This window comes from Oncorhynchus clarkii, chromosome 5 (genome assembly GCF_045791955.1).
Source record: "Oncorhynchus clarkii lewisi isolate Uvic-CL-2024 chromosome 5, UVic_Ocla_1.0, whole genome shotgun sequence".
Classification (NCBI taxonomy): domain Eukaryota; kingdom Metazoa; phylum Chordata; class Actinopteri; order Salmoniformes; family Salmonidae; genus Oncorhynchus; species Oncorhynchus clarkii.
Genome location: NC_092151.1, coordinates 67,721,273 through 67,865,451, shown reverse-complemented (window position 1 = coordinate 67,865,451; position 144,179 = coordinate 67,721,273). Strand labels below are relative to the sequence as shown.

The following is a 144,179-nucleotide window of genomic DNA, read 5'->3' as shown; positions in this document are numbered from 1 at the left end:
TATTGTTGAAAACTATTAACGTTTTCATAGGCCTATTTGAGTGTGCATGCGGGCCCAAAGTGCATGGGGTCATGCAGGGTCTTGATGTTTCTATCTTATTTTCTTATCACTACTGATCAATGATCTAAGGCACACATTATTCTTTAAAAAACAACAACATAATCACATTATTCAACGAGTTTTCATAGTGAACCCATGTGATTCACCATCTTCATTAAGAAATATAAAGCTGCTAAACGTTTAGCCTACAAAATGTGTAGAACAACAATATTACATTATTCAACGGGTTTTCATAGTGAACCCATGTGATTCACCATCTTCATTAAGAAATATAAAGCTGCTAAACGTTTAGCCTACAAAATGTGTAGAACAACAATATTACATTATTCAACGGGTTTTCATAGTGAACCCATGTGATTCACCATCTTCATTAAGAAATATAAAGCTGCTAAACGTTTAGCCTACAAAATGTGTAGAACAACAATATTACATTGCATTTAGAGTGTTGTATTCTGTATTTCACGTCTCTGGTAAATCATATATAAATCATTCATCTACATTGTTTTTTTTAGTGGTTCAGATAGTGCTACTAAATTAAGGCCTATAAATCACTTTAAAGCCCTCTAATTCCATAAATCATACAATCAAATTATGACATCCAACATAGTAGTCTATGCTTTATAAGGCCTTGAAAATCACTTGGATTTTCTGAAGTAAATCCAAGTTACAGAAATTGTATAGCCTCTTAATACCTTTACCACTTTGTCACCAAAGCACACCGTTCAGTCTATTTGACATTATGTCAATGCACAAATATGCTAATATGTTGTAGTTTAAGTTGAAATCGATCATATAACTTCTGAATAGACCGAATAATGAATGTATAGATTTAGGCTTCATATAAAATGCTTTACCAACCTGTAACGGTGTCCTGCCGAATACATTGTTTGCATTAACATCTGCTCCGTTCTGTAATAACATCTCAACTTCTGCCAAGTCTCCTCTCGCAGATGCACTGCTCAGTCTGTTTGCCTCTCCAGTCATTCTTGGTGGACGAAAACAATAAAGAGAATAAGGTTATATAATACAGGTTAAAAACCTTGATAGGCCTCCTCTGTATGTGCTTGATTTTGGTTGTAAATCTTGGTTGTGACACAAGGCACTGCTAAAGTGTAGTAAATAATCTGTAGCCCTCTGAAAGAAATTGGTAGGCTACACTGCCAGGGTCCGCCTCCCTTTTTAATGCCATCCCACTGTAACAACTCGCTTCGGCACGGAAAACAACAGGGATGTCACGCCATTTCTAACACAAATTCATGGTCATCATCACCTTCCTTAAAAATATAAATTTTCATCACGTTGGATTGGTGTTTGGGATTTCCAATAGTGGACCAAGACGCACGAAGTTGAAAAATGTCTAACTAATTCCAATCGTCCAGCTGCAGTGTTGACGTTCATACTTATTATTGAACCCCGTTCACGTGCTGTCGGTAACATTTGAGATTCTAAAATAGAGTTCATGGATATTCCCCATGTTTATGTATAGGCTAAACCGGTGTTATTCCAGATGATTTTACCCAACTCTGCAGGTAGCATAGCCTACCCTCATTAGATTTGAATCTATAGCCTGATAATGTATTCTAAATGCAGAGGGGGGGGGGGGGGGGGGGGGGGGGTTATGTCCATGAAATGATATCATCCAACAGTTACAACGCATTAGGCTACAACTCACATTCAATGTCCAATTCGACCTTGAGTAAAAACCCATATTAAACTATTCTGTTTCATAGACAGCCTACTCCGTTCGATAGTCTACTTCACTCTGGGACTGACAATATAGGTTAGCCTACAGGTGCAACTCCCCAAAATGCTGGTCTGCTGCTCTCAAAAGCGTTGATTTTGTCCTGCAACTGTATCCATGGCTGCCGTTTCGATAAGGGCTTGCAACTTTGTAGCATCTGATTGCCGATGAGTCCCCGGATGAGAAAGAGAAGAAAACATATTCTGACAACGTTAGGTTATCCAATGACATTTGGAGAGATGCTTGTTCAGACTTTTATGTAAACTTCCCGCCCATTTTCAAATGATGAAACTTGGTCTGGATATCGTCCTTCTTTTGGTTCATTAATAGTAAAGCGTTTGTTCAGACAATGCGCGGGAACAGTTTCGTCATTTGATAAGCAACGTTCTCTTCTTCCACTTAGCACAATGTAGCAGTATAGGCGACCATCTGTTACAATTAAAATAGTTAAGACTACTAAACTTTTGTAAAGGTGGGTAAATCAATAAAAAAAATCAACCACACCACGGAGTTTACGGGACTTAGTAGCGTTTCAAGTTCAGCCTGCAATAGGCATATGCCGGGTAGGTGTAGCCTAGTCGTGTAGGTAGGTATATTAAACAGAAAAGCTTACACGATTTTCGATTTATAGCCTAGACTTGATATAACATCCCCTACTTACTAGATACAACACCTCAGCATCAGTTGTTGAATGAGTTCACTCATTCGATTGGTTGGCAGTCAATATTTAGATGGGGAAAAAACGCTGGTTTTGACATAACTTATTTTTGAAATACAGAGCCATACGCCCACATAACAGTCGACGAGAGCAAGAGAAGGAGGGCGGGACAAAAAAAGACTGCAGTTGTGACGATAGCCTGGGCTTCTTTCCCGGTTGTAAAATAACATTTTCATAACCGAAAAATGCCACGACGTGTTGCTCTAGAACAGTTAATATTGCTTTCTGGTTAGTTTCGGTAGCGCTTTATGGGAAAGACAACAACGATAACCTAAATCATAAGCATGATTCTTTTGCTATGAGGTCTGTATGCCTAGATGACGTATTGAAAGCCCAGTCTTTATCATTTCAACACCCCTTTGATAAAATGAGGGATGGAAAATATTCATAGGCAGAGCTAGGATGCAATAATTGATATTCCATGAGATTGATAATTTGAACATTCATTTGAAATCTATTGTTTTTAACCTACATTGTTAAAAGGCTCAATTGACAATAAAAAAAACAACTGTACATTTTGCGTTACGATGGGGGGCAGCTGTAGGGCCTATCACACTAAGCACGGACCGACGCAGACGTCTTTTGGATGTATTTCTTTGGTCCTATCTAGACCGCCCGTCTTTTTAAATTTATTTTATTGGCGCGGTCCGAACCCGCCTTGATTTCAACATTCATAGATTTCTATGTTTGCTTAATCTTTGGTCCGGTTCGGACCGACCAATATTTACCGAGGTAAAGTTGGTTTTATATTCACACATTCGGACATTCAGCAGACATTCAACAGACAATTCAACAGACATTCGCCAAAATCATGCAAAAATCAATAACTAATTCACCGTTTGTCACGGAATCATCAAACTAGATATGATTTATTCTATAAATGTCTTGCATACTTTTACAATCTTTGTTTTGAGTAGAAATTCCAGTTTTGACTTGATAGAAATACATACAATCTAGAAAAATGCCATTTAAAGCGATATAAATCAATAACTAATTCACCGTTTGTCACAGAAACATCAAACTATGTATGATTTATTCTATAATGGTCTAGCATACTTTTACAACTTTTGTTTTGACTAAAAATTCCAGTTTGGATTTGATAGAAGGCATGTAGTCTGTCTAGGTCAAAGTTCTAACGAGTCTGTTATACCCTATTAGAAGGTGCCTGGCATGAACTTTTGCATCTTCAGTCATATTAAATTTGATAACAGGAAAAAACAATGGGATGAAGGGGCAGGCCTGCCTAACCAAGAAGACAGGTGGACATGGACATTCCACAGGGGATATAAGGAAAACTAAGAGTGAACCATAACATACACTACCATTCAAAAGTTTGGGGTCACTTAGAAATGTCCTTGTTTTTGAAAGAAAAGCATTTTTTTGTTGCCCATTAAAATAACATCAAATTGATCACAAATACAGTGTAGACATTGTTAATGTTGTAAATGACTATTGTAACTGGAAACTGTGAATTTTTAATGGAATATCTACATAGGCGTACAGAGGCCCATTATCAAATCAAACTTTATTTGCCACATGCGCCAAATACAAGTGTTGACTTTACCGTGAAATGCTTACTTACAAGCCCTTAACCAACAGTGCAGTTCAAGAAGAAGAAAATATTTTCCAAGTAGGTTAAAATAAAAAGTAATAATAAAAAGTAACACAATAAGAAAAACAATAACGAGGCTATATACAGGGGCACCAGTACCGAGTCAGTGTGCAGGGGTACAGGCTAGTTGAGGTAATCTGTACATGTAGGTGGGGGCGAAGAAACTATGCATAGGTAACAAACAAACAGCGAGTAGCAGCAGTGTACATGGGGGGGGGGGGGGGGGGTGTCAATGTAAATCGTCCTGTGGCGATTTTTATGAATTGTTCAGCAGTCAAATGGCTTGGGGGTAGAAGCTGTTGAGGAGCCTTTTGTTCCTAGACTTGGCGCTCCGGTACCGCTTGCCGTGCGGTAGCAGAGAAAACAGTCTATAACTCAGGTGACTGGAGTCTGACAATTTTATGGGCTTTCCTCTGACACCACCTATTATATAGGTCCTGGATGGCAGGAAGTTTGGCCCCAGTGATGTACTGGGACGTTCGCTCTACCCTCTGTACCGCCTTACGGTCAGATGCCAAGCAGTTGCCCTACCAGGCAGTGATGCAACCTTGTCAGGATGCTCTCGATGGTGCAGCTGTAGAAACTTTTGAGGATCTGGGGGCCCCTACCAAATCTTTTCAGTCTCTTGAGGGAGAGACTGTGCCCTCTTCTCGACTGTCTTGATATGTTTGGACCATGATAGTTCATTGGTGATGTGGACATCAAGGAACTTGAAACTCTCGACCCGCTCCACTACAGCCCAGTTGATGTTAATGGGGGCCTGTTCGGCCCGCCTTTTCCTGTAGTCCACGATCAGCTCCTTTGTCTTGGTCACATTGAGGGAGAGGTTGTTGTCCTGGCACCACACTGCCAGTTCTCTGACCTCCTCCCTATAGGCTGTCTCATCGTTGTCGGTGATCAGGCCTACCACTGTTGTGTTGTCAGCAAACTTAATGATGGTGTTGGAGTCGTGTTTGGCCACACAGTCATGGCTGAACAGGGAATACAGGAGGGGACTAAGTACACACCCCTGAGGGGCCCCAGTGTTAAGGATCAGCGTGGCAGGCTTGTTGTTGCCTACTCTTACCATCTGGGGGCGGCCCGTCAGGAAGTCCAGTCCAGGATCAGCAACCATCACTCCTGTGTTCCAATGGCACGTTGTGTTTGCCTCACAAGTCCTCAACTGGCAGCTTCATTAAATAGTATCCGCAAAACACCAGGCTCAATATCAACAGTGAAGAGGCGACTCCAGGATGTTGTCCTTCTAGGCAGAGTTGCAAAGAAAAAGACATATCTCAGACTGGCCAATAAAAATAAAATATTAAGATGGGCAAAAGAACACAGACACTGGACAGAGATATAGCTTTTTCTTTGCAACTCTGCCTAGAAGGTCAGCATTGTTAAGGTTTTCTTCTTCCTCTTCCTCTGAAGAGGAGGTGTAGCAGGGATCGGACCAAAATGCAGCGTGGTTATTTGTATACATCTTTAATAAAGATGAAAACACGAACAGTATACAAAAACAATAAATGTGAAAAACCTAAACAGCCTTATCTGGTGCAAGCAAACACAGAGACAGGAACAATCACCCACGAAACACTCAAAGAATATGGCTGCCTAAATATGGTTCCCAATCAGAGACAACGATAAACACCTGCCTCTGATTGAGAACCACTCTAGGCAACCATAGACTTACCTAGACAACTCTACTATACCACAATCCCATAACCTACAAAAACCGCAAGACAAAACACACCACATAAATAACCCATGTCACACCCTGGCCTGACCAAAATAATAAGGAAAACACAAAATACTAAGACCAGGGCGTGACAATATGGCGGATCCTGGCTGACTGGCGGCTCTTGCGGATCCTGGCAGACTGGCAGCTCTGGAGCTCTTGAGCACTGAGCCTGCCCAACTTTACCTGGTTGAATGCTCCCGGTCACCCTGCCAGTGCGGCGAGGTGGAATAGCCCGCACTGGGCTATGCAGGCGAACCGGGGACACTGTGCGCAAGGCTGGTGCCATGTAAGCCGGCCCAAGGAGACGCACTGGAGACCAGATGCGTAGAGCCGGCTTCATGACACTTGGCTCGATGCTTACTCTAGCCCGGCCGATACGAGGAGCTGGTATGTACCGCACCGGGATATGCACCCGCACTGGAGACACCGTGCGCTCCACAGCATAACACAGTGCCTGCCCGGTCTCTCTAGCCCCCCGGTAAGCACAGGAAGTTGGCGCAGGTCTCCTACCTGGCTTCGCCATACTCCCTGTGTGCCCTCCCCCCAAGACATTTTTGGGGCTGACTCTCGGGCTTCCATCCGCCGTGCTGCCTCCTCATACCAGCGCCTCTCCGCCTTCGCCGCCTCCAGCTCTTCTTTGGGGCGGCGATATTCTCCAGGCTGAGCCCAGGGTCCTTTACCATCCAAGATTTTCTCCCATGTCCAGAAATCTGGATTTCGCTGCTCCTGCAGCCGCTGCCTGTCACCACGCCGCTTGGTCCTGTTGTGGTGGGTGATTCTGTTAAGATTTTCTTCCTCCTCTTCCTCGGACCAAAATGCACCGTGGTTATTTGTATACATCTTCAATAAAGATGAAAAACACGAACAGTATACAAAAACAATAAACGTGAAAAACCTAAACAGCCTTATCTTTTTTTTTTTTTTTTTTATAAAAATAATTTATTATCATCAATACCATTCATTCTGTACAACTCATAATTTACATACAAACTCAAATAGTGGTATTTTAATTTAAACAAAACAAAAACCCCAAACAAAACCTCAGGGGAGCATCTTCCCTCCCCGTCATCCTACAAACTACCTTTCCCTATCTCCCCGTCCCTAATCTATCCCCTTACAAATCTAAATGACACCCAGCCCTAAACCCCCCTTCCACCTCTCCCGGGCAGCATGCTGCCCCCACTTCCTCTCCTCCCTCTTCATCCTCCCCCTCAAATCTCCTTCCACCCTCCTCACTATCCCTTCCACCCCCCAATCTCTCCCTGTCTTCACCATGTTCTGCCTGGCTTCCCACAGCCCCCGTTTAAAGAGACTCATGAGAAGCCAGAGCAGAAACCTGTCCCTATCCGTCCCTCTCGCTCTCCCTACACCTCTCTCTAACCTGGCCCACGTCAATACAAAATCCCCCCTTACCAAACCTAACAACACCCGTGCCCTAGCCCATACTACTCCGGCAAAGGCACAGTCCCAAAAGACATGGCGCACAGTCTCCTCCCTGCCACAAGAAGATCTTGGACAGGTGGGGGATTGCACCAAACTATACCGGTACATGATGGAACGTACCGGCAAGCACTTATGGAGGCTCAACCAATTCAGGTCCTTGAGCCTGTTGTCCAGACCCCGCGCCTGCACTCCCTCCCAGACCACTTCCGAGATGCCCACTACAGGCGCCGGACTCCCTGCCTTTCTGACCTCCTCGTACAGGTGCCTGTGATCTAAACCTACTCGGGCAACTTCAACCTCAGGGTGCTCACGCAGCCACTTGGCCGCATGACCAAAGTGCCACGGCAGCTGTTCCGCCCGAGGACCCGTGTTAGACCACACCATTACACTTCTCGCCTGATACGAGAAGAACACCCGCAGGAGGTAACCGGACGGGTGTATCACTGGATGAGCAAGCTCCGTTAACAAGAAAGAAACAAAAATTGCGTCCAGCTTGAGGGGGAAATGTGGTACCCCCCTACCTCCCTCCCCGATGGGACAAAGCATGCGCGCCCTGGCGACCCACTCGCACCTGCCACTCCACATGAACTGAAACACAAGCCTCACTAGAGGCCTCCTCAGACTAGCCGGCAATGGGTAGATGTACGCCAAATACAAAAGAGACGGCAACACATCCACCTTTAGAACCAGGACTTTGCCCATAAAAGACAAATACCTAGCCTTCCACATTGCTAGCTTCCTCTGTACCACTGCGATACGCATGTTCCAGTTTAGCGCCGCTGAGCCGGAGGTCTCAAAATGGACCCCGAGAATCATCAGGGCCCCCTCACAGAGAGATAACCCCCCGGGCACATCCGTTCTACCGCGCCATCTTCCGAAAAACTTGACGGAAGACTTTGCATGGTTCAGAACTGCTCCCGACGCTCGGGTGAAATCCCCAAAGATGGCAAGGGACCTTGTCAGGCACGAGTCCTTGCACAGCAGCAAGGAAGTGTCGTCGGCGTACTGCGTCATCTTAACACGCAGCCCACCACTTCCAGGGATCAACAAGCCTTCCACCCCTGTGTCTGCCCTAATGGCAGCCCCCAGAGGCTCCATGTACAGAACGAAGAGGAGAGCCGAGAGTGGGCACCCCTGCCTGACCCCAGACGAGAGGTCAAAAACGTCACCCAAGTGACTATTTACACTAACTCGGCACCCCGCTCCGACATATAATGTACGAATCCATCCTATGAACTTCTCCCCAAATCCTAATCGACCTAACACTCTGAATAAAAATGATCTATTCACGCGATCAAAGGCTTTCGCCTGATCTAGCGCTGCTACCATTAAAGGCAGTCCTCTATCTTCAACCCAAGCGATGGAGTCCCTGATTAACTGTAGGTTCCATCTAATAGAGCGGCCCTCTACCCCGCACGTCTGATCCTCATGGACGACGTAGGGAAGGGCTGTGCGCAACCGGTCTGCTAAAACCTTTGCAAGTAGCTTGTAATCTACACACAGCATGGTCAACGGCCGCCAGTTGCCAAGGTCTGTTACTTCCCCCTTCTTATATAAAAGTGACAGCACACCAACAGCCATTGATCCCCCCGGGACCCCCGTCTCAAGGATGGCCTTCAAGACTTCGAGGACCACTGGTCCAAGTATACCCCAAAACTTGAGATAAAACTCAGCCGGCAGCCCATCTATCCCAGGCACCTTCCCTTTTCCCATCCTCCTAAGAGCGCTCTCAACCTCTTCTAGTGAGATCTGGGCCTCCATCACTTTTCTAATGTCCTCCGGCAACCGCCTGGACAAGTGTTCTAAAAACACATTTCCCTGCTCTACATCTATTTCCCTTTCCTTAAATAAACCTTGGAAATGATCAGTTGTCACCCTGACCACATCCTCTGGTTCTCTAACTATACTACCATTTTCTTCCCTAACGCCATGCATTACCTTCCTACTCTGTCTGGCCCTAACCGACTTAAAGAACATAGCAGAACAAGTCTCATTGTGTTCTAGAAAGCCACTATGCGCACGCTCCAGGAAAGCTCGAGCCTTCCGCTCCTGCAACTCCCTGAGCTGCGCCTTTAGGGTTGCGGATCTCTCCCAGTCAAATGACCCGCCGAGGTTGCCTGCCTCGTACTCGAGTTCAATTAACCTTTGGATACGATCCACCTCCCTCCTCTCCTCCCTTTTTTTCCTCTTGCAATACCCTATTATAAAAGCCCTAATCCTCACCTTAACTAATTCCCACCACTCTAACACCCCCTCGCACATGGACCGGAGACCCTCAAGCCTCCAAAAGAAACCATAAAACCTGTCAACAAAAGCCTGCTCCTCCAGCACATCCCGATCTAGCTTCCAGTACCCCCTACCAAAGAGGCAGACTGGCGACCCCACCTGCAGGAGCACCCCGTCGTGATCCGAAAAGGAAACAGGCAACAGCCGCCCAGACAACTTACCCAAAGACCTGGGTACAAAAATATAGTCGAGCCTCCGCTCAACCCCCCTGGAGTTGCGCCATGTAGGACCGTCCATTTTCGGAGTAGTGTGCAGACCACCATCTACCAGACCATGGCAAGCCATTAGCCTGGCAATGGCGCCTGCACTGCTATCCCCCCCTCTTCCTAAATCTGTATTAAAATCCCCCCCTATCACTAATTTCCTATTTGTGACACACAGGGGCGTCAGACAGTCCACCATCTCCCTCCTGTCTGCCACCACCTGTGGTCCATACACCACCACTAATCTAAAATTACAATCCCTTATCGTGACATCCACCCCTATAACCCTCCCCTGCATTACCACAAAAGAATCCTCCACTTTAACCTCCCTGTGCCCACACAAAATCCCTACCCCCGATGAGTGCACCCCCCCAACACCCCAAACCGACTCCCCCTTGTCCCACTCCCTCTTAAACCTATTAACATCCCCTCCATCCCTCAGGTGAACCTCCTGTAAAAAACAAAAATCAAACCCCACACCCTCCAAATAACTAAAAACCGCCCTCCTCTTAACACAATCCCTTAAACCCCTTACATTTAAACTAACAAAAGTAAAATCAGACCCCATGAAAGAATAAAATATAAACATGTAATACACTCAAATTCTATACCCAGACAGAAAAAAACAAAAACAGGAGACTCACCCGATGCTCCCCTGCTCCATATTTACCGGTGATAACACCATCTGTACTCCCAACATCCCCTCCTCTTCCTCCATCTCACCAACCCAGGATGCAGGAATAGTGTTTGGCTCCGGGGTGCCCTGCACCCTGGGTCTACCCCCACAATCCTCCCCCTCCCCAGTGCTGCAGCTGGATTGGAAAAAATTCGGGGAGGCTGAGTCCCCAAACAAAAAACTCCCCACCTCCTCCTGTACCCAGTCCTGAGTCCTGTTAGGTGTGTCCCCACCCAACAGATATTGAGAGCCTGTGGAAACCAGCAGCAACCCAGAGGTTTCTCCCACCCCCATCACTCTCTTGGCCATCCCCTCCCTCTCACTGTCGGCCAATCGCTCCCTCCTCTTCATTCTCTTCTTTGGTGATGACGGCAGTGGAGAGATACCAACCCCCCCCCCCGCCAGCTCCTCCACCATACCCCTCATCTCTTCCACCAGGGCACATTCCCCCCAGTCCACTTGCTCTTCCACCGTCTCCTTCTCCACCACTCCTCCATCGCTTTCTTCTCTCTCATGCTCCTCCACTCGGTTGCCTTCTTCCGCCGCTTTTCCTGGTTCTCCTACTCCCGTGCCTTCCGTTTCCTTCTCTCTTCCTTCCGTCGCTTCTTGCTCCTCCTCCTTCCTTGTGGCCTTCCCCTCTGGACCTGTACTCTGATCATGAGGCGTGCTTCCTTCCCCTCCTCTTCTTCCCCCATCCCCCGCCCCTGCTCCCCCCCCAGCCGCAGACGCATATGACCGCTGACGGGCCGGGCACCCCCGCCACAGGTGTGCTGACGAGCCACACCCATGGCACGTCTTAGGCTTGTCACAATCCCTCGCCTCATGATCCTCAGATGCACAAAATCTGCATTTTCTTGTACTGCATGAGGCGAATATGTGACCGTAGGCCATACAGCGTCTGCAAAATGGGGGCTGACGTGCATAAAACAACGTCCCCCTGTCAGCCCCCAGGGAGAACATAGCAGGAGGATGGAGGTAGCCACCATGTCCCTTTGGATCCTCTCTGAGGAGGGCCTGGAAACCTCTCCTCAAATTCCAAAAACCAAGGGAGTCTTTGAGGTGCCTTGCTGAGGAGACGTTATCCATATATCTCCCCAGAAAAGCCCTCACCTCTTCGTCCTTAACGTAAGGGTTGTAAATGTTGACAGTTACAACCCTAAAATTATTCTTCGCCAGGCTTGTTATTTCGTAGTGGCACATCGGCCTCTCACCTCCCACTGCTCTTGCCCTTCTCAGGATATCATCGTGTTTTGCCTCTGTATATAGTGCCACGTCGTATGCTCCCTCCAACGAGTTGCCTTGGAAACAAAACACGTCCTTCACCGTCAGCTTTAGAATCCCCATCAATATTATCCTTCCAAAAGATTCCCGTCCTAAAGGCTCCATCTCCTTTTCCTTCCAAGCAAACCTAATCGTGTTAGCCAGCCCAATCCCAGGGACCGACCGTGTTGATGTATTTAGCACCATCTCCGCAAGGAGAATGGCGCTCGTTCTCTTCTCTTCCAAAACAAGTGAAAAGAAAAAAACAAATGACTGAGCCTATCTGGTGCAAACGATCACAGAGACAGGAACAATCACCCACGAAACACTCAAAGAATATGGCTGCCTAAACATGGTTCCCAATCAGAGAAAACGATAAACACCTGCCTCTGATTGAGAACCACTCTAGGCAACCATAGACTTACCTAGACAACTCTACTATACCACAATCCCATAACCTACAAAAACCCCAAGACAAAACACACCACATAAATAACCCATGTCACACCCTGGCCTGACCAAAATAATAAAGAAAACACAAACTACTAAGACCAGGGCGTGACAAGCATCCTGGAGTCGCCTCTTCACTGTTGATGTTGAGACTGGTGTTTTGCAGGTACTATTTAATGAAACTGCCAGTTGAGGACTTGTGAGGCGTCTGTTTCTCAAACTAGACACTCAAATGTACTTGTCCTCTCACTCAGTTGTGCACCGGGGCCTCACAGTCCTCTTTCTATCCTGGTTAGAGCAAGTTTGAGCTATTCTGTGAAGGGAGTAGTACACAGCGTTGTACAAGATCTTCAGTTTCTTGGCAGTTTCACACATGGAATAGCCTTCATTTCTCAGAACAAGAATAGACTGACCAGTTTCCAAAGAAGTTACTTGTTTCTGGACATTTTGAGCCTGTAATCGAACACACAAATGCTGATGCTCCAGATACTCAACGAGTCTAAAGAAGGCCAGTTTTATTGCTTCTGTAATCAGCACAACAGTTTTCAGCTATGCTAACATAATTGTTAAATGGTTTTCTAATGATCAATTAGCCTTTTAAAATTATAACTTGGATTATTTAACATAACGTGCCATTGAAACACAGGAGTGATGGTTCCTGATAATGGGCCTCTGTACACCTATGTAGATATTCCATAAAAAAATCTGCTGTTTCCAGCTACAATAGTCATTTACAACATTAACAATGTCTACACTGACCCCTTCATCCCATAGTTTTTTCCTGTAATCTAATTAAATATGACTGAAGATGCAGAAGTTTATGCCAGGCCCCTTCTAATAGGGTATAACAGACTTGTTAGAACTTTGACCACACGCCTTCTAGACAGACTACATGCCCTCTATCAAATCAAAACTGGAATATTTAGTCAAAACAAAGATTGTAAAAGTATGCTGGACATTTATAGAATAAATAATACCTGGTTTGATGTTTCTGTGACAAACAGTGAATTAGTTATTGATTCATACTAAATGGCATTTTATAGATTTTATGTATTTCTATAAAATCAAAACTGGAATTTTTCCTCAAAACAAAAGGTTGTAAAAGTATGCTAGACATTTCTAGAATAAATCGTATCTAGTTTGATGATTCTGTGACAAACGGTGCATTAGTTATTGATTTTTACATTTTTAAATGGCATTTGGCGAAAATCTGTTGAATGTCCTAATGTGTGACTATAAAACCAACTTTACCTCGGTCCTATATTTGGCCCAAATACAGACATCTATAATTGGTTTAGATTTGGTGCAGGCCTTAATTTGGCCCAAACATAGACATCTATATTTCACAAGTTTGGACAGCACAGCACAACACAGTACAGTAGAGCACAGCAGACTACAATACATTACATTACAGTAAAGAAAAGTAGAGTATATTACAGTACAGTACAAAACAAAAGAGCACAATAGAGTACTGTAAAGTAAATAAAAGTATTGTTCAGTACAGTATAATGTACTGTATTGTACCCTACTCTAATTAAAATATACTCTACTGAACTAAACTGTACTCTACTGTACTATATTAAACTGTACTGTACTCTACTGAATTAAACACTACTGTACTCTACTGTAGTATACTGTACTGTACGTGAAATTTCCTTTCGTAGGATAGCCGGAGGCAAAGTCATTATTATGTGTCTGGTGATTAGTTGACGCTTCTTGTATGCTTGACATCACTCCGAGCCCTTACCAAAACACAAAACAATGGCAGACAATTTCTCTCACCTTGGATCTAAAACCAGTAGTAGCTAACCACCAACTTCAATGACAGTTATCTTAAAATTAAAAGACATCTAATATTCCCACTGTCACGGCTTCTAGGAGTAGTGGGTGGAGGAGTCAGGCGCAGAGAGCAGAATTAGTTCAAACGTGGGTCTTTATTCAAGGAACAGAGTAACGGTCACACCAAACACACGGGCGCATAAATAACCAAGTCCAAGAAACAGGACAAAACCGTCCGGAAAAAGGAATCCACATAAATCCACACACATGAACAGAAAAACAAGCCCGCACAAAAGCAGGCGGGCATACCGGGTTTAAATAGCCCAAAACAAAACCCAAACAAGTAACAGGCGAAACTAATCAGACAAAACTAACTGAAACAGAAAAGGGGATCGGCGGCAGCTAGTAGGCCGGCGACGACGACCGCCGAGCGCCGCCCGAACAGGAAGAGGAACCATCTTCGGCGGGATTCGTGACAGTACCCCCCCCCCTGACACGCGGCTCCCTCAGCGCGCCGACTCCGGCCTCGAGGGCGACGCGGAGGGCGAGGCGCAGGGCGATCCGGATGGAGTCGATGGAACTCCCTTAGTAGCGATGGATCCAAAATGTCCCCCACCGGTACCCAGCACCTCTCCTCCGGACCGTACCCCTCCCAGTCCACGATGTTCTGCAGGCCCCTCACCCGGCGTCTCGAGTCCAGAATAGCTCGTACCGTGTTCGCCGGGGACCCCTCTATGTCCAGAGGGGGCTGAGGGACCTCCGGCACCTCACCTTGTTGTAGGGGACCAGCTACCACCGGCCTGAGGAGAGACACATGAAACGAGGGGTTAATACGATAGTAAGAGGGGAGTTGTAATCTATAACATACCTTGTTTATCCTCCTCAGGACTTTAAATGGCCCCACACACTGCGGCCCCAGCTTCCGGCAGGGCAGGCGGAGGGGCAGGTTTTGGGTCGAGAGCCAGACCCTGTCCCCTGGTGCGAACACAGGGGCCTCACTGCGGTGGCGGTCAGCGCTCTTCTTAAAGCCGTCCACAAGCCAGGGCTCCTTAGAGCGCTGCACCCACTCCTCCACCGCAGGAGCTTCGGTCTGACTCTGATGCCACGGAGCCAGGACCGGCTGGTAGCCCAGCACTCATTGGAATGGCGACATGTTCGTGGAGGAGTGGCGGAGTGAGTTCTGTGCCACCTCTGCCCATGGGACGTACCTCGCCCATTCTTCTGGCCGGTCCTGGCAATACGACTGCAGAAACCTACCCACTTCCTGGTTCACTCTCTCCACCTGCCCATTACTCTCGGGGTGATAACCAGAGGTCAGGCTGACCGAGACCCCAGACATTCCATAAACGCCCTCCAAACTCGGGACGTGAACTGGGGACCCCGATCAGATACAATGTCCTCCGGCACCCTGTAGTGCCGGAAGACGTGGGTAAATAGAACCTCCACAGTCTGTAGGGCAGTAGGGAGACCAGGCAATGGGAGGAGATGGCAGGACTTAGAGAACCGATCCACAACGACCAGAATGGTAGTGTTTCCCTGAGACGGGGGAAGATCGGTAAGGAAGTCCACCAACAGATGAGACCAGGGCCATTGTGGAACAGGGAGGGGCTGTAGCTTCCCTCTAGGCAGGTGCCTAGGAGCCTTACTCTGGGCGCACACCGAACAGGAGGAGACATAGAGCCTCACGTCCTTAGCTAAGGTGGGCCACCAGTATTTCCCCCTAAGACCCCGCACTGTCCTCGCAATACCTGGATGACCTGAAGAGGGTAGTGTGTGAGCCCACCGAATCAATTGATCACGGACACCAAGCGGCACGTACCTGAGACCGGTAGGATCATGTGAAGGCGCAGGTTCCAACCACAATGCCCGCTCGATGTCCGCATCGACCTCCCATACCACCAGAGCCACCAGCCTAGAAGCTGGAAGGATGGGAGTAGGATCGATGGACCGGTCCTCAGTGTCATAGAGACGGGACAGCGCGTCGGCCTTAGTGTTGAGGGAACCTGGTCTATAAGAGATTGTGAATCTGAATCGGGTAAAGAACATGGCCCACCTAGCCTGACGAGGATTCAGTCTCCTTGCCGCCCGGATATACTCCAGATTGCGGTGATCAGTCCAGATGAGGAAAGGGTGCTTAGCCCCCTCAAGCCAGTGTCTCCACACCTTCAGGGCTTTCACCACAGCTAACAACTCCCGGTCCCCCACATCATAGTTTCGCTCCGCCGGACCCAGTTTCTTCGAAAAGAAAGTGCAGGGGCGGAGCTTCGGCTCTCACGTTCTGACCTTAGTTCCTTTGTTAGGTCTTTGTTTTAGTTTGGTCAGGGCGTGAGTTGGGGTGGGTAGTCTATGTTCTTTTTTCTATGTTGTGGTTTTGTGTTTGGCCTGGTATGGTTCTGTCACGTTCTGACCTTAATTTCCTTTTTTTGTTGTCTTTATTTAGTATGGTCAGGGCGTGAGTTGGGGTGGGCAGTCTATGTTTGTGTTTCTATGTTGTTTCTATTTCTGTGTTTGGCCCGATATGGTTCTCAATCAGAGGCAGCTGTTTATCGTTGTCCCTGATTGAGAACCACATTTAGGTAGCCTGGGTTTCACTGTTGGTTTGTGGGTGTTTGTTTCCGTGTGTGTGTTTGGCACCACACGGTACTGTTTCGGTTTGGTTATTTCACGTATTCGTTTATTGTTTTTGTATTTCATAGTGTTCAGTGCTTTTCTTATTAAAATCGTAATGAACACTTACCACGCCGCATCTTGGTCCGATCCTTACTCCTCTTCAGACGAAAAGGAGGAAATCTGCCGTTACAGGTTCTCATTCGTTGTCTCTGATTGAGAATCATACTTAGGTAGCCTTTTCCCACCTGTGTTTTGTGGGTGATTATTTTCTGTTTAGTGTTTTCTGCACCTTTCAGGACTGTTTCGGTTTTTGTTTATTTCACGTTGTTATTTTGTATTTTCAGTGTTCAGTAAAATAAACATCATGAACACATACCACGTTGCACATTGGTCCAACATTTCATACTCCTCGTTAGAGGAGGACAAAGAATTCCGTTACACCCGCACAAAAGCAGGCGGGCATACCGGGTTTATATAGCCCAAAACAAAACCCAAACAAGAAACAGGTGAAACTAATCAGACAAAACTAACTGAAACAGAAAAGGGGATCGGTGGCAGCTAGTAGGCCGGCGACCGCTGAGCACCTCCCGAACAGGAAGAGGAACCATTTTCGGCGGGACTCGTGACACCCACACCCCAATAACATTGTTGCCGAGGTGGGCTTGTTAGTTAGCTACAGGGTTTGAGTCACCTCAGCCATTTTGTACCTTTATTTAAGTAGGCAAGTCAGTTAAGAACAAATTCTTATTTACAATGACAGCCTACCCCGGCCAAACCCGAACGATGCTGGGCCAATTGTGTGCCGCCCTATAGGACTCTCAATCACAGCCGGATGTGATACAAACCAGGAACTGTAGATGCTGTGCCTTAGGCCACTGCGTCACTCAGGAACCCATAGACATAGGCTTCAGGAGCTAGCTGGTTAGATATGATTCCACCATGGGCAACAACAACTGGCGACAAGTTCGTTTTCAGACAAATATGTTCAACTCATAGTGTATCCACTGACCACCACATTTAGAAGGATAGCTAAATTACTAAAATGTTACTGGCAAACTAATCGTGATTTCATATTCTTTGATACATTTGGTTTAACTTGCTCATATCGAGTAACAGACAGTTTGTGGAAAGGTAAAAATAACAATAAGTGGACTAGTTTTATGAATCGGACAGGGAAACTAAAATAGATATGTAGCTAGCTGGTGAGGGTTTCATTTATTCTCCAGTTAATTAAGCTGAAGCTGGGTTTCCCGAGTTTTTCGGTACTTCTGTATCTGCATTGCTTGCTGTTTGGGGTTTTAGGCTAGGTTTCTGTATAGGACTTTTTGACATTGGCTGATGTAAAAAAGGGCTTTATAAATCAATTTGATTGATTGATTGACTTACTGCTCATGCTGGCAAGCAAGCTAAACAGACAACTCTGCAGCGTATCTGTGTGATGTCAGACACCCTAGAAGGCTCAACCAATCACCCACCATAAGTCACGAATAATAATATTTTTGTAGGAGTATTTTTCTCCTCTCTGCTGACCAGTATTTTTCTCCACTCACACAGGAGTAATAAAGGACTAGTGCACTAATTTGGTGGCCCAAAAATGTTATAAATATTTTTTTTCAATATATATTTTATCATTTTGATTTATCAGGGTGCTGCATCACACTCAGCACTGCCTACTTCCCCACGGCTATGCATTGGAAAGGAGGAAATTGCCTTTGTTAGCATCCCTATTTGTCAGACTTTTATGTAGGATTAATAACCTAGCCTACGTAATTCCAGTGGTGGAAAAGTACTCAATTGTTCAAGAAAAGATAGAAAAATTACTCAAGTAAAAGTGAAAGTCACCCAGTAAAATACTACTTGAACAAAAGTCTAAAAGTATGTGGTGGTGGAAAAGTACAACATTGTCATACTTCAGGTGAATTCAGAAAGAGCGGGACATCATATAAACTGGGACAGCTTAATCCTGACACGTTTATTTCTTGGTCTGACATAAAAAATCTTGTTGTTTCTAAACCACATGACCAAAATTACATCCCTTCATTGGTGTGACATCATAGAGGGCCGGAAGCTCACCCGGCTCAGTGACAGCTGTTTTTCTGTTTTGATGTTAAGGTTATAAAACGGTAATAAATAATGCACTGTCCCAAATTGTGATGTAAATGTGCATACTATGAACTGGTCAATCAAAACACATAAAAGAGTTGCCAATATTAGGTTTCAATTTTGTAATTCTGTTGTTTTTTTTGTCATCCCACTTTACCATCCATAGTTAGCTAAAGTAAAAGAGCATGGAATTACCCAGTACTTAGGTTAGGCAGAACTCGGGTTCTTGTAGTACAATTCATGTATTTATTGTACTGTTATTGTCATGGCTGGCTGAAGGACTGGACCGAGGTGCAGCATGGTAAGCGTACATTTTAACTTTATTTAAAAATGACCCCGACAAAATGAAGAACAAAAAAAAACAACCGTGAAGCTTTGGGCTATGTGCCCTGAACAACTACAAAGTTAACTTCTCACAAAACAGGTGGGGGAAAAGGGTACCTAAGTATGGTTCTCAATCATAGACAATGATAGACAGCTGTCCCTGATTGAGAACCATACCAGGCCAAGACATAGAAATACAAAACATAGAATGCCCACCCTAGTCACCTCCTGGCCTAACCAAAATAGAGAATAAAAAGCCTCTCTATGGTCAGGGCGTGACAGTTATTTGAGTGAATTCAGAAAAAGTGGGACACTTTTTGCGTTTCTGTCTTTTATAGCTTCTTCCGACATCTAGCCAACATATTAGCCCAACACATGATAGATTTCTGAAATCGTCAGATGTTTCCTAATCACACACAATTGAATTGAATGGTGTCCCAGTTGATCTAACCTGCTTGGTCTAGTCTACCGAATGCAAACTGAAAATAGGATTTTGACTCATGCCTCATGACACATGCCTCCTGTGAATATGATATTAGCATTTACTTTGTGTGTGATTAGGAAACATCTCGAGGATTTGAGAAATGTATCACGTGTTGGGCTAATATGTTGTATAATGTCGAAGGAGGTTACAGAAGACTGAATTGCAAGAAGAGTCCCACTTATTCCGTATTCCCCCGACATCAAATTCTTTATATTAAGCAAACCAGACGGCACCATGTTATTATTTTTTAAATTACAGACAGCCAGTGGCACATTCCAACACTCAGACATTATTTACAAACGCAGTATTTGTGACTGCCAGATCAGAGGCAGTAGGAATGACAACGAGTTATATTGATACGTGTGAATTGGACCATATTACTGTCCTGCCTGAGCCTCCAGGTGTCAGGGAAAATGTATGGGAGTAAAAAGTACATATTTTCCTAACCTCTTAGATGTATTGGCAAAATAGACATACCCAAAAGTAACTGCTATTCATGTGTAATTGCATGATTCTGACATGCCAAAACTTGGTATATTTGGAAAGAAGATATCTGGGAGATTATGAGGAAATTATGAGAAGGTAGATATGAGTTACACAGTTCAGAATACACAAGATCAAGCACACACAAAGTAACCGTTTTTTTTTAATTTTGAAAGTAATCTTTAATTGACAACCTATCAGTGAATTATTGATGCTCAGAGCTGGAAACACATCAGATGGCTTCCACAACATGTGAACAATATCAGGAAAAAATGGGATTGATAGAATTAACAACTAGAAATGGGCAGTTGTTTTTCGTAAGTGGTGTCAGGTGTGGTCACAGGACGTTTCAAAGTGTTCCTAAACCTCTCCAAATCAAATTGAATCAAATGTTATTGGTCACATACACGTATTTAACTGATGTTATTGAGGGTGTAGCGAAATTATTCTGTTTCTAGCTCCAACAGTGCAGTAATATCTAACAAGTAATATCTAACAATTTCACAACAATATACACAAATCTAAGTAAAGGAATGGAATTAAGAATATATAAATATATGGATGAGCAATATCAGAGTGGCATAGACTAAGACACAGTAGAATAGAATACAGTATATACATATGAGATGAGTAATGCAAAATATGTAACCGTTTTTAAAGTGACTAGTGTTCCATTATTAAAGTGGCCAGTGATTTCAAGTCTATCTATATAGACAGCAGACTCTAATGTGCTAGTGATGGCTATTTAACAGTCTGATGGCCTTGAGATAGAAGCTGTTTTTCAGTCTCTAGGTCCCAGCTTTGATGTACCTCGCCTTTTGGATGATAGCGGGGTGAACAGGAAGTGGCTCTGGTGGTTGTTGTCTTTTGATCTTTTTGGCCTTCCTGTAACATCAGGTGCTTTAGGTGTCCTGGAGGGCAGGTAGTTTGCCCCCAGTGATGCGTTGTGCCGACCGCACCATGCTATTTGTTCAGTATAAAAACACCTGGGGGCGGCCCGTCAGGAAGTCCAGGACCCAGTTGCACAGGGCGGGGTTCAGACCCAGGACCTCAAGTTTAATGATGAGCTTGGAGGTACTATGGTGTTGAATGCTGAGCTGTAGTCAATGAACAGCATTCTTACATAGGTATGCCTCTTGTCCAGATGGGATAGGGCATCGTCTGTGGATCTATTGGGGCGGTAAGCAAATTGAAGTGGGTCTAGGGTGTCGGGGTAAAGTAGAGGTGATATGATCCTTGACTAGTCTCTCAAATCACTTCATGATGACAAAAGTGAGTGCTATGGGGCGATAGTCATTTGGTTCAGTTACCTTTGCTTTATTGGGTACAGGAACAATGCTGGCTATCTTGAAGCATGTGGGGACAGCAGACTGGGATAGGGAGAAATTGAATATGTCCGTAAACACTCCAGCCAGCTGGTCTGTGCATGCTCTGAGAACACGGCTAGGGATGGTGTCTGGACCGGCAGCCTTGCAAGGGTTACCACGCTTAAATGTCTTTCTCACGTTGGCCACGGAGAAGGAGAGCCCACAGTCCTTGGCAGCGGGCCGTGTCGTTGGCACTGTTATACTCAAAGCGGGCATCTCATGTATCGTGTCTGAGCCGTTGAATTGCGACTCCACTTTGTCTCTATACTGATGTTTTGCCTGTTTGATTGCCTTACGGCGGGAATAACTACACTGTCTGTATTCGGCCATATTCCCAGTCACCTTGCCATAGTTAAATGCGGTGGTTCATGCTTTCAGCTTTGCGTGAATGCTGCCATCTATCCACGGTTTTTGGGTAAGGTAGGTTTCAATAGTCACAGTGGGAACAACATCTCCTATTCACTTCATGATAAACTCAGTCACTGTATCAGTGTATTTGTCGCTACCTGGAACATATCCCTAGTCCATGTAATCAAAACAATCTTGAAGCATGGATTCCAATTGGTCAGACCAGCGTTGAATAGTCCTTAGCACGGGTACTTCCTGTTTGGGTTTCTGCCTATCGGAAGGGAGGAGCAAAATTGAGTCGTGGTCAGATTTGCCGAAGGAAGGGCGGGGGAGGGCCTTGTAGGCATCCCGGAAGTTGGAGTAGCAGTGGTCAAGTGTTTTAGCGCGAGTACTACAGTCTATGTGTTAATAGAACTTCGATAGCATTTTCTTCAAATTTGTTTTGTTAAAATCCCCAGCTACAATAAATGCAGCCTCAGGATATGTGGTTTCCAGTTGACATAAAGTCCAGTGAAGTTCTTTGAGGGTCGTTGTGGTATCGGCTTGGGGGGAATATTCATGGCTGTGACTATAACCGAAGATAATTATTTTGGGAGGTAAATAGGTCGGCATTTGATTGTGAGGTAATCTAGGTCTGGTGAACAAATCACATCATGAGTAGTTAATCATAAAACATACAGTGCCTTGCGAAAGTATTCGGCCCCCTTGAACTTTGCGACCTTTTGCCACATTTCAGGCTTCAAACATAAAGATATAAAACTGTATTTTTTTGTGAAGAATCAACAACAAGTGGGACACAATCATGAAGTGGAACGACATTTATTGGATATTTCAAACTTTTTTAACAAATCAAAAACTGAAAAATTGGGCGTGCAAAATTATTCAGCCCCTTTACTTTCAGTGCAGCAAACTCTCTCCAGAAGTTCAGTGAGGATCTCTGAATGATCCAATGTTGACCTAAATGACTAATGATGATAAATACAATCCACCTGTGTGTAATCAAGACTCCGTATAAATGCACCTGCACTGTGATAGTCTCAGAGGTCCGTTAAAAGCGCAGAGAGCATCATGAAGAACAAGGAACACACCAGGCAGGTCCGAGATACTGTTGTGAAGAAGTTTAAAGCCGGATTTGGATACAAAAAGATTTCCCAAGCTTTAAACATCCCAAGGAGCACTGTGCAAGCGATAATATTGAAATGGAAGGAGTATCAGACCATTGCAAATCTACCAAGACCTGGCCGTCCCTCTAAACTTTCAGCTCATACAAGGAGAAGACTGATCAGAGATGCAGCCAAGAGGCCCATGATCACTCTGGATGAACTGCAGAGATCTACAGCTGAGGTGGGAGACTCTGTCCATAGGACAACAATCAGTTGTATATTGCACAAATCTGGCCTTTATGGAAGAGTGGCAAGAAGAAAGCCATTTCTTAAAGATATCCATAAAAAGTGTTGTTTAAAGTTTGCCACAAGCCACCTGGGAGACACACCAAACATGTGGAAGAAGGTGCTCTGGTCAGATGAAACCAAAATTGAACTTTTTGGCAACAATGCAAAACGTTATGTTTGGCGTAAAAGCAACACAGCTGAACACACCATCCCCACTGTCAAACATGGTGGTGGCAGCATCATGGTTTAGGCCTGCTTTTCTTCAGCAGGGACAGGGAAGATGGTTAAAATTGATGGGAAGATGGATGGAGCCAAATACAGGACCATTCTGGAAGAAAATCTGATGGAGTCTGCAAAAGACCTGAGACTGGGACGGAGATTTGTCTTCCAACAAGACAATGATCCAAAACATAAAGCAAAATCTACAATGGAATGGTTCAAAAATAAACATATCCAAATGTTAGAATGGCCAAGTCAAAGTCCAGACCTGAATCCAATCGAGAATCTGTGGAAAAAACTGAAAACTGCTGTTCACAAATGCTCTCCATCCAACCTCACTGAGCTCGAGCTGTTTTGCAAGGAGGAATAGGAAAAAATGTCAGTCTCTCGATGTGCAAAACTGATAGAGACATACCCCAAGCGACTTACAGCTGTAATCGCAGCAAAAGGTGGCGCTACAAAGTATTAACTTAAGGGGGCTGAATAATTTTTCACGCCCAATTTTTCAGTTTTTGATTTGTTAAAAAAGTTTGAAATATCCAATAAATGTCATTCCACTTCATGATTGTGTCCCACTTGTTGTTGATTCTTCACCAAAAAATACAGTTTTATATCTTTATGTTTGAAGCCTGAAATGTGGCAAAAGGTCGCAAAGTTCAAGGGGGCCGAATACTTTCGCAAGGCACTGTACACCCCCGCCATTCTTCTTCCCAGAGAGATATTTATTCCTGTCTGCACGATGAACTGAGAACCCAACTGGCTGTACGGACTCAGACAGTATATCCCAAGAGAGCCAAGTTTCCGTGAAACAGAGTATGTTACAATCCCTGATGTCTCATTGGAAGGAAATCCTCGCCCTCAGCTCGTCAACTTTATTACCCAGAGATTGAACATTAGCGAGTAATATACTCGGAAGCGGTGGGTGGTGTGCGTGCCTCCTGAGTCAGACTAGAAGTCCACTCTTCTCCGCCGGCAATATTTTGGATCTGCCTCTGGATCAGTTCAATTGCCCTGGGGGGTATGAACAAAGGATCCGATTTGGGAAAGTCGTATTCCTGGTCGTAATACTGGTAAGTTGTCGCTGCTCTTATATGCAAAAGTTCTTCCCGGCTACATGTAATAACACCAAAAAATATCTGGCCTAGTAATGTGAGAAATAACACATAAAAAAACTGTAAAGTTGTGTAGGGGCTAGAAGCACGGCTGCCCTCTCTATAGGCACCATTTTCAGTAAGTGGCATACGTCTGTAAATTAGATAATTGCTATTGTGCTTTTACATATTTGTAATCCATAAATTATATTTGTTCAGTATAAAAACACAATATATACCATATCAACCTCACTCAAACACTGTAGTGTTGTTATGGGGTATCCAGGGTACATTCAAGTGTCCTTTCAACCTCTCCAAAGTGTCCAAATGTGGTAATTGTACTGTTTTTGCACAATGGATGTGCCTTAAGTTATTGTTCACTATAAAAATGAATGTCTACAACACCAACCTCTCTCAAACATTGTGGTGGTGTAGGGGATATCCAAGTGTTTTCATCATATTTTTCATGCACAAAGATGAAGTCATACATCATCAGATAACATTGGCAGTAGGCTAGATTTGTTCCAACCTAAGCATTCATTTCATACACCCCATGTAGCTATAGCTCAAACACAGACCAAATCTAAGATGTTTGCTGTTTGGTGAAAACGTTGTGTACAATAAAAAATGTCACTCTCAGGGCTGCTGATCAATAACGGTAGGTCACAGGCAGACAAATAAGACATCCTCATGATCTGTGGAGTCCCGGCTTTCGGTGTGAATCAACGTATTCCGTGTTAATTTCGTTTATGCTTCACAGCGCTAACCGGAATGTAGGTAGCAGCCATCTTGAAATTAGGTCTGTATACGGGCATTTGTATGCCCATATATGGAAGTATCACACCAAAGATTGTGCACAGATCAATAGCCAAGACACTCAGCTTTCCGCAGACACACTGCTTTTGCAAATAGGGACTACCGTTCACATACCAGACTGAATTGAAAATAAATAAATAAATAGGATCCTCAAATATTGGGACTTTACATTTAAGAGGTTTAGGGTTAAACTTTGTGCATACAGTGAAGGCGCAAAGTTACAATGTTGCAGACAGAGCCCTCTTGGAGACTTTTGTGCTTATACATTTCATTCCATCTGCATTATTCAGAACATTGTGGCAAAATTAACCATATACATAGAAAATAAAAGAGGCTTCTAGAGGCCAAAAGGCCGTTTTTGCATGGGCAGCGCCATTGAGGACTTCCACTATGCTTCCACCATTTTAAAGTAGTCAAAGTAGGCCCAGTCAATTTGGTGGGGATTCCAATGGATTGTAGCCTAAATGGCACTGTGCCCATGCTGTCACAGACACTATAGATGGGTTAGCTGACAACGTCACAAAAAGGATGCGCACGCTTCAATGGGGAGTTGTGATTCTGGATAGCCAGGTAGCTACCAACAATTACAAGAAACTGCCATGTTGGGAATCATAAGTGACTCGTTGGAGCTAGTTTCATCTTGTTCTTGATACAATGTCTTGTTTTGAGGTGTTTTGGCTTGATTTCATGTCAATGGTAATATGGCTCAAATTCGCTAGCTAGCTAACCAACAACTGTAATGATGTATTTGAGAGATAAACGCTCATTGTGTAAATGTATTTATGTTCTCAATAAACATTGGAGACAAAATATAATTTACATGTTGTCAACAATATATATTTTTTAAAATTATTTTTGTTAACCAGGTTGGCCAGTTTAGAACAAGTTCTCATTTACAACTGCGACCTGGCCAAGATAAAGCAAAGCAGTGCAACACAAACAACAACACAGTTACACATGGAATAAACACATGTACAGTCAATAACATAATAATAATCTAAGCCAACCCTGTCTGTTTTTCCCCATAGTTGCTCACGAGTCGGTTGTGTTGCTAAACATCCAACCCGTATGTAATAGAGAAATAGTAATGGCGTCTTTTTGTAGGCACTAACTCCACTATGGTTCATTGAACAATCCCTATTGAGAAAATGAATGGCGTTTCAGTAGGGTTTTTGGATAAACACTGAAAATAAGGTCTGTGGTAGCCTAAACACTGGCTTAGGAGATCTTATATGTTTTGTTCTATGAGATAATGTTAATCAGCTAACATCAGTTTTTGTGAATTTTGAAGAATGTATGTTATTTTTTTTTAAAGCACATAGGCTTCATAATTCATAGTCATGTTAACTGGCTACTATTATCTCATAGAACAAAACGTATAAGATCTCCTAAGCCTGTGTTAAATTAAGACCTTATTTTATGCGTTTATTGCAAAATCATATTCTTTCCCCGTTGATTTTCCATATAGCGATAGCTGAAACAACCAGAGCAAACTATTTTCCGGGTTTTAGTTGGCGAGCTCTATGGCACAGATATAAAGATGAGTCCTCTATCAATCTCTATTACGTTATCCCCCTTCTGATTGCCGTAAAGAGAAGACAAAGCCGTGAATACCAACCAGAAAAAAAGTGACGATAACAGAGAATTGAAATTCATTTAAGTCGTAAAACCCAACCCAAAGTGCGGCATTTGCAACTTACATAGCTACCGCATATATATGTATTGAGTTTACTTAAGCAGATATTTACATGATATCGTACTCACCATTTGCTTGAGTGAGTGAGGCGAGAAAGCAAGCGATAGCTAGACGAATAATCGCGTTTAAGCAGTCACTGCGATGGCCTCCGATAGCATGGACAGAGAAATGATTCTTGCTGACTTTCAGGTGGGTTCGGACTTTCCTTAGGATACACAACTATCTAGATTGCTAGTTTAATTATGTTGAACCTTAACGTTAAACAATAGGCAGTGTTAACGTCAACAGCAATGTCTCGTCAGCTGACACGGCAAACACATTAGCTTACTAGCAAGCTAGCTAACACGATAGCTAGCGAACATTAGATGCGTTACTAATGAACGTTAACTAGCTAACGTTACGTCTAGACGCAGGAGCGAGTTTGCTACTAAATAATTGCATTGTTGCATAGCATTTCGTAAAGCTGTCTACCCCAAGAGTATCTGAAGTCAGAAATATAATATACCAGTATGTCTGGTAGCTATCTAACAGTACTGTTCGACGTCAATTTAGCGAACCAACGTTAGTTGTTAGCTAAAAAGCTAGCTAGTTAGTAAAAGCTGGGATCATCGTAGCTAATTATAGAGGAATTTAAAAACGATATAGCTACCGTTAGCTTGCTTTGTCATTTGTCAGCGAAGATATATGCTGTATGAATTGTAAATGTTCTCAACTGAGTTGGTTAGCTAGCTAACTTGTGTTTGCTTAACTCTCAAACTAACGTTAGGTAGCTAACTACTTGCTTGGTCACTATTGAGTTTAGCTAGCTAGCCTACTATCAAGTGACATCACTAGCGTGCATTTCTTGTGCATGTTTCCAAGCTCTGTAAATTTAACGTCCGTGTTGAACGCTTGAGCTCTTCATCCTGACAATTTACAGGTCTTTGAATAAATAACAGGGCCACAAAAAAACTGAATAACACAGTTTTAAGCTGTCAGTGCTACATGCACTCCTTTTTAGCTCCTCGTTAATCACATTAGGCTACATGGAGGTAAATAGTAATTCTGGAAAAACTCTTTCAATGTAGCACTAATACTAGCTTGAGCATAGTTGGTTGGTGCAATGTAAATACTTCTAGCCCACTGAAACATGTCGTTATACTGATAATGACCAGTCAGTCAAACCACCCAGTGATATACTGAGTGGAGGACCAGATTAATTTGGGTGGTTGATACCAGGTAAATTACAGTATCATTCAGTGTTATGGTATTGATAATGGCAATTTATGCGAGCAGTGTACTTTCAGCTCACTGTCCATTAGGAACATTTGGAATGTGGAACTTTTTGAAAGTCAGCTATAAACCCAATATCAATATATCAATCAATCAAATGTATTTATAAAGCCCATTTTACATCAGCAGATGTCACAAAGTGCTATACAGAAACCAGCCTATAACCCCAAACAGCAAGCAATGCAGATGTATGGTGGTTAGGAAAAACTCCCTAGAAAGGCAGGAACCTAGGAAGAAACCTAGAGGAACCAGGCTCTGAGGGGTGGCCAGTCCTCTTCTGGCTGTGCCGGGTGGATATTATTAGAGTATATGGCCATTAAGGCCAGATTGTTCTTCAAGATGTTCAGATATTCATAGATAACCAGCAGGGTCAAATAATAATCAGTGGTTGTAGAGGGTTGTAGAGGAGAAAATGTCAGTTGGCTTTTCATAGCCAAGCATTCAGAGGTCGAGACAGCAGGTGCGGTAGAAAGTCGAAAACAGCAGATCTGGTACAAGGTAGCGTGTCTGGTGGAACTGGAGAAGGAGCACGAACCAGGTGGACTGGGGACAGCCAAGAGTGTCCTCTGGGGGGGGGGAATTAGAGAGAAAATAATACAATTCACACAGGACACCAGATAAGACAGGAGAATTACACCAGATATAAGACTGACCCTAGCTCCCTGGCACATAGACTATTGCAGCATAGATACTGGAGGCTGAGACAGGGAGGTCGGGGGACACTGTGGCCCCGTCCGCCGATACCCCCAGACAGGGCCAACCAGGCAGGATATAACCCCAACCACTTTTCCAAAGCACAGCCCCCACACCACTACAGGGATATCAACAAACCACCAACTTACTACCCTGAGACAAGGCTGAGTATAGCCCACAAATATCTCCTCCACCGCACGAGCCCAAGGGCCCAAGGGACAACAAACAAATCTGCTAAAACTAGTCAGTTTCTAAGAAGATGTCAAAGTTGGCCTTGGTTTATTTACCAGATGCTTTTATCCAAAGTGACTTAGGCTACAGAACAGGTCATAGTGGCAGATTCAGTATATGTTGCAGGATGCAAGAATCAAATCTATAATGCTGGTATTTTCGGTCAGTGTCATAAATGCTCAATTACACTTTCTATTGGTTCTTGTGTTTTATGTACATGACCTCTTCTGTTTTTCTCACAGGCTTGCACTGGCATTGACAACATTGCAGAGGCAATCACGCTCTTAGAACTCAATAATTGGGATTTAGTGGTAAGTTCACACATCAGTAGGTCATACGAACCTGACATTTTCTTCTTTTAAATTGAAAATATATTATATACTTATTTTGCTATCAAAATTGTTAAACAACCTGGCCACTGTAGTGACTATAGCCTTTACCTCATTGGTCCCCAATCATAGCCGTGGGCCTATTTTCTTTTTTTTTCCCTGAACAGATGATCGGGGGCCAGAACAGTAACTAGTTTTCTATCCAATTGGCAAAGATTTCCATGCAAATATTCTGAAATCCGCATAAAAACAATGTTTTTTTTCCCATCAGATGTTTCCCTCAAATTTACTTTTTGTGCAAAAAAGGCTGTGTGATGACGCGGTGCACATAAAAATGTCTTTGGCAATTAAATTCTCATGTACCCAATTTAAAAATAAATAATAATAATAATAATTTTAATGTGTTTTCATTATGAACTCAGCACTAAAAGAAACGTCCTCTCACTGTCAACTGCGTTTATTTTCAGCAAACTTAACATGTAAATATTTGTATGAACATAAGAATCAACAACTGAGACATAAACTGAACACAGACATGTGACTAACAGAAAGGGGGGGGGGTTCAAAAGTAACATTCAGTGTCTGGTGTGGCCACCAGCTGCATTAAGTACTGCAGTGCATCTCCTCCTCATGGACTACACCAGATTTACCAGTTCTTGCTGTGAGATGTTACCCCACTCTTCCACCAAGGAACCTGCAAGTTCCCGGACGTTTCTGGGGGGGAATGGCCCTCACCCTCCAATCCAACAGGTCCCAGACGTGCTCAATGGGATTGAGATCCGGGCTCTTTGCTGGCCATGGCAGAACACTGACATTCCTGTCTTGTAGGAAATCACGTACAGAACGAGCAGTATAGCTGGTGGCATTGTCATACTGGAGGGTCATGTCAGGATGAGCCTGCAGGAAGGGTACCACATGGAGGAGGAGGATGTCTTCGCTGTAATGCACAGCGTTGAGATTGCCTGCAATGACGACAAGCCCAGTCCGATGATGCTGTGACACACCGCGCCAGATCATGACGGACCCTCCACCTCCAAATCGATCCCGCTCCAGAGTACAGGCCTCGGTGTAACACTCATTCCTTCAATGATAAACGGGAATTAGACCATAACCCGGGTGAGACAAAACCGTGACTCATCAGTGAAGATTTTTTGCCAGTCCTGTCTGGTCCAGCGACAGTGGGTTTGTGACGTTGTTGCCGGTGATGTCTGGTGGGGACCTGCCTTACAACAGGCCTACAAGCCCTCAGTCCAGCCTCTCTCAGCCTATTGCGGACAGTCTGAGCACCGATGGAGGGATTGTGCGTTCCTGGTGTATTTTGGGTATTCTGTAGTCCTCATGCCTCCTTGCAACATGCCTAAGGCACGTTCACACGCGGATGGCATGTGGGCTGTAGCCAACAGCTCGCAGATGCGGTGTGGGCATTGCCTACATAATGAGATTATGGTCAAAAGAGCAGGATTATTTTTATTTGTCAAACTGCAGCCAAGCATCAATCATCATGTCACCAGAGTAAGACCCTCAATTTATTGGAAAGGAGCATCAAGTGATTCACCTTGCACTTTCACCACCCTGTGAAGTTTATCATAATTAATTTAATCTGTAACCAAATTACTGCATGCTTTCCCGAGTTGTTGTTGTTGTTGTTGGAGGACCACACAACGTATCATCGCAAGACTCCCAAGTTTACTATGATTTGATGGTTATTACAGTGCATTCGGAAAGTATTCAGACCCCTTGACGGTTTCCACATTTTGTTATGTTGCAACCTTATTCTAAAATTGATTTAATAAAATAAAATCCTCATCTATGCGCAATACTCATTATGACAAAGTGAAAACAGTTGGAATTTTTGCACCTTTTTATTAAAAATATTTAAACACCTTTATTTACATAAGTATTTAGACCCTTTTGCTATTGGACTTGAAATTGAGCTCAGGTGCATCCTGCTTCCATTGATCATCTTTAAGATGTTTCTTCAACTTGATTGGAGTCCATCTGTGGTAAATTCAATTGATTGGACATGATTTGGAAAGGCACACACCTGTCTATAAGGTTCCACATTTGACAGTGCATGTCATCGCAAAAACCAAGCCATGAGGTCAAAGGTATTATCCTTAGAGCTCCAAGACATGATTGTGTCGCGGCACAGATCTGGGGAAGTGTACCAAAAAAATTCTGCAGCATTGAATGTCCCAAAGAACACCGTGGCCTGCATCATTCTTAAATGGAAGAAGTTTGGAACCACCAAGACTCTTCCTAGATTTGGCTACCCGGCCAAACTGAGCAATCGGGGGAGAAGGGCCTTGATCAGGGAGGTGACCAAGACTCCGATGGTCACTGACAGAGCTCCAGAGTTCCTCTGTGGAGATGGGAGAACCTTCCAGAAGGACAACCATCTCTGCAACACTCCACAATCAGGCCTTTATGGTAGAGTTGCAAGATAGAAGCCACTCCTCAGTAAAAGGCTTGGAGCTTGTTAAAAGGCACATAAAGGACTCTCAGACCATGAGAAACAACATTCTCTGGTGTGATGAAACCAAGATTGAACTCTTTTTACCTGAATGCCAAGCGTCACATCTGGAGGAAACTTGGCACCAGCTCTACGGTGAAGTGTGGTGGTGGCAGCATCATGCTGTGGGGATGTTTTTCAGCTTCAGGGACTGGGAGACTAGTCAGGATCGAGGGAAAGATGAATCCCGCAAAGTACAGAGAGATCATTGATGAAAACCTGCTAAGACCTCAGACTGGGTTTGAAGGTTCACCTTCCAACAGGACAACGACCCTGAGCACATAGCCACTCCTGCATTGAGTTGGCTTCGGGACAAGTCTCAATGTCCTTGAGTAGCCCAGCCAGAGCCTGGACTTGAACCCGATCAAACATCTGGAGAGATCTGAAAATGGCTGTGCAGCTATGCTCCCCATCTAACTTGTCAGAGCTTGAGCGGATCTGCAGAGAAGAATGGGAGGAACTCCCAATATACAGGTGTTCCAAGCTTGTAGTGTCATATCCAAGAAGACACGAGGCTGTAATCGCTGCCAAAGGTGCTTCAACAAAGTACTGAGTAAAGGGTCTGAATACTTATGTAAATGTCCTTCTTTTATTAGACATTTCCGCCGCCATTTCTCACATAATGAATAATTCACAACTCTCTACTCCTGTCATCCACCAAGGCTTAGTCTACATGGTGAACCTGACCAAATCATACTACAGTACAACTGTGAGCACTGGTGCTTGCTAGTTACTTCAACTTGTAAGCCAATTCAAATTACCAATTAAGCAAAAAGCATAGCTGCTAAAAGCACACAGTATGTGATTTCATTACCTGTTTCAGTTTGCTTCCTATTTGAACTAAAATGCTACACTTATTACTGAGATGTATCGTCACCTTGATTGTGACATTTCAATCAACAATGCACCATCATTGCCATGTGTCTTCATTTATCAGTGAGACATCATTTGGGCTACCTACCACCCCTCTTTAACGGGCGTATAAAGAAAGTCTTGTGTCAGCTTTGATTTCAAGTTTGAGATTCAAAGGAGCGGTATGAAACGGTTTTACTTTATTTCCACAATGTAACCCTTTATCATAGTGTGTGTTGGATGGGGTGGGCTATATTTAGCCGAGAGCTGTTCTTGTGCTGGCAGCTTTTCAAAGCAAGCAAGTAGAGCCTAAGCAGTGGTTAAACGCACCTGTAAATGTGATGACTTGCAGTTCCTTTTCGGTGCTGTTAGGTTGAGCAAAATGTACAAAAGAAACCTGTGTGTTGGGACAGGACAGCGAACAAAAGAAATCTGTGTGTTGGGACAGGACAGCGAACAAGTGTTAAATACTCGGTGGCCCTTTCTCATGGATTTGTGGCTTCACTAGTAGACCTACTTACAAACTTTTCTTAATACTTGCCAAGTTTTCACAATTACAATTTTCTCTGGTATTTTTGTCAATTTTAAAATATTTTCTGTTCATGTACTTTTTAGTTGATGGTACATTTTGCAATGTTTGGAAACACTGCTGGACATTTCCCAGTGTTCTAGAGCACTCATCTCAATAGGTCTCCTAACAATTGGCCAAAAATAAACTCATTGCGAGTATTGTCCTCTCGCTGCTCTGTGTACTCAACAGTTCCCCTAAATCAGTTTCACTGTTTAAAAAACTTTGAGGCCAACTACGTACTTCAACCTCCTTTCTCATCAATGATCTGTTCTCGTATGAATGTCATATCATCGTTTGGGCACCAGTGCCCCCTCATTTTCTTGCATTACGTTCCCTTTGCGTTGAGTCCAAATATGATACAAATCTAATTGTTTTAACAGAAAAGAGTAGCCGATCAATGCATGCCTATACCTAATGTGTCTGACTGTCATCCTACCTTAGTACACTAACATTCATTTCAGAATTATAGTTGCTGTAGAGAGACTCACAGCCACTCGTATGGCTACCAAAAGTTGCCTTTGAAATTCAAATGACTAGTTCTATTGGCAGGAACTGGCAGTAGATAGTTATGGGAACGTTTACTGTTGATTATCAGTGTTTGAACATGCATGCTCTCAAGAGTGTAATACTTTGCGACACCATTTTATTCCATGGTCTTTCATCTATTTACAGGCAGCCATCAATGGTGTGATGCCACAAGAGAATGGGATCTTGCAAAGGTAATATGCCAGAAATGACTGTTGCATCTTCAGAAGTTAATCAAGTGTTCACTGTGCATTTTCTAAACATCCCCTCAAACGAATGTTTTGACCATATTGCAAAAATTAATATGTTAACCAAAATAGGAAGCACAACTTGTACACAGGAGGTAAGCATAATGGAAAGGAAAGGGGGATACCTAGTCAGTTGTACAACTGAATGCATTCAACTGAAATGTCTCTTCCGCATTTAACCCAACCCCTCTGAATCATATGGCATAGTGTCATATGCAAAAATGCGTCGCCGTCAATGTGACGTTCTACCTGCTACACAGAAACAAACCAAAATCAACTTTATTTGTCATTTCAATTCATAAGCTAGAATACAAAACTACCATAGCACATGCCCACACCTGTGCTTACATGAAGAGCAAGGCCAATAACCTTGTTTTGTTGACCTGAATATCAATCAAATGTATTTATAAAGCCCTTCTTACATCAGCTGATGTCACAAAGTGCTGTACAGAAACACAGCCTAAAACTCCAAACGGCAAGCAATGCAGGTGTAGAAGCAGTGCAGAATTTTGTATGAATTTTTGCTAGAGGTTATAGAAATGTACTGTCTAGAACTCTCAGTGAAAGCACATTTTGGAGCAATGGTGGTTACTTGTTCATGCAAAATAATTTTTATCATTTTATAAAGTGCAGCTGTGGTCTCGTCTGTGTAGGCCTAGATGTCAAGAGCTAGGTTTTGTTATGTTTTAAAACGGCAATATTTTTTTATTTTTTTAAATTGAACCTTTATTTAACCTGGAAGGGCTCATTGAGATTAAAATATATTTTTCAAGAGTGCCATGGCCAATCGAATTGTAACCTTGTGGCCTGATGACGATTTAGGATACATGTAGTAATCAATGGCTACATCAGTCACTTGACCTCTTGAATATGTAGCTCTCGTTTTTGTACTAAGCCTATTGAGTAGGCACAAACTGACATGATGGAAAAAATTGTGATCATCAGTGCAGGAAATTGAGGCTTTGGATCTCATTTCCCCCACGAAGCTCAGTGTCATGTAGTTATTCAGTCAAGATTTGAACACCAAATTAGGCGGAAATCAAACAACCAGATTTGTAGCCCATAGCTGGTCAATATCAAGTGAAATGCTGTGGGGGTGGTTATAGTTTGAAGTGATATTCAAAGTTGTAGGCTTGACATGGCTTTGAATTACTGCATTTCAGTGGTAGGCAGAAAAATAGAACTCTGATAGTATTTGGTATGCTCTTTGAGTAGAGTATCAACAGAAACAAAAGTGTTTTCATGTGAAAGAACATAGAGAGGAATATCTTCCCAAAAACTGGAATTAAAACGGCTACTGAGAAAAACGCCTCTGAGGCATTGTGGCTCACGTTTTTTCTCAACGGTCAGTCCGAACTCATGAATACACTGGGCTGAAGAACAAATACATTGACTGGGCACATTCTATTAAACGGTTTATTTTGCGAGTTTCTGAAGACTTTGGGCATGAGAACATGGTTTCTTAAGGGCACACATAATTATGAATGGAGCCTGGCTGTGTGACTTGCAGTCAGCCCGTATACTGGTTGGCACCAGGCTGCTCTCGTAGGATGGCACTCCTCCTCAGTAAACTGCTCCATTGAGGTGACCGGAGCCAGCTGGAGGCCTGCTCTTAGCCCCAAGCCTGCCTCCTGACTAGATGGAGAGCGACATCTAGATGTATGCCATGGAACAACCATTTGTATTATTTTTAACACTCAAAATAGTCAACGATCCTCTGTATTAATGTGCCAAGTTTCAAATTGTAGCTTAGAATGCTTACAAAAACCTTCCATCACGTTGCAAGGGAAATGTATAGCCTACCGTCTAGGGTGAATTATAACTTTGCTTCTTTCATCCTGTTTAAGAAATTGCGTTGCATGTCCTCATTGTTAGACCATGTTATGGTTTCTTTGGTTGTCTACACCCTGATGAGAGTACAACTCAAACACACCAACATCTTCTATGATGGATATGAATGACAATCAACTGTGTATAACAGTTTTGCACCAAGATACTGAAACTGAAATATCAGTGCACTCTAGTTTTCTAATTTGTGTAGGTACAGGAAGTGTTTATTTGCGGTATTGGCTGTTATTTCACTCACTGAATTTACTAGCTAATGGTGAGTTACCTCAAACTGTCAGTTTGTTTTCTGTGTATATGTAAATGCTTACTGCATAGCTGATTATGACTTGATCTAATTTTCCTAACATCCATGCTTGTAGACTTCTTATTCTGTGGTTCATAAGAGGTCATTATGCACCTGTGCAGATCTCTGTAGGACAGGTGTTTGTCCATGCAGACTTAGGCGGTTAGACCTTTGTATATGTCCAACAACAAGCCTCTGCTCTCCCTGATACGTCATTTCCACCTGCCTATGACGGTAGGCCTAATTCTTGGCTGTGGGTGAATCCAAGCCTCACAAGTGGTTTCTGTGTACGGTATGTTGTTTTTATGCCATTATCATGGAGCATTGATCTCTAATGATTTCCTACGTGCCCTCAGAACCCCCAACGTCTTTAACCTTTTTGGTATTGTAATCAGGTTGGATAAATACAGCCTTTGTGCAAGACCCTGCTCTCCCTCCCAGCACGATATGTGCTGACCCACGAGGAAAAGAGAAGCGTCTTTGTCCGGGTTGGGAGAGAGAAAATACATTATTTACTGCCGTGTGGGACAGAGCCTCGAGGGAATTCAGGCCTTAGACATGGAGAGAGGCTGAGAAAAAAATATGTTTTGTGTCTCTGGCCTCTGCAGCAAAATAAGACTGAATTTGCTCTGTGGCAGACAATTCAGCATCTGCCCATATTATCCACTGTTTACACTGACTCTGAAACTGTTTGTATTGCTGCTGAGAGGCTCTTGTTGCTGCCTCAGAAGGGGGCTGTGGGTATTTTGTGGATTTTTAATATTTCTGTTCAGTGTTGCTTGTACCATTTGTGATAGGGAAGAAGCAAAAAGCATAAAATTATTTTAAAAAATCATTTTCAAGCTATTTCAAAGGTTTAGCCCAGAGTTTTCAATGAGGTTCGGAGGGCTGGCCTGAATGTCTTTTACCCAAAACAAAACCAACATTTTTTGATGCTCTCTCACTGTCTAGCTTTCATTTCTGTGATTATTAGTTTGCTGGACACAGTCAAGAAACCTTATGAATGTAGGTCCTTTATCACTTCTGCACAGTTTCTATTTGGTTTTTAGTTTTTTTTTAAAGTATGAGTTTTATTTTTTTGCTCAAACTACCCGTGGGCCGGATTGAACCCCTTGTTTGACACCCCTGCTTTAGCCTATTTAAGTGGACAATACTTTTTTTCCTGCAGTGGACAAAGTATTCAAAAACCCAGTAAAATCTAAATAGGCTAAATGTTTGAGTTTATTTAAATATTTTGCTTTGTTTTTGCATTTCAATGGTGTTGAGTAAAGTTACACATGTAGGGTTTAGTCTGAGAATTACATTATTTTGGTGGTAGACTTTCTACCTTTTATAGACACTTAACTCTGTATACAATTCAATATGATATTGAACTGCACAACATGATGCTCCCTGTGTTGATGTTTTCTGAACCTCTGCTTACTGTCTGAACCCACAAAAACTTCCCCAGCGAGGTGTCTCAGGCCAACATCTATGGGCCTCACAACCAAGCAGCAACAGCAGAGGCAGCAGTGGCCCCACCAGCCACCTCATCGTCTTCCTCCTCTCCGCCATCCTCCTCCTCAGCCTTCTGCCCTGTCCTCCCCTCTCGACACATTGTGGAGCGGCAGCCGCGCATGCTCAACTTCCGGGTGGAGTACCGCCAGCGCACTGTGGAAGTGGTCGTAGAGGAGGGCAGCGCAGTTGGTGAGGAGATACACTACTCTTCATACTATGGTTCCTACACTAATATTCCACTATGGGCCTACTCATCATTAATATGTTGTAGAAATATGTTGTGAATGTCTTGTAATTAAAATGTATTACTGCCTTGATTTTGCTGGACCCCAGGAAGAGTAGCTGCTGCCTTGGCAGGAACTAATGGGGATCCGTAATAAATACAATACATCACACGCCCTTACTGCTTACTCAGAGAAAATGTGGGTGTTACAGATGTGGTGTTACTGAGAATGTTTCTGGTAAAAGGAGCGATGTTGGTCAATACAACACCTAGGTATAGTGCTTTCGTTTTTAGACTTTGAACCCTTTCTCAGAATCTACACAGTGTTGAAACTATTTATGTTGTGAAGATAAGGTAGTGGAAGTGTGTATTACAAATGTTTTACTCAAATGTAAATTGCTTGTAAAGGTGTGAACTTTCATTAATACACAGTGAATTTTGTGCTTTGCTTTGAAAACACGTTTTCTCATCTATTACTGCCGTCTTACGGTGGGGATATGTCCAACTGCCAGTTCATAATTCTACAACTTGTTTCTTCCTTTTCTTGTTTGTAGGGGAAATCAAACATATTCTTGAGACAGAGCTTCAGGTCCCCATATCACAAATGCAGTTAAAGGGTTGGAAAAGTGGAGACGTATCTGACGTTGTGAGTATTTCTCTCAAAACAATTGTTTTGGTTAATGTAATACCTCTTGAAATGAGCATGTTTAAAGCATCTCTTTGCCACCTGTTTTAGTTTTATCTTTTATTTTTCACATCGGATGAGGTTTCACAAATGTCACTCACACCCATCTAGGGTCTGGGGATGGATAAATTACCACTTAGTATTATTTATTGGTCTGTCCCTGTGTCCTCAGACGGTTCTGCGAAGTTTACACTTGCCCAAGAACAACAGCCTGTATGTGCTCACCCCAGATATCGCCCCCACTGCCAGCACCAGCCAAAACAGGTACTCAACTTGACTCCTCTTTTGTTTCCTGTTTTGAGTCACATTATCTTCAGCAAACAATTCCCAGCAGGTAACTGACACTGTTTACCCAATACCCTCCAGTACCTCAATATGCAGCTGCATTGATTGTTACACTGATTGTTACCCACATCAAAAAGACTGGTAAATCAACAGGACTGCACCACTTTGCCAACAAAGCCATTTTCATATGGGTTGAACACTAGGTGGCACTGTACACCTAGTAATTAAAAAAATATTTTATGGACTATATCCCATGAATATTGTACAATAGCTTCCAATTTGAATATTTACAAAGATATTTGACCCTTGTGCACAGAAGTTATTTTGACATTTGAAGTGAAATCCTACTGAAATATTCTTTGTATAATGTAAATAATGCTCTTTATTGCTGTATTTGTTGCTATTTCCAGTCTTTATTTTGTTGCTGAAAATATTCTCTTCCTCTACAAATAGTAGAGCAGCCTTTTCACTTCTGTAATTTTGAGAGAAATTTGAAATTCAATGAGGAGGATCCATTAAGCCACTCTAGAAGGTCATTCTACCAAGCTTTATGAATCCAATGAGGCTTTAGCCACTTCTCCTTCTAAAATGTCATAATATTCATCATTGAGCTATAATCCTGTCACGAAGGCTGGTTTTGTCACTGATCTGATATTTCATCTGTATCAGCCAGGTAAAGTTCATACTAATAAGGAAATCCCACTCACTGTAATAATTATCTCTGGTGCATCTGCTCACCAGCATGGCAACAGACCAATAAGGCTTGTCAATATTTGGTACGCTGTACACATGTTCAATCTTTATCTGAGCGTACTTTAGCAACATCCTATTCAGATTTCCCCGAATGTAGAGCGAGAACGGTGTGAAAGGCACTAAGGCATTGCTCCTGTAATTGTTGATGAGCTGAAGTGCTGTTGGAGTGTGTCTGTTGTCGGTTGTAACAGGAGGGGATGTGTCTGTGTAATTATCTGTGTTGATTAGGGAGGCTGTCGGGCCCAGAGGGGTTGCTGAGGAGATAGACACGTGGCACTGCCATGCATTATGAAGAGTCGCTCCGGTTCTATAGCAGTCGTTGTGCACCGACGTGTGTCGGACAGGAGGACAACAGTCAATACAGCTGGTCTCATGTTTCTTCCCCTGTGTTCATCTCAGAACCCATTGAATCAAACGCAGAGAAACGGCCAGATACCGGCATGGGTCAAATATTGCAATGCCTTGTGTGGTTAGGGTTCTATAATATGTAGGGTGTTGATTTCCAAAAAGAGAGAACGCTGCTGCTGCCGTTGGCTGTGCTGCTTTGACAACCAGTAAGTAGAGGTTTGACTGTGTGTAGCAGGCAGCTAATGGCTATTTTCTAACTATGGCCACTATGGTCTCTTAGTGGTACAATTCTCTTAGTGCTCTAGCTATCATTTTCAGTGTTAGGCGCTCATTATCCTCCATAAACTATTTTGGTAAGGGTGTGTGGCGACCCTGTTGTGATCTTTGCTGCTGGAAGAGGGTGACAGATCACACTGCTCAGAGGAGCAGGCCTCCTACAGGGAGGGCAGGCAAGCTGTTAGCACAGCGGCATTAAAAATAACCATTGCAGTGCATTCAGAGCTGGAAGTCTGCTGCTGTCAGAGAGCTGCCATCCCACCGTTCTGACAAACCCTGTACTAATACCTGCTGAAACAGGGCACTACTAGCAGGGCTAGCTTGGGTACCACCTTTTTAAATCCCAGGGAACAACCAAGATGTACTGTTGCACTGAAGAGGGTTCATTCAAGCCTGCTTAACTCTAATTGAAATGAAACTTTGTAGTAGGCAGCAAGCTGAAAAGACAATGAAATCAAGTACAAGTTGGAAATAATACGTAGGCCTAAATCATAGGCCATATATGATTAGTATATGTCATTAACACTTTTTACTATTTATCTATTGCCTTCAGTTATGGAAGGCCATTATGTTTGGTGGCAATTTATTTATTCCAAAATAATCATATTGACTGCTTGCTGGAATAGACCTTCAGTATTTAGTACTTCACTAGGATGTTTGTGTATTACTATGCAAGGAGTACTTGTGTCCATATGTAATATACTCATTGCTTGAGTTTAAAATAACATTTTACCTCTGATTTAGTTCCTATTCCTTTGTAATAATTGGGAGAAGTTTCTGAACATGGGACATAACTTAACAAATAAAAGCCACAGTAGGCAATTACTTCAAAAGCACATCTCTGCACACCTAAACCAAACAGACTAATCAAATAGTTATCCATATCACCAGGCCCACTCAGTCAATCCTCTGTTTGATTTGAAATAAATTGGTAGGCTTTGGAGATTTCAGACAAGCGCTCCCTCCTCAAAGGTAGTTACCGAGATCCACTCCTGAGCCAAACAAACGTTTCCCGGTGTCACTGTTGACTGACGGTTAATACAGGAGGGTATCTAGATGGCGCTAATCTCTTGCATAAATAATGTAGGGTGATTTTATATTTTAATGTGACTCATCTATTTCTGTTGCTTCCAGGAAGTGTTTTATTGAAGGTTATTTTAATTTGAACTCTGAATGTGAAATACAAATGGATTATTATTAGGTATTAATTTGCAGCGTCCCTCCCTCCCCAGTTTGTTATCCCCTCAGAGATACTGATGCCTCATGCTGGCTGGCAAAAATCTGTGGAAATTATTAACAATTAGTATGCTGGTTGGTCTTGAGACAAAATGGCAGACCAAGACATACCAGATCATGGGAGATTGCGTATTTGCCTATTATGTTGCAGGTCCAGAATGTGGAGGTAGGATGGTTATGCATGTCTGACTGTAGTTTGGCTTCTTTAGATCATACATCACAGATGAGATGGTCAATGTGTGTGGTGTTCTAACGTAAAGGGAAAAGTGTGTGTGTCTCTCTGGCAGGGCTATTTTAATAAAGTCTGTGTGTCTGCTCTGTGCCTGGGGACCCTCAGAGGCTTATCTCAGAATGAAACCAATCTGTCGAGACTGCTCCTCCCCTGCAAAACGGTTTATTTTTTTGTCTATAAAGTTAATTTACATTTTACTTAGAACACCTCATGCCGTGTCAAGTACTCCTGAGAGGACACACACGGTGCCTCCATGTATAGAGGTCGCTGGCGCAAACGCTCAGACGCAGGACAGCCTGATGGGAGTGTAGGGAGAACGTCATGAGAGGAGCTGAACGCACTTTGAGTCAATAGTAGGACCCCGGAAGCAAAGATATTAATTCTCCTCTGTATATTTGCTTAGGTCTTTTATCTCAATACCACCAACTTGCTGGAAGCCAAATCGCTAACTAACAGAGGAGACAAATGCCTCACAGTATGGTCCGCATAGTCCGCTCACGTTAAGTCTTTACTGTGTAAAGCCATAAGTCCCCTTATTATTATTATTATTATTATTATTATTATTATTATTATTATTGCTGTCTTCACAATGGCTTATGGTAATGCTACAACACAGCTACCCACTTTTCCCCTATGCTGTTTCGTCTGCCAGAATCAGTCAGGACTGTGTCTAAACAAATCATGCTGATATTAGCTGGCTCCCCTATGCGAGTCCCCATTCCTCCCTCTCCCCTGCCTGCCTCTCCCTGCTCAACCCATTACATATGCATCCAGTCCTTCCACACCACACATTTTCAATCTTCCCAGTTAGCTACAACAAACATTACATTTACATATTGATTTCGTAGTTTTAGTCAATGTAAATATGCTGTCATTACAGTAAATTTGAGCTTCTGTTAACATAAGCTTGTCCAGATCTGCGCAGATTAAGGCAGTGATTGCATAATTAATGTGTGCTACATATTAATTCCGACTATCCTTTTCCTCCTCGCTTCGAGTTGAGCTCTGATTAACTGCCTGGCTTGGACTAAGCTTCCGATTCATATTCACGAACACAGACTGAGCGTTTGCTCAAACCGCTACTTAACCTCAACGTTTATTATAAGTGAAGCGTCCAAAACTTTAATCTCTCTGTGAAGCACACAGTGTCTTCCTGTACTGTACACATCCTCAGTCATTGCTCATAGCTGCAAGCTATGGCCTAGAACTCTCCACTTGTCTGCCCTTAAAAACCACTCTGGCCCAATGTATAGGAGCAACTTTGAGAGAAATCAGTCTGACAAATCAATACATTGACTTGTCTGCCAGACGAGCAATGTTGAGGGGGCTGTGAACAGGTTGTGTGTGTGTGTGATGTCACTGCTGTGGCCCTGTGTCCTGACCACCCCATGCTGTCTCAGGGAGCAGGCTAGCAGGCTGCTGAGCAGAAGAGGGACCCGGCACCAGGCCTGTCTGGACAGAGACGGAGGAGTGGGCATGAGCCCCAGGGGAGAGACAGGGAGCCATCTCACTGCAGGGATAAGTGTCTGACTAGTCTCAGCTTGTTCTCCACTTGACTCTGTTTTATTTGTTCCTCCTTCTCCAGCGTTCTTCAGGAGTCATTAAATCAGAACTTCCTGCTTGTCATCAGCCACCGTGAAGCCCAGAGAGACTACAACCTCAACTTCCCTGGCAGCAGAACCATACAGGAGGTGGGTCTCCCTCTCTCTCCACATAATGTCCTGTCAGTGCTGAAAGTTCTTCAAGATATGGCCTACTTCCAGTAGGATAGTTGTAAGGTTTGATTGATATTACAGTTCTTATAAAACATAACTGCCATCACTGAGTAGGAACATTTTTAATATTTGAATTGACTATACAACTCTAATAACCGCTAACTGCAATCAAAGTTTTGCTCAGCCATGTTGCTACAATAATAATTAATATCAATATTCTACATGAATGCTCAAATTTGACACACAGCTGTGGTGCATTGTTTGCTTACTGCAGCACCTCAATAGAGTTGGTAGTTATAATTTCTCTTCTCCAAGATTGCCCATCTATCAGGTCCACACAGCCAGTGACTTTCTAAATGTCCGAAAAGCTGTTTGAGGACAAATTGGCAAGCAACATTGGGGAGAAATTGTATTTTTTAATCACCAAAATAACTAGACAGTCGGAGAATCTAAAATTCAAATGTCATGGCATCGGGCCATTGATCATATGTTTGAGTCACTCATAGTATAAAAGCAACGTGTATAATTGTAGGATGTTAGAAAGAAAGAAAAAAAACCTCTGCAGCCAATAGAATGATAGTAAAAAGCTTTGGAGCACCTTAAATTATGTTTTGGGCCAACAGGCAAACTCTGCTCCATCATTCATTGAATCAGATGGCTCATTCATCACAAATTGCACTGATATTGCCAACTACTTTAATCATATTTTCATTGGCAAGATTAGCCAATTTAGCTATGATGTGCCAGCAACAAATGCTAACACTACACATCCAAGTATAACTGATCAAATTCTGAAAGACAAGCATTGTTATTTTGAATTCCGTAAAGTGATTGTGGAAGAGGTGAAAAAATGATAGACAACAATCAACAATGACAAGCCACTGGGGTCTGACAACTTGGATGGAAAATTATTGAGCATAATGGTGGATTAAATTGCAACTCCTTTTTGTCATATCTTCCATCTAAGCCTACTAGAAGGTGTGTGTGTGTGTGTGCGCCCTCAGGCCTGGAGGCAAGCAAAAGTAATTCCGCTACCCAAGAATAGTAAAGCTCCCTTTACTTGCTCAAACAGCCGACCAATCAGCCTGTTACAAAATTTTGGTAAACTTGTTTTGTTTTTTGGGGACCAGAAACAATGCTGTTTTACAGTAAACAAATTAACAGACTTTCAGCAAGCACGGCACATAAGGTCAAACAATTGTGGGAGCTGTTTTGTTCGACTTCAGTGCAGCTTTTGACATTATCGATCATAATCTGCTGCTGTAAAATGTATGTGTTATGGCTTTACATCCCCTGCTATATTGTGGATAAAGAGTTACTTGTCTAACAGAACAGAGAGGGTGTTTGAGGCGCTTCCATTAAAATATAATCCAGGTAGAACCAGGAATTCCCCAGGGCAGTTGTTTACGCCCTTTGAGAAAAGTAATCTTTACTAATGACATGCCAGTGTCTATATGTATGCGGCTGACAACACCATACACGTCAGCTACTACAGTGACTGAAATGACTGCAACATTTAACAAAGAGCTGCAGTTCGTTTCAGAAAGGGTGGCAAGGAATAAGTTAGTCCTAAATATTTCAAAGACGAAAAGCATTGTATTTGGAACAAAACATTCACTAAACCCCAAACCTCAACTACATCTTGTAATAAATAATGTTGAAATTGAGCAAGTTGATGTGACTAAACTGCTTGGAGGAACCCTGGATTGTAAACTGTCGTGGTCAAATCATGATACAACAGTAGCTAAGATGGGGAGAAATCTGTCCATTAATACATCGTTACTCTGCCTTAACACTATCAACAAGGCAGGTCCTGCATGCCCTAGTTTTGTCGCACCTGTTCTACTGTTCAGTCATGTGGTCAGGTGCCACAAAGAGGGACCTCAAATTACTATTGGCTCAGAACAGGGAAGCACGGCTGGCCCTTAAATGTTCAAGAAGAGCTAACATTAATAATATGCATGTAAATCTCTCATGGCTCAAAGTATAGGAGAGATTGACTTTATCACTGCTTGTTTTTGTAAGAAGTGTTGACAGCTCGGTGCATTCAGCCTATCTTTTTAAACTACTTGCACACAGCTCGGACACCCATGCATGTCCCATAAGACATGACATCATAGGTCTCTTCACTATCCCCAAGTCCAGAACAGACAATGGGAGGCGCGTAGTACTGCGTAGAGCCATGGCAACATGGAACTCTATTCCACGTCAGGTAACTGATGCAAGCAGTAGAATCTGATAATAATACACATTATGGAACAGCAGGTACTGTGAAGAGACACGTGCACAGATACACACGTAAGACACACACTCTACCCACACATACACATGGATTTTGTATTGTAGGTAAGTTAATTTGTTAAGTATTCAGACCCCTTCCCTTTTTCCACATTTTATGTTAATCTTATATTTTAAATTGATTAGATAATTGTTTCCCTCCTTAATCTACACACAATACCCCATAATGACAAAGCAAAAACAGTTTTTTTAATTTACCAAATTTTCTTCACACCCTTTGCAATGAGACTCGAAATTGAACTCCGGTGCATCCTGTTTCCATTGATGATCCTTGATGTTTTACAACTTGATTGTAGTCCCCCTGTGGTAAAAGCAGTTGATTGGACATGTTTTGGAAAGGCACACACCTGTCTATATAAGGTCCCACTGTTGACAGTGCATGTCCGAGCAAAAACCATGCCATGAGGTTGACGGAATTGTCTGTAGAGCTCCGAGACCGGATTGTGTCGAGTCTCAGATCTGGGGGAAGGGTACCAAAACATTTCTGCAGCATTGAAGGTACCCAAGAACACAGTGACCTCCATTATTCTTGAATGGAAGAAGTTTGGAACCACCAAGACTCTTCCTTGAGCTGGCCTCCACGGCCAATCTGAGCAATCGAAGTAGGTCAGGGAGGTGACCAAGAACCCAAATGGTCACTTGACAGAGCTCCAGAGTTCCTCTGTGGAGATGGGAGAACCTTCCAGAAGGACAACCATCTCTGCAGCACTCCACCAAACAGGCCTTTATGGTAGTGGCCAGACGGAAGCCACTCCTCAGTAAAAGGCACATGACAGCCCGCTTGGAGTTTGCCAAAAGGCACCTAAAGGACACTCAGACCATGAGAAACAAGAGTCTCTGGTTTGATGAAACCAAGATTGAACTCTTTGGCCTGAATACCAAGCGTCACGTCTGGAGGAAACCTAGCACCATCCCTACAGGGAAGCATGGTGGTGGTAGCATCATGCTGTGGGAATATTTTTCAGCAGCAGGGACTGGAAGACTAGTCTGGATTGAGGGAAAGATTAATGGAGTGAAGTACAGAGATCCTTGATGAAAACCTGCTCCAGAGTGCTCAGGACTTCAGACTGGGGTGAAGGTTCACCTTCCAACAGGACAATGACTCATAGCACACAGGCAAGACGATGCAGGAGTGGCTTCGGGACATGTCCTTGAGTGGCCCAGCCAGAGCCAGGACTTGAACCTGATCTAACATCTCTGAAGAGATCTGAAAATAGCTTTGCAGCGAGGCTCCCCATCCAACCTGACAGAGCTTGAGAGGATCTGCAGAGAGGAATGGGAGAAACTCCCACAAATACAGTGCCAAGCTTGTAGCATCATGCCCAAGAATACTCAAGGCTGTAATCACTGCCAATGGAGGTTCAACAAAGTACTGAGTAAAGGGTCTGAACACTTATGTAAATGTGCTATTTCACTATTTCAGCAGTTCTTAACCTGTTTTTGCTTTGTTATTATGGGCTATTGTGTGTATATTGGGAGGGGAAAATAACAATTTAATCAATTTTAGAATAAGGTTGTAACTTAACAATGTGTAAAAAGTCAAGGGGTGTGAATCATTTCCGAATGCACTGTATTGGCTAGTAGAGCAGTGGCCTGAGGGTGCACACTTTTTTAAAAAAATGTTTATTTTCCAATAAAAAAAGAACACATAAAGACAGATACTAACATTGATCTTCATTGTACTGTTGCATGGGATGGCATATTTAGAGGCCAAAACTTAACTCAAGCATACAAAAAATAATCCTATTACGTGTTATACACTGCTCACAAAAATAAAGGGAACACTAACATAACACATCCTAGATCTGAATGAATGAAATATTCTTCTTAAATACTTTTTTCTTTACATAGTTGAATGTGCTGACAACAAAATCACACAAATTATCAATGGAAATCAACCCATGGAGGTCTGGATTTGGAGTCACACTCCAAAATTAAAGTGGAAAACCACACTACAGGCTGATCCAACTTTGATGTAATGTCCTTAAAACAAGTCAAAATGAGGCTCAGTAGTGTGTGTGTGGCCTCCACGTACCTGTATGACCTACCTACAACGCCTGGGCATGCTCCTGATGAGGTGGCGGATGGTCTCCTGAGGGATCTCCTCCCAGACCTGGACTAAAGCATCCGCCAACTCCTGGACAGTCTGTGGTGCAACGTGGCGTTGGTGGATGGAGCGAGACATGATTTCCCAGATGTGCTCAATTGGATTCAGGTCTGGGGAATGGGCGGGCCAGTCCATAGCATCAATGCCTTCCTCTTGCAGGAACTGCTGACACACTCCAGCCACATGAGGTCTAGCATTGTCTTGCATTAGGAGGAACCCAGGGACAACCGCACCAGCATATGGTCTCACAAGGGGTCTGAGGATCTCATCTCGGTACCTAATGGCAGTCAGGCTACCTCTGGCGAGCACATGGAGGCCCCCCCAAAAATGCCACCCCACACCATGACTGACCCACCGCCAAACCGGTCATGCTGGAGGATGTTCTCCACGGCGTCTCCAGACTGTCACATCTGTCACGTGCTCAGTGTGAACCTGCTTTCATCTATGAAGAACACAGGGCGCCAGTGGCGAATTCTTGGTGTTGTTTGGCATTTGCCAGAGGTCCTGCACGGTGTTAGGCTGTAAGCACAACCCCCACCTGTGGACGTCGGGCCCTCATACCACCCTCATGGAGTCTGTTTTTGACCATTTGAGCAGACACATGCACATTTGTGGCCTGCTGGAGGTCATTTTGCAGGGCTCTGGCAGTGCTCCTCCTTGCACAAAGGCGGAGGTAGCGGTCCTGCTGTGTTGCCCTCCTACGGCCTCCTCCACGTCTCCTGATGTACTGGCCTGTCTCCTGGTAGCGCCTCCATGCTCTGGACACTACGCTGACAGACACAACAAACCTTCTTGCCACAGCTCGCATTGATGTGCCATCCTGGATGAGCTGCACTACCTGAGCCACTTGTGTGGGTTGTAGACTCCGTCTCATGCTACCACTAGAATGAAAGCCCCGCCAGCATTCAAAAGTGACCAAAACATCAGCCAGGAAGCATAGGAACTGAGAAGTGGTCTGTGGTCACCACCTGCAGAACCACTCCTTTATTGGGGGTGTCTTGCTAATTCCCTATAATTTCCACCTGTTGTCTATTCCATTTGCACAACAGCATGTGAAATTTATTGTAAATCAGTGTTGCTTCCTAAGTGGACAGTTTGATTTCACAGAATGATTGACTTGGAGTTACATTGTGGTGTTTAAGTGTTCCCTTTATTTTTTTGAGCAGTGTATGTTATTTGAAGATAGCAAAGTCATTACAAGCAATGTAGGTAGCTAAGCGACATTTTAAATATTGCGTGGAGTACTGCACAGGGTAGCAGCAGCTCATCAACCCAGTTATGAAGCTGGACTATACCTTTTATCCTGTATAGGCTGCCATATTTTGTATAACAGACTTCTATTGGTGGTATGGTATTGAATCTTTTCCATATTCATTACATTACGTAAATCCTGTAACCACGTTTCAAAGGTAGGTACAGTCTCCAATTTCCAAAATTGCATTATGAGCCTTTTGGCTAATAGAGTTCAAAGATAGACAGCCTTCAGTTCTTTGTTATTCCCATCAACTGTACCAAACAGAGCGATCAATCGGTCTGGGGCTATAACTCGATCAAAGGCTTTAGATAAGTAATCAGAAATGAGAGCCCAGTAAACATGTAACTTAGGATGTCCAACATAAGTGGGTCAACGTCCCCTCCTGCTTGCTCCTCTCACACAGTGGTCAGGTGTCTGGGAATATTTTATGCAGTTTCACATTTGATTAATGTAACCTGTGTATCACCTTAAACTGAACAAGGTTGTGCCTGGCATTCACAAAACTGTTTTATATTCCTGAGAGCTTCTACCCAGTCCTCATCTGAGATTTCTGAACCATGTTTCTGCTCCCAAGCCCTTTTTAATAGTGTATGTAGATACAGTTGAAGTTGGAAGTTTACATATACTTAGGTTGGAGTCATTAAAACTCGTTTTCAACCACACCACACATTTCTTGTTAACAGACTATAGTTTTGGCAAGTCGGTTAGGACGTCTACTTTGTGCATGACACGAGTAATTTTTCCAACAGTTGTTTACAGACAGATTATTTCACTTATAATTCACTGTCACAATTCCAGTGGGTCAGAAGTTTACATACACAAAGTTGACTTCGCCTTTAAACAACTTGGAAAATTGTCATGCCTTTAGATGCTTTTGATAGGCTAATTGAAATCATTTGAGTCAATTGGAGGTGTACCTGTGGATGTATTTCACGGCCTACCTTCAAACTCGGTGCCTCTTTGCTTGGCATCATGGGGAAATCAGCCAAGACCTCAGAAAAAAATTGTAGACCACAATTCTGGTTCATCCTTGGGAGCAATTTCCAAACGCCTGAAGGTACCACATTCATCTGTAACAAACAAGGGTATGCAAGTATAAACACCATGGGACCACGCAGCCGTCATACCGCTCAGGAAGGAGACGCGTTCTCTCTCCTAGAGATGAATTTACTCTGGTGCGAAAAGTGCAAATCAATTCCAGAACAGCAGCAAATGACCTTGTGAAGATGCTGGAGGAAACGGGTACAAAAATATCTATATCCACAGTAAAATGAGTCCTATATCGACATAACCTGAAAGATCCCTCAGCAAGGAAGAAGCCACTGCTCCAAAACCGCCATTAAAAAGCCAGACTACGGTTTGCAACTGCACATGTGGACAAAGAATGTACTTTTTTGGAGAAATGTCCTCTGGTCTGATGAAACAAAAATAGAACTGTTTGGCCATAATGACCATCGTTATGTTTGAAGGAAAAAGGGGGAGGCTTGCAAGCAGAAGAACACCATCCCAACCATGAAGCACTGGGGTGGCAGCATCATGTTGTGGGGGTGCTTTGCTCCAGGAGGGACTGGTGCACGTCACAAAGATGGCATCATGAGGAGGAAAATTATGTGGATATATTGAAGCAACATCTCAAGACATCAGTCAGGAAGTTAAAGCTTGGTCACAAATGGGTCTTCCAAATGGACAATGACACCAAGCATACTTCCAAAGTTGTGTCAAAATGGCTTTAAGGACAACAAAGTCAAGGTATTGACCACAATCCTATAGAAAATGTGTGGGCAGAGCTGAAAAAGCTTGTGCGAGCAAGGAGGCCTACAAACCTGGCTCAGTTACACCAGCTTTGTCAGGAGGAATGGGCCAAAATTCACCCAACTTATTGTGGGAAGCTTGTGGAAGGCTACCTGAAACGTTTGATCCAAGTTAAACAATTGAAAGGCAATGCGACCAAATACTAATTGAGCGTATGTAAACTTCTGACCCACTGGGAATGTGATGAAAGAAATAAAAGCTGAAATAATTATCCTATTATTCTGACATTTCACATTCTTATAATAAAGTGGTGATCCTAACTGACACAGGGAATTTTTACTAGGATTAAATGTTAGGAATTGTGAAACTGAATTTAAATGTATGTGAACTTCCAACTTCAACTGTACCTTTTTATGTGGGCCTGTAGCAAATTATAAAGTCTAGAGACTGACCCTTTTGAATGGGGTTTGACAAGGACAAGGTTATCTAATGTAGGATTCTTTGGCTTAATGCTATACTGTGGGATGTGTCCTTAAGAAATTCCTGATTTGGAGGTATCTGAAAAAGTGTGGCTGGCATGTTAAACTTATTACCTTATGATTGTTGAAATGAAGCTAAATGACCAATGTATAAGTTACTGATTTGTTGTGAACCCCTTCTCTCTCTCCTGTGATAACACCATATTATCCAATGCATGGTGGAAAGCATGATTCAGGCAAATCGGGCTGTCAATGTATACGTTAAGAAAATACAAAATCTGTTTCCAGATCCCAAGAGTGTGACATGTCTGGGTTAGTCATAAGTGGCTTTTTTCACATATGCTGGGCTGTTAACAAGTGCAGGGAGTGAGGAACATTTGACCGGAGGTCTGCTCAATCAAAAGTCATGAAGGCATATAATTCTGTCAGATCCCAGTTCAACTTTCCCTCCAGAAAGACACAATGTTCAGATTTAGCAGCCCAATAATACAGTTTAAAGTGAAGAAGGCCAAAACCCCCCTTGTAACTTGTACTTTCTTAAATGCTTCTTTGAAATTCTGGCTGCCTTGTTATCCCATAAGAATGGAATTATTATTGAATCCAGTTTCTTAAAATAGCTTTGGTATGAAATTGGGTAGATATTGGAAGAAGTAAAGAAACCTGGGTAGGACAACCATTTTGAGTGTTTATACGACCAACCAAGGAGAAAGGCAGAGTTCTCCAAAAATCTGTTTTTGTTTAAGCTGATCAATTTTCATATCCCTATTCGTTTTCAATAGCTGATTTAAGTTTTGTTACTGATGCCACGGCTTGTGAACTTGTCCATCACTGTTCTAAATGGGGTAGATTGCAGAAATGGCATAATCACAGGCGGTGATATTGGCATCAATTTGCTTTTTTGCCAGTGTATCTCGTAGCCAGTGTATCTTGTAGCCAGAGAAGGAGCCAAATCTATTCATCAAGTTAAGGGGGGAATATAAGTTTTAGGCTTGGATAAAAACAAAATAACAGTCTGCATTGAGGGAAATTTTGTTCTGCGTGTCTTATTTTAGCGGGAGCTATATCGGCACATACACGAATGAGAGTAGCAAGGGGTTCCATGGCTATAGCAGGCAAAATTGGGCACCCCTGTCGGTAGCCTTTGAACAGGTGGAATGACTGCAACATCTCCTGATTGGTTACCACGGATGCCATTGGATGTGCATAAATAATTCTTATCCAATTAATACGTTCCTTTCCAAACCCGAAATGCTCCAGAACCGACATACTTCCGCTCAATCTGATCAAACGCCTTCTCTGCGTCGAGCAATTACCACTGCCTCAACTTTATGATCATGATACATTACGTTGAAACGGCATCTCAAATTGTAGTATATATGTCGACCTGGAATAAAACCTGTCTGGTCAGGGTGTATGATGTCAAACATATTTTTTTCTATCGGTTTGCCAATATCTTAATTAATCCACATTTTATTTTCTATGGGGAGCAACAACACGGGGCGATAAGAAAACAACATCTCTGTGGAATCTTTTTTCAAGATCAGTGCTATAGTAGCCTCATACAGTGTTTGTGGGAGTTTGGCATTTTCTTTGGATTGTTTAAACATTCGCAACATAACTGGAGCTAGACTTGCGCAGTACTACTTATAGAATTCTATTACATATCCATCGGGCCCAAGTGCCTTGGTGTTTGGAAATTGTGCTATCGCTGTGTTAATCGCCTCTAAAGTTATCCTGGCATCAAGTGAAGCAGCTGCCCCCCTGTCTAGATTAGGAAGTTCACATTCGGTGAGAAAGCGTTCCATAGTTTGGATCAGTAGCATCGCATTTCGATTGATATAGCTTTGAGTTAAACTGCACAAAACATTTATTAATATCCTGCGGGTCTGTTACTATTTTACCATTGTCTCTTATTTTATGAATGGCTCTAGATGCCTGTACATGCCTTACCGGTCCTGCTAATAATCGATGTGGTGTTTCACCCAGTTCAAAATAATTTTGTTGCGTTCTAGCAAGTAAAGAGCCCACCCCTTTCGAAAGGATGGTACTGTATTCATATTTCAACTTTGATCTTCGCAAGGACTGCATTCGAGGAATTCGTAATAAAACCTCCTGTTCCCCAAACTTTCAGTTTCTTTCAGCCTCGTATTGGTGTGTTTCTTCCTCTGATGTATATGAAATAATGTAACCTCTAATCACAGCATTGAGAGATTCCCAAAGGGTGGAGTAGTCAACATCCCCGTGTCGTTAGCTTTATTCACGCTCGGAGTTATCTTCTCCTTCAAGCACTGACAAAGTATCATCTTTCAACAAGTATGCGTCTAAGCGCCACGGTCGCAGACACATTGTCGAGTTTCAGCACCATGGACAACGGAGAGTGGTCCGTAATTACAATCGAGTGATGTGTAACCGACGCAGCTGCTGAAATTTAGTTTGGAGTCCAACAAAAAGTAAATGATGGAATATGACTTATGAACTGACGAAAAGAATGAGCCACCCAATTGATGGGCATTAGTCTCCAAATATCGACATTGTTACGGGTTGTCATCAATGTATTTAGACTGACACTGGCATTTGATTGTTGAAGTGCCTTGATAGCTGTTTAACTGTACATTAGATCCTCTTTTAGATAAAGTCACCTCCAACAATAACACTTGTACAGTGCCTTGCGAAAGTATTCGTCCCCCTTGAACTTTGCGACCTTTTGCCACATTTCAGGCTTAAAACATAAAGATATAAAACTGTATTTTTTTGTGAAGATTCAACAACAAGTGGGACACATTCATGAAGTGGAACGACATTTATTGGATATTTCAAACTTTTTTAACAAATCAAAAACTGAAAAATTGGGCGTGTAAAATTATTCAGCCCCTTTACTTTCAGTGCAGCAAACTCTCTCCAGAAGTTCAGTGAGGATCTCTGAATGATCCAATGTTGACCTAAATGACTAATGATGATAAATACAATCCACCTGTGTGTAATCAAGTCTCCGTATAAATGCACTTGCACTGTGATAGTCTCAGAGGTCTGTTAAAAGCGCAGAGAGCATCATGAAGAACAAGGAACACACCAGGCAGGTCCGAGATACTGTTGTGAAGAAGTTTAAAGCCGGATTTGGATACAAAAAGATTTCCCAAGCTTTAAACATCCCAAGGAGCACTGTGCAAGCGATAATATTGAAATGGAAGGAGTATCAGACCATTGCAAATCTACCAAGACCTGGCCGTCCCTCTAAACTTTCAGCTCATACAAGGAGAAGACTGATCAGAGATGCAGCCAAGAGGCCCATGATCACTCTGGATGAACTGCAGAGATCTACAGCTGAGGTGGGAGACTCTGTCCATAGGACAACAATCAGTTGTATATTGCACAAATCTGGCCTTTATGGAAGAGTGGCAAGAAGAAAGCCATTTCTTAAAGATATCCATAAAAAGTGTCGTTTAAAGTTTGCCACAAGCCACCTGGGGAAACACCAAACATGTGGAAGAAGGTGCTCTGGTCAGATGAAACCAAAATTGAACTTTTTGGCAACAATGCAAAACGTTATGTTTGGCGTAAAAGCAACACAGCTGAACACACCATCCCCACTGTCAAACATGGTGGTGGCAGCATCATGGTTTGGGCCTGCTTTTCTTCAGCAGGGACAGGGAAGATGGTTAAAATTGATGGGAAGATGGATGGAGCCAAATACAGGACCATTCTGGAAGAAAACCTGATGGAGTCTGCTAAAGACCTGAGACTGGGACGGAGATTTGTCTTCCAACAAGACAATGATCCAAAACATAAAGCAAAATCTACAATGGAATGGTTCAAAAATAAACATGTCCAGGTGTTAGAATGGCCAAGTCAAAGTCCAGACCTGAATCCAATCGAGAATCTGTGGAAAGAACTGAAAACTGCTGTTCACAAATGCTCTCCATCCAACCTCACTGAGCTCGAGCTGTTTTGCAAGGAGGAATGGGAAAAAATTCAGTCTCTCAATGTGCAAAACTGATAGAGACATACCCCAAGCGACTTACAGCTGTAATCGCAGCAAAAGGGCGGCAGGGTAGCCTAGTGGTTAGAGCGTTGGACTAGTAACCGGAAGGTTGCGAGTTCAAACCCCCGAGCTGACAAGGTACAAATCTGTCGTTCTGCCCCTGAACAGGCAGTTAACCCACTGTTCCCAGGCCGTCATTGAAAATAAGAATTTGTTCTTAACTGACTTGCCTGGTTAAATAAAGGTAAAATAAAAGGTGGCGCTACAAAGTATTAACTTAAGGGGGCTGAATAATTTTGCACGCCCAATTTTTCAGTTTTTGATTTGTTAAAGTTTGAAATATCCAAGAAATGTCGTTCCACTTCATGATTGTGTCCCACTTGTTGTTGATTCTTCACAAAAAAATACAGTTTTATATCTTTATGTTTGAAGCCTGAAATGTGGCAAAAGGTCGCAAAGTTCAAGGGGGCCGAATACTTTCGCAAGGCACTGTATTTGAGATATTTGGTATGGCCTTAAATATCGTTTGAAAAAATAATGGATCATCAACGTTGGGTCCATATAAATTGACCAAGGTTATTAGTATCGAATTCAGTGTACCAGCCACAATAATATACTGACCATTTAGGATCTGAAATCGAGGATGGGTAAATAAAAGGAATGTTTTTCCTTATCAGGATTGCTACCCCTCTAGCTTTTGAATCAAAATTAGACTGGTATATCTGACCGATCCAGCTGACTCATAGTTTTGGCCTGAGCCGACCGTTTTATTGAGGTTCTTGAAGAAGCACTCTGTCAGCGCCCAGATCTTTTTAAGATGAGTAAAAACATTAGCTCTTTTCACGACATCAGTTCCAACTGACTATCTTTAATCCACCAGGTCTACTTTGTGCCTGGTCACTTTGGCATTTCTTATTTTAGAGCAAATTGTTGCTGTCTTACGAAACCCAAACGAAAAACATCCCACCATGTGGGAACTTGTCATGCCACCTGTACTAAAAGTAAACATGAAACACACGTCCTCTTACTGAGTGACTTTAACCAAACGAAGCACTCCTTGACTAACACACAAATATTAGGGTGCCTAGACAAAGACTGAACTAACTCGGCATCTATAGGCTCTGCATATAAAAACGAATATTAGATTACACTTAACTCTCACATTGGGACTAAAACATGATAGGCTAAACAATGCTGTATAAGCAATAACATCACATCCAACATAAGTCCCAATCTTTGATCTTCTGATCAAAAAGACATCAGTAGGAAATTCAAACACATTCCTGGCCTCTGTTTAGCCACTTTGCTGGTTGACACAGCAGTTCTGTATCCTCAGCCAGGGAACTTGCTTGACAAGAACAGGTCAGCCTCTCTTTGTCAAACGCACTTGTTGATCCCTCGACTGTCACCTTAAACCAAGCTGGGAAGAGGAATCCATGTCGCATGTTGGCCGCCCTGCATTTCTTGTGCAACTCATCATACTCTTTCTGTTGGTTCCTCACCCCCTTAGTAAGATCTGGGTAGAAAGACACCCTGGCTCCTTTGTAGTTAAGGGGGAACTTTTGACTAGCCAGTTTGAGAATGAGATCCCTGGTCTAGAGAGAGTGCAGTCGTGCAATGAATGTCCTTGGTGGTGCGCCCTTGGCCGGCTTCGTTGCCTGTGATCTGTGTGCGCGGTCGATCGGGATGGGTGTTTTGAAGTGTTCACTCTCCAGCAATGCTGGTATTGGCTCTGAAACAAATTCAATGGGTTTCCCTTTCTCAGTGTCCTCCTGCATCCCAAATATTCAGATGTTCTGTTGTCTTGACTGCGACGCGAGCATTTCCAGTCTTGCTTTCATGGTTTTGTGAATTTTTTTATTTGCACTGTTTCTCTATGTCCTGTAGCCTGGCCTCGTGATTAACTGTCTGCTCGACCTAATGCACCCTGCCCTTGGTTGCCTTCACAGTTTCAGTCAAAGTCCCAATGTGCGTTGAGATATCAGCCAACCTTGTGTCCACCTTCTTGCTTAGTGAGTTTATAGCAGCCAGTAGGTCACTTGGAGTAGGTTCTATTGGGAGCTAGCATCTTCAGCTAACTCCTCGTTGGTCGGCAATGTTGAAAACGGTTCGTTATCAGCCTCATCCAAATTCTTGTTTAGGGCCTCCTTTTTTTTGTTGCCTCCCGTGTGGCGCAGTGGTCTAAGTCACTGCATCGCAGCCCTAGCTGTGCCACCAGAGACTCTGGGTTCGCGCCCAGGCTCTGTCGGAGCTATTTCGCCTACAAGGAGGTCCGTTGGGAGACGCACAATTGGCCTAGCGTCGTCCGGGTTAAGGAGGGTTTGGCCAGTAGGGATATCCTTGTCTCATCGCGCACCAGCGACTCCTGTGGTGGACGCTAACCAAGGTAGCCAGGAGCACGGTGTTTCCTCTGACACATTGGTGTGACTGGCTTCCGGGTTGGAGGCGAGCTGTGTTAAGAAGCAGTGCGGTTGGGTTGTGTTTCCGAGGACGCATGGCTTTCGACCTTCGTCTCTCCCGAGCCCTTACGGGAGTTGTAGCGATGAGACAAGATAGTAATTACTAACAACAATTGGGTACCATGAAATTGGGGAGAAAAGGGGGTAAAATGTATTTTATTTTAGAATTTTACCCCTTTTTCTCCCCAATTTCGTGGTATCAAATTGTTTTAGTAGCTATCTTGTCTCATCGCTACAACTCCCATACGGGCTCGGGAGAGACGAAAGTTGAAAGTAATGCGTCCTCCGATACCCAACCAAGCCGCACTGCTTAACACAGCGCGCATCCACCCGGAACCCGGAAGCGGCCGGTTACGACAGAGCCTGGGCGAGAACCCAGAGTCTCTGGTGGCACAGCTGGCGCTGCAGTACAGCGCCCTTAATCTGTAGTGACGCCCAGCCCGTGAACGGGACCGTTATCATCATCATCATCTGACACTAATTAGCATAACGCAACTGACAAATCTTCCTAGAAAATATTCCTATTCATGAAAATCACAAGTGAAATATATTGGAACACAGCTTAGCCTTTTGTTAATCACCCTGTCATCTCAGATTTTCAAAATATGCTTTACAGCCAACGCTAGACAAGCATTTGTGTAAGTTTATCATAGCCTAGCATAGCATTATGCCTTGCTAGCAGCAGGCAAACTTGTCACGGAAATCAGAAAAGCAATCAAATTAAATCGTTTACCTTTGATGAACTTCGGATGTTTTCACTCACGAGACTCCCAGGTAGACGGCCAAAGTTCCTTTTTTCCCAAAATATTATTTTTGTAGGCGAAATAGCTCCGTTTGTTCTTCACGTTTGGCTGAGAAATCGCCCGGAAATTGCGGTCACCACAATGCCGAAAAATATTCCAAATTAGCTCCATAATATCGACAAACATGGCAAACGTTGTTTAGAATCCATCCTCAAGGTGTTTTTCTAATATGTATTCGATTTTATATCCGTCGGGACAATTCCTTTTTCTCTAGGACCGATTGGAGTAATGGCTACCTCTGCACTTTACGCGAGAATCTCTCTCGGAGCCACCATGTGACCACTTACGCAATGTGCCCCCATACGGCTATTCTTCAACAGAAATGCGTAACACTACGTCACAATGCTGTAGACACCTTGGGGAATACGTAGAAAGCGTAAGCTCGTTGATGGTACATTCACAGCCATATAGGGAGTCATTGGAACACAGCGCTTTCAAAACCTGGGGCACTTCCGGATTGGATTTTTCTCAGGCTTTCACCTGCAACATCAGCTCTTATACTCACAGACAATATCTTTACAGTTTTGGAAACGTTAGTGTTTTCTATTCAAAGCTGTCAATTATATGCACATTCTAGCATCTTTTCCTGACAAAATATCCCGTTTAAAACGGGAACATTTTTTTTCCAAAAATGAAAATACTGCCCCCTAACACCAAGAGGTTAACCACTGCGCCACCCGGGAGGCCTGATAAAATGTTTTTTTTTTTTTATAAATTAAATTGAGCGGTGCTCTAATAAAACATGTCCTTTCCATAGCTTGCTCTCTAGCACCCCCATTACTTAATGTCTTGCGAAAAGTGTTATCTAAAATACTAACTGTCTCAATGTTGCTGGACCCCAGGAAGAGTAGCTTCTGCTTGCAATCCTTAATAAATACAAATAGGATGGCCACCATTGCCCCTCCCCCCCACTAACTTTACCGCCACTGCTGAGAAAATCCTAGGGGAAACACTGCAGTTGCTCTCTTTTCATCCATTGCAGCTTTAGCCTCTAGTGTTTCCACTTAGTTAGCTCAGAGGACTAAAAAAATTGTTATATTATAAGGACACACCTCATCCTCTTTCCTCGTCTTGTTTTAATAGCATATGCAGAGCAATCTGAAATGGCGCCATTAATTATTCACAGCAGGTAGTCTGGTCCACGTTAAGTGTAATAAGCTCCCCATGGACTGACGGTGTCGCTGAAATCCCTCTTCAATGTGAGCGATACTTTGGTATGCAACTAACTCGGGGAGTAGCCTCCATTTTGAAGTTTGAATCAAGTTTGTTGGGACCAAGTAAGAATGTTGAGTCGGCAATGACCTCTTAGTCCCAAGGCACAACAAGTTCTGATTGATAAAAAACAAGATGATATTCAAGTACAAATGTATCACCTTTGTAGTAAAGTTGTTTTCATTCTATTCTGTTCATGTCAAAGGCAGAATTTCCACTACTGGTGACTAGCGACGCCAAAGTGCCAGTGGTTATTGTTTCTGTCTCTCATAATTAGTCGGACTGCAGACAGACCGTTGTGTTTTGCTGGTGCATCGGTTAGATTGGTTTCCTGGGCCCCAGCGTCCCCTGCTCTTGGTGTTGCTGCCTGTATGGCGCTGGTGACCATTACTGTAATCAGCCTACTTTACGGGTTTGTAATGGTGCTAATTGAAGAGATTAATACAGCAGCAGCGGCGTGAGGGTGTCCTCTCCCCTTCCTCAGGCAGATGGTTTTGATGAGCACCCACTGTGAACCTTAAGTGTTTCTGCTGGGATTACAAACACTGGGGAGGGGTCCCTGTTGTGAAGAGGGGGGAAACGAGGAAGAGGGCTGGTAGCTTGGTGGGGGAGCAGGAGAGGGGACAAAGCAGAATCAAACAGTCCTCCATGTCCTCCCACATGCTTGTCTTTAGGCATTCTGTTCCCTCAAAAGAGAATATGAGGCCCAGCACCTTTACCACCGTACATTGATCTGTGGTTCACTGCGTGTTGGGCACATATTTACTGTTTGGTCATTGACAGTTTTATTTAGTATTTTATTTTTTGCACCAAAACGTGTAGAACATAATGAAAGATGCAGGTGATGTTTCATAAACAGGTGGAAAACTGCTATTTATATCGTCAAGTGCCAGGCCTAAAGAACATCAAAGGGTTTTGGAATACTTCATAAAACTCTATGAAATTCTAAGAATAAGTAGTGTGGGGAAATATTTAGTTGGCTGTCTATTAATTGACTTGCCAAGTACAAGTTCTAATGGAAGGGATTGTATTGCGGTCATGGAGATCTGAATGATCAAATAAGAAGGCAACAAAGAAGCAACACCATATTCAAAGATGCAGCCCCCTTTCGTCCATTCTGTCCCCAACACCGCCACATAGGGAGCCCAGTGCAAACCATCTTTCTCATCCTCTTTTGTCTTAGTTGAAGACCAGCCAATGGTCTCTGCTTATGCATATCAATGGGGAGAGTCCTGTCCTCTTGTTTGTCTTTGCCAAAAGCTCTGGCTTTGCCTTGTGGCTCCCAGGGAACGGCTCCCTGCTCTCCTCGCTCACCACAGTTCGTCCTCGGGGGCTCTGATTGGCATTCACAGCCAAAATGTGGGGGTACGCTAAGCTGGAGTGCAAATGTTTGCCAGGAAAGTGGCGGGTAGAATAGTGATGGCCGATGGGTCTGGAGTGTCCGTGATCAGAAGAGTTGTCCGGGGGATTTCTCCAGCCCTTGCCGTTTCTACTCTGCAGCTGGAGAGAGGAACGGAGAACAGAAAAGAAAGGGGGGAGAGAGACTGAATGAAAGGCATCTGGTGCTGGAGAGCTTGTGACTGTTTAACGGCAACCTTTTCTTCTCTTTGATTTTGCTCCAGCCAAGGATTACTAGTACTTGGCATTTAGAATGATTTGATCATTAATGTTTCTGTGTATGTTGCCCAAGCACTGATATTGAGTATATGCTGGTCTCAGCCTTAACAGCAGGGAAGGGCTTTCTGTGTGTTAAAAATTCTGTTAAGTTATATATTAATGTGTTATTACAGTGGATAATTCATTTTCTATCTATATCCTTGCGTAAAATGACACCGCCTCAAAGCATTTGTCACAAACTTTTTTTCATTGTCTGCGTCTCAAACTGCTATTACCTTTTGTAGTCACAGCCCTTTTGTTATTATTTAAACATTTACATTTTAACAGGGAAATCCCATTGAGACCAAGGCATCTTTTGCATAGGGAACCATGCATGTATACAACATTTACAAATACAATGTAATATTAACATCCAATATTTGCAAGCAATTTAAAAGCAATCCCATTCCTCAACAAGGAGGTCCTCCATTAACTACTACCCAGATCATTCTATCCACGGGTGCAAAAAAATAACCAAATGCAGATTTACCTAATTCCATAGAGATCAGCGGGACCTCTAGAATTTCTGTGGAATGTGGATTTGCACAAGGCGTTTGACAGGGTTGACCATAGTATCATTCACTACAAGATAAAAGCCCTTGGTCTTAACCGCAGGACCAAATGGTGGATGTTAAAGGAAAACATTCTAGTGTGAAAGGGATAAGCTGTGGAGTCCCGCAGAGGAGCATCCTTGGTCCACTTTTCTTCCTACTGTACATTTAACGATAAAATCAGCCTGCTCTCATAATTCATTTTTTTTTTTATGGGTAACTACTCTACTGGTGTCCCATAAGAACAAAGCCTTGGTCAAAGAGCTCCTTAGTGCAGAGTTATCCAATATCAGTAAATGGCTTTCAGATAACAAGCTTTCTCTGCATCTTGGAAAAACAGAATCCATCTTATTTGGTTCCAGAGTAAAGCTTGCATGATCCCCTGATTTTAGTGCCAAAGTGGGCTTACTCGGTGGTTACACCAAAAACTTCAGTCAGTGACATTAGGTGTGAATTAGGAAAGTACTATGGTGAAACTATGCCCCTAAAGGTTTTAACAAAGATAAAGCAAGGCATTTAATTCCTAGCTCAGACCTCAAAATATCTTGATGGTGACAGACTAAAGACTCTGGCAGGTGCGCTAGTTCAGTGACACTTTGATTATGCGTACACATACCTTTTTAAAGAATAAGCTACAGAGCAGCTACAAAAATAAGCTGGTGAGTTGTACTTCAACTGTCCCCTCGTACTCATCTGAAGGTCAAGCATTTTAATCAGCTAGGCTGGCTATCTGTACAGAAGTGCGATATTAATTCAACTTGGTCTGGCCCATGTAATTTTGGACCAGACCAAGGTACCTTTTCAAAATTATTTTACTCATTAGATATGTCCACCAATACAACACTAAAGCCAAAGACTATTGCCTTTTTAAAATTGTTTTTTGTTTTAATTGTTGTATCTGGTAAGAAGACCTTTTCATATGTGTACTGTTTCACGCAACAGACTACCACAGCAACTCCAAGCCATGCCGACCAATTTAAAAAGAATCTCAAAATCTGGCTAACGATCAAGCAAAACATTTTTGTCTGTATGTAATGCTCTAGGTTATGACAACATTGTCCTTTTTTTGTTTTGTGTAACCAAAGTACACGTAGTTTACCCTAGGCCTACTAAGTTTTGATGGAGTGCACAATTGGCATGCTGAATGCAGGAATGTCCACTAGAGATGTTTCCAGAGAATTTAATGTTAATTTCTCTTCAATAAGCTGCCTCAAACATCGTTTTAGAGAATTTGTCATTAAGTCCAACCGGCTTCACGAACACAGACCACATGTATGGCGTTGTGTGTGCGAGCGGTTTGCTCATGTCAACATTGTGAACAGTGCCCCATGCTGGGGTTATGGTGTGGGCAGGCATAAGCTACGGACAACAAACACAATTGAATTTCATCTATGGCAATTTGAATGCACAGTGGTACCGTGACGAGATCTTGAGGCCCCTTGTTGTGCCATTCACCCGCCGCCATCACCCCATGTTTCAGCATGATAATGCATGGTCCCATGTTGGAAGGATCTGTACACAATTCCTGGAAGCTGAAAATGCCCCAGTTCTTCCATGGCCTGCATACTCACCAGACATGTCACCCATTGAGCATGTTTGTGATGCTCTGGATTGATGTGTACGACAGCGTGTTCCAGTTCCAACCAATATCCAGCCACTTCGCATAGCCATTGAAGAGGAATGTGACAACATTCCACAGGTCACAATCAACAGCCTGATCAACTCTATGCGGAGGAAATGTGTTGTGCAGCATGAGGCAAAAGGTTACTAGATACTGACTCGTTTTCTGATCCACGCCCTTTTTGTTTTAAGGTATCTGTGACCAACGGCTGTATATCTGTATTCCCAGTCATGATTAGGGCCTAATGAATTTATTTCAACTGACTGATTGCCTTATATGAACTGTAACTCAGTAAAATCTTTGAAATTGTCACGTTGGGGTTTATATTTTTGTTCAGTATATTTATAGTTGGCTATCCATGTGATCTGGTTTGTTGACTCGTGTATCTGGAATTTAACAATGAACTAAGGTACTGCAGAAGTTTTTAAGAGGGCTTTATAAACGAAGAGAGCAGTGTATCAATCTACGAGACTTAAGAGAGGGCCAGCCTGCTTTCTGATATAGGATGCAATGATGTGTACTCAACCTGTCCCCTGTAATAAAGGGAAATGTGCTGTGGTAAACTGCATCTAGTGGTTTCAGTGTAGTGGCAGCTGCATTCATATAAATGGTGTCACTGTAGCCTAGCACTGGCAGGAAAGTTGACTTAATTATCTGTTTTCTCCTGTTCATGCAGAGGCATAGTCTATTTCTAAAGAAGCCCATTTTTTATTCAACTCAACTCATTTATCCATATGCTTTTTTAAATAACTTTTCATCAATCCATTCATCAATGCCCAGATATTTATTTATAATATAATAATCTGAGAACTTGTACCGTTTCTTAACATGTACAATTCTAAATATTCTACATAAAGGGGATTGGGCTACATGTTAAGAAATGGTACAAGTTGTGTGTGATTTTAATGTAATGTATCTGGTTAATGTATCTGGTTAATTAATGTAATGTATCTGCTCTCAAAGTAAATACAGTTCTCTGGCAGACAGGGGGCAGCATTAGACAGCACTGTTATCAGAGTATGTGTCTAACTGGCCTTACTAGTAATGTGATGGGCTTTTTTGAAAAGTGAATTGTAATATCGCTTTCGTCAGCAGTGGTAATGGTAGGTTTCTTTGGTGAAAGCTGAGCTGGGCGATTTGGCATTTTAATGAGATTTGTAATTGGAATGCCTAGAAAAAGGCTGTAGTACATAGAGATTGCATAAAATCATCATGAATAGTTAATGCTGGTTCTATTTAGCCAGATATTGATAAAAAAGGAATCCTGGTCTTATGTTGATATTGATTTTAGGGCAGATTCAGAGAGAATTGGTCAAGATGGTTGTTATAAGCAAACATAATTAGCCTAATTCCTCATTCAGTTCTTTCCAAATTAGGGATGGGCATGAGTACTTTAACGGACGTCAAATTTCCATCTTTAACCAGAAATACTGTTAACATTTTTGGTGGATGTGCGTTGTGGGTGCCCGAACAGGCAAGTGAAATGTTGTCTTGAAGACCTAGTTAATTTTCTTTGACTCTAGTGTTCCATTTGTACATGTGCATTTGTGGGTCACAAAAAAAATAAACCAAGCCAAGCATCACACAGTTCTTCTCCTTAAATTACTTTTCCCCCTGTGTTTCATTCACTCAATTGCCTTCCAACTGCTCCCTACACACACACACACACACACACACACACACACACACACACGTGTGCGGAGTGCGCCCACGAGCTCCAGTTAGGCCTACAGAAATAAATGCCTTTCAAAACACATAACTAATGGTACACAAGCTACATTCCTTGACAAATGACAGTTTTAACACATTCTAAATGGACTGGATTTATTAAGCATAGGCCAAAGAAAATGTCAAAGAACAGGCAGAATTTTGTAAATTGAACATCTGTATATCACCCCGTTTCAAATAATCATTCTTTTAGAGTTTAACTGGTCCAGATGTGAAATGTGCATCACAACTTTTCTTTTTTCATTTGGAAAAATATTCTGTTCTTTTTGTGATTTTATTTTTTAATTTTTTTTTCTATGAAATAATTGTCTTGACTGTGAGGGCTCAGGAAATATGGGTGTCTTGTCTGCTAAATGTAACCTTATTTTGTTATGCCATTGCACATCCATAGGCTTCTACAAGCAAGCACCACTGCTGAGGTTACTGCCTTTTTGAAGATTGCGTTGCACTATCTTATTTAACCAGTTGATATTACGGTTTCAATAAATACATTTTATGGCACTTTTTTTATCGACTGACGTGTATACACTACATGCCAAAAGTATGTGGACACCTGCTCATCTAACATCTCATTTAAATATCATGGGCATAAATATGGAGTTGGTACCCCCTTTGCTGCTATAACAGCCTCCACTCTTCTGTGAAGACTTTCCACTAGATGTTGGAACATTGCTGCAGGGATTTGCTTCCATTCAGCCACGAGCATTAGTGAGGTCGGGGTTCCAATTTTCAAAATCAGTGTGTAAGAACTTGACTGGCCTGCACAGCCAGGACTTCAACCCATCGAACACCTTTAGGATGTTCAACGAGCAGGTAACCACGTACCTTTGGTCATGTTGTGCATCTTACTTTTAGAAACTGTTCTCACAGTTCTGTCAACTTTCTTGTTGGTTTTGAGGCTCGCCTTCCTGTTCTGTCTGCTATGCACGTGTTAGAGTATGTGGATACGTTGTGGTAGGGAAAACCTTCATTAAAGCAGGAGATTGTAATGCGTCTTGTAAAATCTGAACTAATAAACGTATCCCTCATCTGATAGAATAGGTTTGGTTATGGTGCTGTTTCCAACTTGCAGCCACCAGGACCTCCTTTATGGGCATTAGTTTGTTGTTTCTCTAAGGCTGCCTTAACCTTTGACTGGAGACGCTTAATTACAGCTGGGCGCTAGTGTTTATGCCTGCCTGTCGGTCAGCGCTAGGAGGAGAAATCCCTGTAGCCCTCTGGTCAAACACAGATATTACACTCTGTAATAACACTGGCCACCCGGCCTGACCCCACTCCACTTCATAAAGAAAGGCACTGTGCATGTGTGTGTTTGGGACTGGCGAGAGAATGAGGTTTGAATATCGTGATCCCATGTCAGCCACGCATTGTCTAAACTTTTACCAAGGCATTTTCAGGCCAGTCTGCTTCTTACCAAGTGACACAGACCTCAACACAGACACTCGTCTGCAGAATTGTAGACTTTTATTCAACATAAAAAAGCACTCCATCTGTGGGCACGAGACCGCCGTCTCGGCAAGGATACATCTCTCCCTCTGAGTGTTGGAGGATTTGGCTGTGTGTGGAGGGAGCTTTCCACCACAATGGCCAGTTTGCTCAGCATCAGTATCTACCCCTGCAGGGTAGTGCATTCTGCAGGGGTAATGCGCTAGAATCCAGCACTCAGGCGACACTAGCTTTGATCACCCTCGCCTTGCGCACATCAGGCTGGCATTGTGCTTTAAACCATCAGGGCAGGGATGGCGGGAGCTTGGTGCTCGTGGGACGCTGCTAACGGTTTAAAAGCACGGAATATTAAGTGCAGATACACCGGTCAAGAATGGGAGAAGAGAAATACTGTTCATTTGAGTGTTTCTGTGCATTAAGCAAGGCATCTGTGGAATGCAGATGACACAGCTTTTTCTCTCTGTCCAATGCCCTGTGCCCTCCCTCCATCTTTGTTGTTCCTTTCCACACCTCCACGGGAGACGATCAAAGCTATGCCGACACACCAATGATGTTGTCTCTCATGATGTGTTTACTGTTATAGTTCGGCTAGTATAGGCTACTTACTGATATTTGCAGTTATTTTCTTCAGGATTTCCATTAAAAGTATTCATGTTTTAGTCTGAAATGATAGATTTAATAATTATTTGCCATTGTCTTTCTTTCCAGGTGAAAAGGAATGTTTCAGACCTGACAAACATCTCAGTGCGACACCAACAATGGGAGGGCTGGCCTGCTGCAGCATCTGACGATTCGGTAAGGATCAAGAACACATATCTCTCAGGCTTGGACTTGGGAACACCACTCCATTTCCATGTTGTCTTTGGACCTTATAGCTGCTGTTCACCAGCAGTCTTACATAAATTAGGAAAATATGTTACCCATGTTTTCATTTACTGAATATATTTTGATTTAAGAAGGTTAAAGACCCGGGTTAAAGTTTATTCCATGAAGGCTTGATAAAAGCCTATTTTACATGTAGTGAATCTCGGTTTGAGAGAAACTGTTAAATGTTTTCAGTGCTGAAACCATCTGTCCAGTCTAAAAGTAAGAGGTAGAAACTAATTAAAATGTCAGGACAGTCTGCAGGGGTTTGCAGGGTCCTTCTATCTGTGGACATTAAAGCTCACGTCATTGAGTGTCACTGACCTCTCCCGCCTGGGGTCACCGTTCAGCCATTCAGCTAAATTTAGTCAAAGTGATCAGACGCGGTCATCACACGGAGCCCTGAGGAACCCCCCCCCCCCCCCTTCTTTGACAGCTTGTATGTTCCCATGCTAATTTTATGGATGATTGTGCAACTGGGTTGTTCCATACACATTCTGTTGGCTCTTCAACTTTTATATTTGCTGTTGTTTTAAAGTATTACCTCATATTCCATTATTTTGTGGCATCCTCTTTACTACCCTGAACTGGGTTTTCTTGCTCTGATCATGATTAAAATCTACAATGACATTTCTATTTTAGATGTAGTACAGGGTGTGGTCACCTGGTGAGAACCTGTTCTCTAAATGTTGTGTGGTTCTTATGGCAACCCTCTCTTTTCCCATCTACATTCAAATATTCACTTTGGCAAATTGAATTAACAATCCCTGCATCTTTTGTTGTTTTGTTTAAGTGGAGCTTTTATGTCTCGTTTGGTTGCTCTCTTGTCAAAGCAAATACGTACATTGCAACCGTTTATTTTCCTGAAAGCTGAGACAAAAGGTTATATTTCTTTCTTGTTCTAAATTGTTTGCTTTTTGTGTGCCTTAATGTAAAGCGCTGTGGCCAAAGGCAGCCTCTCAAACCACAAACCCTATACAGCACTGATATGGATCTATTTAATTGTTATCCATCTCTTTCCTTAGACAGCCAATCTAGCCAAGATATCAACCACAGTAAAGTGTACATTATCACTTCTCACCCACGGCCCTTTGGAACCCACAATATTCCGGAATATGAGGTGGGCTGCTTGTCAATGAGTCTTGGCTCGACCAAAGCTCTAAGGTGGCTTGGGGATGAATAGAAAGTGGCTTTAGGTCATAGCAATGTGCCTGGCCATAGCCTGGCTAAGGCGGCTCACTGCTCCCATGTTTCTTGGGAGGAGATATTAAAAGCATTGACTGCAATATTAGGCCTCTCCAGCCCAAACCCTTATTGAAATGTCTCTGAGCATTACAGAGAAAGCCCTTGCATGCCAGCCTGACTCTTCCATTGCATATATCATTAACCTTGCCTCATCTCTGGGGATTTGTACCAATAAACATGGCAGCTAGGGTTTAAAATTAAATTTTCAAGGAGTCAGAATCGGTGACTACTTTCTCATTATTTTTCAGCCTTTTTTCACTCAATGCACTCACTTAATATTTAGTGGGGGGAAAGTCAGAATTATTTTTTACAGTGTAATCATTTGTTGTTCAATTTAGGGATCAATATTGTTCAAACTTACGAGGTTTTATTGTCACCAGGCTGTTTTATAATTAAATACCCAATTTAAGCCACGTTAGAAATGATTGACAGATAAACAACACAAACATGCATACTGTTAGATAACAGGCCTTTTATATTTGTGGTGCACAGTTTTGTACACTGCTGGAGCATCTCTGGAGTTAAAGATCAGTTCACAAGCTCAGCTGGGCACCACTTCTGCCAGCCACTCCAACACCCACTGCCTTTTGATAACCAATTACCCAGACTCATTTTTATTTAAAGCCTTGCAGAGGTTGAAAATACAGTTTTCACATCCAAGGCTTAGATTTATCTAATTAAACATGAGCTAATTGATTAACTTATTTACCTACTGCTTATTTTATAACTGTGCTTTACACTCAGAAATCGTCATCTTCAAAGATTGTTAGGTTGTTTAGTTTTTTTGTACAAGAAGTCAAATGTGGTAGGAGCTTACCTGTGGAGAAACAAGTGATTGGTTTTGGTACTTCACCTCCCTGATTCCGTGCCTTTGTGTATTGATCTACAAAGTGTTAGCCTACATCAAATTTAAATCGGAGCAGGAAGAAACACGTCTTGTTTTGGTTGGCAATATGATTCAGTGAGGTAATTTGATACTAAAAATGAAAAGGATGTGAAATATAAAAGGTGATGAAGGGAACTGCAAGCAACCTGGCCACAGAAACAAGAGGGTAATGCTCATTTGGCAGTGTTAGCCTATATCCATGGTGCCTTAGATTATGATGAAGCTGACGCTTTAAAGTCCCCATGCAGTCTTGAAATTATTGTTTTTAAATCACTGTCATGTGTATTGAAAATAATAACTTTTTGTAATGTATTTCCCTGCGCCTCCTTTTGCCATTTGAAATGTTAAATAAAGGTTAAACTGGGCAAGTCAGTTAACAATTTCTTATTTACAATGACGGCCTACCCCGTCCAAACCCGGACGACTCTGGGCCAATTGTGTGACGCCTCCGCCCTATGAGACTCCCACTCACGGCTGGTTGTGATACAGCCTAGAATCGAACCAGGGTCTGTTGTGACACTTTTAGCACTGAGATGCAGTGCCTTAGACCGTTGTGCCACTCGGGAGCCCCTCCAGTGTCGTCATGTGTTTACATTAACAACCCTGAATGGCGGATAGGATTGTCTAGAATCTAGAGCAGGGCTCGCCAACCCTGTTCCTGGAGAGCTACTGTCCTGTAGGTTTTCACTCCAACCCTAATCTTCCACACCTGATATTGGAGACCCCTGCTCTAGAGCTTACCCCTTGAAAGTTGGAGGGTACACATGGAAATAAAAGATGACTGACCATTGGTCTAAATCAGATTTTGATGATCTGGGCCAAAAACATCTCAGCTGAACAGACTGAAATTCCTGTATTTAAAAAAAATAATAATAATAATAATAATAATAATACATAAAATAACAATTCAAATGACTCTTACACAAAAAGGGCATTATCATAATTTCACAATTTGAGTTTTTTTTTCTGACCTCTCTGTGGAAATATCATTAAAGAGGGGCAGTGCAGTCAAAAGTTTTTGGGGTTAGCTGAGTTGAAAAAACAAAAGGCACATTGTGGAGAAACAGTTGTTGCTTGAGGTAATGGGCCATTGTCTGACTCCCTTGGTGTGAAAGATGATTGATCTGTTGTGAGACTTCCTTATTACCACCACTTTCGTCTACTCCTTTGAGGAAACAAGCCGAGCCAAGCGGCAAGTATTCTGGCCATTCTGATTGACAGAGCGGTCCTGCACCTGTGGGAGTGATTGACAGACAGTGAGACATCCTTATTAGACTCTGCTTTTTTCTCTTCTGCCATAATTGCTGACATTTATCCAGTGTTTCACGGTGTTTGCTAATGTATTAATGCAGTCACTCTGAGGGCTCTGAGCCCGGCTCCTCTCCTCCTGGCTTTTAATGGATTCTCTGGTTGACAGCCTCGTGCAGGCTTATTGGGGCCTGCTGGTTGCCGTAGCGACAGGGCTCAATGATAAGCCAAGAAAGAGCCCCCTGTGTGATTGCTGTCTTCAGGTAACATTCAGTGGGGCCAGACTCAGTGAGGAGGACATGCGCTGCATGGAAGAGAGACTGTGTAGGCTCAGCCTCTATCCATCTCCCTCTGACCAAATGCATTTGCTACTTTGAGGGCTTTAATGCATAAGTCCCCTCCCCATCTCCAGAATGTTCCTCATTTGTTTGGTCACTTCTTGGATCCCCTGCTCTGTGAGCATAGTAGTGAAATGCCCCGCTGTTGATTTCAGCAGCATTTTCCTTCAACACTATGACTTTCTGTGGAGAAGCTGGTGTGTGAACCTCAAACACTTGGTGCAGGACCCCTGATCTTAATCAGGAATGACATACTGTAAACCGGCAAGGAGGAACCTATAAGAGACCAACAGGTGTTTAGGGTGGGGCTTCTTTTCTTCTGTCTTTATTTTCTCAGGCTCTGTTGTCCCCCTTTATCAAAGAGTTGTTGAACAAGGTGGTATTGGGGCTCTGGGTACTGTCAGTGCAGCTGTCAGTGATAATTATCTCACACTCACAGCCAGAGACCTAATCCAAACACTGCCCAGACAAAAAAGAAACAGAAAGAGAATGAGGGAGAGCGGGAAAGAGATGCGGCAAGGGGGGCAGAGAGAGAATTCTTTCCTGGCATCGCTCCCCAATGCTTAGAAGCTTCAGTGCAAGTGTTAATTAAAAGAATCCAAAAAAGAGGAGCTTGTTCTTTGTGTTGGGATGGAGGAGAAGGTCAGTGGGGGGGGTTAACCTCTCCCCTGTGCCCCGCAGCGTTCCGCCACAGAGCTGGGAAGCTGCACTTATCCCGCAGCATCAGTGGAAGGCACGGGGTCAAAGCTTGGCTTGGATGACCGTTCAACTTTATTTTTCTGATTTTCAGCACATGTCGTCCCTCCCCTCAATGTCCCCCATTGACAAGAGAAGTGATAAACTTTATTTATACACATATTAGGGCCTTGGAGGAAACCTTTTATTGTCGAGGGAGTCCACTTAGCCGCCATTAAGATTCTCACGTTGGATTGCCACTTGATTGGAGAGGCAAGAGAAAAGAGCAAGACATTCCTTCACATCTCAAAGCCCTCGTCTCTGTCCTGCTCAAGGGGTCAGCCTCTCAAACCACTGTGTCGATAATTTTTTAACAGCACTTGGATTTCTATGGAGCATTGTTTAGAAATGTTCTTTCAAACCAACAAAGTGTGGCAACCAGAGTCAATTTACGGTCAAGGATATTTCCATCCAATTCCATTTGATTTAATAAGATCAACTTGGCTAATGAGAAAATAGGAATTGTACTGTTATACAATAATACTTAACCTGCTAAAGAATTAGTGTGGGAGTATTTTTGTTACATGAACAATGTCTGGCAATTCTGCTAAGTGTTCTTCCTAGGTGTTCCAGTGTTATTCAGTGTAAGTGTTAATGCTTTTAATTAACACTTGCACTCAGCTGTCCCAGCCATGGCAGCCTAGTCCTGCCTCTTTATTAATACGTTTTATTTTAAAGTACATTTGCTTTAAGTTAGTTGTGAAAGACAAACACAATCTGTCTTGTGTGTGGGCAGCGGAACTAACGAGGCCAAATGGGAAGACCATGACAAGAAGATGGTCACATGACTTTACGGACTCTGCTGCACGGCTTTCCTGCATCTTCCCCTGGCACTGTGCTGCACAGCAGGGAAATAGCTATGGGCCACAGCAGGATATTGCTCATGCTTTATTTGTCCAGGGAATACTGTTTTTCTGCTGTTTTTCCTGTTGAGCAAGTGGGAATTTGACTTACAAGATACAACCTTATTTCTTGCGCCAATAGTCATTTAACAGTGGATTCAAATGAGAATGATGGCTCTCTCTATATTTGGATATGTTCTGTTTTTATCATCCAGCAAATCATGTGCCCAACGAGGACTAGTGGTTACTCTTCTCTGGCTGAATTACTTTAAAAGAGACGTGGAAAACTCCAGCAGTCACTCTGCTTTTGAAACTCAATTGCCGTTACATGTAATCGGGTCCTGATTCAACAATTACCAACTGGTTTTGTTGGCTAGAGGACCTAACTAGCAAAGATGGCCACCCCCTGCTGTTGACGGCCAGGGACTTTCCCTTTTGTTTGTCCGTGTCAATCACGGCATTAGGGTTAAACCTCCAGTTAATGCCACTATAGCACTTGTTTGCAATAAACATAAGGTTGTTTTCTCAAACGATGAACCAGTAGGTAAATACATTTTTACTTTATTTGAACTGTAGTGAATGAGTTGGCTTGCTAACGTTGATTATGAACAGACTAAAATACTCTTAAGTAGAGATTATTTCTGCTAGGTTTTGACAATGCTTTTATTAATTTGCCGCTTGGCTTCAGTGGGCCATGTAGGATGTTGTGGTCAGGTTCAGATCATCTGCCCCATACTTGAAATGAAAGCCTTTTAAGACATTGCATTATCGATTTAACACTGATAATCCCTTACTCTCTCAGGGAGAGCAGGTTAGTGAGTAGCATAGTTAGAAAGATGGGTGCTGGGGCCCCATCACTTTCCATGGCACCTGCCTCTATCTTTACCCTATCCCATTGGGTTCAGCCATATAGACCGTCTTTAATGAGTCCCTCCAGTGCTGCGGTTGGTGACATTTCCTGTCTGTAATTAGATTGTCCATAAACCATGCCTGTACATTTTATTCTGGGCTTCCTCATAATAGTCTGGATAAATGTTTTGTTCTAATCCTAACAAAGTCAGAATGGTTTATCTGTGAATGTGGAACTTCTTTCTGCCTTTTACGCCTCCTTATAGAATGTTAATGCATTGTTCAGATTTTATTGTAAAAAAATATATATGTTTCTGTCCTCAGATGACACTAGCTGCCTCTGGAATCAGCTACCCCTGCCATCACCTCAGTGTGTGTCGAAGGTCCTCACCAGCCAACAACCAGGAGCCCACAGAAGAGGTAGAGCAACACACAGTACATTTGGCTTTGTTTTACATTTTTCATTGTGTTTGATAGGTCAACAATACTGAAGTGAATATGTTTGAACAGTGCGCAGATGTCCACATGGTAAGCGACAGCGAGGGGGATGACTTTGAGGATGCGTCTGAATTTGGAGTGGACGAATCAGAGATGTTCGGTATGGGGTCTTCTACAGGCTGTCGGAAAGCCGCCTTGAGTACGTACCTCACTTAGCATGATGCTACCACTCGATTCAAAAAGGTTGATTTGGTATTTAATTGTTATCAAGCTAATGTGTTTTTTTTCTCTGCAGTGCCAGAGAATAGTGAGAATGAAAGTGATGCCTTACTGCACTTTACTGCTGAATTTTCAACAAGGTACGTATTTAGTATTGTTTTAAGGGGCCTGTGCTTCTCAAACGATGTGGAAGATGTTCTCAATCTCCTATGTGTGTGTTGCAGGTACGGAGAATGTCATCCAGTGTTCTTCATTGGTACTTTGGAGGCAGCATCTCAAGAGGCCTTCTATGGCAAAGCCAGAGATGTAAGTAACAGTAGAGGAGCTGGTCTCAGTAGTATAATTTACAGGTTAACAGGACATGATACTAGTGCCTTCAGAAAGTGTTCATACCCCTTGACTTAATCCACATTTTGTTGTTACAGCCTGAATTAAAAATGTATTAACCGCTTACAGCGACCCCCCCCCTACTTTTTTCAATTTCCGCCTGAAGACGTACCCAAATCTAACTGCCTGTAGCTCAGGCACAGAACCAAGGATATGCATATTCTTGGTTTCATTTGAAAGAAAACACTCTGAAGTTTGTGTAAATGTGAATTGAATGTAGGATAATATAACACAATAGATCTGGTTTAGATAATACAATGAAAAAAACATAAGTTTTTTCATTTTTATTGTTGTATCATATTTAAAATGAACAAGACAAAACAAACATTCAGATAGGATGATGGGGATCATTTCAGTGAAAAACATAAGAGGGCAACAGTACTTGTGCAAAGTTTCAGAATGATAACATCCAAAATGAGTGTCTTTGGAAGACCCTCAGTCCTCTACACAATATTGTGCTGCTGATACCAGGTGCCAAAGTAGTCTCTTTCTGCTGTAAAGCAGAGGGTCACCAAGCATGTGGTGCAGGTGATGGGGGACTTCATTTAGCAAAGAACACAGCGACGCCTCCATGCTGTGCCCTTTTGGCCCTGAGGCAGATCCATGCCTGCAGAAATAAATGTGGGCAGATGAACACCACTTGTGGCAGGAGCTGGATGAACCAGATTCAGTGGGGGGATGGACACCTTGGCACTGGGGGCACCCATTCGGAGTCAGTGTCACTGTGAAAGAAAATGTTCATTTAGAATAGTTTCACATATGAGCCCTGTATCAACAGGTATAATAAACAGATATACAGTGGGGCAAAAAAGTATTTAGTCAGCCACCAATTGTGCAAGTTCTCCCACTTAAAAAGATGAGAGAGGCCTGTAATTTTCATCATAGGTACACTTTAACTATGACTGACAAAATGAGAAAATAAAATACAGAGAATCACATTGTAGGATTTTTAAATGAATTTATTAGCAAATTATGGTGGAAAATAAGTATTTGGTCAATAACAAACAAGCAAGATTTCTGGCTCTCACAGACCTGTAACTTCTTATTTAAGAGGCTCCTCTGTCCTCCACTCGTTACCTGTATTAATGGCACCTGTTTGAACTTGTTATCAGTATAAAAGACACCTGTCCACAACCTCAAACAGTCACACTCCAAACTCCACTATGGCCAAGACCAAAGAGCTGTCAAAGGACACCAGAAACAAAATTGTAGACCTGCACCAGGCTGGGAAGACTGAATCTGCAATAGGTAAGCAAGCAGCTTAGTTTGAAGAAATCAACTGTGGGAGCAATTATTAGGAAATGGAAGACATACAAGACCACTGATAATCTCCCTCGATCTGGGGCTCCACGCAAGATCTCACCCAGTGGGGTCAAAATGATCACAAGAACGGTGAGCAAAAATCCCAGAACGGGGGGAGCTAGTGGGGGACCTAGTGAATGACCTGCAGAGAGCTGGGACCAAAGTAACAAAGCCTACCATCAGTAACACACTACGCCGCCAGGGACTCAAATCCTGCAGTGCCAGACGTGTCCCCCTGCTTAAGCCAGTACATGTCCAGGCCCGTCTGAAGTTTGCTAGAGAGCATTTGGATGATCCAGAAGAAGATTGGGAGAATGTCAGATGAAACCAAAATATAACTTTTTGATAAACTCAACTCGTCGTGTTTGAAGGACAAAGAATGCTGAGTTGCATCCAAAGAACACCATACCTACTGTGAAGCATGGGGGTGGAAACATCATGCTTTGGGGCTGTTTTTCTGCAAAGGGACCAGGACGACTGATCCGTGTAAAGGAAAGAATGAATGGGGCCATGTATCGTGAGATTTTGAGTGAAAACCTCCTATCAGCAAGGACATTGAAGATGAAACGTGGCTGGATCTTTCAGCATGACAATGATCCCAAACACACTGCCCGGGCAACGGAGTGGCTTCGTAAGAAGCATTTCAAGGTCCTGGAGTGGCCTAGCCAGTCTCCAGATCTCAACCCCATAGAAAATCTTTGGAGGGAGTTGAAAGTCCGTGTTGCCCAGCAACAGCCCCAAAACATCACTGCTCTAGAGGAGATCTGCATGGAGGAATGGGCCAAAATACCAGCAACTGTGTGAAAACCTTTTGAAGACAAACATTTGACCTCTGTCATTGCCAACAAAGGGTATATAACAAAGTATTAAGATAAACTTTTGTTATTGACCAAATACTTATTTTCCACCATAATTTGCAAATAAATTCATAAAAAATCCTACAATGTGATTTTCTAGATTTTTTTTTCTAATTTTGTCTGTCATAGTTGAAGTGTTCCTATGATGAAAATTACAGGCCTCATCTTTTTAAGTGGGAGAACTTGCACAATTGGTGGCTGACTAAATACTTTTTTGCCCCACTGTATAGAGTACAGGGAACATAAGGTTGAATATATTATTATAGACCTGCTAGATCTACTGTCTGTTTTATATTATGACATTTCAGCTAGATCTACTGTCTCTATTATATTATGACAGACCAGCTAGATCTACTGTCTCCATTTCACTTTGGCCATTGTTGTGGGCCTGTCCTCCCCTCAACAGCCTCAAATAGGCTATTTCACGTGGGGGTGGGGTGGAGCGGTAGACGCGCATCTCAGCCATGCTCCCTCTAATCCACTATGTATATATATATATACACACACACAAACCTAGGCTATGGGTCATACACATACATACAAACACCCCCACCCACAATGTATAGCCAACGTGTACTTTACACATTTCATTACATTTTTATATATTGCTACTGAAATTGTAAATAATCACAAATATTGTGTATTATTAATTTCAAACAACGGCATTAGCATGAGAAGAACTTACCAGTCAAACGATGTCCTCTCCGTTCAAAAAGTATTCCTCCATTTGGGAATCAAAGCTATGCCAGCTAACTGAATCATCCTCCAACAATCTCTGTCTCACTTTCCCAATCAATTTCTTCTAAAATTGTGTGTACATCTGTATATCTAGACTTAGATTTAGCTTTTGTGTTGTTTAAGTGTTCCCTTAGTCGCCATACTGATTGATATACACTGCTCAAAAAAATAAAGGGAACACTTAAACAACACAATGTAACTCCAAGTCAATCATACTTCTGTGAAATCAAACTGCCCACTTAGGAAGCAACACTGACAATACATTTCACATGCTGTTGTGCAAATGGAATAGACAACAGGTGGAAAGTATAGGCAATTAGCAAGACACCCCCAATAAAGGAGTGGTTCTGCAGGTGGTGACCACAGACCACTTCTCAGTTCCTATGCTTCCTGGCTGATGTTTTGGTCACTTTTGAATGCTGGCGGTGTTTTCACTCTAGTGGTAGCATGAGACGGAGTCTACAACCCACACAAGTAGCTCAGGTAGTGCAGCTCATCCAGGATGGCACATCAATGCGAGCTGTGGCAAGAAGGTTTGCTGTGTCTGTCAGCGTAGTGTCCAGAGCATAGAGGCGCTACCAGGAGACAGGCCAGTACATCAGGAGACGTGGAGGAGGCCGTTGGAGGGCAACAACCCAGCAGCAGGACCGCTACCTCCGCCTTTGTGCAAGGAGGAGCAGGAGGAGCACTGCCAGAGCCCTGCAAAATGACCTCCAGCAGGCCACAAATGTGCATGTGTCTGCTCAAACGGTCAGAAACAGACACCATGAGGATGGTACGAGGGCCCGACGTCCACAGGTGGGGGTTGTGCTTACAGCCCAGCACCGTGCTGGACGTTTGGCATTTGCCAGAGAACACCAAGATTGGCAAATTCGCCACTGGCGCTCTGTGCTCTTCACAGATGAAAGCAGGTTCACACTGAGCACATGTGACAGACGTGACAGAGTCTGGAGACGCTGTGGAGAACATTCTGCTGCCTGCAACATCCTCCAGCATGACCGGTTTGGCGGTGGGTCAGTCATGGTGTGGGGTGGCATTTCTTTGGGGGGGCCGCACAGCCAGCCTCCATGTGCTCGCCAGAGTTAGCCTGACTGCCATTCGGTACCAAGATGAGATCCTCAGACCCCTTGTGAGACCATATGCTGGTGCGGTTGGCCCTGGGTTCCTCCTAATGCAAGACAATGCTAGACCTCATGTGGCTGGAGTGTGTCAGCAGTTCCTGCAAGAGGAAGGCATTGATGCTATGGACTGGCCCGCCCGTTCCCCAGACCTGAATCCAATTGAGCACATCTGGGACATCATGTCTCGCTCCATCCACCAACGCCACGTTGCACCACAGACTGTCCAGGAGTTGGCGGATGCTTTAGTCCAGGTCTGGGAGGAGATCCCTCAGGAGACCATCCGCCACCTCATCAGGAGCATGCCCAGGCGTTGTAGGGAGGTCATACAGGCACGTGGAGCCCACACACACTACTGAGCCTAATTTTGACTTGTTTCAAGGACATTACACCAGTTGGATCAGCCTGTAGTGTGGTTTTCCACTTTAATTTTGAGTGTGACTCCAAATCCAGACCTCCATGGGTTGATAAATTTGATTTCCATTGATAATTTGTGTGATTTTGTTGTCAGCACATTCAACTATGTAAAGCAGTGTATAAACAGCTGAAGATGCGCTTTACCAAAAAAGTGCTGTGCGTAACATGCGCTTCTTCCAGTATGAATCTTCAATGGCGAATGACCCTCTTTACGCCGGAGTTTACTACATGGGTTGGTCTTCCAACACATAACCATTACATATTGTCGTTTACCTCAGCTCATTGGCTGTCTACCCAGCTAGATTTCAAGACAATCAGTGGTCATTGGGTTAAAATACAGTCAATCAACGAAACAGCGGTTATATCATTGGTGCACAATGATGTCATTACTTGTTGTCTTCAAATCATTTTTTTTTTTTTTCAGTCAATGACCCATCAAGTTTGGTTGTTACTAACAAACCAGTTGATTGCAATGAAACCAAACATGACTGGAAAAGTCACATTTAGTGTGTGTATTTACATCGAATGAGACGGAATTCACGACACAAGCTGTTCACAAAATGTTTCGTGTTAGGCTATAAAAATGTATCTTATCAAACAAAATACCATTAATTGTGTAACAATGAGCATTGGGATTGCAAACAGAAAACGATCGCAATTTGTGATTTTGTTACACCTGTGCTGGTTGAAATAGTTTATTTTTATGGGGCACTGTCCTCAGATAATCGCATCGTATTCTTTCGCAGTAAATCATTTTTTAAATCTGACAACGCAGTTGGATTAGCAAGATTCTAGGCTTTCGAAACATGAGACACTTGTATTGTCATGATTGTTTAATATGACTATTTATGTAGCAATCACCGAATGTTGTCGAATTTAATCCCGCTAACGGGTTCGGTGCGCAGAGAGGTTAAAACATTTATCACCCATCTACACACAATACCCCATAATAAAAGTGAAAACATGTTTTAAGACAATTTTGCGAATTCATTGAAAATTTAAATGCCGAAATATTGCATTTACATAAATATTCACACCCGAGTCAATACTTTTGGTGGCATTTAGTTGTTTTTAAACTTTCTTTTTTCTCACCAATTTTGTGATATCCAATTGGTAGTTAGTCTTGTCCCATCGCTGCAACTCCCATACGGGCTAGTAGAGGCGAAGGTCGAGAGCCATGCAACCCCTGAAACACGATCTTGCCAAGCCGCAGTGCTCGCTTAGCCCGGAAGCCAGTCGCACCAGTATGTCAGAGGCGACCGAAGTCAGTGTGCTGCGCCCGGCCTGCCACAAGGAGATGCTAGAGCGCGATGGAACAAGGACATCCTGGCCGGCCGAACCCTCCCCTAACCTGGATGACGCTGGGCCAATTGTGTGCCACCTCATGGGTCTCCCGGTCACATCCAGCTGCGACACAGCCTGGGATCGAACTTGGGTCTGTAGTGACGCCTGAAGCACTGTGGTGCAGTGCCTTAGACCGCTGCGCCACTCGGGAGGCCGAGATTGCAGCTTTGGTCTTTAGTGTTTCTGAATCGGCTTTGCACATCTGGATTTGGGGATTTTCTCCCATTCTTCCTTGCAGATTTTCTCAAGCTCTGTTAAGTTAGATGGTGAGTGCCGGTGAACAGCAATATTCAAGTCTTTCCACAGATTTTCAATGGTATTTAAGTCTGGGCTTTGTCTGGGACACACACATCCTTGTTCTGAAGGCATTCCAGCATTGCTTTGGCTGTATGCATTGTCCTGTTGTCTCCCCAGTCTAAGGTTGTTTGCACTCTGAAGCAGGTTCTCATCAAGGATTTGCCTGTATTTGGCTCCATTGATTGTTCCCTCTATCCTTACCTCTCTGCCGCTGAAAAGCATCCTCATAGCATGATGCTGCCACCACCGTGCTTTACGGTAGGGATGTTGTTAAACGGGTGATGAGCTGCGCCTGATTTTTCTCCAGACAGCACTTTGTGTTCAGGCAAAAGAGTTCAGTTTGTCTTATCAGACACCTGCTCATTCAATGGTTTTTCTTTATTTTTACTATTTTCTACATTGTAGAATAATAGTGAAGACATCAAAACTATGAAATAACACACATGGAATCATGTAGTAACCACAAAAGTGTTGAACAAATCAAAATATATTTTATATTTGAGATTCTTCAAAGTAGCCACCCTTTGCCTTGACAGCTTTGCACACTCTTGGCATTCTCTCAACGAGCTTCATGAGGTAGTCACCTGTAATTTAAATTAACAGGTGTGCCTTGTTAAAAGTTAATTTGTGGAATTGATTTCCTTAATGCATTTCAGCCAATCAGTTGTTGTGACAAGGTAGGGGTGGTATTCAGAAGATGGCCCTATTTGGTAAAAGACCAAGTCCATATTATGGCAAGAATAGCTCAAATAAGCAAATAAGCAAAGAGAAACGAAGGTTCATTACTTTAAGACATGTAGGTCAGTCAGTCGTGATAATTTCAATGGCTACATTTCAAACTCATAAGACACACCCTCGTCCACCCTCGCCTTATGCCCTTGGGGGAATCCCCGCGGCCATATTTGTCGTCGGTCCAAATGATTAGCCAAGCAAGGGAAGTTTGAAACGTGAGCCCCTCAGCCCTCTTTTTTTAATGGTGTTTGCGAGTGTACAATTTGAACTTCAGGGCCTGAAACTCCCCATAATTCAATTTGCGATGATTGTACATGGCTTTTGTAAATTGTAGAAATAAAACCTTTTCCTTCAGTTGTAGCTAGGCAGGCTAACGTCAGTTAGCTAATTCATTTGCTAGCGATCACACAGTTGGGGTATAATAATAATTATATAGTTAGTAGACATGCAATAATAATTGACTGTATCGCATATAAATAGCACACACAAGCTACCAGTGGCTGAAAACACAATTGTTGCGGGATGAACGAGTGATGAATTTCTGTGCATTTTTTAAATGAATTCCTTCCTCCCTCGCCCTGCATGTGTAAACTCGGGTCATGATGTGTCATCAAAAGTGTCTGGTGGGCTGAGGGGGGAGGGTGTGTCTTAAGTGTTTCTACTTGAATAAACTTTCAAAGTTATTGGCTGCATTCCAGTCACAAAATCCATCAAGCGCTATGATGAAACTGGCTCTCATGAGGACCACCACAGGAAAGGAAGACCCAGAGCTCTGTTGCAGAGCTAACAATTTCTTAGTTACCAGCCTCAGAAAGTGGAGCCCAAATAAATGCTTAATCTTTGGTCAGATGAGTCCAAATTGTAGATTTTTTGTTGTTGTTGTTCCAACTGCCGTGTCTTTGTGAGATGCAGAGTAGGTGAAAGGATGGTCCCCACTTGTGTGGTTTCCACTGTGAAGCATGGAGGAGGTGGTGTGGGGGTGCTTTGCTAGTGACACTGTCTGTGATTTATTTAGAATTCAAGGCACACTTAACCAGCATAACTACCACAGCATTCTGCAGCGATACGCCATCCCATCTGGTTTGGGCATCATGCCTCCAGGCTGTGTAAGGGCTATTTAACAGAGGAGGAGAGTGATGGAGTGCTGCATCAGATGACCTGGTCGCCACAATCACCCGACCTCAACCAATTAAGATGGTTTGGGATGAGTTGGACCGCAGAGTGAAGGAAAAGCAGCCAAGAACTAATCAGCATATGTGGGAACTCCTTCATGATGGTTGGAAAAGCATTCCAGGTGAAGCTGGTTGAGAGAATGCAAAGTGTGCAAAGCTGTCATCAAGGCAAAGGGTGGCTACTTTTAAATATATTTTTGATTTAACACTTTTTTTTTGGTTACTACATGATTCCATGTGTTATTTCATAGTTTGGATGTCTTCACTATTATTCTACAATGTAGAAAATAGTACAAATAAAGAAAAACCCTTAAATGAGTAGGTGTGTCAACTTTTGACTTGTACTGTATGCCTAATCATAATTATATCTCTGAGATCTACAGACATACTTGGACTTCATGGTATAGTTTCTGCTCTGAAATGTACTGTCAAATGTGGGACCTTACATAGACAGGTGTTTCTTTTTTAAAATCATGTCCAAACAATTGAATTGGCCACAGGTGAACTCCAATCAAGTTGTAGTGACATCTCAAGAATGATCAAGGAAATTGGATGCACAATTTGGAGTATCATAGCAAAGGGGTATGAATACTTCTGTAAATGATGTATTTCTGTTTCATTTTCAATACATTTACTAACATTTATAAAAATAAAAAATTAACTTTGTCATTATGGGGTATTGTGTCTTCGAGCTGCATCACAGCAAAGTGGAATAAGGAGTGTGAACACTTTTTGAAGGCTCTGTAAATGACCATTGTCTTTTCTTTTACATCTAAAGGTGGGAGTGTTTGTTCAAAAAGAGCCACCATTTGATTCCTCTCATAAACCTCATTACATTTTCATCATGACAGCTGTCACTTTTATTTTTAGCCCACAATTTTTCTTCATTTTTCTGCTTTGTCCTTAAGGAGGGTTGTATCAACTGACAGCTTGTGTGGATTACTGTCTTATTAGAATGGGAGAACACAGCAAGATGTTTGGGGGGTGTTAGACCGTGAGGCAGAGGCTCGGCTTGCCTCCCAGCTGATATCCTCTTCCCTAAGCCAGCTCAGTATGGCCCCCTCTCCGTTGAGCTCTCTGTGGTGCAGCTGGAGACTGTACATTGTGTCAATGAAAATAAACCAATATGAAGGGACACATGCAGCTGACCCCCTACTCTCTCTCTGTATCCTTAGAGGAGATGAGACGGGAGAAACACACATCTGACTCACTGTGACCATTGAGTGTCAACTTCTGAAACACCCCTCCGAAACCAGCACCACCTCCCTCTTCCCTCTTGAAGAAATTGGTCTAAATCTCTCCTCTCTTGTCATCGCAACTAGCTGTTAATTTAGTGGATATTGGCGCCAGCTGTGCCATCAGAGACTCTGGGTTCGCGCCCAGGCTCTGTCGTAACCGGCCGCGACGGGGAGGTCCGTGGGGCGACGCACAATTGGCCTAGCGTCGTCCGGGTTAGGGAAGGTTTGGCCGGTGGGGATATCCTTGTCTCATCGCGCACCAGCGACTCCTGTGGCGGGCCGGGCGCAGTGCGCGCTAGCCAAGGTTGCCAGGTGCACGATGTTTCCTCCGACACATTGGTGCGGCTGGCTTCCGGGTTGGATGCGCGCTGTGTTAAGAAGCAGTGCGGCTTGGTTGGATTGTGTATCAGAGGATGCATGACTTTCAAACCTTCGTCTCTCCCGAGCCCGTACGGGAGTTGTAGCGATGAGACAAGATAGTAGCTACTTAAACAATTGGATACCACGAAAAAGGGGTAAAATTAAATAAATAAATAGATATTTTTTTGTAGTGGATATTGGTATGATGCAGGTTTCAGGGGAAGGAGGGCCCAGGGAGAGATTTTGCAGAGGAATCTGTCACACTCAATGTCTGATGGGCTAATCACTAAGTAAAACACTACATTTGATGAAGCGTTTCTGGAGGGAGAGATGCGCCTCAATCCAGCCTTAATGAAAATGCTTTGGGCCCCTGAGCCCTCCAGAGGATCAGCAGTAAGGCCCTTCAGACAGGCCACCCATCACTGCCAAGGCTCCCCTCAAATCCCCTTAACGGTGTGGTTAATCGGAGTAACCCTGCTCTCTCACTCACACAAAGGCACACATCAAAATTCATAGCAGTGCCGGGGTGAGGGTTTTATCACACTCGAGTATCCGCTTAAATCCCCCGTAGTTTAGCAAAAGAGCAATGAGAGGGAGAGAGGAGAAATCGATACCATGGGTAGGGAATGGATAAACACATTTTCATCCATCTCTCCCTGCTCAGGTGAAAGTGATCCCATTTATTGTTTTTATTTGTTTCTACTAGAACACTTCCAGTCAGATGAACTGATGCCCAGCTGAATATTTTGACTATTATAGTTTCATGTGTATAAAGACTGAGGTTTATTATGTTAAGGTGCAATATGTATAAATCTTTTTGCCATTACCTGGTTGCAAAAATGTCAGCTTATGTGACAAAACAATGTATAATGTTGATTGTTGTACCATCTAAACCACTGTCAAATATATTTTCAATAACCCAAAATATTTTATTTTCAGCTGTTTTTGAAGCTGATGTCCAAAAGTAAAAGATGCAAGAACAGGGAGCATAGAATAGTGTACCTAGAGAAGATCTACCGCTTCTTAGACTCACAGGTCTATAACTCACATTTATATGTACATTTGGTTAGGTCGCCCACAAAGTTACATATTGCGGCTTTACATTCAATTTGACAATTGTGTGCTATTTTGTCTTCACTAAAATTTGACAAGTTTATGGCACCTTAAAAAAAATGAAATCAGAACTGGTTACTATTAATACAAAATGTGTTTTCAATCATGTACCTACCATCTGTTAAACTATTGATCCGAACTTGTGTTCTCAGTGTGCGTGTGTGTGTGTGGCAGGGGAGCAGTAATTTGAGGTCTTCATTTTGAAGTGTTTGTTTTTCTTTGGGCTACTGTGAATGATCACTTTCCCCCGGCTTCTTTGCTCCCCAACACTGGCTATAATTAAAAACGTTCTCTCACAACACAAATGCATAAACTGAATGAGACTAATGAAAACGGATGGCTGGCACAAATTACATATGGTAGTGTATTTATCCAGGGCCATGGTTATCAAGCAGGTGTATTTTCACAAACTTTTTGTCGAACAAAACAAATGCTTGTATTTTTCACTGTAGTCGTGCTGCATTATCACAACCTGTGTCTGAGTGGTGTGGTTAAAGATGAGATGAGTTCAACATTTCACAAACTTTGTGAGTCGTTTTATTCTGACTGGTCTACTGCATCTTTCGGTTGTCATTCTATTCATCCCCCCCAGTGGCACACCTGTGTAGAATTCCTGCTCATGTTGCAGATAATCATACGGTCCAGGCTGGACACAAAGACCATCCGGATGTGAGCTGAGCCCATTCTGCTCCCCCAGCCCCTGGCCAACGGCTACCTGTTTCACATGGCTCTAGTCTACACTAGGAGAGGGACAGACGGAGTGACGGAGAAGTGAACACTGACAGGGTGCTATGTGAAAATCACTACAGTCTGGCTCACAGAACAGATCGGTTTTCTCTAGTTTCTTTACTCTCTCCTCCCCTCTGTATGGTGAACAGGTGGGAGGATTTACACCAGAAAGAGGGCCTTTTGGGTCACTTTCTAGCCCAGGTTGAACCTAGTAAATTGGTTTTAGGGGATTTTTCCTTGCTAAGGAAAGCATTAGGAAAGAAGATATGGAACAGTTGGAGAAGAGAGGGAAAGACAGTTTAAGTAAAGTGAGGGAGTTGGTGATTGGGTGTTATTATAGGAGAGGGGTTGTTCCCTCTTTACAAAATGTATGTTTTTGAACCTACTGTTTGTAAAAATGTCCTTTTCGAGACTTAAAACAAGTTGCAGAGGAACGAATGTGTGTGCGTCGTATGTATGTATGTATAAGATAATGAGTGCAAGGGTGTGTGCGTGTGTCTTATTTCATCTTTTTTGAGAAGGAGGGGGGGGGGCACTCTCAATGCTGCATTTGCTTGTCTTCTCAGCATGAGTGTTTAATCTTTTCAGGGCGTTCAATTGGGCCACTGAATGAGCCCCAAGCTCCTTCCCGCTAGGAACCGGGGAGCTTATTCTAAACCTCTAATCGCTGAGCAAACACAGCAGTGCTCTCCCACTCCTTTTCGACACAGGCCACAATATAGCACAACTTTCTTTTAACTTTCCCTCACTTTTCTGCCTGTGCTTATTTTGCTTTTGGTATGTAACTACAGAATTCACCCCCTTGAGTTTTGCAAGGAACGTAGGGGGTCAGAAAGAAATGTGTGAGTTATGTAATTTAGAGGGCTTTATTTCCTACACCATCCAAGAGAACCTTTTCTGTTTGTAGGTGTTTGTTTTTTAAAAATGTATTAGTTGTCAGTGAGTCCTGAGAATCTGTCGATCATATGATGGTGTCGATATCCTTGGATTTTAGAGCTTCGTCGATATTTCCCACCCCTGCTGCTAACCTGAGAAGGCCAGTGGCATTTGGTGTAAAATAAATTAAGTGATTTGTCTGTTTTTGTTTTCTCATCGGCCCCCTCAAAGGAAGTTTTATTTACTCCCTGTTCATTTGATTTTGTGTGTTTGCTTTTCATTGGTTTGGCCTTGCTATCGGTGAAAGCAATCGCTTTACTCACGGTCTCCTGTTGAGCGACGTGTGAAAGCTGTATAAAACCTCTCCCTTCAATGATTCAATTCTGAGCAAGGACCAGACTCTGCGCAAGGACACTTTTCTCACCCTGTGTTTCAGGGTCTGGTTGGTCATTAGCTTCTCAATCCGCACACACCTCTGCTAATGAAAACCTCTCTGATGTCCATTTCCACAGAGAAAACTGCTGGCCATCTACCTCCACAATGACGAGAGTGTGCTCAGCAACGTCTTCTGCTCCCAGATGATGTGTGCAGACTCCATAGTGGCCTATCTGAGCCAGAACTTCATCACATGGGCATGGGATGTCACTAAAGAAGCTAACAAAGCCAGGTATGTATGAGTACTCTATGCCCTCATCACAACTCAGGAATCCACCGCTGTAGCCCTGAAAACAAAATGAATATCAGAGATTGTCTGACAAGTGGATGCCATCTTAATAGCTGAGAATCATCCCCAATCCCCTGCTCCGCACCACTCTTTCTCTTTAACTCAAGCCCCTCTTCATCGGTGAGGGGAGGGGGATGTGTGCTAACAAAAGCAGTTGTGTTTGCAGTATGAGGCCCCAATTGGGCAATCTTCACTAATCTGCCTCAATGTTAGAAATGAAGGTCCCATGAAGTCTGCATTGCCTGGGAGAACATCTCTATTTCCCCAAGGCTGAGGGCGCTCATGACATGGCAGCCTTATCAACCCAACTTCATCTTTCCTCCATAGCAATTCACAACCCAATTCCATTATTTCCACCAATGTCCTGCCTGTCTCAGTATATGACTCTCTGCACTAGCAATACTCAACAATACTCTCAAGCCTTCAACTCCTGACCCCAAAGCCAGGCTTGACCCTCCCTGGCCATGCTCTATTCCCCTAGCCAAGGGCAAGAATGGGGCAGCGTCCCAGGTGTGATGTGGGGAATGGTAGAGAGGGCCGGTAACCAGATGGAGGTTTGATTGGGGCCCAGCAGCAGCCTCTTGCTCCGGGGCAGGCCCTAGCTTTTCCTTCCACTAGACTTCAGGGCTAAGCCCACCCCCTGGTAGGAGGCGTTTAAGAAAGACTGGGGAAAGGCTCAGACACTGACTTTCCTTCATTCCGCACCCTTTCTCCCTTTTGGTTCTTGCTTTTTGCCCCAGCTGAGCCTTTTTATTGCAGATTAAAGGCAGGCAACATCTGGAGCTTTTCATAATGTGCACTGCTACTTGCTCTAACGTATGTACGTACACACACGTTTTTCCCACATTCTCACGCTCGTAGGTTGATCCTGAGTGACTGGTGATTGGCATGAGTCACAGTGGCTATAAAGAAGGTATTCTAACTCATAGGGCCTCAAAGCGTATCCTTTAGTTAAGTGAAAAATGATGCATAAAACCAGACCTGTCGAATACGTGCCAATGTAATTGTTGCCTATGGCAAAATGTCTCTGAAATACCAGACACTGAGCCTCATGCACAGCTAGTATTGAACTGAATTATGAATAAATATACTCAACACTACATCTTTCAGATAGTTGTTAGCTTTTGATTCCATGCTTTTTGCGTTTGACTGCATACTTTCATACCACATCTCATCTATTTTAATTTATCATACGGTGCTGTACAGATCAATAATGGTATTGAACTCCTCGTAATTGAGCACATTACCAGTAAAAGTGTCATGCACTCATCTGACTTGTTCAGAAGCACTGTATTCAAAACGTGAGAATCGCCTGAGAAGTGCTATTTTCCATTCAAAACATGTCTGCGCAGAGTATCTGTGTTTCTGTGTAGCATCCGGTTCCTATTCCACGTGATTGACTAAAGCACACCTGAGAGTTTGTTGTATGCTCACTGGAGTGTATGTAAAGTTGAAGCAGTCTCTCAACATCTCATGCATGACTTTGATGTAAATAAGTGAACCTGACAGTCCAGGGAAACATTAACACTTTGCCATGTGGAGAGGAAGAGAGTGAGCAGAATTAGAAGCGTGTCACTCTCATTACCAAACCAACCATGACCTGATATTCAAGGACCAGGTGTTTCCAGTAGTTAGAAAAAAATAACTCCCTTAAGGATTTTGTGAGAAGCAAAGCTATACATTCTTTAAGATATGTTATGGCTGAAAGAGACTGCAGTGAACCGCTCACCTTATTGACCTTATTTCTTGGTTTCATTTCTACTTCCTGCGCTTCAGACACGATTTTCACCCTTCATTTGTGATGCTGTGTCAGTACTTGTTATTGTGCACCATATACAGGTGGTTTATTGTCATGAATCTTGCCCTGGAGGCAGAACTGAGTGATTTCCGCAAGATGGCCCAGAGACAATTTTGACATTGCACATCGTAAAAATGTGTGCAAATTAAAGGTTAGTGTTAGGCATTAGGGTTACTGTAGCAATGTGGTTAGGTTTAAAACCAGATTGACTGACTTTGTAGCTGTGCCAACTAGTGACCACTATGCAGAGCAGCCTCCAGTATGAGTCATCCCAATAAATGCCGACCTGCGAACCATTTTATAGAAACATTTCTGCTCTTTAGGGTTACTCCGGAGTTAGTGTACTGCTGCTTAATCTTTCGACTATGTATGGTAGTTGTAAGAGAAAGGTGTTGGGTTGACTCCTAAGGCGTTTGATTGGAACCAAAGGAGGTTGTGTTTAATATGGGAATTAAGATTGGGTTTCTCTGAAGGCTGTGGCGATTGTTCCCAAGACCTTGGTAACAGGTTAGAATTACCTCTCTCCATTGTTTTGGCCTGGCTGTGTTGAGGCCTTTTCAGGGCCCCCTAGAGCAGGGACAAGAACGGGGCTTGGACATCCTCATTGTGTCATGGGAGAACCCCTCCTTAACCACATCTGGATGGTCAAAAGACTGGTCAGCCACATTGTCAGAACCCATGATCAACTACAGTTGAAGTCAAAAGTTTACGTACACTTAGGTTTGAATCATTAAAACTCGTTTTTCATCCACTCCACAGATTTCTTGTTAACAAACTATAGTTTTGGCAAGTCGGTTAGGACATCTACTTTGTGCATGACACAAGTAATTTTTCCAACAATTGTTTACAGACAGATTATTTCACTTATAATTCACTGTATCACAATTCCAGTGGGTCAGAAGTTTACATACACTAAGTTGACTGCCTTTAAACAGCTTGGAAAATTCCAGAAAATTATGTCATGGCTTTAGAAGCTTCTGATAGGCTAATTGACATAATTTGAGTCGATTGGAGGTGTATCTGTGGATGTATTTCAAGGCCTACCTTCAAACTCAGTGCCTCTTTGCTTGACATCATGGGAAAATCGCAAAAAAATCAGCCAAGACCTCAGAAAAAAAAATTGTAGACCTCCACAAGTCTTGTTCATCCTTGAGAGCGATTTCCAAATGCCTGAAGGTACCACGTTCATCTATACAAACAATAGTACGCAAGTATAAACACCATGGGACCACGCAGCCGTCATACCGGGGGGGTGCTTTGCTGCAGGAGGGACTTGTGCACTCCACAAATTAGATGGCATCATGAGGTGGGAAAATTGTGGATATATTGAAGCAACATCTCAAGACATCAGTCCAAGTTAAAACTTGGTCGCAAATGGGTCTTCCAAATGGACAATGACACCAAGCATACTTCCAAAGTTGTGGCAAAATGGCTTAAGGACAACAAAGTCGAGGTATCAGAGTGGCCATCACAAAGCCCTGACCTCAATCCTTTACAAAATTTGTGGGCAGAGCTGAAAAAGTGTGTCCGAGCAAGGAGGCCTACAAACCTGACTCCGTTACACCAGCTCTGTCAGGAGCAAGGGTAGCATTCCAGAGGGACATCAGAGACTGTAACGTTCTTTGCTTCACGGAAACGTGGCTCACTGGAGAGACGCTATCCGAGGCGGTGCAGCCAACGGGTTTCTCCACGCATCGCGCAGACAGAAACAAACATCTTTCTGGTAAGAAGAGGGGCGGGGGCGTATGCCTTATGACTAACGTGACATGGTGTGATGAAAGAAACATACAGGAACTCAAATCCTTCTGTTCACCTGATTTAGAATTCCTCACAATCAAATGTAGACCGCATTATCTACCAAGAGAATTCTCTTCGATTATAATCACAGCCGTATATATCCCCCCCCAAGCAGACACATCGATGGCTCTGAATGAACTTTATTTGACTCTTTGCAAACTGGAAACCATTTATCCGGAGGCTGCATTCATTGTAGCTGGGGATTTTAACAAGGCTAATCTGAAAACAAGACTCCCTAAATTTTATCAGCATATCGATTGCGCAACCAGGGGTGGAAAGACCTTGGATCATTGTTACTCTAACTTCCGCGATGCATATAAGGCCCTGCCCCGGCCCCCTTTCGGAAAAGCTGACCACGACTCCATTTTGTTGATCCCTGCCTACAGACAGAAACTAAAACAAGAGGCTCCCACGCTGAGGTCTGTCCAACACTGGTCCGACCAAGCTGACTCCACACTCCAAGACTGCTTCCACCACGTGGACTGGGACATGTTTCGTATTGCGTCAGACAACAACATTGACGAATACGCTGATTCGGTGTGCGAGTTCATTAGAACGTGCGTTGAAGATGTCGTTCCCATAGCAACGATTAAAACATTCCCTAACCAGAAACCGTGGATTGATGGCAGCATTTGCGTGAAACTGAAAGCGCGAACCACTGCTTTTAATCAGGGCAAGGTGTCTGGTAACATGACCGAATACAAACAGTGCAGCTATTCCCTCCGCAAGGCTATCAAACAAGCTAAGCGTCAGTACAGAGACAAAGTAGAATCTCAATTCAACGGCTCAGACACAAGAGGCATGTGGCAGGGTCTACAGTCAATCACGGACTACAGGAAGAAATCCAGCCCAGTCACGGACCAGGATGTCCTGCTCCCAGGCAGACTAAATAACTTTTTTGCCCGCTTTGAGGACAATACAGTGCCACTGACACGGCCTGCAACGAAAACATGCGGTCTCTCCTTCACTGCAGCCGAGGTGAGTAAGACATTTAAACGTGTTAACCCTCGCAAGGCTGCAGGCCCAGACGGCATCCCCAGCCGCGCCCTCAGAGCATGCGCAGACCAGCTGGCCGGTGTGTTTACGGACATATTCAATCAATCCCTATACCAGTCTACTGTTCCCACATGCTTCAAGAGGGCCACCATTGTTCCTGTTCCCAAGAAAGCTAAGGTAACTGAGCTAAACGACTACCGCCCCGTAGCACTCACTTCCGTCATCATGAAGTGCTTTGAGAGACTAGTCAAGGACCATATCACCTCCACCCTACCTGACACCCTAGACCCACTCCAATTTGCTTACCGCCCAAATAGGTCCACAGACGATGCAATCTCAACCACACTGCACACCGCCCTAACCCATCTGGACAAGAGGAATACCTATGTGAGAATGCTGTTCATTGACTACAGCTCGGCATTCAACACCACAGTACCCTCCAAGCTCGTCATCAAGCTCGAGACCCTGGGTCTCGACCCCGCCCTGTGCAACTGGGTACTGGACTTCCTGACGGGCCGCCCCCAGGTGGTGAGGGTAGGCAACAACATCTCCTCCCCGCTGATCCTCAAGACTGGGGCCCCACAAGGGTGCGTTCTGAGCCCTCTCCTGTACTCCCTGTTCACCCACGACTGCGTGGCCACGCACGCCTCCAACTCAATCATCAAGTTTGTGGACGACACAACAGTGGTAGGCTTGATTACCAACAACGACGAGACGGCCTACAGGGAGGAGGTGAGGGCCCTCGGAGTGTGGTGTCAGGAAAATAACCTCACACTCAACGTCAACAAAACTAAGGAGATGATTGTGGACTTCAGGAAACAGCAGAGGGAACACCCCCCTATCCACATCGATGGAACAGTAGTGGAGAGGGTAGCAAGTTTTAAGTTCCTCGGCATACACATCACAGACAAACTGAATTGGTCCACTCACACAGACAGCATTGTGAAGAAGGCGCAGCAGCGCCTCTTCAACCTCAGGAGGCTGAAGAAATTTGGCTTGTCACCAAAAGCACTCACAAACTTCTACAGATGCACAATCGAGAGCATCCTGGCGGGCTGTATCACCGCCTGGTACGGCAACTGCTCCGCCCTCAACCGTAAGGCTCTCCAGAGGGTAGTGAGGTCTGCACAACGCATCACCGGGGGCAAACTACCTGCCCTCCAGGACACCTACACCACCCGATGTCACAGGAAGGCCATAAAGATCATCAAGGACATCAACCACCCGAGCCACTGCCTGTTCACCCCGCTATCATCCAGAAGGCGAGGTCAGTACAGGTGCATCAAAGCTGGGACCGAGAGACTGAAAAACAGCTTCTATCTCAAGGCCATCAGACTGTTAAACAGCCACCACTAACATTGAGTGGCTGCTGCCAACACACTGACACTGACTCAACTCCAGCCACTTTAATAATGGGAATTGATGGGAAATGATGTAAATATATCACTAGCCACTTTAAACAATGCTACCTTATATAATGTTACTTACCCTACATTATTCATCTCATATGCATACGTATATACTGTACTCTATATCATCGACTGTATCCTTATGTAATACATGTATCACTAGCCACTTTAACTATGCCACTTTGTTTACATACTCATCTCATATGTATATACTGTACTCGATACCATCTACTGTATCTTGCCTATGCTGCTCTGTACCATCACTCACTCATATATCTTTATGTACATATTCTTTATCCCCTTACACGGTGTACAAGACAGTAGTTTTGGAATTGTTAGTTAGATTACTTGTTGGTTATTACTGCATTGTCGGAACTAGAAGCACAAGCATTTCGCTACACTCGCATTAACATCTGCTAACCATGTGTATGTGACAAATAAAATTTGATTTGATTTGAGGAATGGGCCAAAATTCACCCAACTTATTGTGGGAAGCTTGTGGAAGGCTACCCGAAACGTTTGATCCAAGTTAAACAATTTAAAAGCAATGCTACCAAATAGTAATTGAGTGCATGTAAACTTCTAACCCACTGTGAATGTGTTGAAAGAAATAAAAGCTGAAATCATTATCTTTCCTATTATTCTGACATTTCCCATTCTTATAATAAAGTGGTGATCCTAACTGACCTATGACAGGGAGTCTTTACTAGGATGAAATGTCAGGAATTGTGAAAAACTCAGTTTAAATGTATTTGGCTAAGGTGTATGTAAACTTCCGACTTCAACTGTATATGAGCTATTTGGTGTAGATTTAGCGTAAGAGTTTATTTAAGCATCAGCTGTCAGAGCAGCTTACCGGTCACTGTACCTATACACAGCCGATCTGTAAATAGCACACCCAACTACCTCATCCCCATATTATTATATATTTGTTTTCTCTTTTGCACCCCTGTATCTCTACTTGCACATCTATCACTCTTTGTTAATGCTAAATTGTAATTATTTTGCCTCTGGCCTATTTATTGCCTTACCTCCCTAATCTTACTACATTTGCAAACACTGTACATAGACTTTTTCCAGTGTATTATTGACTGTACGTTTGTTTAGCCCATGTGTAACTCTGTTTTTTTTGTTGCACTGCTTTGGTTTATTGTGGCCAGGTCGTAGTTGTAAATTAGTACTTGTTCTCAACTGGCCTACCTGGTGAAATAAAAGAGTAATGTTGTGGTTGAAATGACCTTGTTTCTCCTGGAATGCTGATTGGAGATTGGTGCTAATGCTTCCCATGGTTAAGTGTTGAGTTGATGCTGTTCCATCTCAAAGTTTGAAAAGTAATGCAACCTACACTCTCAACTTTGAATTCATGATTAATGAGTAGCACCCCCGACCAGACCAATCACTCCATCCCTCTGACCTCATCCTCCACCCATTTCATTACTCCTGTATTTTGCCAGCCAGTTATTAAAGTGGATCTTATTAAAAGGCGAGCAAAAAAATATAATCTGTATTTGCATTCACTCTATAGCAATTCATTAATATTATGACATTTACAGTGAGCGCCAAGGGCCTGCCTGCTACCCTTTTCCTTCTAGTGAAATGTTAATTTAAAGTTCTGTCTTTGTAATGGAATAAGAAATCCTCTCTGCCCTATCAGTTCATCACCACTGGTGGGGAATACTAATTTGTCTACCAGGCCTATTTAGACAGGGACGTCTCCTGGAAGAAAAGGCAGAATTGGTTTTAACGTCCTTAATGGTATGAGCCGTGTACCTCAAGTGCTGTTCATGTGAAAAATGTCCATCCTGTCTTTTCCTTTCCTAGACTACTCACCATTTGCACGAGGCATTTTGGCAGTGTGGTGGCACAGACTATTCGGACATACAAGACCGATCAGTTCCCCCTGCTCCTTATTGTCATGGGAAAGAGGACATCAAATGAAGTTTTAAATGTTATTCAAGGTAATGAATGTCAACAATATTTTATGTTCTGGATAAAAGGAGGGGTTTATGAAGCTATACTTAACTATAGCTATAATTTAGCAATTTACTCTGACCCTTCTGTAATGATAAAATCGTAAGTATTTGTGCGGGAAAAAAAAAATGTAATGCCTTGTTTTTTATTATTCTTTTGAAGGCAATACAACAGTGGATGAGTTGATGATGAGGCTAATGGGTGCAATGGAAATCTTCTCAGCTCAGCAGCAAGAGGACATCAAGGATGAGGTACAGATGAGAGGAACTCTGAAAGCACACAGAAGAACAGAGTCTTTAAGGGGGAGTAGATGTTTGAAATGTAAGCCATGATTAGGCCATGGCCACTGAAATATACCATGATTTGTTTAATCAAAGGAGGCCAAGAGGGAGACAATTATTGTGCCATTTGAGCCGTTCTCATAGAATTATGCCATAGTTTCTCGGAGCTAAATGGGGACATGCGGAGACAAATCGGAATGCATTGTGACTGCCACCAGCTCCACTTAGGGCCAAGGCTAGGAACACACATCTGAGAGGCCCTTTGTCTGGGGCAGGGGGGCGAAGCACAATTAATTTCCCTCCCATTTGGTTTTAGTTAACTGTGCCTAAGGTCTTCACAATGGTAGCAGGATACAAACTCTTCTCTTTTTCACCATTCTCTGTCCATTGCCGTTTTAATCCAATAGAAACTCGACAAACAAATTCCAAGCTCCACTCTGAGAAGAAAGCAGCGAAACAGAAGCGGTATTCTTTCATGTGAGGACAGGAATCTTGGGACAGTATGGCTGGGGTCCCTCTGTGTCAGACATTTACCTGACCTCATGAATGCTGTCTTTAATGTGTCGAAATGGATGGATTTAATCATTCTCCCGCTCTAGCAGATATTTACTCAACATCAAATAAACAAAGAACGGCATTCTAGTTTTGTCTGACCCTTTAAACAGGTAGTTCCCCTCAGCTGACTACACTAGACCATGTTGTCTTTGGCATACAGTTGTTGTTAGTGAATACAGATGACTCAATGCTCTGTTTCTTTGTACTGTTTAAACCTCTCATTAATCAGCAGTCTGGAAGAGATGAAGTGGGAAGACGTGCCATCAGGCTCAGACCAATGTGCTCAATACTTAGCGTCAACTTGTCAGTGGGAGATGACTGACTACCAGTACACATTCTCTCTCACCGACATATCTTTAGACCTTTCACTCTTGTTGATGGGATAGAGGTTTAAAGAAAGAAATGGTCACAAAGTGCTTACTGTCTCTGAGATGAAAGGCATCTCCAGCAGCGTGTTGTAGTAGATTAAAACCTGAGATTGTCTCATGTTCCTCAGCACTAGGCCTGGCTGGTTGCCTGTCTGTCTTAGTCACATCATATGAGGAATGTGTTCGACTCCCACCGTGTTTACTTAACAATACTAGTTTAGTGACCTTTCAGTGTTTGATTCGTTTAGTTACAGCATATCGTCATGGGAATTGTGAGACAGTGTTGTTTTGCGCACAGCCGGAGGGGTAACTGTAGGTGAGCCAATGAGTGTCTGCAACTGGGGTTCCCATTAGGTTCTTATTGGATGCCTACCCTTTCAGAAAAAAATAATTAAGACCAATAAGCAACAAGAAGTGTGTACACTGTGCACATGTCACTAAGCTGTATGTCGTGTGTGACCAGGCTTGGATGATACAGCACCAAGCTGTGTGACCAGGCTTGGATGATACAGCACCAAGCTGTGTGACCAGGCTTGGATGATACAGCACCAAGCTGTGTGACCAGGCTTGGATGATACAGCACCAAGCTGTGTGACCAGGCTTGGATGATACAGCACCAAGCTGTGTGACCAGGCTTGGATGATACAGCACCAAGCTGTGTGACCAGGCTTGGATGATACAGCACCAAGCTGTGTGACCAGGATGGATGATACAGCACCAAGCTGTGTGACCAGGCTGGATGATACAGCACCGTTTAGAGAAGTTGAGGGACAGGTTTTCATGGGTAGAAGCTTGGGTGGTTGCGTTGCTATTGTCTTCATAGATGCAAAGCGAATATGACAGCTTTTGATGTCAACAGAAATACTGTTATTCACTTAACATACCATGCAATTTGGTTCTTAATGACTTTTCAATTTGACATATTTAGAATGTTTCTGTTCATGACAAGTAGTATATTATTTTCTGGCACATTGACAAGCGATCTGGCTCCATAAAGGTCACTGATTGTGTTAATTACACAGGCCTGTCGGGATTGATGGAAATGTGAAGTGATAATGTCTCAAATCAGGAGAACAAATGATCATGAGTGGGTAATGTACCAGAGTGATTAATAACCGCAGGAATCTGGAACCACATCCTGTAAATGCCAGACCATATACATCTTCGCTGTGAAGTGAACTTGTCACTCCTTGAGCTCGCCTACCGCCTTTCAATCATTGGAAAGAGTTATCATATTAGCTAAATCTCCACACTACGTTTACAGTCATAGATATTTAAATGCAATTGTTTGGCCCCTTGGCCCCCTTATCAGTTGAATGCCTTGGGTTAGATGTATGTACAGCATGTCAGTAATCAGTCATCATTTGGACTTGAGAGTTCAAGCAGAGGACTCCTAAGGCTAGGGGTGTTGGTGTACTTTGAGTCACCCTTCAGTACAGGTCACTCAGAAGAATTCAGGTTCACCCCAGGCTAGACTAGCTGTCGCCATTGGCGTCGGCTAATGAGGATCCCCCAAAAAATCTGAACCTCAGTCCCTATATTCCGACCTGATGTTCTCCCATTGCCACAGCCCCCGCTATCCCAGACTGCTCTGAGCTCACACCTACTCACTGTCTGAGGCTGTCCTGCTCTGCTGGCCCATTCCTCTGAGGACAGACCCAGACATCTGCCAACATCACACTCGCATTCCGCACTAACTGACTGACATGCCTGGGAGGTGGACAGACTGCAGCAGAGCCAAAAAGTTACTTTCACATAGATTTGAACGAACTTGACTTCACCAAACACACCTGGATTGTCTGTTTAGTTAGTTATGGACTGTGCATCAACAGCAGGAAATACCTGGCTGTTAGAATCTGTTCCATACTTTTTTGTTTATTCCTTTAATCTATTTTAATACCAGATAAAGGCTACACAAGTAGTTGGAAACTGTATTGTATAGTATCACTTCAATACCCAGTAAATGAAGAAAGGTACCTGTCCATAATGTTATGGGTAGTAAAGGCAACGTTTGTTTGTTTCATGATATTTTATTAAAGGGGTGTATTTTATTAAAGGGGAATGAACACAATACGGAACATTATACTTTACAGTAACTGTTATTGCGTGACTGCTGGACAAATGCACTTACGATAAGTGACCCTTTATTCTTTTGTCCTCAACCATGCTATTACAATGTCTATTCAGCGACCAATATCATTTAGGACAACAGAAAAATGTATCCTTTTCATTCTCAGGCTTGCAAGAATTGACCACTCCCCCTGCCATGTGCACAAACCCCACAAATCACAATAGCTTAACTTTTTCACGTCATTGGCACAAAGTCCAGGGTTCAGAAAAGAAAAGGTAGTCTCCCAGGCTCCAAAACAAATGCCATTGCTGACACAATGGAAACAGTTCTTTCTCCCTGCTTTAGAAAGCCTATTACACACAGCCTGTAGAAAGGCAGTCGTCTGCCTCTGTACAAACAGGAACTCTGAGGGAAAAGAAAAGAGCCCTCAGGTCTGTTAAGGAAGTCAAGGCCCGGATGGATTCCCTTCTCCCACATGATACTCTTTCAAGCCTTGTCTGGCTAAACCACACAAAGCATTCAGTTCTCTCATTCTACTTCCTGCTGCTCAGCTGCCAGGTATCACAGCTATTCAACACAGAACAATATAACATGTGGCAGAGGAAGAAAGCTACTTTGTTTTTACTTTAACTACTTCAGTTATTGGTGTTATTGGTTACCTCATAACTTGAGGGTATTTGACTTCTCTTCTAACGTGGTCTCTTTCTCTATCCAGGATGAACGTGAAGCCAGGGAAATGGTGAAGAGGGAGCAGGATGAGGCCTACCAACTGTCATTAGAGGCTGACCGTAAAAAGGTTGGGCATCATCTACAACACAATGGCATGGATCCATTCTCATCAGATTAATGTTAGAGGGTTTTTAGCATGCATTTTAGCATTAAACTCAAGTGAAACATTATACAGAGCACAACTTTAAAGTGTTCTATAATCATGTTATGATTGTGGCCATTACTATGTGTCGTTAATGGTTATTGTGAAACCACCCAGTAAACCTGTTAACAGTCGCATGGTTGATTGTTTGATCACTATTCGTAATGGTTTGATGTCGGATGGATTAATAAAAATATATTTCTGTTTCAGAGCGAAGCACAGGAGAGAGAGCAGGCAGAACAGCTTCGCCTGCAACAGATCCAGAAAGAAGCAGATGATGAGAAAGAGGTGAGAACATTAACCATAATGTTTAGAGTTAAACAATAATTTCCTACTTAGATAACTGAAAACACATGGTCACTTTGTTAGATAAAAAAATATATACATGATTGATACAGTACATGACCAAAAGTATGTGGACAGATACTCGTCAAACATCTCATTCCAAAATCATAAGCATTAATATGGAGTTGGTCCCATCTTTGTTGCTATAACAGCCTCCACATGACTGGGAAGGCTTTCCATGAGTTGTTGGAACATTGCTGCGGGTACTTGCTTCCATTCAGCCACGAGCATTAGGGAGGTGTGGCGCTGAGGTTGGGTGAATAGGCCTGGCTCACAGTTGGTGTTCCAATTCATCCCAAAGGTGTTGAATGGGGTTGAGGTCAGGGCTCTGAGCTGGCCAGTCAAGTTCGTCCACACCAATCTCAACAAACCATTTCTGTATGGATCTTTCTTTGTGTACGGGGCATTGTCATGCTGAAACAGGAAAGGGCCTTCCCCAAACTGTTGCCACGAAGTTGGAAGCACAGAATCTTCTAGAATGTCATTGTAGGCTGTAGCATTAAGATTTCCCTTCACTGGAACTAAGGGGCCTAGCCCGAACCATGAAAAACAGCCCCAGAACATTATTCCTCCTCCACCAAACTTTACTGTTGGCTGTATGCATTGGGGCAGGTAGCGTTCTCCTGGCATCTGCCAAACCCAGATTAATCAGTCAGACTACCAGATGGTGAAGCGTGATTCATCACTCCAGAGAACGCGTTTCTACTGCTCCAGAGTCCAATGGCGGCGAGCATTACACCACTCCAGCCGACGCCTGGCATTGCGCATGGTGATCTTAGGCTTGTGTGCGGCTGCTCGGCCATGGAAACCTATTTCATGAAGCTCCCAACGAACAGTTCTTGTGCTGACGTTGCTTCCAGAGGCAGTTGGTAGTGAGTGCTGCAACCGTGTTGCAACCGAGGACAGGGTTGTTTTACACGCTAAAGCACTTGGGGGTCCCGTTCTGTGAGTTTGTGTGGCTACCACTTCACAGCTGAGCAGTTGTTGCTCCTTGGCGTTTCCACTTCACAATAACAGCACTTACAGTGGACCAGGGCAGCTCTAGCAGGGCAGAAGTTTGACAAACCGACCTATGGCGGTGCCACGTTGAAAGTCACTAAGCTCAGTAAGGCCATTCTACTGCCAATGTTTGTCTATGGAGATTGCAAGGTTGTGTGCTAAATTTTATACACCTGTCAGCAATGGGTGTAGCTGAAATAGCCGAATCCACTCATTTGAAGGGGTATCCACATACTTTTGTATAGTATTTGAGTCTGTTTCGTGCTGCATGTCCAATAATGTTGTTTGTGGAGTGTATGCTAACATGTGATCCCCATGGTGGAGGCAGAGAGAGAGAGGGACATGTACTAATCTCTTGTGTGTACAGTAAGCCCTATCCCTGTTAAGCTTGTCATACAGAGATGTTATTGTTCTGTTTGAATTCCCTACAACACACAAGCTCATATTGAAACCAAGTGAACAAAAGGTGCAGCACAAAGCACAGTGGGACAAAGAAAAACAATTATGGCAGTGGGAACGCAGTGGTGGATGCTGTAGATATAGCTCCTTTTAGCCAGCTGATTGGCTATTTACTCAGCAGCAAACTCCACAGACAGTAGGGATCAGGTGAACCAGCTAGCTGAGATAATTTGTCACATTAGTTAAACAGCCCCGAACAAAAGCCCTTTCTGTCCAGTCTTAATTATATCACTGTAGTCCTCTAGCCCGTTGCCATGGTTTCCTCTCCACCAACCGACCCTGCTTGTATGCAACAGTGTAGATATTCAGAAACATGATACCCAACAATGGCCCCTCTGTTGTTTACATGCAGTCTATACCACATCCTTTACCTCAGACAGGCTTACCTTATTGTGGCCCTAAAGTCTAAAGAAGGGGAAAACACAATCTAGTCATTGACCTGACCTATGTGTGACTGTATCAGGTGTATTTTCACCTGTCTGGTTGTGTGTCTGCCTGGTCAAGTGTGAGGCAGGCAGGAGGGCATGTGGTGTGTTTTTAGTAGGGTTTCACATTTTGGGGAATATTCAGAGGTGGAAACTCTCCGTGGGAATTAACAGGGAATATATATGGGAATGAATGGAAATACTTGCATATTAATACCATTTAAATGTATATGTTTTTTGCATTGGATATATTTACCTTATATGGAGACAGAAACAAACATTTTACCTTATCTAGACATAATTGCAAATTATTAAATCCTTCCAATACAAATTTAAAAAACAATTTAGTTACAAATTGAACTTTAAATGAGTTGACTCTTCACATGGAATGATTACACTGAACAACAAAAGGGAATATTGAATGATCCCCAATGATCCATCGCATCTTCCAAAACTTTTCTCAATGTTCCATCTGTAAAATGATAGTCTAGAAACTAAAGCTTTGGTTGTATTCCTCTCAGGCTTTCATGTCATCTCCCTGGACCTCAATGTCCACCTCTTGAACATCAGACTCTGAGGCCTCATCTTCACTGTCACTTTCCAGCCTTGTTGAGGATGACTCGTTGTCAGGCTCAAAAAGCCTCAAATTTGCCCGGGCGGCCACCAATTTTTCAACCCTTGTATTGGTCAGTCTGTTGCGTGTGTGTTCCCAAACAATGACCAGTTGCGCTCTGAGGCGGCTGATGTTGGTGGAATTTGTAGGATGAGGGGAAAGAGCCTCAGATCCACAAAGTCCCTTCCACCAGGTGACTGATGCAATATGGCAGTCGTGCCAGCATATCTCATCTCCATCCCAAAGCCCTTGCTTGGAAGTGTACTTCGCCAGACTGCCAAGAACCTTGCCCTCATCCAGGCCAAGGTGGTGCGACACGGTAGTGATGACACCATAGGTCTTGTTGATCTCTGCACCAGGCAGGATGCTGCGTCGTCTATGGGCTTCAGGCAGAAGCCATACTTTTTGATGTATTTCAGATCTGCAGTTTCCTTTGCTTGGAGCAACAAAGAAGTGGGCAGTGCAGTACGGACTTCTTCTCTTACATCTGCAAGCAGAGTCTGAACATCAGACAGGATGGCATTGTCTTCCTCAATCTGTGCAATGGCTACTGCTATAGGTTTCAGGAGTTTCAGGCTGCCTACCACTCTCTCCCAAAATACATCATCCAGGAGGATCCTCTTGATGGGGCTGTCCATATCGGCAGACTGTGATATGGCCATTTCTTGGAGAGACTGCTTCCCCTAAAACATGATGACAACGCCACCCCAATGGGTGTTGCTGGGCAGCTTCAATGTGGTGCTCTTATTCTTCTCACTTTGCTTGGTGAGGTAGATTGCTGCTATAACTTGATGACCCTTCACATACCTAACCATTTCCTTGGCTCTCTTGTAGAGTGTATCCATTGTTTTCAGTGCCATGATGTCCTTGAGGAGAAGACTCGATGCATGAGCAGCACAGCCGATGGGTGTGATGTGAGGCTAGGACTCCTCCACTTTAGACCAAGTAGCCTTCATGTTTGCAGCATTGTCTGTCACCAATGTAAATACTTTCTGTGGTCTTAGGTCATTGATGACTGCCTTCAGCTCATCTGCAATGTAGAGACCGGTGTGTCTGTCCTCTTGTAGAATACTGGTTAAGGTGTGGCGATATAGTCAATTATTCCTTGCCCACGAACATTCGACCACCCATCAGAGATGATTGCAATAGTCTGCTTTCTGTATGATTTGCTTGACCTTCACTTGAACTCTGAATCCAGCAAATTAGTAGATAAAGCTTGTCTGGTTGTAGGGGTGTATGTGGGCTAAGAATATTCAGACATCTCTTACAATACACATTGCTTGTGAGCGTCAGCTGCATACACAGCTCGAGCAAGACATTCATCAGCTTTTCTCTGACTACGTTCCTCTATTTAGTCAATAACTTCTGATTCCAGGAGGGCTATGAGCTGTTGCTATCGATAAGGTGTCTGATTCCTCATTTTCACCTTGAATAGAAGTAGAGGGACTTTTGTCAGGGTTGCTTGTTGTGAGCGCTGTGGGAACTTTATGCACTTCGCCAGATTCTGCATCTTTGTTGCATTCTTCACAAATGATTTGGCACAGTATTTGCAAATGTACACAGCTTTTCCTTCTACATTAACTGCAGTGAAATGTCTCCACACATCAGATGGTGCCCGTGGAATTTTCCTGTAGAGTAGAAAAACAATGAGGAAAATAAAATACAATTCCATGTACAGATAAATAGGTAAGCAGTTAGATTAATTTCCTTTGTAAGATAAATGTTTTAAAATGAAACATGTATGGAAACAGGTGAATTAACACTCCTCAGTTAGCAGGCTTAACCTCTTGGTGTTAGGGGGCAGTATTTTCATTTTTGGAAAAAAAAACATTCCCGTTTTAAACGGGATATTTTGTCAGGAAAATATGCTAGAATAGGCATATAATTGACAGCTTTGGATAGAAAACACTGACGTTTCCAAAACTGTAAAGATATTGTCTGTGAGTGTAACACAACTGATTTGGCAGGCGAAAGCTTCCAATCCGGAAGTGCCCCGGGTTTTGAAAGCGCTGTGTTCCAATGACTCCCTATATGGCTGTGAATGTACCATCAACGAGCTTACGCTTTCTACGTATTTCCCAAGGTGTCTACAGCATTGTGACGTAGTTTTACGCATTTCTGTTGAAGAATAGCCGTATGGGGGCACATTGCGTAAGTGGTCACATGGTGGCTCCGAGAGAGATTCTCACGTAAAGTGCAGAGGTAGCCATTACTCCAATCGGTCCTAGAGAAAAAGGAATTGTCCCGACGGATATATTATCGAATACATATTAGAAAAACACCTTGAGGATGGATTCTAAACAACGTTTGCCATGTTTCTGTCGATATTATGGCGCTAATTTCGAATATTTTTCGGGCGATTTCTCAGCCAAACGTGAAGAACAAACGGAGCTATTTCGCCTACAAAAATAATATTTTGGGAAAAAAGGAACTTTGGGAGTCTCGTGAGTGAAAACATTCGAAGTTCATCAAAGGTAAACGATTTAATTTGATTACTTTTCTGATTTCCGTGACAAGTTTGCCTGCTGCTAGCAAGGCATAATGCTATGCTAGGCTATGATAAACTTACACAAATGCTTGTCTAGGGTTGGCTGTAAAGCATATTTTGAAAATCTGAGATGACAGGGTGATTAACAAAAGGCTAAGCTGTGTTCCAATATATTTCACTTGTGATTTTCATGAATAGGAAGATTTTGTAGGAAGATTTATGTCCGTTGCGTTATGCTAATTGGTGTCAGATGATGATACCGGTCCCGTTCACGGGCTGGGCGTCACTACAGGTTAAGCAAGCTAAACCTCAAATGGTAGCAGAAACTGTTAACAAGTTAGAAATTATTTAAACACACTTTGCTGTAGGCTACTATTTACTAGTTAACAATAAATAATTTGTCATATAAAATATATTCACCCCACCCAGTATTGTAATCAAAACTTACCAGAAAGCATCTCATTAGTGTGCAAGATCTTGAATTAGCTGTACATGTGATGGAGGGATGCACTGCATGCGGAGGGTTGCAATTCCATTGAATTGGGGATAGTTTAACCAACATATTCCATAAGACCTAGAATTGCCTTGTGTGTATCCCACAAAAAAAGGTTCACTGTTATAAGCTTACTTTTTTGATGAATTGAAGCAAAATTCCCCAAATTCCCGGGCTTAACTTCCCATGGAAAATATTTGAGAAAATGTCTGAAATTTACTGGAAAGTTTCCAACCCTAGTATTTAATGATGAGAGTGGAGACTGAGACGCACTGTTGGATTCAGTAATGAAGCCTCAAGGACACTCCCCACAACAGGAGAGTGACACAAACAACCTGGAGGAAGACCACTAGCTATAATCCACAGACACACATCAACACATATCATTCCACAACCATAATCATGTGCAGGGATGAGGTAAAGGGAGTTCTTTGTTTGTATGCCATTATTGTGTATGACAGGCTTTCACAGGTGGTACATCTTCATAGATTACGTCTAGAATTACATCAAGTATTTGACATACATTTTGTACCTATATCTGAACTTAATGACTCATCACACAACCGTAACTGGCACTGGAACCTCAGATGTACAGTTGAAGTCGGGAGGACTCCACTTAGGTTGGAGGTTTTCAACCACTCCACACATTTCTTGTTAACAAACTATAGTTTTGGCAAGTCGGTTAGGACATCTACTTTGTGTATGACACAAGTCATTTTTCCAACAACTGTTTACAGACAGATTATTTCACGTATACTTCACTGTATCACAATTCCAGTGGGTCAGAAGTTTACATACACTAAGTTGACTTTGCCTTTAAACAGCTTGGAAAATTCCAGAAAATGATGTCATGGCTTTAGAAGCTTCTGATAGGCTAATTGACATCATTTGAGTCAATTGGAGGTGTATCTGTGGATGTATTTCAAGGCCTACCTTCAAACTCAGTGCCTCTTTGCTTGACATCATGGGAAAATCGCAAGAAATCCTCAGACCTCAGAAAAACAATTGTACACCTCCACAAGTCTGGTTCATCCTTGGGAGCAATTTCCAAATGCCTGAAGGTACCATGTTCATCTGTACAAACAATAGTACGCAAGTATAAACACCATGGGACCACGCAGCCGTCATACCACTCAGGAAGGAGACGCGTTCTGTCTCTTAGAGATGAACGTACTGGTGCGAAAAGTGCAAATCAATCCCAGAACAACAGCAAAGGACCTTGTTAAGATGCTGGAGGAAACGGGTACAAAAGTATCTATATCCACAGTAAAAAGAGTCCTATATCGACATAACCTGAAAGGCCACTCGTCACGGAGAAGCCACTGCTCCAAATCTGCCATTAAAAAAGCCAGACTATGGTTTGCAACTGCACATGGGGACAAAATCGTACTTTTTGGAAAAATTTCCTCTGGACAGATGAAACAAAAATAGAACTGTTTGGCCATAATGGCCATCGTTATGTTTGGAGGAAAAAGGGGGACACTTGCAAGCTAAAGAACACCATCTCAACCGTGAAGCACGGGGATTGCTGCATCATGTTGTGGGGGTGCTTTGCTGCAGGAGGGACTGGTGCGCTTCACAAAATAGATGGCATCATGAGGCAGGAAAGTTATGTGGATATATTGAAGCAACATCTCAAGACATCAGTCAGGAAGTCGAAGCTTGGTCGCAAATGGGTCTTCCACATGGACATAGACTATAAGCATACTTCCAAAGTTGTGGCAAAATGGCTTAAGGAGAACAAAGTAAAGGTATTGGAGTGGCCATCACAAAGCCCTGACCTCAATCCTATAGAAAATGTGTGGGCAGAACTGAAAAAGTGTGTGCGAGCAAGGAGGCCTACAAACCTGACTCTGTTACACCAGCTCTGTCAGTAGGATTGGGCCAAATTTCACCCAACTTATTGTGGGAAGCTTGTGGAAGGCTACCCAAAATGTTTGACCCAAATTAAACAATTTAAAGGCAATGCTACCAAATACTAATTGAGTGTATGTGAACTTCTGACCCACTGGAAATGTGATGAAAGAAATAAAAGCTGAAATAAATCATTCTCTCTACTATTATTCTGACAATTTACATTCTTAAAATGAAGTGGTGATCCTAACTGACCTAAGACGGAATTTTTACTAGGATTAAATGTCAGGAATTGTGAAAAACTGTGTTTAAATGTATTTGGCTAAGGTGTATGCAAACTTCTGACTTCAACTGTATTTAGACAAGGCTCGAGTTCTAACCACAGACCTAGTTCCAGATTGTTTCGCTCGATCACCCATTACTACTGCTGTCGGTCATCAGGTAGAAGGTTGGGAGATAATACGCGGAGCCAGTGTGTCTGTATAGTGTGTGGAGGAAGGACAACAGCTGTCCCAACCATTCAGAGTTGTGCTGCTTATCCCTGGCTGCTCCAATGCCTAATTTCTCTGACATTGTGTGTGAGTAAACAAGGCAGCATGGTGTCCCACACCTGGAGCCCAGCCAAACACCCACCCACTCAGCCATCCGGGACTACACACTGTCTGTACCCACAGACCAGACCTCAAGTCTGCCTCACGTCTCCGGCTGTCTGCCCTGCACCACCCGTCACAATGCCCCGCAGGGTAACAAACCGCTCAGTAGACCCATGAGTACAAGGGGAAATGCTTTCTGTGATTTTGTCTTTGTGTGGAGAGGGAGATGAAAGGATGAGAGGCAGGGGGGGGAGTGGTGATGTCATTATTTACTGGTACCAGTGGCCTCATGGTGCTCCTGTCAGGTGCGCACACTTCCCCCTCCCGCCCCTCCTGTGGTGGTGGTTGTTTTTTGCGTTGAGTGGTTATGCTCCTGTGTGTTCTTTGTGAGAAGCAGGCCCTAAGTGAGGCGTGCGCTCTGTGGCTTTACAGACGCCACAGTTCAGTGTGCTGCTGGGGGGCCCTTTACCAGGCATCTACCTGGGGAGTGCCTCTGGCACGCTCCCACTCAAAGCCTGGAGTTGCTAATGAGCTACTGTTGTACACTTTTATGAAATATAATTGCATTATGGTTGGTAAATAAAGCTGCTGTGTGTTGTCACAGCATATGCTACCCTCTGTCAAAACAGGAACAACAAGCTGGAGGGAAAGAGCCCTGCGGGAGCAGCAGGTCCTGCTCTGTGACACTGGAGACCTGATTAATTTCCTTGCTGTTGATGAGGCGATCCTATTTGTTCTGGGCAGTTATCTAATCTACCCCGGCACGAGTTAGCGTTGTTCTGCATGTCTTTATTAATGAGACTCACCGACTAGCCTACACGTTTTGGAAGAAGAGGCCAGAGGATTTGATGCCTTGTGGATTCAGTGTAATTTATATGTTGCCTCATAAATAGTAGTTTTAAAGTTCCCCTTTCTACCACAGTTTGTTCCATGAAACAAAGTGAATCTATGTCATTGTAAGCAAATTAATCACACTTAAGTCATTGTCCAACTGTGAATAATCACCCCCTTCCCTACCTAACTCTATGATCGCTTTGTCCCTCCCCTTTGTTCAGGCCATCCGTCTCTCATTGGAACATGCCCTGCCGCCAGAGCCTGCGGAGGAGGGAGGAGAGCCAATTAGCAAGCTGCGTATACGAACTCCCAGTGGTGAGTTTCTGGTGCGGCGCTTCCTGGGCAGCACCAAGTTGCAGGTCCTCTTTGACTTTGTGGCCTCCAAGGGCTACCCCTGGGATGACTTCAAACTGCTCACCACCTTCCCCCGCAGAAACGTGAGTATTTACATTTTTAGTCTTATCCAAAGCGACTTATAGTAGTGGAATGCATACATTTTCATACTTTTTTCGTACTGGTCCACCTCGTACTGGTTCCCACAACCCTGGCATTGTAAGTGCCATGCTCTACCAACTGAGCCACACGGCACCACAGTGTGTTTATATTAGGAATGTAGCGATTCACCAATACGTATCAGTCCCCAATACAAAGTGCATCGAGCCACAAACCGATTGAAATGTAGCATGCGTCGATCAGAAAATATTTTGTTGTGTTCTTTCTAACTTCCAAAAAAAGAACTCCTCTATTGTGACAACTGATGCATCCTCTCGTTTAGTGTGGAACTACATGTAGGCTTAACTGTGTTGAGTCATTGATCTACAAGTCATTTTGCATGCAGAACAACTCCAGGCAATGTCAGTAGCCTAGTCAAACTGAGCACTGTGCCCAGCTTCGCGCACTGACCAACGTGAGGTAGGCGGTCTGTTCCTGATCTTGCTTATCTGCGCGGCACCTTCAGCATTCAAATGCTTAAATGGCTTGCGTGATATTAGGTTTTTTTAGTTGAGTAACAACCGAGCCAATTACACAGGTTATCTATGTGCTGTTGAAAAAAGTGTTTTACGGGAATGAAAGTAAGATACTGAAGACAAAAAAACAGGCTCCTTTAAACACCCCTAATCTGATAGTGGTAGTGGGGTGGTAGAAGCCTGGTCTCCCTAATAATTGTTATTATTAGGTGAGTGCTTACATTTGTCCTATTTCACACATTAGTGTGTATTATACAAGTGTGAATTAGTCATGTTATTTTTTTGCATATCCCACTCTCCCTGAGACACCCTCGGAGAGTGGGGCCAGGGATCAGCCATTGACGGCGACCCTGGAGCGATTAGGCTTAAGTGCCTTGCTGAAGGGTACATTGACTGACTTTTTTCACCTAGTCGGCTCGGGGATTCGAATCAGCGACCTATTGGTTACTGGCCCAACGCTATTATGGCTCAACTCAGGTGCCTACATAGTCCATATGCCATAGACCTACACGGATTATACAAAACATTAACACCTGTTCTCTCCATGACCTAGACTGACAAGGTGAATCCAGATGAAAGCTATGATATCTTATAGATGTCACCTGTTAAATCCACTTCAATCAGTGTAGATGAAGGGGGAAGGCATTTTTAGGCTTTGAGACATGGATTGTGTACATGTGCCATTGAGAGGGTCAATGGGCAAAACAAAAGATTGAAGTGCTTTTGGACGGGTATGGTAGTAGGTGCCAGGCTCACCGGTTTGTGTCAAGAACTGCAGCGCTGCTGGGTTTTTCATGCTCTGTTTCCCATGTGTATCAAGAATAGTCCACCACTCAAAGGACATCAACCAACTTGACACAACTGTGGGAAGCATTGGAGTTGACATGTGGAAATGTTTTGACACCTTCTAGAGTCATACCCCAACAAATTGAGGCTGTTCTGAGAGTAAAAGGGGTGTGGGGGGGGGGGGTTGTGCGCAACTCAATATTAGGAAGGTGTTCCTAATATTTGGTATACTCCGGTGTACAATCATTTACACACCAAACACAGAAGTCAGCTCAGACAGATCAAGCTCAGAGGCCTAGGTCATGAGCTCGAACAGCAACAACAAATGTTAGTGCATCGGATTGCGTTGAACCGAATTGCATCGATTTGTTCTCCAAATCATTTAACTAAAACGTATCGTTCTTGTATCGAATCGTCTTGAACACATCCCTACTTTTAACAAGGTGGAACCAAAGTGTAACTAATGACCATTATTTAACTCTACAGTATGTTTATCTTTATTTGCTCAGTACCTTTGGCTGGCTAACTACAGGTACTAAGCAGTGATCAACACAGCAGCCTGTAATGTAACATCTCTGCAGGAGAAGTCCACAGTCATAATTGGCTCACCCCTGCATGTGGCTCCAGTTTGTTGCTCATCTCAATCCCTAGAGTCCAGAGAGTGTGACTGTTCAGATAGTTAGAGGATTTCTGTATAATTAAAAGCCATGGTGGGCTAATGAGAAATGTGTTTTTTCGTGTGCTTGCGTGAGTGTGTGTGACTTCTATCCACAAGTGCATTTATAATGTGTTGAATATTAATTAGCCAGTACGTATACACAGAAGAGCGCTGGCTACTTAGGATACAGTCAACAGTATTCTCCTCGGTTGGTTCCTCTGCATCCGCGGTGCATGGCGCCGCACCGACTGGAGTTCTCCTCCCAGTAATTAGAGCTGTTGGCCACGCTCTGCTCTGTGCTGTGGCAGGTAGCTAATGAGCACCATTTTAACTCCCTGCTTAATTGGAGTGGTGGAAACAAAATGGGATTTCCATTAATCAAGGGGAGTGTGTGTGTGCAGGCCTGCCCAGACAGCCTGCCATCCAGGTCTGTAGGGAACATGGGGGTACAAACACTTCACTCTAGCTAACTCACACCACACGCACACACACATGCACACACTTATACACATGCGTACACTACTCATACAGTACACAAACATTGGCGCACATACAAATGCTCACACACTCAGGTGGGCACACATGCCTTCATCTATTCAAGCATATCCATGCCTTATTCACATCTTCTTAAATACACTTTAAAATCCATGTGTTTTAGGCCAAGATAAAAATGTCTTCATCTCCAATGACGTTCTAGGAGAGATGTGGTGCAGAGGACAGGAGAAAGAGAGAGCAGAGTTTATGGGTATGTCCAAAATGGTACCCTGTTCTCTATGTCGTGCACTACCCTGTGGGCCCTGGTCAAAAGTAGTGCACTCCCCTGTGGGCCCTGGTCAAAAGTAGTGAACTACCCTGTGGGCCCTGGTCAGAAGTAGTGCACTCCCCTGTGGGCCCTGGTCAAAAGTAGTGCACTACCCTGTGGGCCCTGGTCAAAAGTAGTGCACTACATAGAAAACAGAGTGCCATTGTGGACATCACCAAGCAGTGTGTGCCAGAGTGTTTGTGCATCTGAACAGTGCCCAGTCCGTCTAATCCTGCAGCTCTCCTCTCTAATTAAAAGGAGCCTCAATCTCCTCCAGACGCTTCCACTGTTGCTCTGCTCGGATTAGCGGATGTACCACTATTGCATTTGTAATACACCGCAAATGTTTAAACTTCTTCTCTCCTTCCCCTGCATGACAACTCAAGATAATTGCCAGCAATAAGAAAGCAATTAAGTGGAAGATGATTAAACAGAAATAAAATAAAATGCATCGCTGACTTTATACTTTTGTTTCTTTGACTGCTTGTTAGTTATTGGAGGAAGTAACATGTTTTGCTCTTTGCGTCAACATGTTTCTTCACACTCACCAGAACCAGTATGTACTGTGTATGTGGTCTAGATACTTAGTAGTTCCAGTCGTGAGTGAACTTAGCTCAGTCTAGGTTTTAGACCCCCAAACATTCTTCACAGGATATTTTTCTTCACGTTGTGATACTGTACTTTGTGCTGAGTTTAACCTTACCCTAATTGTTGTTCCAGGTTTCTGAAAATGAAATGTTTGAACAGTACCAATGTGTAGAATGATTTAGACAAAACTCTAGATTTAGGAAAAATAAACAGTGCTATGAAATGATCCTCGTGTCCAACTGAACTAGACATCACATCTGCACAACTTGGTTCATTTCAAGGAAGAACAATTGCAGTTTATTGATTTAGTCCCAAAATTCATACTCCATCCCCAAAAGTATTTCCATCATATCCTCTCCCACATGTATGAATGCATGTGGGATATAGCTCCATGTAGGTTATAGCTCTGATTCCAGTCGCTCTTATCCAGAGCGACTTACAGGAGCAATTAGGGTTTAGTGCCTTGCTCAAGGACACATCAACAGATTTTTCACCTAGTCGGCTTGGAGATTTGAACCAGCGACCTTTCGGTTTCTGAGTCAAAGCTCTTAACCGCTAGGCTACCTGCTCCCCATAGTCCTGTACATGCATACTGTACTCAGTCTCACACTTTATGCACTGTGTGTGTGTGGGACTGGTGTTTGTGTTGGCTCCGCTCTAGACAGCATATAGGGGACTTCTGAGAGCAGATTGCTTCCCTGTTCCAGAGAAGTTAAAAGCTCAGGGCCTGTTCCCCTGGGGAACGGCAGCCCCCCTTTTCACCCTCCTCCTTCTCTCCAGGCCGCGCAGCGGCCCACTTTGAAGTGTGTTGTTCACGCCCTGGCTCTACGTGTTGTCATCGTTCCTGGAAGCACATAATGATCTCCCACTGCTTTTGTAATTGGCCAAATAAACACTTGACAACACAAGTTTTTAAAACAGACAAGCTATATGGTTTGAATTAACACAGAACCTAAATGGCTTCATAAAAAAATGTTATTTCAGCTGCACGTTTGATTGTTAGAAACTGACATCTTGAGACGGGTGTTTATTTTTTCACTCGTCTCAAGTTATCAAATGTTTTATTCATACTAATGAAGTGATTTGCAATATTTATTTTTACTTCAACTTAAGTGTTAATTATGTTAAGCACGATAATCATAACACTGAAGACAATGACATGGAGTTAATCCATTATTTTGTAGATGTGATGGCAGATCCTCAAACGGATATAAAGAAATGTTCCTACTAGTCCTTTACTAAAGATTGAAGGTAAAGCTCCAACATCCTCTCAAATAAAATCTAGAAATTCTACTTAGTGGGACATCCGAGGGTAGTCATAACATTTCTTGTGCGTTATTGTCTTGATACAACCCACATTGATGTTCACACACTGAAACCTCCATAGTCCTTGGGTAACTTGCATAAGTAGTGTACGTGAATGAGCCTGTTTTAGACCAACATTTGCCATTAGTTTTAATTTGATGGAGAACTGTTTTATATGACATCTTCAGAGGAATTAGACTATTTTGGCAGTAGTAGTGGGTCTCTCAAGGAAGGTGGCATCTTGTTCTGCTCCGTCAGGATGAGTGTGTGATCAGGTTAGATGATTATCCAGTAACATTGTCAAGCACTTGAGAAAACGCCGCTGCTACGGATTAAACCGCAACCTTCAAAACACTTCAAATGGCCTTCCACAGACTGATGCTAGACTTTCATGTTGTGTGCCAGACATCTAGTTGGTTTATCTACTACACTAAAATGTAATTACAAGTCATACAGTACAGTTTAAATGCTTGTGTATTGCCTTTATCATAGAGCTGTTCGTTGATAAGATTGCTTTGTTGGCCATATCATGAATAATGTAGGCCTGTGTATGTTTGTGTCAGGCTCTGCCCGGCTGCTGTATGTGTCAGTCAGGGGAGAAGAGAATTCATCAGATATAGGGAGAGCCAGACAGTGAAAATATAGAGGATATCGCGACGCAGAGTGGAGAGAAAAACAACAGCTTTGTTTGTTGACAGATGCCTCAATGCTTATGGTCTCTTAATTGGATAACAATGTAAACAATCACTGATGGCGCTTGTCTCCTGTGTCAGTGTGGCATCTTGTTTCTCGACTTTCTTTTTAGTCAGATGCTCTCCCCTCCCCCCGTCAACACACACACAGCCGCACCTGCTCCTCCCTAAACCCTAATTTACTCATACCTGATGCTGTGGTGTCATAACAGCCTGTCAGGTTCATTAGCATAGCTGGCATTTGTGAAATACTGAGCAAAAGGTGGGGGGAAAAGGTGTTCAGTTCACCCGTTGGGATGTAATCTTTTAGCAGCACACCATCTTGCTTTCCCCTGGCTGCGGTGCGTTGTGTAGGTTGACGTGACACCCCTCCCTGTGCTGCCTTATGAGCTCAGGTCATGCTGGGGAGCGAGGAGCACTAATGACAGGAGAAATGAGTATGAGAACGTGATGTCAAAGAGCCTCCATTGGTGTGACATTTCCCTTTTCCTCTGGGAATAGCTGTGTTTGCTGATGAATTCTTGCTCCTCTTTGACCTCCCGGCATCATACCGTTGAAATTATGTAGCTCTATTGAAGGTTAGGTTTTGATGACTCAATGATCATTGGAAATATGACTCATTAGGAAAGACGACTCTTTATTTATATTGAGGGAAGATTAGTTTATTACCATATGTGTGTGGTAGAACAGAAGAACATGTCATATCAGGGAGAAGGATCAGCCTGTTGGCGGCATAACAGGCACAATACATCCAAATTCAACGGTGAACCGGGCAGGACAACTGACAACTGCAGGGATTACTTCCCCAGCCAGAGCAGAGGTTGAGAGAGAGCGAGATCTGTCAGGATAGTTACAGAGCAAACTCTGACTCCATGGTGAAAGGAGAGTTGAGGTGGGTGTTTAACTTGGTTTCAGCCTCAAAGGTATTCCAGCTTTCACATCATCCAGCAGTGTTTCTCCACCTAATGTCGTTGTGAGGATGGTCTCATCAGTGTGAGGTGAACTCGGACCTTCTTGCGCTGGTTGTCTGATGCCTGCTAGTTAATTACCACCCCAGTGATCATAACAGGAGGTCTAATCAGAGGCTGTCACCACAGGCAACAGATAAGCCCTGCCCTGGCCCCCACGTCACAGTAGACAGAGGACCCAGGTGTGGGGAAGGGAATGACGGGGGCCTATGTAACAGGAGACTCCCGGTGATTAACCCTCATAAGCTAGCAGGCTGGGTTGTCTCATGTTAAACAGCATAGGTTACCCGTGTGTCAACATGGCTGACGAAATTGGCTGCATTATGGGTGGCAATGCATTATTACCATCTTGCTCTGCCGATGCCCTCAACCTGGATTTGAATGATGAATATTTTGACACTTATTGATACTGTATGTCTTTTTTTTATATTAGCATCTACCTTATGTCTTTTTGTTTGTTTGTTTTTGTAGGTAAAGGTGATTAGTTTAAGGTCGTAACACACATCGTTCAAGGCAGGTCCTTGTAGAAACCACAGCTGTTTAGTTTGGATGGAAGCCTTAGAAAACAGAAATGATCAATCTCTCTGGGGAAACGCAACGCTGGCCACCAAAACAGAGATGATCAGATTACTGTCTCACCGTCAACGGCTTTTCCACTTGATGATGTAGTTTAGAGACATACCCCAAGCAGAGGCCAAGTTAACACCTTTTCAGTACGTCTGTTTGCATGGTGTACTTTGGTACTTTCACATTTGTGTACATGTCCCAAGGTACACAGAAAAGTGTTCAATGATAAAAAGATTAAGAATTGGACTAGTTGATAGTTTGTACTTTTTACCAGGCACATTGCAACTTAACACTTTCCATGTATGCACATGTGGTTAAATGCCACTTCCAACTGGAGCTAGAACAAAGACTTGTGTAATGACTGTCATGTATCCTGTATGAATGTGTCCTCTTCTCATGCTTCTCTTGTTCTCTTTCTCTGCAGATCACCCAGCTAGACCCAGCCTCGTCTTTACTGGAGGCCAAGCTTTTCCCGCAGGAGACCCTGTTCCTGGAAGCTAAAGAGTAGGACAGCCTGGCCATGTGGTGGTGGGACTGGCTGGAAGAGTAGTGAAGAGTTCTAGCATGGTTTTAGTGGGTCTACAGAGACAGACCACCCTCTCACATGGAGGTGAACTCTCAAACACACACAATACACAACATATACAGTACACTATTCACACTCACACACACGCGTAAGCATCCCTGCTCTCGGCCTGTGCATCGTACATGAATGCCTAGTGTACACGTCTGCACAGAGAAGCTACCACAAGCACACAGCCAAACACTCTCGCCCCTCACTTAATTGCAGTGTCATGGTTTTCTCTGTCCACACTTACAGTATGATAAAGGATATTAATAAGAAACTTTTGAGTAGAAGAACAGCATCACGGACAAGGACTTCCCACTACAGTACGGCTGCTTTTTTTAAGTCATGTTTTGTTTGAATAAAATAAGCAAGGAGACATTTCCTGGAGAACGCTGGACTATCTAATCTCCACCTGCAATTGGCCGTACCCCCATTGCTCCCACCTGCCCCTCCATGCACCCAACCAGGGATGGACCCCCTCCTGCCCCTCCATGCACCCAACCAGGGATGGACCCCCTCCTGCCCCCTTCCCACCCGCAGCCAGAGAGGCTCAATGTTCCTGATCTGCACCCCTCCTGCTCTGCTCTGACCAATCTGGTTTTAATTTCAAAATGCTCCACAACCAACTGTTACTACTTTATTTTTCTTGATCCTTTTTAAGTTTGATGCTGTATTAGTTTTAGTTTGATATACATTATATAAAATATATATGAACATGCATCCGTCTGAGCCAGCACTCTCTTGAAACGCGCACACACACATACACGTCATATGAATTTTGTATTATTGTGGCCTTTTGTGATTTATTTTTTTTTTTTTTCCCCCTAATTTAAGTGGTATCGTTAATACAGATTTGACCGTGAGTGTTTTGAGCTGTAGTGGAGAGATGGGTAGGCTATTCATTTTGTAAATCTGACTTGGAACATTTAGTATTTTAAGTGGCTATTAGGTTTTATTTAAATTTGGTTTATTCCTTGTCACCTTCTGAGTCATTATTTCAGGGTTTCTGTCAATGAGACCTCAGCAAACTTTCTACAAAACATTAAAGCTATTATATTATTTAAACCATTTATTGTCTATTTGGCCAGCAGGCTATGGGCTGTCCTTGTATGAAGGATCTGAATAGGAGTTTTTGTGTTTGACTCTAAAGTGTGTACGTCAGCATGCTGAACTCCGTTAGCTAACATGGTAAGCTTCCTGTCAAGCCAGGCATGGGGAAAATACACCACATCTGGTCAGCGATTGGCTCTCGGGAGTAGCTGTGAAGACTACATGTCGATATGCAGGCTGAGTTTGCTTTAGACATTTGAGACATTTCTAAAAGCAATACGTTTGGATGAACTTCAGTGTACTGAGTGACTGAATTCCTGATGGACAATCAGTTCTATTATCTAATATAAAAAATGTAACTAGTGATGGGTATCAGTGTATGATCATGCGTCAGTATTTGCTATTCAGTAACCATATACACTATACATACAAATGTATGTGGACTTCATAGGAACAGCAGTTACAGTTGAAGTCGAAGTTTCCATACACTTAGGTTGGAGTCATTAAAACTTGTTTTTCAACCACTCCACACATTTCTTGTTGACCAATTAGTTTTGGCAAGTTAGTCAGGACTTCTACCTTGTTCATGACACAAGTCATTTTTCCAACAATTGTTTAGATGATTTCACTTTTATAGTACACTGTCACAGCACTAGTGGGTCAGAAGTTTACATACACTAAGTTGACTGTGCCTTTAAACAGCTTGGAAAAAAACTGATGTCATGGCTTTAGAAGCTTCTGAAAGGCTAATTGACATAATTTGAGTCAATTGGAGGTGTACCTGTAGATGTATTTCAAGGCCTACCTTCAAACTCAGTGCCTCTGCTTGACAACAGGGAAAATCGCAAGAAGTCAGCCAAGACCTCAGAAAGAAAATTGTGGACCTCCAAGATTGGTTCATCCTTGGGAGCAATTTCCAAATGCCTGAAGGTACCATGTTCATCTGTACAAACAATAGTACGCAAGTATAAACACCATGGGACCACGCAGCTGTCATACTGCTCAGGAAGGAGACGTGTTCTGTCTCCTAGAGATTAATGTACTTCAGTGTGAAAAGTGCAAATCAATCCCAGAACAACAGCAAAGGACCTTGTGAAGATGCTGGAGGAAACAGGTACAGAGTATCTATATCCACAGTAAAACAAATCCTATATCGATATAACCCGAAAGGTCGCTCAGCAAGGAAGAAGCCACTGCTCCAAAACCACCATTAAAAAAGCCAGACTACGGTTTGCAACTGCACATGGAGAAAAATATGGACATTTTTGGAGAAATGTCCTCTGGTCTGATGACACAAAAATAGAACTGTTTGGCCATAATGACCATCGTTATGTTTGGATCAAAAAGGGGGAGGCTTGCAAGCCGAAGAACACTATCTCAACCGTGAAGCACGGGGGTGGCAGCATCATGTTGTGGGGGTGCTTTGCTGCCGGAGGGACTGGTGCACTTCACAAAATAGATGGCGTCATGAGGAAGGGAAATGATGTTGCGTCAATATATTCACATCTCAAGACATCAGTCAGGAAGTCTACATACACTATATATACAAGAGTATGTGGGTACCCCTTCAAATTAGTGGATTCTGCTATTTCAGCCACACCCGTTGCTGACCGGTGTATAAATGCACATCGCCATGCAATCTCCATAGACAAACATTGGCAGTAGAATGTCCTTGCCCCGTGACTTTCTACTTGGCATCATCATAGGATGCCACATTTGGTCCAATTTCTGCCCTGCTAGAGCTGTCCTGATCAACAACTGTAAGTGCTGTTATTGTGAGGTAGAAAGGTCTAGGCGCAACAATGGCTCAGCCACGAAGTGGTAGGCCACACAAGCTCAAAGAATGGGACCGCCGAGTGCTGAAGCATGTAGCAGGTAAAAATCGTCTGTCCTCAGTTGCAACAGTCACTACCAAGTTCCAAAGTGACCCTGGAAGCAACGTCAGCACAAGAACTGTTCGTCGGGAGCTTCATGAAATGGGTTTCCATGGCCGAGCAGCCCCACACAAGCCTAAGATCACCATGCGCAAGGCCAGGCGTCAGCTGGAGTGGTGTTAAGCTCACCGCAATTGGACTCTGAAGCAGTGGAAACGTGTTTTTCTGGAGTGATGAATCACGCTTCACCATCTGATAGCTGACGGACGAGTCTGTTTGGCGGATGCCAGGAGAACGCTACCTTGCCCGAATGCATAGTGGCAACTAAAGTTTATTGGAGGAGGAATAATGGTCTGGGGCTGTTTTTCATGGTCCGGGCTAGACCCCTTAGTTCCAGTGAACATTCTAGACTTTTCTGTGCTTCCAACTTTGTGGCAACAGTTTTGGGAAGTCCCTTTCCTGTTTCAGCATGACAATACCACCTTGCACAAAGTGAGGTCCATACAGAAATGGTTTGTCGAGATTGATGTGGAAGGACTGCACAGAGCCCTGACCTCCTTTGAGATGAATTGGAATTCTGACTGTGAGCCAGGCTTAATCGCCCAACATCAGTGCCTGACCTCACAAATGCTCTTGTGGCTGAATGGAACCAAGTCTCTGCAGCAATGTTCCAACATCTAGAGGAAAGAGTGGAGGCTGTTATATCAGCAAAGGGGGGACTAACTCCATATTAATGGCCATGATTCTGGAATGAGATGTTGGACAAGTAGGTGTCGTAATTTGTATTATTTTCTTGGTTTAGAGCAATATTTTCCAGACATCTCCTGGTATTATCTGCCACAAAGGCAAAAAAAAATCTCACTTCCACGACAAGCTTATAAGCTTATCTCTCCATCTGAAATGGCGTTCTTTTAACAGCAAAAAGCAACGTTTGAGCCGGCACAGTGGGCCCAACAGTAGAGCCCTCCTGTTCACTGAGGACTTTTCCTTTTATCAAAGAGGAAGGTTTTGGGAATCAGGATTAGTGCTCTCAATGCATGCCTCTAATGAAATGACCAGAATAGATTTAGTTATTTCTGGCATTCTTATTTATTCTTTGGGTGGAGGGTCAGTCATTAAGTTGGAACAGAAGCTCATGCAGTGTGTTTCAGAGCAGGAGTCTGACGTTCATTGGGTCATTGGTTAAAACAGGTGGTGAGCAAATAAGAAAATCTAGACATTCTTAATCTTCTTGTCAGATTGTGTTCATATGACCTCTGTTTAAGTGGAGAGGAAAGAATCTCTCCATCCTTGAGGCGAATTCATCCCTCTGCAACATACCCACCGCTTTCTTGGTTCTCACGCAAGGAATTTGAATGTTTAATGTGTTCATTCAGTCAGACTTCCCCAGGCTGCTGTGTGTGTGCCTGGTGAGACCGAGCAGAGCATGCGTCAGTCGGTCCCCTTCACAACCTGACATGACACACCATGTCAGTAACATACTGCTCACAGCATTTAAATTCTCATTTGAATTATCCAGGATTATACAAAGATAGAAAAAGTGTTCCTGATACCCTGGCGAAACAAATAACTGTCAGTGACAAACTTCCCTCATGCTTTCCCATTTTAAGCTCCCACAACTCTGACTTGTTTAAATGGGTAAGATTGTGATTTGAAATGGAAGGATCTTGCTGCATGTCAGAGGTGGGCACTTCCAGATACAGAGCTACCTGTTTTGGCCCAGAGTTGACATCATGGCTGTAAAAATAAGGAATCCTGAACAGAGCTTAAGGCAGAGGAGAGGTCACTGGAAGGTCAGGATTTCATTGAACATATACTAGGTGCACTTAATCAAGAGACAGGTGCATAATCCTTGTCAGGCCTTCTTCCCCAGGGAACTATGTGGATTGTGCAACTCCTGGTGTGTGATATTACTGTTTCAATCATTGAATGGTTCACTAATGCACTTGGGCATCTCTTTTGTACAGCTGCAACTAATGATGATGATTCAGTCAGAAATGCCTATTGGATATTATGATATTTCTCTCAACTTGATCCAACTTGTCACCTGATTTTTTTAAATATATTTTTAAGGCCAGTATATGTTAACTGTGCCATGCTAAAACAACATTTTACTGTACTAGAATTGCAATTTGTCCTGTTGAAGATTTCTCTTCCAGAGAATTGGTTGGGTATTGATGTCTACACGGTTATTCAAAACCACTTTATCGCTAAATAATTTGTCCGTAAAGGCCTGTTTTTACAATATTGTTGAAGTTTGTAGGAGTCATCATATTCCCCAGGAAAACCGTTCTCAGGCATAATGTTGCAGTAAACAGTGGGTGAGGTGAGTCTCAATGACTTGATCATTCAGAATTGTAAAACTTGCTTTCTTCCAAAAATATTTGACTTCACTGTCCCACTTCCATGTATGGGTATGATGCTTAGTATAAATATTGTTTTATGTTGTTGACTGTGAGATTTTCCACCATCTCTCTTAGACTGGACCGTACCATAATTATAACAAGGTAAGTGTTGTGTAGGCCCATGTTCATATGGATATTAGAATGCAGATAGCTGTTATTATGCATGTACAAATCAAGTCAATATGGCTTGGCTATTTGGTGATGTCAGCTTGAACTCCCAGGACACCTATTTTGTTGGGGGTTCTTGATCAACCTTTGGATGTCAGTGTCTTAAATACGGTGGCTGTCACTCAGGTTCTGATCTTGTAATGCCACCACCGTTAAATCCCACAATTTGAGAATGTGGCGGTGTGACAATGGACTTATTCTCTGGCTTCCTATGACACAGATTCACTGGTGGCAATATCAGGTGGTGACTTACAAAAGGGAAGTGTTCAATAATGTTTAACCAGTCTTCCAGGGTCAAGAATGTTGGCCCCTGGTGAGGGAACAGAATTCCTGATGCAAGTCATCTCTCCTTTTGAAGTAAGATGTGATCCCACAGCATCCTGCTTTTTAAATCCACTCACCAAGTGATGGAGGGATCCCAGACTAAACTAACCTGGAGGGTCACTCAAAGTTTACTTTCTCAGAGATGTTGGCACTCAATGAGTGCCAAAGAAACAGAATCTATGCAGCTTAAACTGTTGGGCACAAAAGGGGGCTCATTTCTCTCTGGGTTTCTTGTTCAATAAGAGGGAGTGTGGTGGTGGGGGTAGAGCAAGCGAGAGTCAATGTGTGCATGGTCGATGGACAGTGAGTAGGGGAGGTGGAAGAGTCAAAAACGTTCATCTGAAGCGACAACTTTTTCCAAATTAATGCATATTAATTGTACCTCCCTTCACAACATAGCATCAGAAGATATGATTCATTAGGTTTAACAGCCTTATGATGAGCCTTACCATTATTGCCTAATACCCCACCCCTAAAGTAAATGTAGCTTTGGATGATGCAAATATAAAGGTTGTGATAGTAAAAGTATTATTTAGTAGAAATAAACGTGTGTACACACACACACTCTCTATAGGTAAAGTAGCTATGTGGAACACTAATCAGTAACCTCCATATTTTATATGGTGTAAATCTATAAGCTTACATGTATACTGTACATTGGACCGTTAAATACTGATTACAGTGAGTCCCCCTAGTAATAAAACTCAACTGTTTTTCGATTGATATTAGGATTTATGGCATATGAAAAATGTATCATTTCTGTTTTTAGGTCTTTTCTCGCATTATTGTTGGTCTGTCTTTTATTCAATTTGTAGAAGTAAATAAAGTTCAGAACTTAATTAAACCTCTTGAAGCCTACAAAAATAAATGCCTTTTTATAGAATTGTATCCTTTATGTAAATTCAAACGGAATAAGAACTGTTTAGGATAACGCAGACCATTTTAATCAATTTTTAATGCAATTGGCCACAAACATTGGCACAGCTACAGTACGTTTAAAATGTTTGTTTCATGTAGTTTATAGGGACTGTAGGCCATTTAAAATATATATATATATATATATATATATATATATATATATATATATATATATATATATATATATATTATTATTTCACCATTATTTAACCAGGTAGGCCAGTTGAGAACAAGTTCTCATTTACAACTGCGACCTGGGCAAGATGAAGCAAAGCAGTGCGACACAAACAACACCGAGTTACACATGGAGTAAACAAACGTACAGTCCAGTAACACAATAGGGGAAAAAAACGTATCAATATGTTCCATTTTTAGGCCGTTTTATTTTGTTAGAATATAATAAATACAGCCTCCGTAGGCCTACACTTATAAATGATGTATTGTGAACAGCATTTTAATCAACAGCTATTATGAGGCTAATCAGGGCAAAAGCGATGCAGTTACGTTTCGCTGCGTGCTTAGAGGATCAATTAGCATACAAGAGATTTTTTTTTTCCATTTCTGAAATTGTTTAACTTTCCCTCATTCGTTGCCCTACTGAGTTGTAGCTTTTACGATTTGTTATTTTTCCGTTTTTTTTTATTCCTCACTAAAAACATTAGATAGTGAGTAGATATGCGGAGTGCGATTTTTATAAACGTATTTCTGACTGCATGAATAGCCAACCACCAAAATAAACTAAAGGAGCAAAAAAATAACAAGCCAATAGGTTTGTTTCCCGACCCTCATGTAAATTGCATGACAATCTAAATGCTGTGTGACATAGCTGTTAAGTTATTACAAGATCTGAAATACTGACACAACTGTGAACTCGTGTCAGTAATTTCAGCTCTTGTAAAAACACAAGGAAGAAATATGATCAATGCCATCATGCCAATTGGTGATGTTTACTGTTTTGTAATTCTAGTAAATTGGTAATCGATTAAACTCAAATTGACGCTTAATTGACTGTAGTTGTGTTTTTATTATGGGCCTAACATCCGGCTAAACTTTAGGCCTGGGCGAAAAGCTATAATTCAGCAGGCTGGTATTGCAACGACATGGAACATTAATTTATTTAACGAGTCCCAAATCAATTTATATGCAAAAAATATATACGCCAAATAAATTAAATCTGTTGCTTTCGGATTATCATGCCCTGGAATAAAGCATTAAGCATAGCTAAAGGGAGTTGAATGGGAGCAGTGGCGTGCGAAGTGAAGCAGAGTAGGCTAATTATTGCTTCATAATTGTGTTATTTTTCTTTTTGAGCACGGTCTTGAGGCGAGCATTCAGGAGGTGACATTTAGGAGGCAAGCCTTTGTACTGAACACTTCAAGTTTAAAAAACAAGGCCAATTGAAGCGGCAGAGCTCAAAGCCCAGCCCATTGTAGGACAACACATTGAGTTTTGATTGGGGACAATGGTGTTTCTCAAATTTCGAGCAAAAACCCATACTCCATCTGTGATCTCAATGAACGCCCATTCATGGGCTACTTTTTCTGTGCCATTCGTTTGCAAAGGAGGCAGATGTGGAAGGATAACGTCTGCATTTTAATTGGCTGTGCGGACGTAAGTAACACACACACACACACACATTTAGGCTACTCTAAAACTGTTTAACATTTTAGAATTGGAGGCGTGGAATGGTTGTATATTAATAGCTTGATTACTTTTGTTGACGTAGTTATATGCACACTGTTGTCATTATTGTATGGGTGGGTCTAAGGCTAAGTAGCCTAATACAGTATGACATTATCAAATGAATCTCCTTATGGATAAATTAATGTTAACCCCCACTATGTAAAGTGAGGGATGATACCTCTGCCGCACTGCCTCTTGGGCAGAAGAAACGGCCGGCTTCAAAAAGAGTGTGCGTGCACTGCCACAAAGGTGGGGAAAAGGTTTGGCAAAAAGACCTCATTTAGAAATGCGTGTTCCATCGGTCAAGAGTGGGGAAGAAGGGCTCAAGTGTTTTTTTTTTTAGGGACTGTGACCTTCCACGTATTCTCAGAGAAATGTACAGCGATGCCAGTGTCTCGCCTTGAGCCTATGGGACTCATTATTTGAAGAGTAATCCATGAGTTATTGGTAGAGTAAATTAGGCCTAAGTACGACCAAGCGTAGTCAATTTTTACTGGGGTGGCCTGTGAGGTTCAATATAGCTCAACTAGTTCATGGCCTATATTGTGGGTCACAGCAACAAAGGGGTATTTATATGCAGTTATTTTAAGGTTTAGATCTAAAATGTCTTTCGGGAAATGCCACCATTCGCTTAAACTCAACATCGCCAGAGCCTCATTTGAACTAGAGGTTAACAACCTAATGAGCACTTGGTGAACAGATGAAGCGTGTAAATGCGCAGTGGTTTTTCCACCAAACCCGGTGCCGCTTACACTTTGTATAACTGCTACTCTCACCTCGGTCTCGTTTAATAAACTATGCTAGTTCAGCGGAAGACCCCAGGAGGCAATCCTGGTTCAGCCGTGCTCAGGCAGGGCGGCAGCAGCGAAAGAGTTCGCTCGAATACTTTACCAGGGTGCTGCGGTAGCAGAAACATGCTGCTACATATGTTGTGTCAAGCATTCCTTTTGTGGCTGTCTAAAAAGGTGTAAACTCAGTCACCTAGCCTTTCGTAAAGAAATGAAAGCCTCACATGTTTTTTTTATGCATAGGCTTAATGAACAGTTCATAGAATGTTGAATTTCTTAAGTGCCCACAGTCACTTAACTGCGCTGGGGCATTTCATTGGAAACCATGAGAGAACCCAGATAAGAATGTTGTATGGTACTAGGCCTATTTAATTCTTATTGAACTACTATTTTAAAGGAAAATGCCACCCCAAAATTATCTTTTGGTATTTCTTTCATTGTTGATATAGTCCCAAAAATATTTTGCATGTCAGCAATCACGTTTTAAAGATGTACAACTTTAAAATGACAGAAATACAGCCAGTATGATGCATCATACCTAATGTAAGTTATATCTTTAGAACTTGATTGCTGACATGCAAAACAATTTGGGAGTATATCTGCAATGGACTAATGAAACAGCAAAATATAGTTTCTGGGTGGACTCTGTCAAGGCTATTATATTTTAAACTTTAACCGATATTGTTAGATGAATGCTTAGTGCCACACAGCCCTCAAATGATTTGTGTGCTTGTGTTTAATTAGCATGTTGATGTTTATCGTCAAAATATTAATCAACAAATTTGTTCAACATTTACTACAGGTTAAAAAAACGACACCTTTTCTAAAATAAAATATCACATATTAACCAACACCGTGATTTATAGTGAACGCAATGAACCCCTCTTTTTTTCATGCATGTGAGATCACTGCCGACATTACTTTAATGTAAAAATAAATAAAAATATGTATTTAATATCTTCTATTAGGTAGGCTAATTAAAGGTGCAGATGACAGCTGTGATTCTGTAGGTAATCAATGAGTGGCAGTTCCGCGTGCTGGGATACGCAGCGCGCGGAACAGAGTGGGGCATACACCTCCAGTGGAGGAGCCCAGAAAAGCCCTATACCAAATGTGGAAAGGTGCTCAGGGTTATAGAGGTACAGGTTATGATGTTTTGGTTTGCTTTTGTGAAGTTACTCATGCAGCCCTATCCAGTCAATATAGCCTAAACCCACATTCATTAGAATACAACTATTGCCCATGTAGGCCTACAAGTGAAATGTTTAGCCGACCTGTATTAAATTGAGTATTATTACTAAAGGTTACTGGAGAGGGGACATGGGTAATGTTGGGTTTTCTGCGGTCCATCAATATCACTGTGAAATTACAGAATTGTAGGCCCTATGTTTGTTAATTAATTTGGTGCAAGTAAAACGTAACACTCAACATTGCATGATCCACCAGGATCGAAACACAAAGGCCTACAGACCCATTTGCTCTTGATATTTGCGTTTGTTTACTGGTAGTAATTGTGCCATTTTAAAAGGGTTATTGGAGTCGACTAAATTAATCAAAATATTCTTATTGAATTGATCCACTCGAATTGACATTTCTCCCCCGTTTATATTTTATAATAGATCATTATCGTTCATTATTTGCCTCATTATTTAAATGGTTTGTACAAATTGAAAAATTATGTTCTACGGTTGATGAAAATTGACCCAGTAGAGCATCGGCGAAGTTTCATCCAATTTATCAACAATACCCACGTCGTTTACAATTTGATTGTAGGCATAGATCATCGAGGGCAGGGATCCAAGGCACCATCAGGATCCCAAGTTCATCCTGGAGTGACATGAACGATTGCAACATCATCCCCTGGTGTCCATGGTGGGCCAGCAACCTTCAAGTTAGTATCACCTGCAATCTGGTCGTCCAAAAGTACAAATTAAATATCTTGGTATGTTGTGATTTTTTTTTTTTAACAATTCAATGTACACTTAGGCTGCAAGTTGAATAATGGTTCATATACAGGCTAAGTTGGAATTTATTTGTCATAATTCAATATGAAACTTTCAACATTTGCTAGTAATATAATTGTTAATTTGTGTAAATAATTACTTACTGATTCTCACGTTGGCAGTCAATGCATTTTAATAATTGTCTTAAAATATGAAATAAATTAAGCTAAACCATAAAAACACTTATGAACATCGATTTATTAATAGAAAATAATACAATTATAAACTTGATTGTAGGAAAATGTAGACGTTGTCTATGGAGTAATTTAAGAATTTCGCCTGTTTTTTTTCTTGGGGTGCTGCATACAGGCTTTGACTACTGTTTGCACTTGACTTGAGGTATTGCCTACTGACAAAAGCCAACGTGACAAGCAGCAATTATTTCAAGATGGTTATTCTCAAAAATAATTCTACGCAAAAGACCAGTCTGTCAAGTACGAGGTTGTTTGATTTTATATTTTCTCACGACCTCAAATGCTGTTTATTGTAATTGCAAAACATGCGGTCTTTAAATTTCCGGCTCACTCACAGTAAATTATTTGTTTAGGCTATAGCCTATCAACTCATAAGGTTACTCGTTTTTTTTACCATTTGATTCATGCATGTTGAAGGTACTTGGTAGCTATGTGCTTGAATTGAAATATTGTACCCCCAAAAATTGAATGGAAGGATAGTTGTTGGCTCACTGTTTTGCTGACGACGTAAATAATATGTAGGCTACTTTTCGATATGCCAATTCTATTCCTAAACTTAACCGCACTGTAACTTTTTTTATTATTGTCAGTGCACAATAGGCTACTTATCTTACGTAGGCTAGGTATCAAAGGGTCCGGCTTGGCTCAATCGAATCGCATAATGAATGTCCATGAGTAGCATTAAAATCGTGTAATAATGGTGCTATCATTGTCCATTGTACAATAAAAACACGTAAATTACTATTATGACAAAAAGTTGTATTTTTATTTAAGACATGTTTTTCCCAACTCCATGCACAACATTCTACCAGCTCTTGCACTGCATAAGCTAGTCTATTTGAATCAATATGTAAATGTACTTACCTTGTGATTTGACGGAATTAAAGGACAGTGACGTCAGTGAGCCTTTAAACATTGTCTTAATAAAAAAAAGCGTAAATGAAAGGATCAATAAAGGCGTTTTATACAGGAAAGACACGTGACGATACATCAAGCAATATAATCAAGTAAAGCAATACAGATCAACTTCAGAAATCGAATTATTGCCTGAATGTCTCGATAATTGCATTTAATATGAGCTTTGGAATCTTTCCATAATATTTAAAATTTGTATAAATATTACTTGATTTGATATGTAGTTTTCTTTTTGCTTTTGAATTGAAGTTGAAAATTATGTATTTTAGCTCTTCAGGATCCCCTTCAGATTCTAAACACTTGTTATTTGAGAAAGAACTCAGGTGGACACAGTTGAAAAAGTGACAGGCCAATCAGATTGCACCTTCCCCCTTTGGCCAATGACAGGCGCCACATTGTTGTCAAATTTGTCTAATGAAAACGTAGCAGTAACAATGGAGAGAGGAGGATCTGTATCTAGTGGCAATCTCTTGAGTAAGTTAGTGTCTCACGCTGGTGCGAGTATAGCAACCTCGGCTCCTTTTAGGTGATATTAAGTTAAAACAGGGCACTAATTTCTGCAAGTCTCTTGGATTTCTCCTCGTACATAACACGTTAAAAGTTAGTTTTTCAGTACAGATTGTTGCAGAGTTAATCAACTCTTGACAGGTTGCATGGCGTTTTTATACTTTACTCGCGCAAGTTGACAATCGGTATTTTATCTGGTTGCGGCTACGTATCGTTATCTTCAATGGACAGAACACCAGTAGATTAACCTACTTTAGAAGTTGTGCAGGAATGTTGACAACTGTTCGACTGGTGTGAACAATTTACTCCTCAGCATCAATACAAACTACGCTGCATCATCACGTTACTTTTTCCGATTGATAGTAGATATTGATCAGCAATAGGACATGGATCTGAGACCAGAGCTCTCCACCGCACCGTCAGGATCCCAGGTCCACCCTGGAGCCGGAGCGTCTGTCAACATCCCCGTCTCCATGGCCAGTAGCCTCCTGCGGGGTCCAATGCTATATCGCGCAACGGAGAAGTATCCTCGCACCCCGAAGTGTGCCCGCTGCAGGAATCATGGCGTGGTATCTGCGCTGAAGGGCCATAAACGCTATTGCCGCTGGAAGGACTGTATGTGCGCCAAATGCACCCTAATCGCTGAGAGACAGCGCGTAATGGCCGCACAAGTGGCTCTCCGTCGACAGCAAGCTCAGGAGGAGAACGAAGCCCGGGAGCTGCAGCTCCTGTACGGGACAGCAGAAGGGCTAGCTCTGGCGGCCGCCAACGGCATCATACCACCTCGTCAGAGTTATGAGGTCTTCGGTTCTGTCAACAACGAAAGTAACTCCGGTAAGTGGATTTATATATTATCCTGCTCAGAGTAGCCTGCTCATAAACACTGATAGGCCGACGTAATGATATTGGCACAATGTAGGTCAGATTTTGTGCGTAAGCGTGTTTTCCGCATTGTTTTTCGTAACTTTGAAGAGTAACGTAAAGGACCCTGATGGAGAAATGTTTGAGGTGACGCATATTTCAAGATGACAAGTTGGCATTTTAATTTACCAAACTGTCAAGTGACAGTGAACATCTTGGTAAAACAATCAAACTGAGCGTATTGGGCGTCTTTGTTATTTGACTGACATCTCATCGTTTTTTTAATGTATCTATTTCACAGATTCAAGCATGCAGAAGTTTGAATTGTTTCCGAAGTCCCAAATGTCAGTATCAGTGACCAAGCAGCAGACTGTGGGCAAATCGGTTTCCACTGACAGCGAACCAGGGATCTCATCCCCAGACGGGCGTCATGGCTCAGGCTCCGAGAATGGAGACGGAGAGTCGTTCATTAGCTCTCCTGTCTCCAAGGCAATGAAAGACGGAGAGGACACCCCGGGTTCGATTAGCCCCTTAGGATCTGACTCGGGTTCGGAGACCGACAAAGATGATCAAGAACCATCGGCCGCCTCCAGGCAAATGAACCCCATCGACATATTGACCAGAGTGTTCCCCAGCCACAAGCGAAGTGTTCTCGAACTGGTTCTACAGGGCTGCGGGAAAGACGTGGTGCAGGCCATCGAGCAAATTCTCAACAACAGTGGACAAGCCAAGGCCCCGGAGCAGGTGTGGACAGCAGAACGCATGCTCCAGAGCGCACAGCCGCACCTTTCTTCCACTCCAAGGCCCATGTTACCGGGAGCAATAACGCTGAGCAACCGCTCCGCCTTCTCCCCTTTGCAGCCAAATGCGCCACACTTTGGCGCGGATCCCAGCACCTACCCCCTGAGCACCCATCTGGGACTAAACCCCTTGCGGCTGGCCTACTCGGCCCACAGCAGAGGGCTCACCTTCATGACACCCTACTCCACCACGGGGTTGATGCCAACTCTGGGCTTCAGGCCACCAATGGACTACTCATTCAGTGACCTCATACGGGACAGGACACTCTTGCACAAAGACCAAGGGTACACCAATGGCCTGTACGGGCCCCTCGTCAACAATAACCCAGACAAACCGTTAGACTGAGAATGTGCAATGTTTCATTAACTCAGTCGTGTTGGGGCTAGGATTCAAGTGGACACATTCAGAGAGGAACAGTGTATTTGTAGCCACAAGTGTTGAATGTTATGAAGAAATCAGTCATGTTTGATACTCCACTGCTGTACATAATGCTTTGTTTTTAGTCCCATGCGAACCCAGGCTCACTTATATAACTTTGTTTTCTCAGAGAGAGCCTATTATTCCATGGGCATATACACAATTGTTGCTTTAAGTCCCCCGCCAATCATAGTGTGTAACCTGAAAATATCTCGCCAATGAAAGTATTTTGTCTGAAACATTACTAAAGGGGTTGCAATTCCTGAAAAACGGACAGACAAATTATTCATCACACCATAATGTATGCAGTAGCATAATACTGAAGTACATATATGAAGCACATCCAAATTATAACTTCGATATGGTTCCTGTAAATTGTAGGGTTTTGTGAGATTGAAAAAAAGTGGTGCAACCCAATTTCACTTTTTGAAATATTTGGGTTGTTGTGTTTGGTGAACCTGGTGCAATTGTTACTTTTTATTTTTAGTATAAAAAAAATAAATCTGGAGGAAACATCCAACCTTAGTTACTAAGGAATTATTGCTCAAACTTTTAAAAAATAATGTTTTTTAGGACAGCCAAGCTTTAAAACAAAAACCGTTCAAGTGGGATCAAGTTATTTCCATAACGTTTAGGTTACTGACTTTGAACATTACAATCGAAAGCTTAATTGTTAAAACGAATGATGTATTGGCATTATTTTTCTGACTTTTTATCCAACAGTACATTGTATATTGCATTTGATTATATAAGATTGATTATATTATAATTGACTTTACCTGTGTACTTTATCCAGCATTTTATCAACTACACTACAACACTTCTCTGTTTTGTGAAATTGCATTTGTTTGCAAGTCTATTGCTCCTCTGTCACAAGCTGTAGTGTCACGTGAAATTACTGGAAATAAATGTTATTTTATAGAAAATGATTGCCAATTATTTCTAGACACCACACAAACAATTTACTGATATTATTTGTATTATTCCTACAAGGCTATTATTTGCAGTAATTATCATATAGTGCTTATACAAATATTATGTAACCTTTGCTAACTTTTATGTTTCAGAAATGTGTCATGTCTCGTCATGCACCCCAAAAATCTGATGGGGCACAAAGTATGTGAGGGTGGCCTGGTGGTGCTCCGGAGGGGGTCATTTTTCGAACACCTGAAAACGCTTTTTCCTGCAATCTACAGCCATAATCATTATGCTTCATTCTATGTAAAAAACGTGTTTTTCTGCCTTTCTAAAAATACGTATTGAGCTGTCTGTATACTCTTGACTGTTGGTTCTTTAAAAAAAAATTAAAGAAACGAAATATACATCTCTGCTAAAATCGGGGTAAAGAAATTAGTCTTATTCAGTACATTTAGTTAGTGGTTGTTTTTCTTAAGTCTACCAACCTTGCCAGCAGGGCATGCCAGCTAAGATAGTTTGACAAGCCAGCTACTCTAACTTGATTTCTAGCCTGAAATGGCTTCTTGATAGCTAGTTATGAAGTTGGGAGATTGGGAACCTAGCTGGGCTAGCTAAAGCCAACTTCATGAAATTGTTAGGTGGCTAGTAATATTACAGGCAAACAAGATTTATATATACACACAGTACCAGTCAAAAGTTTTTCTTTTATTTGCACTATTTCCTACATTGTAGAATAATAGTAAAGACAGAACTATGAAATAACACATGGAATCATGTAGTAACCAAAACAGTGTGAAACAAATCAAAATATATTTTACATTCAAAGTAGCCACCCTTTGCCTTGATGACAGCTTTGCAAATGCTTGTCATTCTCTTAACCAGCTTCACCTGGAATGCTTTTCCAACAGTCTTGAAGGAATTCCAGATATGCTGAGCAATTGTTGGCTGCTTTTCCTTCACTGTGCGGTCCAACTCATCCCAAACCATCTTAATTGTGGAGGCCAGGTCATCTGATGCAAATCTCTTTGGTCAATTAGCCCTTACACAGCCTGGAAGTGTTTTGTGTCATTACCCTGTTGAAAAACAAATGCGCAAACCAGATGGCATGGTGTATCACTGCAGAATGCTGTGGTAGCCATGCTGGTTAAGTGTGTCTTGAATTCTAAATAAATCACAGATGGTGTCACCAGAAAAACAACCCCACACCATCACACCACCACCTCCATGCTTCACGGTGGGAACCACAAGTGAGATCATTCGTTCACCTACTCTGTGTCTCACAAAGACATGGCGATCGGAACCAACAATCTCAAATTTGCACTCATCAGACCAAAGGACAGATTCCCACTGGTCTAATGTCCATTGCTGGTGTTTTTTGGCCCAAGCAAGTCTCTTCTTATTATTGGGGTCCTTTAGTAGTGAAGCTGGTTGAGAGAATGCCAAGAGTGTGCAAAGCTGTCATCAAGGCAAAGGGTGGCTACTTTAAAAAATCTCAAATATATTTTGATTTGTTTAATACTTTTCTGGTTACAACATGATTCCATATGTGTTATTTCGTAGTTTTGTTGTCTTCACTATTATTCTACATTGTAGAAAAAAGTTAAAATAAAGAAAAGCCATGGAATGAGTAGGTGTCAACTTTGGACTGGTACTGTGTAAATATTTTTTACAGGACAAATCTGAAGGGGCACGTGCCCGTGTGGGCATGACGCCTCTGTCTCATGACAATATTTGTATTCCTTTGTATGCATTTTTTAAACTTATAGTAATCGTATAGACTTTCCAGCTATAGACCCGGTCGCATACCTTTTGAGAGGGAAAACAGAAACACACTGGGGAAGTGGCAAAGAGCACATTCATTTCAGAATTCAAATTTCACTACTCTTGAAATATGCCGTGGAAACCTCATCTCTCTTGCTCAGCGGAATTGAAGTATTCACTCTCACCTTCCAAATAACAATGTAAACAAAGTCATTGACAGGGTGCCTTCATAATAACGGAAAACGAAACACTTACTGAGAAGCCCATTATTACACATTTCATAAAGTGTATTTGTTGTAATAACTTCAGAGCTACATTAAATGACCTGCCACAATGAATGATAATAAATCTGGTTTTCGAATATCGGATTGAGCAATCCTTGTAGTATCTGGACATTCAAACCCTGCGGTATAAACGTCTCTTTTATACTATGATTGTCCTTTGGACCAAGTAATTGTCAGTCAGCCGCATACATCACATGTTCTTAGTAAGGTGATATTCGATAGGAATGGGATAGAGCTCATTTGATGGCTTTAATTTAACTGGAAATACATGTTCTCTGTTATTCGATTCATATCTTTAAATTATTATTTGTAAAAAAAATGTATAAATTGTTTTTGATTCGTTTTTCCACATCACAAACGCAACACAAAAACCAAACGCCCACTATACAACACCTTCCCCGGTGATCAAAAATAAAATAAAATTGTATTTGTCACATAGCGCGGAATACAACCGGTATAGACCTTACAGTGAAATGCTTACTTACAAGCCCTTAACCAACAATGCAGTTTTAAGAAAAATACATATGGTTTCCAAATGTGGTCAAACACTTCCGGTTTTTGTTTACCTTTTATAATATACAAAATCCAACGGTACGTAGCTAGATAGTTTGAGGGTGAAAATTAGGCTTTCCAACAGATGGCTCTAAATTTTATTTGCAGCAGCAATTAGACCTAGATTACAAAACTTTGATATTGAGAACCAATATTTACATTTCCCAACAGACATAATCGTGGAGATGGATGGGTATAAATTCCTATACACAATGAAATTATAGCACATACATTATCCCAAAATAATATCAGTTTATCACAGGACCACAGCATATGTAATAGGGTTCCTACAGAGATCTGATATTTCTGAATGCATTGCATGCATTCTGGCAGGAGTGCAACCTGGTCAGAGCATTTTGGATCATTCTGTACATAAATCCGAGACTCCATTTAGTATGATACATGTTAAATTTCGTATGGTATTTCTTCATTTGTGGATGTCCATCACCCATTTCATATGACATGTTACGAAATACAATTCGTATTATATTACACATTTGCAAAACGTACAATATGTTACGAATGAGCTAAATGTATATGTTGCAAATTCTAGCTAACGTTAGCTAGCCTAGGGGTCAGGGTCAAGTTTAGGAGTTGGGTTAAGGTTAGGGGAAGGGTTAGTGAAAAGGGTTTAGGGTTAGCTAACATGCTAAGTAGTTGCAAAGTAGGAAATAGTTTAAATGTTGCGAATTAGTTAAATTGCTAAAGTTGTTCATGATGGAATTTGAACTCGCAACCTTGGGTTGCTTTATGTTCAGGTTATACACCCACACATCCACCCTTCAACCATTTAAGCCTAAAGTAACCATCTGTCTTATGTAACCATACCAAACATAACACAACATACTAAATGGAGTGTCTCGGATTTAGTATATAGTAATATGAAATGCTCTGAGACCAGGTTGAGGAGTGTAGTAACTCCTATGAATCATCTTAAATTACAGTAGTTTGTCTTAGATTTTAGGAGCAAGTATGAACATTTTCACATATCTGGGATCAGTGGTTCTCCTCAATTTCTTCCTTTAGATCTGTTTTCCATTTTTCCCTTATACAGTGGCTTGCGAAAGTATTCATCCCCTATTGGCATTTTTCCTATTTTTTTGCCTTACAACCTGGAATTAAAATATATACATATTTTTACACAACATGCCTACCACTTCGAAGATGCAAAATAATTTTTATTGTGAAACAAACAAGAAATAAGACAAAAAAACTGAACTTTAGCGTGTGTAACTATTCACCACCTCCCAGTCAATTTCTTTGTAGAGTCACCTTTTGCAGCAATTACAGCTACAAATATTTTGGAGTATGTCTCTATAAGCTCGGCACATCTAGCCACTGGGATTTTTTCCCATTCTTCAAGGCAAAACTGCTCCATCTCCTTAAAGTTGGATGGGTTCCGCTGGTGTACAGCAATCTTTAAGTCATACCACAGATTCTCAATTGGATTGAGGTCTGGGCTTTGACTAGGCCATTCCAAGACATTTAAATGTTTCCCATTAAACCACTCGAGTGTTGCTTTAGCAGTATGCCTAGTGTCATTGTTCTGCTGGAAAGTGAACCCCTGTCCCAGTCTTAAATCTCTGGAAGACTGAAACAGGTTTCCCTCAAGAATTTCCCTGTATTTAGCGCCATCCATCATTCCTTCAATTCTGACCAGTTTCCCAGTCCCTGCTGATGAAAACATCCCCACAGCATGATGCTGCCACCACCATGCTTCACTGTGGGGGTAGTGTTCTCGGGATGATGAGAGGTGTTGGGTTTGCGCCAGACATATCGTTTTCCTTGATGGCCAAAAAGCTTAATTTTAGTCTCATCCGACCAGAGTACCTTCTTCCATATGTTTGGGGAGTCTCCCACATGCCTCTTGGCAAACACCAAACATGTTTGCTTATTTTTTTCTTTAAGCAACAACCTTTTTTTCTGGCCACTCTTCCGTAAGGCCCAGCTCTGTGGAGTGTACAGCTTAAAGTGGTCCTATGGACAGATACTCCAATCTCCGCTGTGGAGCTTTGCAGTTCATCAATCCAATCCAAGATGGCGTAGCAGTCAGACGTCCTTGTCCTGTCGTGTCACTTGTATATATCGTTTTACATCTTTTTCGTCGCATATCCTTTAAAATATTTTGCTAAACCTCAACATCTAAATACTCTCCTGCAACCCGCCTCACCCAATGTGGCGTGGATCTGCTTTTTTTCCCTAAAGTATTTATATTTACTTCGGATCTGGAATCCCTCAACTGAAGCTAGCCAGCTAACTACCCGCTATCAGTCAGCAAACCATTGCCAGCGGTCATCAGCTAACCCTCAGCTCGGAAAGCTCTCGTCAGTTCGAACAACGTGACTCTAACCAGAGCATAACGGACCTGTTATTTTTATCCCCGGATTCCTACCACAAACTGAACATTTTCATCTGGATCTTCACAACTAGCTAACCGCAATCCCGGATGACTACTCCTGGCTAGCGTTTCCATCCCAGAGCAAGCACAAATTAGCTTGAAGCTAGCCCGGCCAGGGCTCCTGTGCTACCACCGAAGTATACTCCTGGGCTACCACCGAAGTATACTCCTGGGCTACAATATCCGGACCCCTTCTACAGCCGGTACGGCGCAGATCCCCTACGACTGGAATACCGACATAATCTGCCCGAGGACTCCCAACAGGCCCTTCAGGTGTGACACCCGCTGAAGGCCCATTATGCTAACCAGCTAGGCCTGCTAGCTACCTAGAGCTACTTGGAACCCTACTAATTCCACGACTGGTCTATCGACGTCACCGCACAAAGAGGCAAAAACAGACTTACCCCCATCGCAACGTCCCCCAAAGGCTAACTTTCTAGCCCTTGCTAACTGCTTGCTTGCTAACCCGGTCTGCTAACTGCTAGCCCCTGCTAACTGCTTGCTAACCCAGCCTGCTAACTGCTAGCTTGCCCCGGTCTACTAACTGCTAGCTTACCTGCCCCGGCCTGCTAACTGCCAGCTTACCTGCCCGGTCTGTAACTGCTAGCCCATGCTAACTGCTAGCTTGCCCCGGTCTACTAGCTGCTAGCTTGTTTAGCCCCGGCCTACTAACTGTTAGCTTGTTAGCATCGGCCTGCTAACTGTCTGAATCGCTGTGTCCCCAGCCAGCCCAACCACTCACTGGACCCATATGTTCACTTGGCTACACATGCCTCTCTCTAATATCAATATGCCTTGTCCATTACTGTCCTGGTTAGTGATTACTGTCTTATTTCACTATAGAGCATCTAGTCCTGCTCAATATTCCATAACCAACCATGTTGTTTCACCTCCTACATATGCAATAACATCACCTGGTTTAAACATCTCTAGAGACTATATCTCTCTCTTCATTACTCAATGCCTAGGTTTACCTCCAATGTACTCATATCCTACCATACCTTTGTCTGTACACTATGCCTTGAATCTATGCTATCGTGCCCAGAAACCTGCTCCTTTCATTCTCTGTTCTGAACGTGCTAGATGGCCAGTTCGTATAGTCTTTAGCCGTACCCTTATCCTACTTCTCCTCTGTTCCTCTGGTGATGTGGAGGTTAATCCAGGTCCTGCATTGCCTAGCTCCACTCCCACCCCACAGGTGCTCTCATTTGTTGACTTCTGTAAACGTAAAAGCCTTGGTTTCATGCATGTTAACATTAGAAGCCTACTCCCTAAGCTTGTTTTACTCACTGCTTTAGCACACTCTGCCAACCCAGATGTCTTAGCCGTGTCTGAATCCTGGCTTAGGAAAACCACCAAAAACTGCCCGGCACCCTCCACAACATCCCACCAAAACCCCCACCATTTCTCCTTTACCCAAATCCAGATAGCTGATGTTCTGAAAGAGCGGCAAAATCTGGACCCCTACAAATCAGCCGGGCTAGACAATCTGGACCCTCTCTTTCTAAAAATATCTGCCGAAATTGTTGCAACCCCTATTACTAGCCTGTTCAACCTCTCTTTCGTATCATCTGCCGCTGTCATCCCCCTCTTCAAAGGGGGTGACACTCTAGACCCAAACTGCTGCAGACCTATATCTATCCTACTCTGTCTCTCTAAGGTCTTCGAAAGCCAAGTTAACAAACAGATTACTGACCATTTCGAATCCCACCATACCTTCTCCGCTATGCAGTCTGGTTTCAGAGCTGGTCATGGGTGCACCTCAACCACGCTCAAGGTTCTAAACGACATCATAACCGCCATCGATAAGAGACATTACTGTGCAGCCGTATTCATCGACCTGGTCAAGGCTTTTGACTCTGTCAATCACAACATTCTTATTGGCAGACTCAACAGCCTTGGTTTCTCAAATGATTGCCTCGCCTGGTTTACCAACTACTTCTCTGATAGAGTTCAGTGTGTCAAATCGGAGGGACTGTTGTCCGGTCCTCTGACAGTCTCTATGGGTGTGCCACAGGGTTCCATTCTCGGGCCGACTCTCTTTTCTGTATACATCAATGATGTTGCTTTTGCTGCTGGTGATTCTCTGATCCACCTCTACGCAGACGGCACCTTTCTGTATACTTCTGGCCACTCCTTGGACACTGTTAACTAACCTCCAGACGAGCTTCAATGCCATACAACTCTCCTTCCGTGGCCTCCAACTGCTCTTAAACACAAGTAAAACTAAATGCATGCTATTCAATCGATCACTGCCCGCACCTGCACGCCCGTCCAGCATCACTACTCAGGACGGCTCTGACTTAGAATACGTGGACAACAACAAATACCTGGGTGTCTGGTTAGACTGTAAACTCTCCTTCCAGACTCACATTAAGCATCTCCAATCCAAAATTAAATCTAGAATCGGCTTCCTTTATCGCAACAAAGCATCCTTCACTCATGCTGCCAAACATACCCTCGTAAAACTGACCATCCTACCGATCCTCGACTTCGGTGATGTCATCTATAAAATAGCCTCCAACACTCTACTCAACAAACTGGATGCAGTCTATCACAGTGCCATCCATTTTGTCACCAAAGCCCCATACACTACCCACCATTGCGACCTGTACGCTCTCGTTGGTTGGCCCTCGCTTCATACTCGTCGCCAAATCCACTGGCTACAGGTTATCTACAAGTCTCTGCTAGGTAAAGCCCCGCTTTATCTCAGCTCACTGGTCACCATAGCAGCACCCACCCGTAGCACGCGCTCCAGCAGGTATATCTCACTGGTCACCCCCAAAGCCAATTCCTCCTTTGATCGTCTTTCCTTCCAGTTCTCTGCTGCCCGTGACTGGAACGAATTGCAAAAATCTCTGAAGCTGGAGACACATCTCCCTCACTAGCTTTAAGCACCAGCTGTCAGAGCAGCTTACAGATCACTGCACCTGTACATAGCCCATCTGTAAACAGCCCATCCATCTCCCTACCTCATCCCCATACTGGCATTTATTTATTTTGCCCCTTTGCACCCCAGTATCTCTACCTGCACATTCATCTTCTGCCAATCTACCATTCCAGTGTTTAATTGCTATATTGTAATTACTTCGCCAACATGGCCTATTTATTTCCTTAACTTACCTCATTTGCACTCACTGTATATATACTTTTTGTTTTATTTTGCTCTACTGTATTATTGACTGTATGTTTTGTTTATTCCATGTGTAACTCTGTGTTGTTGTATGTGTCGAATTGCTACGCTTTATCTTAGCCAGGTCGCAGTTGCAAATGAGAACTTGTTCTCAACTAGCCTACCTGGTTAAATAAAGGTGAAAAAATTAAACAAATAATTTAAAATTTAAAAAAGCTCCTTCAGGGTTATCTTTGGTCTCTTTGTTGCTTCTGATTAATGCCCTCCTTGTCTGGTCCAAGAGTTTTGGTGGGTGGCCCTCTCTTGGAAGGTTTGTTGTGGTGCCATATTCTTTCCATTTTTTAAATAATGGATTTAATGGTGCTCTGTGAGATGTTCAAAGTTTCAGATATTTTTTTATAACCCAACCCTGATCATTACTTCTTCACAACTTTGTCCCTGACCTGTTTGGAGAGCTCCTTAGTCTTCATGGTGCCCCTTGCTTAGTTGTGTTGCAGACTCTGGGGCCTTTCAGAACAGGTGTATATATACTGAGATCATGTGACAGAGCATGTGACACTTAGATTGGACACAGGTAGACTTTATTTAACAAATTATGTGACTTCTGAAGGTAATTGGTTGCACCAGATCTTATTTAGGGGCATCATAGCAAAGGGGGTGAAAACATATACACGCACCACCTTTTTCAGTTTTTTTGTTTTGTTTTTCTGAAACAAGTCATTTTTTTCATTTTACTTCACCAATTTGACTATTTTATGTATGTCCATTACATGAAATCCAAATAAAAATCCATTTAAATTACAGGTTGTAATGCAACAAAATAGAAAAACGCCAAGGGAGATCAATACTTTTGCAAGGCACTGTAGATTTTTTCTATGCTAGATACCTTAGAGCCATCCAGATTCTGTTGAAGCGATTGAATAAGACTTCTGAGTTGTAAAAAAATAACTTCAAGAAGTCAGCCTTGGATAATCCAAATATTTATTGTAATTGATTGAAGGACAGTAGAGATCCATCATAGTGCATGTTCAAAGTTCATGATGACAGTTTGGAACCAGGACAGGTGTTGTCATATTGGTTCCTGAAATTATGTACATTTTCCCAAATAAGAATGGAATTTGAGAATCCATGGATTTACTTTTTTTCTTTAACACCTTGGACCTGAAGTAATGAATATATTTTAGATCATAAGGGATTACATTTATGGCTTCGATATTCCTCCATGCACATGGATATTTTGCTGTTCATTGTTTAAGTGAATGCAGTTGTGCAGTCCAGTAATACATCTTCATATTAGGTAGTCCAAGACCTCTAGCTTTATAGGGTGTAAATGTAAAACAGTCCATTTGACACTTGAGGTCTTTCCATTCCAAATAAAGTTGGAAAGCAGGCCATTTATTTTATTTAAAAAGATGGAATTGAAACTGGCAGGGTTTGGAATAAATACATAAACCTTGGTAATATACTGAACAAAAATATAAAACATTTCATTTTTACTGAGTTACAGTTCATATGAGGAAATCAGTCAAATTAAATAAATTCATTAGGCCATTATCTATGGATTTCACATGACTGGGAATACAGATATGCATCTGTTGTTCACAGACACCTGGGCTTCACAATAAGTCTCAGGATCTCCTCACAGTAATTTTGTGCATTCAAATTGCCATTGATGAAATGCAATTGTGTTTGTTGTCCGTAGATTATGCCTGCCTATACCATAACCCCACCGCCACCATGGGGCACTTCACTACGTTAACATCAGCAAACCGCTTGCCCACACAACGCCATACATGTGGTCTTCGGTTGTGAGGCCGGTTGGACATACTGCCAAATTCTCTAAAAAGACGTTGGAGGCGGCTTACGGTAGAGAAATGAACGTTCAATCCTCTGGCAACACCTCTGGTGGACATTCCTGCAGTCAGCATGCCAATTGCACGCTCCCTCAAAACTTGAGACATCTGTGGCATTGTGTAATGTGACAATTGCACATTTTAGTGTGGCCTTTCTTTGTCCCCAGTACAAGGTGCATCTGTGTAATGATCATGCTGTTTAATCAGATTCTTGATATGCCACACCTGTCAACTGAATGGATAATTTTGGCAAAGGAGAAATGCTCACGAACAGGGATGTACACATTTGTGTACAAAATTTGAGAGAAATAAGCTTTTTGTGCGTATGGAACATTTCTGGGATCTTTTATTTCAGCTCATGAAACATGGGACCTACACTTTACGTGTTTCGTTTAGATTTTTTTTGAATGTATAATCATTTTGATTATGCTGACCCTACCTAACATAGAAATAGGGAGATATCTCAATCTCTGAATATCAGATTCAATCTAATCTATTAAAGGAAAATAATAGTATTGATATGCCTCCTCCAGATTGTATGGTATCAGGCACAAGTATTTAATGTGTCTTTGGCCATTTCCACGTACATTTACTTTCTAAGCTTGAGAAGTCATAACTTGAATAATGGCTATTTAACATTTTCTTCCAATTCACTTTGAATCATGATACAGCACCATGTGTCCAACAATGATCATTTTCAATGACAAACAATTCCATGATATACCATGGGCCTACATCTTGACCCAATTTAAGTTCTCTTTTTTATTTGCTATAACCCAGAAATTAGTGGAACTAGCTATCTATTTCTGTTAATTTAACCACGGCCCTTTTATACAATGTACAATGTTTAAAGTGCATACACTGATACTCTGTATCAAAGCATAGCCATACCTCAAACAGCAATTACGTAAACAGTGTAGACTATAGTTTTAATATAGACATGGCTTAATTATATCTGATCATCTTTAGCCAAAGCTGAAAGCATCATGAAACAGCCTTTCAGACTAAGGCCACCACAGTTATGCTACAATGGTTAAACTAAGCCCTGTTTTCATAGGCAGGCTATACTCCAGAGGTGACTCTGGACATGTGAACTGTCAACCACGTTACATTCTGAATGTCAGTGGCAGACAGTTGAGTATGTCCATAGCCAGTTGACAGTAAACAGTAACAGTTTTTTTGGTTAATCTCCTATTCCTCAATATGTAAATATTTTGCCCTGGAAGCTTTTAGGGTGATGGCTTGGCAAACCTTACATACTTTATTAGTGTAAAGGGAAGATATCTCTCAGTTCAAGTATAAGAGAGACCACTTTGTAATTTAGGCAGCCACATGACTCCAT

At 42.7% G+C, this 144,179-nt stretch overlaps 3 protein-coding genes across 4 annotated transcripts in view; 2 read left to right on the top strand and 1 right to left on the bottom strand.

Annotated features, from left to right (window-relative positions):
- LOC139410183 (cyclin-dependent kinase 4 inhibitor C-like) overlaps nucleotides 1-1,865 on the bottom strand; it is a 4,245-nt gene extending 2,380 nt beyond the window's left edge. The window contains exons 1-2 of one of the 2 annotated variants that reach the window (XM_071155637.1): nucleotides 1,733-1,865; nucleotides 919-1,045 (exon numbers count right to left, since the gene is read on the bottom strand). In XM_071155637.1, coding sequence (XP_071011738.1) covers nucleotides 919-1,044 — 126 coding nt within the window. In that variant the 5' untranslated portion in view covers nucleotide 1,045; nucleotides 1,733-1,865. Of the gene's footprint in view, nucleotides 1-918; nucleotides 1,142-1,732 lie in introns of those variants that run through there. The other variant, XM_071155638.1, reaches the window with a different exon arrangement.
- Nucleotides 1,866-26,765: 24,900 nt separating this feature from the next.
- LOC139409268 (Fas (TNFRSF6) associated factor 1) lies at nucleotides 26,766-118,095 on the top strand. The gene is made up of 19 exons (XM_071154165.1): nucleotides 26,766-27,069; nucleotides 29,319-29,387; nucleotides 34,013-34,059; nucleotides 37,695-37,930; nucleotides 38,519-38,610; nucleotides 38,822-38,913; nucleotides 43,365-43,470; nucleotides 67,549-67,635; nucleotides 74,172-74,267; nucleotides 74,358-74,484; nucleotides 74,581-74,644; nucleotides 74,729-74,810; nucleotides 87,697-87,851; nucleotides 95,730-95,866; nucleotides 96,042-96,130; nucleotides 99,870-99,950; nucleotides 100,236-100,313; nucleotides 109,350-109,565; nucleotides 116,887-118,095. The coding sequence occupies exons 1-19, from the start codon at nucleotides 27,022-27,024 to the stop codon at nucleotides 116,968-116,970; spliced, it is 1,986 nt and encodes a 661-aa protein (XP_071010266.1). The 5' UTR covers nucleotides 26,766-27,021; the 3' UTR covers nucleotides 116,971-118,095.
- An 11,804-nt stretch (nucleotides 118,096-129,899) lies between these two features.
- On the top strand, nucleotides 129,900-132,616 carry LOC139410182 (doublesex- and mab-3-related transcription factor A2-like). The gene is made up of 2 exons (XM_071155636.1): nucleotides 129,900-130,693; nucleotides 131,022-132,616. The coding sequence occupies exons 1-2, from the start codon at nucleotides 130,246-130,248 to the stop codon at nucleotides 131,864-131,866; spliced, it is 1,293 nt and encodes a 430-aa protein (XP_071011737.1). The 5' UTR covers nucleotides 129,900-130,245; the 3' UTR covers nucleotides 131,867-132,616.
- Nucleotides 132,617-144,179: the final 11,563 nt, after the last annotated feature.

Bases quoted from the DNA above. Each gene is read 5' to 3' on its own strand.
- LOC139410182 (XM_071155636.1), top strand. From the start codon at position 130,246: ATGGATCTGAGACCAGAGCTCTCCACCGCACCGTCAGGATCCCAGGTC. The intron at 130,694-131,021 runs GTAAGTGGATTT...TCTATTTCACAG, and splicing joins CAACAACGAAAGTAACTCCG to ATTCAAGCATGCAGAAGTTT.
- LOC139409268 (XM_071154165.1), top strand. From the start codon at position 27,022: ATGGCCTCCGATAGCATGGACAGAGAAATGATTCTTGCTGACTTTCAG. The intron at 74,268-74,357 runs GTAGAGCAACAC...ATGTTTGAACAG, and splicing joins ACCAGGAGCCCACAGAAGAG to TGCGCAGATGTCCACATGGT. The intron at 109,566-116,886 runs GTGAGTATTTAC...CTTTCTCTGCAG, and splicing joins CCACCTTCCCCCGCAGAAAC to ATCACCCAGCTAGACCCAGC.